Here is a 144179-nt window from a genome sequence, read left to right on the forward strand (position 1 = left end):
TTGGGCCCATTCTAGTTCTGACCAGATTGAACCAGTCTGTCATTCTGTGTTCATCCCCACACACACACAACATGTTGTTGACCAGATTGCACTAAGCAATGAACATCAGAAAATGTTGAGACTATTGTTGTATAATTTATCCTGGGGTGGAGGTAACACGCTAAATTGTGACCGGGAAATGATCTAGGCTAAATGACAGAGAGGAGAGGAGAGGAGAGGAGAGGAGAGGAGAGGAGAGGAGAGGAGAGGGTGATGTAGCCAGGATGCAGACGTCATGTCTCCCCTCATGTGAGGGCTCTGGTCTTATAAATTAATGGACATATCAGGGTCTCTATCAGCACAGTGAACTGCTGACCCCACAGGAAGAAGGAAGTGCTCAGCCAGCTGCATGCCAAAAGAGAGAGAGAGAGCAAAAGGCCATAAAAAAAGTTGGGCGTGTGAAGTGTTGGATGGAGGTCTCATAACCCTGACCCCTGCGTTTTTAAAGAGCGGCACTTCACCTCGCTAATCAGACGGCGGTGCGTATCACCGCCACCATCATCCTCCGTGTGTCCTCCTCACACTTGTCATTTTTCACAGTCACTCATGGGGAGATAAGGATCCCCAGGTGACAGGCTGGCTCAACAGGGGAAACGTGCAGGGAGGGATGAGTGTGCGTGTGTGGTCAGGGGTAGGGGAGGGTAGTGTGTGAGTGTGTGGAGAGAGAGAGTGAGTAGAGGGAATTGGAGGGACATGGTCTGTGTCTCGGTTTCCAACTTTAATCATTGACCACCCACATCCACAGTTGAATTACAAAATATTACTTACAGGATGAGAATCACTCCACTCCTCCAAGTAGCAAAACGTAGTGTCCGTCAAGCTCATGAGACAAACTAATGGACACTGAGAGGAAACACTTTTTGAAGGGAAAAGAAACAGACTGGGTGAGATAAAAAAAATTAAGAGAGAGAGACAGAGAGAGAGAGACAGAGAGCAAGAGAGTGTAGAGAAAAGAGAAAGCAAAATAGACCCAGTTAGCACATAACGTTCTGAGTACCATATGTATTTTGCATACAACCTTCCCACACATTTCTGGGAATAGTGCAGGATAGTTGCTTGGCTTTCGAACATTCTAAGTACGTTTAAGGAACTTGACAAAAAACACATATTTTCTTAGTATTTCATTACTTTAACTGAACATTTCCTGATAGTTCAAACAAGGTTACATTTCATTTCAAATTTGGTAATGTTCTAGGAACATCTGGTTTGACACTGGGAATATTCTCAAATAGTTTAGAGAACATAAAGAAACAACGTCATTCTGTGGGAATTTCATTACTTCAGCATAACGATTCCTACAGGTTTCCTCATGGTTCTATTTACATTTATGTTCTCAAATTTTTCAGAAAATGTTAAGAAGACATTAGTAACGTTCAGAGAACATTCTAAGAATGTTATTTTAAACGTTAAGAAAACTTTCCGTAAAAACCACAAGAAAACTTTAGTAACATTCAGAGAAGAACCTTATTTAACCTTTTACTGTAATGGGCTAAATCAGGTCAAACAGAGTGATTCTTGGTAGTCTTTAACAAATCTACTTTGAAACAAAACATGGTTATGGGCTTAAATAAGACAACTTTACCATGTCAGATATAGAGTTGGAATGTATTGAATTTGAAACCCAATATTACACTTTATATACAATACATCAAAGCACACTGAAATATAACACAACTGTTTGACATAGAAACACCAGATTTCTGTCAGTTTTCTTTTTTACAATCTTTATTAATTATGAAATTATGAAAAATATGAATGATATTCCACCCTGAAGCCAAAGAGGGCACTTTTGGTAATTGACTGCAGGAAAAAGCTACAAACAGTGCATTCTGAAAATATTCAGACCCCTTGACTTTTTTCCCACATTGTATTACGTTACAGCCTTATTCTAAAATTGATTCAATAGTTTTTTTCATGCATCAATCTAGACACAATACCCAATAATGACAAAGCAAAATCTGTTTTTTTTTTAAACATTTTTGCAAATTTATAAAAATGTTTAAACTGAAATATCTTATTTACACAATTATTCAGACCGTTTACTCAGCACTTTGGCAGTGATTACAGCATTGAGTCTTCTTGGGTATGACGCTACAAGCTTGGCACACATTCACTTCGGGAATAACTCAAATTCTTCTCTGCAGACCCTCAAGCTCTGTCACGTTGGATAGGGAGCGTCGCTGCTCAGCTATTTTCAGGTGTCTCCAGAGATGTTTGACCGGGTTCAAGTCCAGGCTCTGGCTGGGCCACTCAAGGACATTTAGAGACTTGTCCCAATGACACTCCTGTTGGAAGGTGAACCTTCACTACAGTCTGAGGTCCTGAGTGCTCTGGAGCAGGTTTTCATTAAGGATATCTCTGTACTTTGCTCCGTTCAGCTTTCCCTCGATCCTGACTAGTCTCCCAGTCCCTGACACTAAAAAACATCCCCACAGCATGATGCTGCCACCATCATGCTTCACCGTAGGGATGGTGCCAGGTTTCCACCAGACGGTGCGCTTGGCATTCAGGCCAAAGAGTTCAATTTTGGTTTCAACAGCAGGGAATCTTGTTTGTCATGGTCTGAGAGTCTATAAGAGCCTTTTGGCAAACTCCAAACGGGCTGTCATGTTTCTGTTACTGAAGAGTGGCTTCAGTCTGGCCACTCAACCATAAAGATCTGATTGGTGGAGTGCTGCAGAGATGGTTGTCCTTCTGGAAGGTTCTCTCATCTCCACAGAGGAACTCTGGAGCTTTGTCAGAGTGACCATCGGGTTCTTGGTCTCCTCCCTGGCCAAAGCCAGGATTGCTCAGTTTGGCCAGGGGGGCATCTCTAGGAAGAGTTTTGGTGGTTCCAAACTTCTTCCATTTAAGAATGATGGACACCACTGTGATCTTTGGGACCTTCAATGCTGCCAAAATGATGTTGTACCCTTCCCCAGACCAGTGCCTCTACACAATCCTGTCTCGGAGCTCTACGGACAATTCCTTCAACCTCATGGCTTGGTATTTGCTCTGACATGTACTGTCCTCTGTTGGACCTTATAGTTGTGTGCCTTTCCAAATCATGTTCAATCAAGAATTTACTACAGGTGGACTCTAATAAAGTTGAGGAAACATCTGAAGGATGATCAATGGAAGCAAGATGCACCTGAGATCAATTTCGAGTCTTAGGAAAGGTCTGAATACTTACAGTACCTGTCAAAAGTTTGGACACACCTATTCAATCAAGGGATTTTCTTAATTTACATTATAGCATAATAGTGAAGACATCAAAACTATGAAATAACACATATGGAATCATGGAGTATGCAAAAAAGTGTTAATCAAATCAAAATATATTTTAGCTTTTAGATTCTTCAAAGTAGCCACCATTTGCCTTGATGACAGCTTTGCACACTCTTGGCATTCTCTCAACCAGCTTCACCTGGAATGCTTTACTAACAGTCTTGAAGGAGTTCCCACATATGCTGAGCACTTGTTGGCTGATGAGTTGGACTCTGCGGTCCAACTCATCCCAAACCATCTCAATTGAGTTGAGTTTGGCTGATTGTTTAGGCCAGGTCATCTGATGCAGCACTCCATCACTCTTCTTTTTGGTCAAATAGCCCTTACACAGCCCGGAGGTGTGTTGGGTCATTGTCCTATTGAAAAACAAATGATAGCCCCACTAAGTACAAACTAGATGGGATGGCGTATTGCTGCAGAATGCTGTGGTAGCCATGCTGGTTAAGTGTGGCAAAGCACTCCACACCATCACACCACCTCCTACGTGCTTCACGGTGGGAACCACATATGCGGAGATCATCCGTTCACCTACTCTGCGTCTCACAAAGACACAGCGGTTGGAACCAAAAATCGCAACATTGGACTCATCAGACCAAAGGACAGATTTCCACTGGTCTAATGTCCATTGCTTGTGTTTCTTGGCCCAAGCAAGTCTCTTCTTATTATTGATGTCCTTTAGTAGTGGTTTCTTTGCAGCAATTTGACCATGAAGGCCTGATTCCCATAGTCTCCCCTGAGAGAGGTGACTGTGACCGCTTTTAAAAATGTATTTTGGCTGGTAACTCTAATAAACGTATCCTCTGCAGCAGAGGTAATTCTGGGTCTTCCTTTCCTGTGGCGGTCCTCATGAGCGCCAGCTTCAACATAGCGTTGGATGGTTTTATTTTATTTTTATTACCGAACGATGCTGGGCCAATTGTGAGCCGCCCCATGGGTCTCCTGGTCGCGGCTGGCTGTAACAGAGCCTGGACACAAACCAGGATCTCTAGTGGCACAGCTAGGGCCTTGGACAACTGCGCCACTCGAGAGGCCTCGCTTGATGGTTTTTGCGACTGCACTTGAAGAAACGTTCAAAGTTCTTGAAACCAAAAACAAACGTTCCCACAACCTCCAAGGAACCAAATCTGCTAGCTGGGGAGAGTGAGCGACAGAAAGAATGAAAGAGAGAGAGAGAGAGAGAGAGAGAGAGAGAGAGAGAGAGAGCGAGAGAGAGAGAGAGAGAGAGAGAAATGAGCCTGCCAGTGGTTAATTGAGCATACAGATTCCTAATGTGTTAGGAGGTGGCCTCACAGATGAGGGACGGTACTTTATCAGGAATCATCTTCCTTTGTTTCCTCTTTGAGACTAATGAAGTCTGCCTTCCATAAACATGAGCTGGACACTGACACACCAGAGTTCCCTCTCTCTCTCTCTGATCCCATTCACAAAGTATGTAACAGTGTGTCATCATCCCCCCACCCCTCGAATGTTTACACATATGCAGACACACACACACACACACACACACAGACACACACATAGCCACAAAGACACACCACGTTGAGTTATGAACTAGACTAAACCCGTGTGATGAACTCGCACTCTGCAGGGCTCAACTTTAGAGCATATTCATTATCAAAGCAGACCTGCTTATTTTTACTGTCTCTTCAAACAGCACGCATCCATTATCCAAAAGATTTTGTCTCTCTTTTTTTCTCCTTAATGCCTTAGGGTCAATCACTAATGAGCTTAGCACAGAGGAAGCATGGAAGCTATTACTGAGGGTGTTTGAACAAGGGGGTGATACTGTACCTTATGATTACACCCACTTATATATATATATAAACTAGACAGAGAGAGAGAGACGGTACCGTTGTGTACCACTCTTTGTCTGCCACTATGTGGGACTGGGTAAGTTTTGGTTAAGGTGAGAGCAGGGCCTGTGGACGCCAAACACGTTAACGATGACCTGATATAACACCTGTTTTCCTTGTCCTGCTCTCGCTAGCTAGTGAGAGCCCTTTGCTTTAGCCTCTATCTCTCTCTACAGGCTGGACTAGTGTGTCTGGCCAACCAAACTTGTTCAAGGTGCTCCGTGACCATATGTTTGCTCATTGGGGAGGGGGAGCGGGGAAGGCTGGTCTGGTGTGACCTTCACTCAGGTTGAGCACTGAATACTCCAGGCTCTGTTTGGTTGGGTTCATGCCAGGTGAGCACAGCCTCGGAAAGGACCACGCAACCACACAACACAGACACCAACAACTACTGTTGGTCCCAAAATGGCAGCTAAAATAGTTTAATTAGATCTCACTATATGGCCAAGCTGCAAAGTACAAAAATATATATATATATTGTTGTATTTTCAACTAGACACATTTATGTGTTTCCTTTCTCTCTGCATTCAAGTATAAATATGTTGAAGCACACTTATGTGCAAAGCAAGCATATTGCTATATAGAAATGACTGTTAAAAGCATCATTACGTTGAGACAATTGATGGGTAATCATTCCTGTAATTTGGTCAAAGTCGTCATTCGTTTGGACATTCGTTTTGGACGTTTGGACATTTGAGAAGAAAATTCAAAACAAAAACCATCTCTTTAGATCATCCAGCCCAACACTGATGACAAACTGTTGTATTGGCCAATGGCAGTCACTGATGTCACACTGTGAAAGCCAATCCCTTCGTGTGCTGATGTTCAACATGTTATGTTTCATATCTTGGTTTCAAATGGAACTCAAGCTTACAGCAATACAATACAGTAGTATCTCTTTGTGTCTCATTCAGCATTAAATATACAATATTGGATGATCATATGCATAATACAACTTGATGTATACAATAATAATACATTGACACATTTTATTTTATAAAATGTATATTTCATTGGGCAATTCTAAAGGGTGGAAAAAAGTGCTTTCTTTTCGCCCTCCCCCATCAAACTTATTTCCTTGGGAAGAACACATATTTCTGCTTGAGAACACCCTTTAAAATATGAAATGACTGCCGTCACTGACACACATACCGCCCTGCCACCCCCCACCTTACAACACACACACACACATGAGCACGGAACAACGCACATGAGCATGCTAGGATGCACACACACACACACACACACACACACACACACACACACACACACACACACACACACACACACACACACACACACACACACACACACACACACACACACACACACACACACACACACACACACGCTCCCCTGATTTTGGATGGATAGATGGAAGGGGGAGGTAGGGGGGGACTGAAAAATCTCCTGAAAAGAAAGAGGCCCTCTGGGATTTTCTCAAAGTGGCCCCTCGGTGGGGTGGGGGCTGATGGGGGTGCGGGGGCCTAAAACATGGGCACTCCACACTGTAACCTTAGCCAGCGGGGGAGCAATCTGTCAAATAATTAGCCGTTGCCCAGGACAAAGGTTTTATTTGCAGGAATTTCATAGAAGCCAGGGTTGAATAATATGTCTCTGCATTGTGCAGGGTCATGGGAACATTATCTCTTGCTGGTGGGGCTATAAATGATAATGACAAAAGGGTCTGGCAATTCAATTCCTCAAGCCTTTGTTTCTATAATTCCTTCTCTCTTTCTGTCCTCCTCTCTCTTCACTGTCTCTTCACTCTCTTCTATCTAGCTAATTAAAGACAAAGACAGGTGTCCCTGGAAGGAAAAATGTCTGGCATTCTTCGTTTACCACATTACCAAACAACAAGATATGAATAATGTTGAGAGAATTTGTTCTTTTGAATGGTTCATTGACAACACTACGTATCAACACAATACATATTACTTTCGTAAAATAGTGAAAGAAAAAAAACAATTGATCTGGCAATTATATTTGCATATTTACTGGCTGAGGTAATCATTTTAGATTTGGAAGATATTTGAGACATCAAGATTTGAGAGAAAAATGATTTGAACACGTGATAAAGTTATATTCCTGTTCAGATACTGTTCTCACATAAACCAGAAAAGGGTTGCCATGGTGTCAGAATGAATTTACAGTGTCTAGTTTTTTCATTGGTTGATGGAGGTTCAAATCCAGCTAGGTAGCAGCTTCATGCGCTCCACTCCCATTGCACTGCCTCAGAGGAATAAATAACAGAGACATCACCTGTGGATGTTGGTTTGGTCTCTTTTTTTACCAGTTCCCTTATTCACAGTCACAACTGTCTCTGCTCCATACTTTCACTTCTCTTTCCCTGCTTGCTGAAAACGTAGGAAAACATCATATATCCACTGTACAAATTGTCATTGTGACATTTTCAAACGTTCCAGTTTATGATTCCATGTCTTGCTCACAACAACCGTGAGTTTTAGAGAGAAGATACCAACCTCATAGATGTAAGTGACCGAGTGTTTCCAATGCCTGAACAATGTCCGGTCTCTCTGGCCCCCTACACTTTCTCTCTCTCTGTCTGCTGACCTCTTACCCTTAGGTGCGTCCAAGCAGGAAGTGGATAGCGTTAAAAGGGATTGATTGATTTTGTGGTCTATAGATGATTGTTTATATCATTCCATATGGGAGGGTTGACCTTTAGTGACCCCTCTGTGGGCCAATCGGCTGAGAGTTCAGACCTGTGTCCATTTGCGACTGCTAATTACTGTTAAGGGCCTTGGTTTCGGGTCCTAAAATGGGCTCCTGCGCTGCTTTGATGACAGAAATACAGCAGGGATGCTCTCCTCTGATCTCCCTGTGTACCGCTTCCTACTACCCCTCTGAATGTCAAGCACATTAAACTTAATGTAGCAGCAAATTCTTCTCAATTATTTGTATGTTGTTGTAATGTGAGTTAGTGTGTGTGTGTGTGTGTGTGTGTGTGTGTGTGTGTGTGTGTGTGTGTGTGTGTGTGTGTGTGTGTGTGTGTGTGTGTGTGTGTGTGTGTGTGTGTGTGTGTGTGTGTGTGTGTGTGTGTGTGTGTGTGTGTGTGTGTGTGTGTGTGTGTGTGTGTGTGTGTGTGTGTGTGTGTGCGCATCTATGTCTAAATGGGGTTTGTACAGCTGTGTACGCTCGAGTCAGTGTGTGTGTGTGTGTTTTTGTCCTGACTGTATATACATTTTACAACTACAGCCACAGTGCGTCTAAAGTGTGTTCTTGTACGGGGTGTGAGTTTGTACATCCTCTAACACATTCCTATGCTCGCTTTTAAGTCAAATAATTGGATCATTGCATCCTGTGATCTCCCTAATTATAATGGGACCAAGCTTACAATTTTCCAGTCATTATTTTATATTTTGTTCCCCTCTAATAAGAAGGTGCAGTGAAGCACAACAAAAAGCGATGACTCTATTTCCTGCTCTTTGCCTCACAGCTATGTATAGATGAAGAACGCCTACACTCTCAATATCATCACCCCCCCCCCTCATAAAACATTAGAGCGCCAAATCACAGACACACACATACGAGCGCAAATATAAACATGCACACATGTGCACACGTACAAAACCGCACACAAAAACATTCACACACATGTCCAAAATGACACGTTACACAGGCACGTAAGCACAAATGAACAGTATAAACGATTCAGACACAACTGCAAATACCCAATATTTAGAAAACTTTTGTCTTATACTTATTGTACCATACTCACACAATCACACAAATAAATCACAGCATAGGTACTATTCACACAAATAACAGTCAATCACACTCACAACGCTGCTGATATATCATTGTGTCCAGTCCCCACATCCTCTCATCCCCTCAGTAACACTCATCTCCCCTCCACAGTCCTCCACCCAACTCCAGGGATCACAGCACATCTAACAGTATTTCATCTTGGATTTCGAGATAAGTGAGAGGATTTCAGTTCAAGCTCCGAGCTTAGCATGGGCTGCAGTGCTGCAGTGAGCACCGTACGCTTACATGATGTGGGATTTTTTCCCCTCCCCTCTCTCGCCCTCTTTTCTGGGTTTTGTTGATTTAGCTGTGAGTGGCTGCCTGACACAACATTGGCTATCTCCTCAAGGAGCTAAATAAAGCTAACCCCTTGCACAGTTATTCTATCACAGGACTCTGGGGGAGCAGAAAAAGGGATGTATTTTAATTGACCAAACCCAGGGGCTTCAGTAATACTATAACCACAGGAAACTGGAGACGGGAAAGAAAGGGAGAGAGAGAGCGAGGGAGGCGTGAGAGAGAAAGAGTCATATTGTGCTATTAGAGGCATGCTGTATTTCCTAAATCGATTAATTGAATTAACATTTAAATATATGTATATATATTTTTAAATCTAACAGATCTCGTGCCAGTTGTTTCTTGAGGCTCTTCAACCCCTTCATCAAAGGCAAGGTGATTTCTAAGAAGTGGAACGTCTAACTAGTTGTCCAGCCTAGTTCCCTGCCTATTGACTCATTTTGGCACTCGATCACCAGGACGGTGCTGTGTTACCTCCGTTGAGTTCATGCCCACAAATTCTCCCATGAGCAGAGTGGAATGATGGGTGTTGGAGTTTTATGTTTTGCAGTGTGCCGTAGTGGACACATAGACCTATGGCGGCAGCATACATGTCACAGAGACACTAATGACAGGTGAAGGCATGGTGCACGTGGCCCTTTCCACGGCCCCCACACCCACAACACAGGTTAACCCGGGAAATCAAGAAAGAAAGGAATAACATGGGGAGCACCTGAGAGGAATCCTGAGTGGCCAGTTCCTGGTAGAAAAAGATGGATTGCCTGAATTCTCCACCAATCACAAAACAACACATTGGCCTCAGCATTGATTGATGAAGTATTTAAGTCGTCAATCTCACATCACCCGCTTTCCTCCTCTCTTTTTTTTCTCTCCTCCAAACAGTTGCAGAAAAGGCATGCGGTGTCCGCGGCTCGGATGAGACCTGACTGGTGCAGAGTATCGCTGCTTTTCACCTTTCGATTTCGGCTCAAACGCGCCGAATGTTTCGGGTTGTGTGTGCGAACAATCAACGATTGCTCAAGAGAAAAAGACAGGCGAGAGGAGATCATCCCTTTTTCGTTATAATGTACACGATACACGCTGTAATGAAACGGCAGGCCCGGGGTCGTTAGAATACATCATATTACATGTCATGGCAATAATACTAATTCTCTGTACATGAAATGATTAGAGAAGTACAACATGTCCTGTCCTCTAGGAGCGAGATGATGAGAGGACTGTGGATTTCTAGGAATAGGATTGGCTGTGTTGGGTTCAACCTAAAAGTTTAAAGCTGAGAGGGAGAGAGCTAGACCTGAGCTCATCTGCATACAGACACAGATTGTAATACCCCCTCCCATGTACATCACCAACTCCCTAGCTCTCAGCCAGGCAAAATGCATTCTAACAGGCATCACTGAAGACAACTCACGGCTATGCTATTGATTACAAATCATGATTAACAATAGCAGTATTGATAGAAATGGAACATTAACCTCTGACCCTTGCCCGGGACCTTTTTGTACGCTATGATGTATTCAGTATCATAATCACGCTCGAGTAAACTTGCTGGGGAAAATCTATGGGATGTTATTCATAAAAAAGAAGGAAAAGATCACACCCGCAGCCGTACTGGTAACAATCCACGAGACAAGGCCTTTGGAATGTCAAAGGAGATTTGGTTAAGGATTGATCCGGTCAACCTATATTCTTGCCACAGTAAAAGCACAAATTCTCCAAGGAGTATATAACCCCTATCCATTGTTCTCCTCTCCTAATATGATACCCCCACAAGGGTTTCCACAAGACCTCATTTCTAATCAATGCGTGTGGTTGGTGGGGATCACCCGGTCTCTGCAAATGAATGACTTAACTTTTTTCCTGCGGATTTATTGCATTGATTTGTTTCATTAGCTGATTGATTTCTGCCCCTCTTCCTTCCTTTTGCTTATCAATATGAGAGCTGATCACATCCATCCAGGAAAAAATCCCAATCAGCCTTTGGTAGCTAGTGGAATCCCTTAGGAGGATCCTGAGGGGACAAGGCATGGTTATTGAGCATGACAGGGACTATTGGCTGACAGTGAAAGTAAAATCGAGGTTTTCCATCTGCCTGGTATTGTATGTATGGGCAGCAGAGCTGCTGTATTACTGTTGCTCACCAGTTGCCATGCTAAGGTTTTGCTAGGCTTGATTTGGTTGTCATAGTCCCCTCTCCCTGAGCATCTGTTAAATGTTCACCTGCTCATTATACTGTGTCCTTATTACCAGCCATATCTGACCCTCTCCTTTAATTCCCTTTGACACCAGAACAATGGATAGGAAGTCCTTCACGCCAGCAAGTCAGACTTCACTTCACTGCAGGAATTACAGCTTTTCATTCTCTGTCACTGGAGCGTTTTAGTGACTTGCCCCACCAGCACAACAGTGGACAGCGGTGATCTTTCTCTCTCTCTCTCTCTCTCAAACACATACATGTGATAGATACACAGGCATCCACACACGTGCACACACACACACACACGTGCACACACACACACACACACACACACACACACACACACACACACACACACACACACACACACACACACACACACACACACACACACACACACACACACACACACACACACACACACACACAATGATCAGTCAACCAGACTTTGGTTGACGCGAAAGAGAGAGGCTGTAGCACAGTAACACATAGTCCAATGATGGGCCCCATATTCCAAACACAGTCCTAAGATTTATACCCTCAGCTATGCAAAGTGAAATAGTGGTAATGTGGACCAAAATCAACAACCAAAAAGAAAAGAAACGCAAATGTTCGCTTGTTCTGTTTAGCCCATTATTCCTCAAGCCAGCTGCCTAAATCTATTAGGATCAACACTGTTTGAGTTGTCTCGTCAGAAACACTGACATATTATTTCTGCCTTTCCTGAGCCATCTCGATGTGACAGTCAGCCCTCTAAGAAAACAAGCTGAAGTAATACTGCAAGTCATAAAATGTCTGGCCCGGCGCTCTCTCGTCCCTGTTCTCCCCCTCCCTCCCTTCCACTGACACACCAGAGTTCTCTCTCTTCTTCTTCTCCCCCCCCTCAAAAAAAACCACACATTTTCCCAATCAACTACAATGATAATAGAAAATTCCATAATGTAATACAATAATATGTGATAATGAGAGCCAGTGTCTATGGGATGTCTTATCACATAGCCGACACACATCCACACCCAAATGAATGGCTAAAACACATGTCTATGATAAGATATACCCATAAGCCTGAAGATGTTCATGCTAAAGAATGACAGATAGATTATCTCATGGCCTTTTTCCCTAAACACTTGTACGTGTTTATCCAGCTTGTGGGAATTCCTGTTCCTGGTGTGTATGGAGCCACCCAGACTGAGCTCTGCAAATACTGTGTCACTTAGACCTCGCCTTTTACTTTCACTTTATCACTTCCTGTAACGGCTGTTTGAAGAAGAGGACCAAGGTGCAGCGTGGTATGTGTTCATGATTTTTTATAAAACTGAACACTAGAACAACAAATAACAAAACGGAACAAACGAAACAGTCCTGTCTGGTGCAGACACAAAACAGAAAACAACTACCCACAAAACACAGGGGGGAAAAGGCTACCTAAGTATGGTTCTCAATCACAGACAACAATAGACAGCTGCCTCTGATTGAGAACCACACCCGGCCAAACACACAGAAATAGAAAACATAGAACACAAAACATAGAATGCCCACCCCAACTCACGCCCTGACCAAACCAAAATAGAGACATAAAAAGGATCTCTAAGGTCAGGGCGTGACAGTACCCCCCTCCAAAGTTGCGGACTCCGGCCGCAAAACATGAACCTATAGGGGAGGGTCTGGGTGGGCATTTCACTGCGGTGGCGGCTCTGGTTCGGGACGTGGACCCCGCTCCACCTTAGGCTTGGCCCACTTAGGTGGCGCCTCTGGAGCGGGGACCCTTACCGCCGACCCCGGACCGGGGACCCTCGCAGCGGGCCCCGGACAGGAGGGCGACTCTGGCTGCTCCGGACAGGAGGGAGACTCTGGCTGCTCTGGACAGGAGGGAGACTCTGGCTGCTCCGGACAGGAGGGAGACTCTGGCTGCTCCTGACTGAAGCCCATCGCTGGAGGCTCCGGACTAGAGGGCGTCGCTGGAGACTCCGGACTAGAGGGCGTCGCTGGAGGCGCCGGACTAGAGGGCGTCGCTGGAGGCTCCGGACTAGAGGGCATCGCTGGAGGCTCCGGACTAGAGGGCAACGCTGGAGGCTCCGGACTAGAGGGCAACGCTGGAGGCTCCGGACTAGAGGGCGACGCTGGAGGCTCCGGACTAGAGGGCGTCGCTGGAGGCTCCGGACTAGAGGGCGACGCTGGAGGCTCCGGACTAGAGGGTGTCGCTGGAGGCTCCGGACTAGAGGACGTCGCTGGAGGCCTCGTGCCATAACTCCTCACTGGAGGTTTCGTGCCATTGATCCTCACTGGAGGCTTCGTGCCATGGATCCTCACTGGAGGCTTCGTGCCATTAATCCTCACTGGAGGCTTCGTTCCCGTGCCATGGATCCTCACTGGAGGCTTTGTGCCATGGATCATCACTGGAGGCTTTGTGCCATGGATCATCACAGGAGGCTTCGTGCCATGGATCATCACTGGAGGCTTCTTGCCATGGATCATCACAGGAGGCTTCGTGCCATGGATCATCACTGGAGGCTTCGTGCCATGGATCATCACTGGAGGCTTCGTGCCATGGATCATCACTGGAGGCTTCTTGCCATGGATCATCACTGGAGGCTTCGTGCCATGGATCATCACAGGAGGCTTCGTGCCATGGATCATCACTGGAGGCTTCGTGCCATGGATCATCACTGGAGGCTTCGTGCCATGGATCATCACTGGAGGCTTCTTGCCATGGATCATCACTGGAGGCTTCGTGCCTTGGATCATCACTGGAGGCTTCGTGCCATGGATCACCACTGGAGGCTTCTTGCCATGGATCATCACTGGAGGCTTCGTGCCATGGATCACCACTGGAGGCTTCGTGCCATGGATCATCACTGGAGGCTTCGTGCCATGGATCATCACTGGAGGCTTCTTGCCATGGATCATCACTGGAATGGAGATACACACAGGAGGCCTGGCTCTGGGAGAAGGCACAGGACTCACCAGGCTGGGGAGACATGCAGGAGGGTTAGAGCTTAGCACAGGCACAGAACTCACCAGGCTGGGGAGACATGCAGGAGGCCTTGTCCTTGGCCGAGGCACCGGATGCACTGGACCGTGGAGGCGCACTGGCGGTCTTGAGCGCAGAGCTAGCACAACTCGTCCTGGCTGTATACCCCCTGTAGCCCGGCAAGTGCGGGGAGTTGGAACGTGCGGGGAGTTGGAGACGCACTGGAGACCAGATGCGCTGAGCCGGCATCATCCCTCCTGGCTCGATGCCCACTCTAGCCCGGCCGATTCGAGGAGCTGCGATGAAGCGCACCGGGCTATGCGTGTGCACTGGGGACACTGTGCGCTTCCCCGCATAACACGGTGCCTGCCCAGTCACTCTCTCGCCACGGTAAGCACGGGGAGTTGGCTCAGGTCTCCTACCTGAGTCCGCCAATCACCCCGTGTGTCCCCCCCCCAAAAAAACATTATGGGGCTGCCTCTCGTGCACTTCTCCTCAAGCCAACTCCTCATAGCGTCGCCACTCCGCTCTAGCTGCCTCCAGCTCCTTTTCCGGACGGCGATACTCTCCCGGCTGTGCCCTTGGTCCTTTGCCGTCCAAAATGTCCTCCCATGTCCATTAGTCCATGTTCCCACGCTGCTTGGTCCTTTGTTGGTGGGTGATTCTGTAACGATTGTCGTCGGGAGAAGAGGACCAAGGTGCAGCGTGGTAAGTATTCATAAATACATTTCTTTAATAAATATGAACACTAACAAAACAACCACACGACAAACGAACAGTTCTGAAAGGTGACGACAAACACTAAACAGAACAGAACACAACTCAAAGTGGGAAAACAGGCTACCTAAATATGGTTCTCAATCAGAGACAACGATAGACAGCTGCCTCTGATTGAGAACCACACACGGCCAAACACAAAGAAATAGACAACATAGAACACCAGACATAGAATGCCCACCGAAACTCATATAGAGACATAAAAAGGATCTCTACGGTCAGGGCGTGACATTTCCCCACAAAGAGAGATGCATTTTCAATACGTATCATGGAATATGACTGGATTAATCAGATACTAAAACATGTTTATTGATTAAGGCAATAATTGTTGGTTAAAGTACCCCAGTTTCACCACAATGGTAATCCCAAAAACAACAAAAAGAAGACCAATCTTGATTTCCATGGTTCAAATCACTGTGCGCCGGAGGATTTGGACCTCACTTAGCATTTTTATTATCTGCTTTTTATAATGCTCTATATTCTATTTTCCATCCGTCTCCCTCTCTCTCTCACTCACTCTCGCTGTTTCTCTCTCTCTCTCGTTTTCTTCTTCTCTCACTCTACTCTCTTCACTATAAATCCTTTCAGGGGTTCTGGCAGCAGTTTCCTGCACTTTCATCTGCCTCCCTTGTGGTAGGACCATTAGCCCGGCCGTACCTGCAAGTGTTTGGGAGGCAGCTGGCCCAGGACGCAGCACTGCAATGGGGCTGTAGAGCCCAGAGGCTGGGCCTGGGACATGGGAACGCTGGCACCAAATACCAATGGGTAATTAGACCTTCGTTCAAGAGCGAATGTGGCAAGCATTAGACACAAAGCTCTTTCCGGTTCAAATCATATCTGCATCATGGCCTTCCTCCTTTCCTTGGGAGTTACTTCTTTTTTTCCTTAATTTTTTTTGCCCCCTTTTCTTCTTTCTGCTCTCGTACGAACCGTCAGCGATCACTTGGCTTGAGTTTGTCGCTTTGATGGAGGTCTATTTTGGTGCAAGACAGTAGGAGGTCATCGAATGTTATTATACTGTACATAACAAAATGCATGATTTTAAATTTGTTAAGTCTAAGCTAACTTATTATTTTGTTGTCTTCCTTAAACCCAGTTACATCAAAAGCACAACAACTCACGAATTAAGACGTCCTGTATAATTTCCAAACATTTCTTTTGTCAGCCAGTCTATGTGACAGAAATGTAACCATCAACAGACCTTTTGCCACAGAAACTACAGAATAAACAGAAGTGAGATATGGAATAGATCTAGTCCATTGAGGTAAGAGTTTTCACATGTTCAGATATGACTACATCCAAAAGAACACTTACTGTAACTGTGTCAATTGTTGGACCCAATATCCCTGACCTGTACCTTTACTGTTCAGAACATTATTATTAACGCTGCACTGGAAAGATGGTCAGCAGGTGACATTTTTGACATTTCCTTCTATCTGCGTGTGCCTGTGTTGCAAAAAAATTACTGGTTGATAGTTTTTAGTTCATTGTCTTTTTTTCTATTTTTTTTACATATTTGCAATTATACACACGAGTGGCAAGACGTCCTTGGACGGTTGAATGACACAATTCAAATGTCATATTTGACATCTGGATCTTCTTGTATATTTAGATGTCTGGGCCGTGAGAAAAATGACATTCTATGTTTCTCATCATTTAAGAGGGAAACTATCATGAGGCCTTTCTTGTTTTGTGGTGAACGGTGACATAACCCATAATTCCAATCAAACCACATTGGCCTTTCATCAGAAGTCGCTCCTTGACCTTTATAGTCTGTCTTGCAGAACGTAGGCCTACTAGAGTAGCACTAGCATCATCACTTCAAAAATAGTTTGACAGAATTATACTTACGATTATACTTAAAATTATACGCACACATGCACCACCGGTCAAACATTTTAGAACACCTACTCAATGAAGGGTTTTTCTTTATTTTTACTATTTTCTACATTGAAAAATAATAGTGAAGATATCAAAACGATGAAATAACACACGGAATCATGTAGTAACCAAAAAAGTGTTAAACAAATAGATTTTATATTTGAGATTCTTCAAATAGCCACCCGTTGTTTTGATGACAGCTTTGCACACTCTTAGCATTCTCTCAACCAGCTTCATTAGGTAGTCACCTGGAATCCATTTCAATTAACAGGTGTGCCTTCTTAAAAGTTAATTTGTGGATTTTTTTTTCTTTTTAATGCATTTGAGCCAATCAGTTGGGTGGTGACACGGTAGGGGGGTATACAGAAGATAGCCCTATTTGGTAAAAGACCAAGTCTGGAAAGAACAGCGCAAATAAGCAAAGACAAACGACAGTCCATAATTACTTTAAGACATAAATGTCAGTCAATATGAAACATTTCAAAAACTTCGAAAGTTTCTTCAAGTGCAGTCGCAAAAACCATCAAGCGCTATGATGAAACTGGCTCTCATAAGGACTGCCACAGGAATGGAAGACCCAGAGTTACCTCTGCAGCAGAGGATAAGTTCATTAGAGTTACCAGCCTCAGAAATTGCAGCCCAAATAAATGCTTTACAGAGTTCAAGCAACAAACACATCTCAACATCAACTGTTCAGAGGAGACTGTGTGAATTAGGCCTTCATGGTCGAATTGCTGCAGATAAACCACTACTAAAGGACACCAATAGGAAGAAGAAACTTGCTTGGGCCAAGAAACACGAGCATTGGACATTAGACTGGTGGAAATTTGTCCTTAAGTTTGAAGTCCAAATTTGAGATTTTTGGTTCCAACTGCCATGTCTTTGTGAGATGCGGTGTGGGTGAACGGATGATCTCTGCATGTGTATTTCCCACCGTAAAGCATGGAGGAGGAGGTGATATGGTGTGTGGGTGCTTAGCTGGTGACACTGTCTGTGATTTATTTAGAATTCAAGGCACACTTAAAACCTCTTTGGGCTAGGAGGCAGTATTTTCACGTCCGGATGAAAAGCGTGCCCAAAGTAAACTGCCTGTTACTCTGGCTCAGAAGCTAGAATATGCATATAATTGGTAGATTTGGATAGAAAACACTCTAACGTTTCTAAAACTGTTAAAATCATGTCTGTGAGTATAACATAACTTATTTGGCAGGCGAAACCCCGAGGACAAACCATCCAGGATTTTATTTTTTGAGATCACTGTGTTTTCAATTAGATTTCTATGGGGAACTAGATTTATGAGGCACCTGTTTGCAGTTCCTCTGGCTTCCACTAGATGTCAACAGTCTTTAGAAATTGTTTGATGTTTTTTCCTTTGAGAAATGAAGAAGTCGCCCTTTCCTTTCTGAGTGTACTGTTTTGTTTGGTGCGCACGACCTGGAACTCGCTCCACTTTCAATTGATCCGCTATTGAACACAGTACATTCTGTATTAAATTTGATGGATTATTTACGTTTTAAAATACCTAAAGTTGGATTAGGGAAGTTGTTTGAAATGTTTGGACCAAGTTTACAGGTAACTTTTTAGATACTTTGTAGTCATGTTGGGCGAGTTGAAACCGGTGTATTTCTGAATCAAACGCGCCAAATAAATGAACATTTTGGATATATAACGACGGAATTTATCGAAACAAAAGGACCATTTGTGATGTTTTTTGGGACATATTGGAGTGCCAACAGAAGAAGATTTTCAAAGGTAAGGCATGAATTATATCGTTATTTCTGACTTTCGTGTCGCACCTCCCCTGGTTGAAAAATGTTTGTCATGCATTTGTATGATGGGGCGCTGTCCAGATAATCGCATGGTTTGCTTTCGCCATAAAGCCTTTTTGAAATTTGACATGGTGGCTGGATTAACAAGAAGTTAAGCTTTATTTTTATGTATTACACTTGGGATTTCATGAAAATTAAATATCTATAGTAATTTAATTTGAATTTGGCGCTCTGCCATTTTACCGGATGTTGTCAAATCGATCGCGCTAAAGGGATTTGATCCCTAAGAAGTTCCAGCAAGGCTACCACAGCATTCTGCAGCGATACGCCACCCCATCTGGTTTTTGCTTAGTGGGACTATCATTTGTTTTTCAACAGGACAATGGCCCAACACATCTCCAGGCTGTGTAAGGGCTGTTTTACCAAGAAGGAGAGTGATGGAGTGCTGCATCAGACGATCTGGCCTCAACCAAATTGAGATGGTTTGGGATGAGTCGGACCACATAGTGAAAGAAAAGCGGCCAACAAGTGCTCAGCATATTTGGGAACTCCTTCAAGACTATTTGGAAAAGCATTCCAGGTGAATCTGGTTGAGAGAATGCCAAGCGTGTGCAAAGCTGTCATCAAGGCAAAGGGTGGCTAATTTGAAGAATCTCAAATATAAAATATATTTTGATTTGTTTAACACTTTTTTGGTTACTACTATACATGATTCCATATGTGTTATTTCATAGTTTTGATATCTTCACTACAATGTAGAAAATAGTAAAAATAAAGAAAAACCCTTGAATGAGTAGGTGTTCTAAAACATTTGACCGGTAGTATACAAATTCTAGAAAGAAATCAACACTGTCCTAATAAATTCTGAACATTTGTCTCAGGTGAAAAATGAAGAGGTTGAATGCTGTGTGAGTGAGTGCGTGGTGTGCCTACTGCCTACTCCCACGGCCAGGCTAGAGGACCCTGCTTTTAGCACAGAGGGAGAAGCACTGAAGCCACATTAGCGTAAACAGGAACACAAAAGGAGAGGAGAGAGAGGAGTGGAATGGAAACTGGGGTTGTAAACAGGACCCCCCACAGAGGAATTTCAATTTCATATATCTAATTATCCCTGTCAGATGGAAGAACTGACAAAAAGCTTCCTTTGTTCTCTCTTTCTGTCTCCCGCATCTCTGTCAATTAATTTCAGCAGACGAATATGACTAATTGTCTACTCCACAGCTCTGGCCGTTATAGAAATAGTAATTTGGCCCGCATTGGATGAGGGGTGGTTCTGTGGGTATTCATGCATCCATTTATGATATTTGATCACAATGGGCTGTGCATAATTTCAGGTGATCATGTAAGCAGGCTAACACAACCTTGTTGTAGACATGGGCTTCTGAGCCTTTTTGGAGCCTGCGGTCTTGTAGCCCAGACAATACCCCTGTACTTCCCTCTTTTGTATGAGGAGAGCATTCTCATTTCTCATTTCTGTCACTGGAATTGCTTCTTTGTTTAGAGTGCTAATATTAGCATCATAATTAGACCGAAAGAAAGAGAGTGTTGCGATTCATGCAGATTTGCCCGAAGTGCAGAGTGTGGAGGCCTGGATTCTAGACGAGGTATCAGTTACTGGTGTTTCATGAGGATCCAGTTCAATCAGGAATTTGCATGTTAAATGTTTGTTATCAAACCATTTTGTGTGCAAGATAATTATACAGAAAAACTGAAACGCACAGCTTCATTATCAGTAGTCATAAAAGCTCTCGATTCAGAATGTGTCTTCCTTAAATTCAGCGTCACTATCTCACGCAGCCATAGCGCTGACCACCAACTCTAGGCCTACACTTTTACAAAGTTGAAGTGACAGTTCTCACAGTTTGAAACTGCTCACATGTAAAGACTGTATTCACCCTTAAAATGGGTGCAAACCAATTTGCCGACAGCATATTCAAAGCTTTCAGCTTGAGTTTGCAAAGACTGTATGAACTTGGCACTCAATGGAACTTAACTTATATTGCAAGGTCTGTGCTTATAGTTAATGATTTAAAGTGACTGGGCTAGAGCCAATGTTCTATTCAGGGTATATGAAATGTAATTTGAGTGTCTTTATGCATAATAAAAAGTAGCAAGCAAGGAAGGCCGTGGTGACACATTCAATAGTGAATAGATGCTTTAGCATCACACATTTTAATTGACAAAAAAACGCACTTGACAAATAACCCTGGCTGGCGCAATATTGGGAAGAGCAGCAAACTTAATTCAATGCATCCCTGCTCAAAGTCATCCAAACAAAACGCAACATATACCAAACCAAGTCAGCTTAAAGTAAGCCAACCATTAGAAAGTCAACCAAAACCAAATCAAATCAAAAAGAAAATCAACCAGACTGAACATGAATGTCCAACGCCAACCCATAGACTGTATGAGAGATTGTGGCATTTCATTACCCACGTTCCTTTTCTGTGGTCTCTTGACCAGTTGCCATGGCGCTAGAGCTGACCACATTCATAACCTCTCTCTCTCGTGCTTTCTTCCTTTCTTTTCCTCTCTCTCTCCTTTCTCTTTCTTCCTTTTCTCTCTGTCTTCCACTGCACTACTCATCAAGTTACTTTTCTCTCTCTGTCTTCCACTGCACTACTCATCAAGTTACTTTTCTCTCTCTGTTTTCCACTGCACTACTCATCAAGTTACTTTTCTCTCTCTGTCTTCCACTGCACTACTCATCAAGTTACTTTTCTCTCTCTGTTTTCCACTGCACTACTCATCAAGTTACTTTTCTCTCTCTGTTTTCCACTGCACTACTCATAAAGTACATTTTTCTTGGTGTTTGCATGAGATCCCCATTGAAGTTCCCAGAGTTATAAATAACCTTTGGGCCGAGCATACAGTATGCACCAAACAGAACGAGGATTTCCTGGATCAACGCTTGTCACACCCTGATCTGCTTCACCTGTCTTTGTGCTTGTCTCCAACCCCCTCCAGGTGTTGCCCATCTTCCTCATTACTCCCAGTGTATTTATACCTGTGTTCTCTGTTTCTCTTTTACCAGTTTGCTTTGTTTTGTCAAGCCTACCAGCGGTTTTGCCATGCTCCTTTCTGTCTCTTGTTCTGGTTTTCTAGCTTTCTTTTTTTGCTGTTCTGTACCGTGTCACACCACACTGGATTACTGACCTCTGCCTGCCCTGACCCTGAGCCTGCCTGCCGTTCTGTACCTTGCGGACTCTGCTCTGGACTACTGACCTCTGCCTGCCCTTGACCTGTCGTTTGCCTGCCCCCCTGTTTTTGTAATAAACTTTTGTTGCTTCGAAACTGTCTGCATCTGGGTCTTCTCCTGAGCCTTGACAACGCTAAATCATTCTGACATTATTATTCACCATTTTACAAATCAAACCAGACTCTTGTCTCACAGTGCAAATAATACTAAATATGACGTAGGTCAAATAAAGCAACTCAAACGTTATCATCTTGACGTTGTGTCGTTCCGGATGCTGACTAACCGTCAAAATGATCATAGCACGAAAATCTCTGTTCGTAAAGTGTTTACATTTCAAAGCTAGTTTCCATACAGACATTTGCATTAGCACGTCTACAGTCAAGAGTCTAAGTTGCAAAACAGAAGAAAAGAAAAAAGAAAAAAAATGATTAGCATTTTAAGTATAAATAGTTCCAGGACAAGGGCTGTTAAGTTTGGAATTAACATGTAAACAGTTGGAAATGCCTTCCTCACCACCCCCACCCCACACTCACCCCTGCCTCCTTTTTAAACCTTGATAAATATACATAAAGTCTCGCACAAAGACAGCCTTGTTCCTTTAATGGGACACCCCCTTTTAATGGAGACATATTTCCTAGGATTATATCAGCATTCACTTGCAAATTTTTGAGTTTTAATACTCAGTCAGTTCAGTCTATGAATAAGAGTATCATTTGAATTCAGAGGACACCTGGTGCCGTGGGCTGGGCTATAGTGGGGGCTTGGAGCTGACCTGGTATCACTGCCAAGGCTTCTTTTTCCCAGCCTTCCCTTCCTCTGGCCTGACTGGCTGCTCCATTCAGCCTCCTGCCTGCCGTCTCAGTCGCTCCTCAGATACTGTAGAGCGCAGCTACCCCAGCAGCACACTTGCAACTTTATTCTCCCTCCCCCCAAAAAATTCTCTCTCTCTAAAAGATAAAGGGAAGGGAAATCAGCTTGTCAATCTCCTCTTAGATTAGGCTCGGAGTAAGTTGAATGCTGGTTTAGAGTGTCAGTGAGAAGCAAAGAGAAAACTTAGAATTCAATACTATAAAAAAAAGTACAAATAAGAAGATAAAATAACAGTGGCTCCGAGACCCTCTTTTGATGATTTCTTGTACATTAGCCACTAGGTTGTATGGAGAGCAGAGGGGGTTGGGGGACTGAGGCAGGACTATTTGGAGGAGGAGAAGAGAAGGGGGCAGGGGGGCTATTCGTATGCGTCCCACATCCACCACACACAATAAGGCCTGTATTGCGTTTTGCAAATTTATACCCAGGATGTTGGTTTTAGAGTGTTTCGCTGAAAAAAAAAGGAGATTTTTTTTTTCTCCAAGTAAGTGTCTGCTTTCATGAGCAAGAGTGATTGAGGCACACAAACAAACCTTTGTTTCCCCCAGCTCACAGATGCAAGGCCCAGGCACTGGCTCTCGCTCCGCCCCAACACACATTTGCACTTTTTGTTTTGAGTAAAACACAGGACTGTACGAAGAAAAATAAAACGAGCTAATACTTTCAGATCGAATGCTCTCTATAATCTTCGGAGATTTAAACAGCTTTCATCGTTTCTTGACAGGTTTCTTGACTCTACCAAAAAAGAAAAAAAGAAAATAAAATTTCACGAACAAATAAAATGAACAAATAAATAAGAAGTGTCATCACTTTAATGCGATCCATTAAATATATACAAATTGAAAGCAATATTTGAAAAGTATTCCGATTATGAGCACATTATCCCCATCACATCATGAATTAAATTAAAATTTGAATTTCCATCTTAAAAGACTTTATGTTAGAGGGAAATACACGTACTGTATCTGCCTTCATACTCTTCAAAACACCAAACCTGACTAATATTACCAGAAGAGAGCTGTTTGGCTATTTTCTCATCACTACAGGTAGCATAACTGTACACTGATTGGATAGCAAATTGGATAGCAGGGTTTTGAGCCTATGACAGTGTGAGACAGATTCTCATTCACTTTTAGTGCTTCTTCACCTGCATTGCTTGCTGTTTGGGGTTTTAGGCTGGGTGTCTGTACAGCACTTTGAGATATCACCTGATGTAAGAAGGGCTATATAAACACATTTGATTTGATTTGATTTAGCTTCCTTAAATACACCCCCTCTGGTAAACTACAATTCAAAGGTCACATGGAGCTTATTATTGGTGGCTGTGTGATTTACCTGTAGGATTGCTCATGATTGCTCAATCCAATGAAATGAAAGGCAAACATCCAAAGCCAAATGAAAGTTGTTTCTAAGAGACAAGGTTAATTAAAGGAGAAATTGACAAACAGATCAGATCAGCCTCCCCCTGTGTGAGGCTGGGCCTTTTGACGGAGGCGATTATTCATGTCCCTCCCACAGCACAAATGAAGAGCCCAGCTGACTTCCGTCGACCACCCACCCATCTTCCGCTGCCAAGAAACCTCAAGTACCAGCAAAATACAATCCCCTGATTATCTCAACTGTGTGTTTTCTGTTACACACTGAACGGAACACTTTAAAAAAGCTCAATTATCGCCTAATGAAATAACCTTTTAAGCGCATACCTGATAAGTAAGTGTGTGCCTTAGGCCGGATAGTGAATATAGATAACGTTTTTTTATGACAATTACACTCTTAGATAAAAAGGTGCTATCTAGAACATAAAAGGGTTCTTTGGCTGTCCCCATAGGAGAACCATTTGAAGAAACCTATTTGGTACCAGGTAGAACCATTTTGGCACCAGGTAGAACCATTTTGGGTTCCATGTGAAACAAAGGGTTTTACACGGAACCCAAAAGGGTTTTACCTGGAGCCAAAAAGGGTTCTCCTATGGGGACAACCCTTTTTGTAAGAGCGTAGTTACACATGAATATGTTAACAGAACATCCAGCCAAAGAAACATGTGAGGTCACTAGACAGTACATGCAATATAGCAGATCAATGTATGTTTCCATCAGTGTAGTTTAATAATTAGTCTAATAATTTCACTGTCGACATGTACCCCCGTGACAAACAGGAGCGAGGGAAATGTACACACTGGGATGTTTGCATAAATCTGCCATTTCATTCGCGGGGAGAGCGGTGGGGGAATTCTACGACTCAGATGTGTGTGATTGGCGGTTCCCTTGGCTCTCTGGGTTAGAGAGTTCAGAGAAAAGCCGATTATTACTCTCCCTCAGGTCAAGCCTTCATAAATAAACGCTAGAGCGCCCCGGGCTCTGTGTGTTAGTATGATTAGCATATCATACAGCCTATCGACAGGGCACTTATCATATTACAGCGGCGGCCGCCCCTCGGAACACGCTGAGGTCACATGTACAAGGCGACTGAGCATACATCTCTGTTCATTAGAGCGCTCCGCTGGGACTGAATGAATCATATCAGCACGTGGTTATGGCAGGCAGGGTGGCCGTTTGCCTCCGCAGAGGAGATGTTAAGAGGGGTATTTCATAAAGCTGGAAAAGGGTTATGAGTCGGGCTTCTGTGGCGAGGGAAAGAGAGGGAGAACGGAGGAGAAGGGGAAGAATACAGACGATGGAATAGAAAATAAGCAAAGCATGAGAAAAGCCAGGGAGAGAGTGAGTGTAAGAAGAGGTTGAAAAGACGTCTGCAGAGAAAGTCGTCGTGGATTTGACAATTGGCAAAATAAAGAGTAGCGGGATAGGGAAGGATAAGGGATAGGTAGTGATAGTGACTGATACCTAGAGAGAAACTACAACGGTTGAGAGAGGAGTGCATAGGGCTCAGCAGTAAAAAACGTCAAATTCAAAACTTTTCAATGGCTGTTTAAAAATGAACTGCCGATTTATTAGCGCGTCTCAAAACTGCACAGTGGTGTGAAAATAGCCCGGGCTCTCAGACACGCTGCTCAGATTTCAATTTCAGGGAAGTCTTTGCTCCTCAGTTACACATACGTTTGCTCTCACAGACCAGGGGCCACAATTAACGTCTAACCACTCTGACCGGGGCGAGAGCGCAAAATGACATCTCCTTCTAAGCTCCTCTAAGCCAGCAGAGCCAGGGTAGTGAGCAGAGTGCTGCATCCCTCTCCCTAGTCAAGCATGGACTCTCTTAGGTGGACCACAGCCTGGCAAGGATGCATTTCATCCTCTATTAAAGAACTCTACCAAGGAAATGAGGGTTCTTGGTGGCTGGGCAATGGGATAATATGAGTGTACATCATGCAAAAGTGGAATATTGGCAGAATGTTTTTCCTGTCATGCTTCGCGTTGGGAGAGCAAAGCTGGGATCAGTGTGAAAGCCATGTCCACCAGGCTAATCACATTCACCCCTGGTCCTAGACCTGCTAGGAGACTAGTGACAGGGAGGAGCACCACAACCAAACATTAGGAGTATCATGGACAGACCCAGGCACAGCAAGATAGTTGAGAACTACCACTGTCCACAGGAGAGGACATGTCAATGCTCACCTTTGCTATGCCCTAATTATAAAGTATTTGTGTTTTCTAAGCAAGGCTTTTAACTTAAAGCATAGGTGTTCTCTTCACTCCAGTGAATGTCACTGAGCGATTAACTCAACCTGTTTATGTGTTTCTATGTTCTCGGCTCTATATCTATGTAGGTCTATACTTCACTATCCACGGGCGTGAGGGTATTTATGCACGCATTGAGTGTGAGTGTTGTCATCCACTGCCACCACTGAACCCCTCCCCCCCTTGCAAATTAGAACTTCACACACGTAGTGGCAAGCTGCCGGGTGCTCTGTGATTTCACACGACCAATTAAGACCCTCTTGGCAGTTGTGTGAACCGTTTCATTAGAGGAGATAATATTGCAAAGTGAAATGATAAGCAATCATTATGATGAATGCCCAGACATTACATTCCCTCGTTAATGAGGTGTAAATGATCTCATTCTTTTTTTTTTTGAAAGACTACAGATTAGATTAAAGTGGAGTGGACAGCGCTCCTCCGTGTTCAGACAACTTAGTGTTAATTAGGCCCAATCTCCAGGAGCAAATGAGCCGCAACCCTTTGGTAAACAATTAGGCTCGCATAGCTCAAGGCAATGTGGACAGGGATGGGCAATTGAATGGATGCATAGCTAGGCGTCGAAGCCGAGTTACGAACTGCATCTGATTCATTTTTCAATATCCGTGTGAAATAAGACGGTCGTCATTTCCATTTTCCATTACTGTGTATAACTTGACAGCCTCTTGTATTAGTAAGGCAGTTAACATTAGTGAATGCATGGTGAAACACATCAATATTAATTCCAACCAATTCAGAAAGGTCTGGTTTTGACAAATCGAAGGTACATTTCCTGTGTTAGTCTTACTGTATATCAACTCTGCTATGATAGCTATCTTTCTCAGAACTGAGAATGAACACTATACCAATAGAGCTAATGCCATTCAGGGTTTCCTCCACGGGTCAGAGAGCAGCTTACTGTGTCACGCACCTGCTTCCGAGTCGCCAACCAAGCCCAGTCTCTATATGAAAACCTTTTTGAAAAAGGTAAGCGCACAATTTGACCTTGCACCTGCTCTCAAGGTCACAAAGAAAGCCGACTTCAGAAGTTTCATGAGGGTTTTGTTGACATACTTTCAAATTATGAGAAAAATAAAGACAATGTAAGTATTTTGTTTTTATTCATTAAAAAACAGCTTATTTCAGTGTGAAATGATTTTGTCACCTTGTATATTCTTATTGAAGATAACCTTTTTCCTGTACACTGTAATCTAACAAAGACTCAAGTACAATGTTATTTATTTTAATTATATATTCTTAAGTTTCACTGCTAGCGCTGAATAATGCCAATATGTGATGCTAATATATTATCTTTATAATTGTAATATGCACTGAGTATGCCAAACAACCTTCCTGATACTGAGTTGCACCCACCCGGGGCGTGGACTCTACAAGGTGTTGAAAGCGTTCCACAGGGATGCTGGCCCATGTTGACTCCAATGCTTCCCACAGTTGTGTCAAGTTGACTGGATGTCCCTTCGGTGGTGGACCATTCTTGGTACACACAGGAAACTGTTGAGCATCAAAAACCCAGCAGCGTTGCAGTTCTTGACACAAACCGGTGCGCCTGGCACCTACTACCATATCCCATTCAAAGGCACAGACATTTTTTGGTCTTGCCCATTCCCCCTCTAAATGGCACACATACACAATCCATATCTCAATTGTCTCAAAGCTTAAAAATCCTTCTTTAACCTGTCTCCTCCCCTTCATCTACACTGATTGAAGTGGATTTAACAAGTGACAATAAGGGATCATGGCTTTCACCTGGATTCACCTGGTCAGTCTATGTCATGGAAAGAGCACGTGTTCCTAATGTTTTGTATGAGTGTATGTTCACACACACACACATATTGATTGGTCTGTTTGTGTTCTGAGGAGAGCAAAAAGCATAAGCGTTTGAGTCTTAAAGAAGGGGAGACAACATTGCTGTCTGTACCACAGATGGCTAAACCTGCCACAAAGGGACATGTCTGTCTCCCAACACAATTGATGTCATGCTCCCCCTGTCCTCTGATAGATGTGCTAGATCAGATTTTACAGTCGCCAGGCCCTTATCGGTGATTGATAACGCTTAACTCAAAAACATATTTAAGCGTTAGGAACGTCAATATTTTGCCGGCGACTGAAGGTGACCCTTGGCTCCTCTGTTTGCTGTCCGCGCATGGAGGGGTTTGATGGTAAATTTGTAAGGGTGGTTATGTGGGGAGGCTATTATGGATTTGCTATCTTGGCTTGAAGTGTTTGCGGCTGATTATGTGATTAAATCAATAATAATTTATGTTTGGGCTCCTTGGCTCCTCTGCTTCATATGATTTTTTCTGTGTAGCTGAGCGGAACGGCCAGGGAAAGTACACACACACACACACACACACACACACACACACACACACACACACACACACACACACACACACACACACACACACACACACACACACACACACACACACACACACACATGAACGAACTACAAGGCTGTACAATTCAAACAAGGGGAATCTGTAAACACCAACAGTGCTAGAACAACTCAAAGAACAGACGGTTTGGACAGAAAGGAAATGTTTTATATGACAATTTGAACAGCTACTCTGAACCAAAACAAACTGATTTGCCCTTAAAAAGTAATGAAGATCTTTATGACTCTAAAGTGACTAAATGAACATTCAGTCTGACAAAGCACCGGATTTAAGAAGTGACTGTCAGGGAATGGTTTGGACCTGGTCCAAATGTGAAATGTTGAATTTACATTCTATTAAAGACAATATTTCAATGTACCTGGTTAATTTCTAGTGGATTACTCAGTCAAAATGTGATGTTTATTATATGTTGATGTTTTGCCTTTGCCTGGTGGATAGTCCTTAGTCACACAGATCAACCATATGCCCTAGTGGTGACAAATAGGATCCTAAGGTCACGTTCCCCTGCTCAGAAAGTTGCGTGCATCAACCAATGGTCGGGTGCCACTTCATCTACTGTGTCATTGACCGACAGATTGCTATAACATATGATATGACTAGCTGATACGTACAATATTTATCCAGGCATTGTAAGACCTGGCAGGCATCAGCAACACCTGAGCAGAGGAACGCGCCTTAAGGCTACGTTTAATCAGGCAGCCCAATCCTGATATTTTTTCCCACTAATTGGTCTTTCGACTAATTACGTCAGACCTTCTCACATCCACTCTTTAGCAGAGCTGATTGGTCAAAATTCCAATTATACACCTTGCAACCAAAGAAACTTGGTTTCCGCCAACTTTAGCATGCCGTCAACTTTTCTTTATATCTGAAAGGTATTGCTGGCAACAAAGCCAACCAACCTAGTCTTGATTTCCGTAATATGTTTAAAAGTCCCGCCAACCCCTCAGTATAAATGTCAGCCTTTCATCGTATTGGCTTTGGCACGCATTAAATCATGAACATTCTATTGTTGTTCTCTGACATCAAACTTGTCCTTGTCATTATGAAAAAGTATAAACAAAACGTGCAGCTTGCATGCTTGGTCCAAAAAGCAATGTTTCCTGCTCTATTTTTTGCAACAACAAAAAAAAGCATCCGTTTCAAAATGTATATACAGTTGAAGTTGGAAGTTTACATACACCTCAGCCAAATACATTTAAACTCAGTTTTTCACAATTCCTGACATTTAATCCTATAAAATATTCGCTGTCTTAGGTCAGTTAGGATCACCACTTTATTTTAAGAATGTGAAATGTCAGAATAATAGTAGAGAGAATTATTTATTTCAGCTTTTATTTCTTTCATCACATTCCCAGTGTCACGTTCCTGACCTAATTTGTTTAGTTGGTCAGGACGTGAGCTGGGGGGGCATTCTATGTTTTGTGTTTCTATGTTGTTTGGCCTAATATGGTTCTCAATCAGAGGCAGGTGTTTGTCATTGTCTCTGATTGGGCCTGTTTGCACTGTTGGTTTGTGGGTGATTGTGTCCTGTCTTTGTGTTCTGCACCAGATAGGACTGTTTTCAGTTTTCACATTTATTGTTTTGTTGCTTGTAGTGTTCACGTTATTATCTTTATTAAATCATGTTGAACACTAGCCGCGCTGCGTTTTGGTCCTCTCCTTCATCCAAGGAAGAAAGCCGTTACACCCAGTGAGAAGTTTACATACACTCAATTAGTATTTGGTAGCGTTGCCTTTAAATTGTTTAACTTGGGTCAAATGTTTCAGGTAGCCTTCCACAAGCTTCCCACAATAAGTTGGGTGAATTTTGGCCCATTCCTCCTGACAAAGCTGGTGTAACTGAATCAGGTTTGTAGGCCTCCTTGCTCGCACAGGCATTTTCAGTTCTGCCATACATTTTCTAGGGGATTGAGGTCAGGGCTTTGTGATGGCCACTCCAATACCTTGACTTTGTTGTCCTTAAGCCATTTTGCCACAACTTTGGAAGTATGCTTGGGGTCATTGTCCATTTGGAAGACCCGTTTGCAACAAAGCTTTAACTTCCTGACTGATGTCTTGAGATGTTGCTTCAATATATCCACATCATTTTCCATCCTCATGATGCCATCTATTTTGTGAAGTGCACCAGTCCATCCTGCAGCACAGCACCCCCACAACATGATGCTGCCACCCCTGTGCTTCATGGTTGGGATAGTGTTCTTCGGCTTGCAAGCCTCCCCCTTTTTCCTCTAAACATAACAATGGTCTTTATGGTTAAACAGTTCTATTTTTGTTTCATCAGACCAGAGGTAATTTCTCCAAAAAGTACAATCTTTGTCCCCATGTGCAGTTGCAAAACGTAGTCTGGCTTTTTTACTTCGGTTTTGGAGCAGTGGCTTCTTCCTTGCTGAGCGGCCTTTCAGGTTATGTCGATCTAGGACTCGTTTTACTGTGGATACAGATACTTTTGTACCTGTTTCCTCCAGCATCTTCAATAGGTCCTTTGCTGTTGTTCTGGGATCGATTTGCACTTTTCGCACCAAAGTACGTTCATCTCTAGGGAGACCGAATGCGTTTTCTTCCTGAGCGGTATGACGGCTGCGTGGTCCCATGGTGTTTATGCTTGAATACTATTGTTTGTACAGATGAACGTGGTACCTACCGGCGTTTGGAAATTGCTCCCAAGGATGAACCAGACTTGTGGAGGTCTATAATTTGTTTCCTGAGGTCTTGGCTGATTTCTTTTGATTTTCCCATGATGTCAAGCAAAGAGGCACTGAGTTTGAAGGTAGGCCTTGAAATACATCCACAGGTACACCTCCAATTGACTCAAATTATGTCAATTAGCCTATCAGAAGCTCCTAAAGCCATGACATCATTTTCTGGAATTTTGCAAGCTGTTTAAAGGCACAGTCAACTTAGTGTATGTACATTTCTGACCCACTGAAATTGTGATACAGTGCAATTATAAGTGAAATAATCTGTCTGTAAACAATTGTTGGAAAAATGACTTGTGTCATGCACAAAGTAGATGTCCTTACCGACTTGCCAAAACTATAGTTTGTTAACAAGAAATTTGTGGAGAGGTTGAAAAACGAGTTTTAATGACTCCAACCTAAGTGTATGTAAACTTCCCACTTCCACTGTAGGATATATAAATCTAGCAAGCCAGGCAAATAAATGCAACTTTCCAGACATTGTTTTGGTTTGTTGTTAGCTTGTTAGTTAAAGTGCAACTGACAACGTCTTAGCAACAGAAAATCTTATTTAAATCTGATCATATACACCCCCAGGAAGAATATAACAAAACATATATATTTTCTGACAAGCGAGCACTTAGATATGGTCATTTTTAAATTTTCATGAATCCATAGAATGTTTGGGAATGATGTATAGTAAGGCATTTGTGAAAAATTCTATAGCAATATAGAATGGGAAAGGTGGCCGTGCGTTTGGACAATTAATAGGCACTGCAGTAATAAAACCTAATAAAACATCTGTCTTGTCCAGGTCCGGAGTTTACGCAGACAGGTGCGCCATAGCCTTTCAGCGCTGCAGTTGGCCTACATGCAAATAAGCCATTTGCCACATGGGCCTGCCATCATTGTCACGTGGGACTAGGTGGGTGAAGGAATCAGACGCAGAGAGTTCCACTGGGGAAAAGTGCTCTTTACTTCGGCACACAAAATGATAAGCCCAACAATACAGGGCGCGGACAACAACGTGACAACCCAAAAAACACAGGGTGCCAAGTTTATAAATCCACCTCTACCTAAAACGCACACATGTAACATAAAGACAATCCCGCACAAAACAAGGGCGGGTCCACCTACTTAAAATAGGGAAGCTCATTAAACCAAACAACAGAAACACAGGTGAAACTAATAAGACAAAACAAACAGACAAACGAAAAAGGAATCGGTGGCGGCTAGTAGGACGGTGACGACGACCGCCGAGCACCGCTCGAACAGGCAGGGGAGCCAACTTCGGCGGAAGTCGTGACAATCATTCACTTTGAACTGGACTGTGTGTTTACATGCGGTAGCAACAGTGCGACTTTAGATCATTAAAGCGCATTCGCCAAAAGCCATAAAATAGTAGTAGACTGCTCATCCTTCTGCCACTTCCCTGCGAATGCATGCTTATGTCCCAACCCACGTTTCGACAGCTGAATGGGAACTTGCCTGCCTACCGCCCATTTGATCGATGCTAAATACATTTGAATGACAACAAGAGATATGCTAACTATGGATAGCAGTCGTTCAAGTTCAGGCTAGCTCATTAGCTAGCAAAGCGATTCACATTTCTTACTATCTAACCAAACGACACCTACTGTGCATCTCTAGCTGTAGCCACCGAAAAACGATATGAGGGGGAAAAGTCGGTCACTCACCCACTTCCCCCATGACATGACATCCTCCTAGTAGCTATCTAACATTAGGCTCTGTGTTTTTAGCTTGGTAAGTAAACAATGAATGCAGCATTGCTATATGGTGCCCTCAAAATGTATTGTACTGCAGTTGAGTAGCCAGTCTAGGCTACTTCTCAGTTGTTGCTGTAAATAGGCCTACATGTTTCTCCTTTGCAAGGTGTTTTGATATAGGTTGAGTTTTTGGGGTTATTCGTGGTTAAGGTTTAAAAAGCAAAGCCAGACTGCAACATTTTAGTAGCCTAGCTAGGACTGTGACATGTCTATACACTTTCCCTTCGCTGCGAGCTGTAAACGGGACACACAAAAGGAGCGCAATTTAAGTTGAATTTATCGATTCCGGTGATTCCGCATCAGGCTGTAATTTCATAAAGTAGATAACTCAACTGTTGACTCGTTTATACTTGCTTGTGTGTCCTGTTGCCTATTGTCCTTTAGTAGTCATTTATACCAACGTATGAATCCTTTATCTTATAGCTTTTTAACAACCAAGATGACATTATCTGTAGGCTAAAACATCAACACCATTATCCCAGAAACCCTAGACCCACTCCAATTTGCATACCGCCCCAACAGATCCACAGTTGATGCAATCTCTATTGCACTCCACACTGCCCTTTCCCAACTGGACAAAAGGAACACCTATGTGAGAATGCTATTCATTGACTACAGCTCAGCGTTCAACACCATAGTGCCGTCAAAGCTCATCACTAAGCTAAGGACCCTGGGACTAAACACCTCCCTCTGCAACTGGATCCCGGACTTTCTGACGGGCCGCCCCCAGGTGGTAAGGGTAGGTAACAACACATCCGCCACGCTGATCCTCAACACGGGGGCCCCTCAGGGGTGAGTGCTCAGTCCCCTCCTGTACTCCCTCTTCACTCATGACTGCACAGCCAGGCACGACTCCAACACCATCATTACATTTGCCGATGGCAAAACAGTGGTAGGCCTGATCACCGACAACGACGAGACAGCCTATAGGGAGGAGGTCAGAGACCTGGCCGTGTGGTGCCAGGACAACAACCTCTTCCTCAATGTGATCAAGACAAAGAAGATGATTGTGGACTACAGGAAAAAGAGGACCGAGCACGCCCCCATTCTCATCGACGGGGCTGCAGTGGAGCAGGTTGAGAGCTTCAAGTTCCTTGGTGTCCACATCACCAACAAACTAACATGGTCCAAGCACACCAAGAGTCGTGAAGAGGGCATGACAAAACCTATTCCCCCTCAGGAGACGGAAAAGATTTGGCATGGGTCCTGAGATCCTCAAAAGGTTCTACAGCTGCACCATCGACCGCAAGACACTACAGAGGGTAGTGCGTACGGCCCAGTACATCACTGGGTCCAAGCTTCCTGCCATCCAGGAACTCTATACCAGGAGGTGTCAGAGGAAGGCCCTAGAAATTGTCAAAGACTCCAGCCACCCTAGTCATAGACTGTTCTCTCTGCTACCGCACGACAAGCGGTACAGGAGCACCAAGTCTAGGCCCAAGAGGCTTCTAAACAGCTTCTACCCCCAAGCCATAAGACTCCTGAACATATAATAAAATGGCTACCCTGACTATTTGCATTGCCCCTACCCCCTACCCCCCACTTTACACCGCTGCTACTCTCTGTTGTTGTCATCTATGTAAAGTCACTTCAATAACTCTACCTACATGTACATACTACCTCAACTAACCGGTGCCCCCGCACATTGACTTTGTACCGGTACCCCCCCTGTATATAGTCTCGCTATTGTTGTTTTACTGCTGGTCTTTAATTACTTTTATCTCTTATTCTTATCCATATGTTTTGAAACTGCATTGTTGGTTGGGGGCTTTTAAGTAAGCGTTTCACTGTAAGGTCTACTGTAAGGTTGATTTCGGCGCATGTGACTAATAAAATGTCATTTAATTTGATAATATACTGTAATACAGCACACTGGCTGGCTCATGTGTGTGTGGCTCTGGGAGGAGGGTTGTGTGTGTGGCAAGGCACTGCCGTGTGGCGGGCAGCACGTTGGCAGTGCATTGCTGTGACTTGTAGTGCAGCCCAACGTGGGTGGTATGGTAGGGGGCCAAAACGATTTGACAACCCAAATCATTGTGCGGGCTGGACAGAAATCTGTCATGCCTTGTGTTTGACACGTGCGCTAGCCTATTACCCATGTTATGACTGACTTGTGATCCTTTCCATGGCTAGTTTGATTGTATTGACATTCCCAGCCTCAGTTACAATCATCCGTTTTTGTTCAAAATATTGAGTCATTGAAACTGAAACAGTGCATCACCCCAAATTGGTGGAGGCAGCAAATAATGTCCCTGGCCAGCTTTGATTTGCAACCTGATAGCAACTTTTTTTTGGACGACCAAGAAATGTTTTGGTGAATTATATGAATCATGCATTGCACTGCATCCATCTATTCTGCCTTCGTGTACATCATGTCCAAATAGAACCTATTTTTACATTTACATTACATTTACATTTAAGTCATTTAGCAGACGCTCTTATCCAGAGCGACTTACAAATTGGTGCATTCACCTTATGATATCCAGTGGAACAACCACTTTACAATAGTGCATCTAACTCTTTTAAGGGGGGGGGGTTAGAAGGATTACTTTATCCTATCCTAGGTATTCCTTAAAGAGGTGGGGTTTCAGGTGTCTCCGGAAGGTGGTGATTGACTCCGCTGACCTGGCGTCGTGAGGGAGTTTGTTCCACCATTGGGGTGCCAGAGCAGCGAACAGTTTTGACTGGGCTGAGCGGGAACTGTACTTCCTCAGAGGTAGGGAGGCGAGCAGGCCAGAGGTGGATGAACGCAGTGCCCTTGTTTGGGTGTAGGGCCTGATCAGAGCCTGAAGGTACGGAGGTGCCGTTCCCCTCACAGCTCCGTAGGCAAGCACCATGGTCTTGTAGCGGATGCGAGCTTCAACTTTTTAAAACCTCTAATAAAGTTGGTTTTTAAGCACAAACTGGGAATTCATTTGATTGTCTGTTCTTTTCATATCTGCAAAGAAGTTACAACGCTGTCAGTTCCACTATTATCTAGCTGTCTAGCCAGCTCATATAATCACCAGAACATATCTGACAACGTTTTGAGTGTAACTGTTGTTTAACTCTCTCTTTCTCTCTCTCTCTCTTAGGGACTAGAGTTTGGTGCTGAGCTGTGCCAACCACTCCTCAGGAACCACAAGTGCTCCCCTTTCTGGCACTGCCAGTTTTTGTTCTTGTGTCTAGACTACAGGAAATGCAAAATTACATTTGTTTACAACCAACAGGAACTGGAACCAGAAGCTGTTATGTGATTTAAGAGTGCTACCCAGCGTGTGTGTGGTGGTTCAACCCCAATAGATTTGGCTGTGAACGACTAGAAATAGAATAACCAGATCAGCTTAGTACCAGCAGTATGAGAGGCAAAATACAGTATTGTGGGATACATATAGAGCATATTGCAGAATATATATTGGTCATAGAATCATAACTCTTAAATTGGCGAGTACAACTAATGTAAAAGTCACTAATTTGAAGAGGGTTCTCGAGAAAAACATTATCAATTTATTGTATGTTAGTAGATTACGATACACTGTTATTATCAGACACAGACACAATAAATAAATAATCATGACACAAAGCCATTGTTTAGATGAAAATGTTTATAGTGTAGAGATTAGGGTTACGGTAAGGACAGCACATCTGTCCTTACCGTAATGGACGCATGACTCTAGTCAGTGAAAGCTTAGTGTGTGTGTGTGTGTGTGTGTGTGTGTGTGTGTGTGTGTGTGTGTGTGTGTGTGTGTGTGTGTGTGTGTGTGTGTGTGTGTGTGTGTGTGTGTGTGTGTGTGTGTGTGTGCGTGTGCGTGTGTGTGCGTGAGAGAGAGAGAGAGAGAGAGAGAGTGAGTGTGTGTGTGAGTGAGTGTGTGTGCGCATGCGAGTGTGAGTGTGCGTGCGTGTTTGTTCTGGGTTAGCTCAGACGCCAGCGAGATTCCCTCAGCACCCTCTTAAATCCATACCCAATAAAAATCAGCGCCGTCTCGAAAAACAAAAGCCAGGGAAACATCTGTAAAACATTGATTTTGCAGATTGCAAACCAACTGCATACCTAATGAGTAAATAAATCATTTTTGATTAATTAACCTAAAATTTGAGAATCCAAACTGCCACAAGGGAGATGACAAGCCCAACAGCCGTGATCGGTAGGTAGGCCATAGCTAGTGTTCAGGTGTCCCTGCTGGTTTCATCTCCGTTGGCTAAGGAGAGGAGAGATTTTATACAACAAGCTGGTAGACCTCGTTTACCTCTCCATTCAACAATACTACACAAGCATGCTTCGCCTGTACTCATTAGAATAAACATGCATACTGTTCCTGTTATAATTAGTATGACAAAGCATACTCTTGTCATAGGTTTTTCCACATATGAGGCGAGGAGCGCGAGCAGGCTGAATTATGTCGCCAAATCATGTAATGCCACCAACAAGCAACTTTAGCAAATCTGGATGAAATGCCAGGGATGAACTTGATGTGAGATTATCCAGCAAAACACTGCTTACTCTGTCTCACACACCCCGAAGAAGAATACCTCACACAAAGGAACAGACACACACACACACACACACAGCTCCAGGCGTTTCTCATCGACACACACCAGAGAGAAGTAAGCAAATACACACCAGGACTCCGGGAGGGTGCTGAGAGCTGAGTTAAGTTGCAGTCACAGCACAGCTGGTTCGCCAAGGCCGAAAAAAAGAAAAGTAGAGTGTTTATTTGTCCAAGTTTTTTTTTTTTTTAATACTGCAGAGACAATGGTTTGACAGATCTGCTCGAACGGAATCATAGCAGGATATGGTTGATGGAGGGAAATGGGAAATGTCTAATTTTGTATTTATTTTTCATTTGGTTTATCATTGTTTTTGGCCTGTCACATTTAATTATTATAGCATCATTTAGTTTTTTACATGTATAGATTGTTCCCCCTTTAATGAAAGCATAATCACTGTACATTAAGAGAGAACCAGGATGCTAGGCAAACGACCTCCTAGCCTGTGATGGTCAGACAGTGGATCAGTGTAATGCTGTTCAGAATCACAACAGAGATTTATGGTCACAGTCACAGTTCCCAGAATGCAATGTCACTCTGTCACCCCCTCATCAATCTACTCTCTCTCTCTCCTTCCCCCTCTCTCTCTCCTTCTCTCAGGATAGTACCCTGGGCATGAGACTGAATCATTTTTGATGCCCAACTTTCTGAATTATCAATAATATGAAATATTGAATATAAATAACTCAATTTAAACTTTTCCAAATGCTCAGATATTTTCCATAGATTTTTACCCTTTCATGAGTCAAACGTCACCACTCCGTTTGCGCCCCCCTTCCAGAAAGATCCTTGGGCGCAATGTTTTTCATCATAAGTACCTTCATTTATAGTCATGCAGAGACATGAATGTCTTATCTAAATTCAATAAAGTCCTTTTTATATGTCCAACATTTTATATCAAGGCATTTTTATGATGGGTCAAGGAAGCTGCTCTCGGATTGGACATCTCTGTAAACCCTAAGAGATAGAGGATGCTGAGCTACTAGGATGTTCTGGCGCCTTATGACAACATAAAACTACATTCAAATCATGGCAAGAGATACTTGGAGGTCCCTGTGTCCGCAAAAGACAGAAAAGCAAGCTGTGCCTAAATCTCTGTTTGTGTGTGTGTCAAGGGAAACAAATTGTTCTACAAGTCAATGGACATGTCTTCTGCTCTTCTTTCAACCTCCTACAACTGGAGACACCGTGTAAATGTTTTTGGCACAACAGTGTTTAAAGTACCTAGTAAAATACCCCCCAAAATGTGTTTAATCAACGTTGTCTCCAAGTCATATCAACAGAAACATGTAATGTGATGACGGTGAATCAATGTGGGAAGCTGATTGCATTTGCAAAAAGTCATCTACATAAGGTATTTTAGTTAATTTCCCCCCCCCCAAAAAAACTTTTAACCTAATTCCAATGACATGGTGAATGTTTTTGTTGATTTCACGTTGAATTCACGTTAGCTAACTCAACTAACTGTAAATCAAAACTAGACATTGAACTGATATCTGTGCCTAGTGGGTAGTGTAGGACTTCACTAACTTGACAGTGGGTCAAAAGCAGTTAGCCACTGCACTGCTCTTCACTAGCAAACGTAACGCTGCCTCCAAAACTGGTGAGATGTCTCTAACATTTACAGTTTGACATTCGTGCACTCTATTGTGTTACTGCCCTCTTACAGTCGGCGCAACGCTGCTTCAGACTGACGGTGTGTCTAATTTGCTACCGAACACAAATAAGTACACAATACACATCAAATCAAACCGACAAGGCGTTCCTTGTTCGTAAGCTGTTATCTTAACGAGACATGTCCCATGATCTGCGCGCTGAGGTATTGAACGTCATTAATTGGCTTCTTTTCCTCATTTCTAATTTACAAGGGGTGACGTGTCCTTTTGAGAACGTAGAAGAAAAAAGAAAAAGAGAGACGTAAATCCCCTTGATGAATGTGCCTTCTGAATCACACATTCCCATGACAACCGGGGTAGCTCGCCATGCCATTGAGAGGCTGTGAGGGGTGACATAAAAGTGGCATTCTCACAGTCTAGATCACACCAATGCATCACTTCCTGGAGCTGGGCCTGAAACTCACACATCCAACTGTTTTAACTGTCTTTTAACCTCCGTTCCTCTCTCGTCCTCTCTCGTTCTCTCTCGGTGTGCCATTCTTTCTCCCTCTCTTTGTTTCTCTCTCTCTTTCTCTCCATTTTTTTGGGGGGGGGGACAATAGTTCGTTGAGAGCGGACCTAAACAAACAAATGGAGCGCAAAAGGAGAATCCAGTGAAAGAAGACTATGATGTCAGGATATACAATTATATAGTGAAGGTAGAAGTAATAAATAAGAGGGGGATATATTATATTTAGATAATGTGAGCTTGATAAGAGCTCCATGTCGGAACCATACTACCTTCCTCTATTACTCCATGTCCCCACATAACCTTGAACGTCTGCATGACAGTCACACCCTTCTACCATTTCATCGTGGTAAATGGCACAAACAAAGTATAATACAACTATAAATAAATAGCCTTTCAAACTGCATCAGAGTGTCTGAGTGTCCGAAAATGAACATCAATATCAAATTTTAAACCGGTAATTTCCCATAATGACCAAGCAAACGGAAGCTCGGAAACATAGCCGATGCTTTCACATGACATTCCACAGCTGGACATGGCTACCGGCTAGAGAAAGAGCCTGTACACACCCAGAAATGTTTTTGAAGTGGATGCTGGACCAGTGTGTTGAGCCTTGAAGTGTTTTTTTATGGAGTTTTTGGTGAATTTGGTGTCTTTAAAAGGTTGTTGGGACAAAGCAGAAGGCACATTTGTGCTCTACATTCATGGACATTGGACAATAAATTAATCTTCGTATCTTTCAAATTGGAATGTATTTATTTATTTTGAACATGTAGACTCTTAAGTAATGAAAAGGAGATCAACTTATTAATGTATCCTGATCCAATATTTTAGATGTTGTAACAATTATAATTATAAACAATTATAACAAATTAGCTAGCACATTTTTAAATAACTTATTTTGAAAATATAACTCATTAGGTGTTCACAGCGAAGCTGTAATAATATAATAATAATATTTTTGCTCAAATAACCTTAAGCATAGAATGGTAACAAAAAATGTGTTAATTGGCACACTAAGGGAGAGGCTATACGGACATGCCTGGTGCCCAAATTGATGACGTATGTCACGCAGCTGAGAGTGCAGTGGCAACAGCAGCATGGCTCTACTTCAAACTAAAAGAAAGCAATGTTTAGTTCGATGGACGAGGGAGAAATAACTCGCAGAATTGGCCACCAGCTGGATGTCACCGTGACATGCCAAGTAGATACCGTAACCTGGCGCTATGACTGACCAGTGCAATGGTGTTTTGCATCCAGATGCTTCCCGCTGGGCAGTAGTTGCTTTATCCAGCAGCTGTATCACATGTCGCTGGCGGTAGCTAACATGGGCAATTTGTTCCGTTCCACTTGATTGTACTTCGAGTAATATAGTAACTTGTAATATTGGTAGTAGCCATCTGGATGTCACCCTGACGCAGCCTATTGCTCAATGAGGAGAGTTTGCGCAGCAAGCCGACGACACAACAACAGTGTCTCCTTCGTTCCTGCTTTGCCGAATAATGACGAGCACCTCTGTCCTGGAGTAAGGAGAGGGAAGTAGCTAGATAGTGTAACCAATATCAGGCCAGGATGACAGCTAAAGCACATTTATTGCAGTAATTTTCACCGAAAGTGTACAACTACGCCATTAACGTCTACATTTTTGTTTAAAAAAAAGATATAATAATTCTGAACACTTTCCCAAGTCCCAACTTCGGCAGACAAGTTTCAAAATCTTTTTGAAGTTTCACGCCACAAGCATAAACTAGCTAGCTGGGGAGTGCTCATTAGGAGACAGACTGAACCGTCCCCACTCAACTCTCACTGCACGACATACGCCATCAGTTTTGGGCACCAGTCTCTCCCCACACAGAATTTAGAGGCCATGAGTAAATTGGTCAAAAATAATGGCACCGATTGGCTTATAGGGGCGGTACTATAAGCAGCCTTACTTAAACACTCATATCTGTCACCCCATTTGACCTAGAGACTTGAAACGTTGTATGTAGGTGTCTTTCCTCATGTTGAATAAATGTGCCTCAAGGACCCATAAGGTCCATCAGGATAGATGTTCCTCCACCTTGGACATTTTAGAAAACCTATGAAAAGCGTATTCTCGGGAATCACAAGTCCAAATAACACACATCTTCTGAATGTAGGCCCATGGTACATCTCTTAACTTAGTTTGAGAAGACTAATGGATTGGTTAAGAGATGGCTGATTTTACATGTCCATTTAAATCCTTTGTAAATCCACTTAACAATGGCCTGTCAACTTGAAACCTTTTAAGGTCATAAAAGACATTGCTATAATAACCCATTTTTTTAAGGAAACTATGAACAATTCAGTCTGTTGACTATGTAACGCTGATGCTAAAAATAATTATAAAAAATCCACTTCTCATAGACTAAAAGTCAGATTCCCTCCAAATGTAGTCTTTGGACTCATCATAATAGTCCCTAAAGAGTTTGATAATATAACATTGATGCATTCAAAGATGGCCACACTGTTACGCATAGTAAGCTGTTTTTTCTCTGTGTTGGTTGGGGCGTGATAGTGACTTGGGTGGGTCATCTAGGTGATATTGTATTTCCATGGTGGCCTGGTATGGTTCCCAATCAGAGGCAGCTGTTTATCGTTGTCTCTGAATGGGGATCATATTTAGGTAGCCATTTTCCCCATTGTGTTTGTGGGATCTTGTCTAAATTTAGTTGCCTGAGTGCACAACAGTAGCTTCACGTTTTGTTTTTTGTGCTTGTTTGTTTTGTTTTGTTGAGTTTCGGTTTATTACAAATATGTGGAACTTTACTCACGCTGCGCCTTGGACCAGCGTGAAACACACTACACAAGTAGATGCATATTATCACATATGCTAATATGCTAAAATGCGCAAATATTTTTTTAAATTATTTTCATAAACCATAGGACCAAATGACACCAACTTTGGAATGTAGGCCCATGGTACATGTCTTAACTTAGTTTGAGAAAAGCTAAGGGATTGGTCAAAAGATCAAAGACAATTTTTGATTTTACATGTTCATTAAAAATCCACTCCACATGGGCCTATCAACTTGAAATGTGAAATCGCTATCATGGATGTCCCTAAGATGAACCACACTTAATTTGGCATTGGTCTCTCAAAAAACAAGGTAACTATTAACAACTCAATCTTTGCATTTGTGATGCTAATGCTCAAAATCATCTGCAATCATCTTCTCCTCATGAACCATATGTCAGATTTGCTCCAGATTTTGTATGTAGACTCATTACATCACTCTTGACTGGTTTTGAGAAATAATTGTTTCTGTATTCAAAGATGCCAGCACTGTACCTATAGATGCACGTTAGCAGATATTCTAAAAACACTTTAAAAAATCTTCTCATGAACAATACATCTGATTTAATCCAGATTTTGGTATAAAGACTCAATGAATTAGCCTCTAATGAATTTGAGAATGATTACTTGCTGCATTTCAATTTGGCCACACGGCACCGTTACTGTAGATGGCATCATATTACACCAGGGTTATAAGGACTGAACCGATGGACATGGGGTCATGGTATGGTATGTAAACCTTATGTATGTCCTTAGAAGCTGTGTGAATATAAAGTCACTGCAACCTTAGATGGCTGCACCAGACCAATTGGTGGCACTATAGACGGCATTGGCACCAGTGGCACTATATGATACTAGAGAATTAACTATTTATCAAGAGGACCTTGTCTCATGCAAATTAATGTTAGATTTCAATTATGCAGATGAACAATGTCAAATATCGTGAAAATAATGTTGAAAATATTTTACATATCTTAACATTAGTCAAATTGACCCCAGAATTGGTATATAAAGTCAATACGTTAAGTACTGACTTTAAGAATGATTACCTGCTGCATTCAAAGATCACCAACCTATAGCACTCAACTTAACTTGCATCAACTTGTGGTATTGAGAGATAAACATGGTAATGTTTTCACTAATTGCATATAAAGAAAGATAGTCCCACTGATCTTGTGTCCTTTCGGTCATCCTTTGATTCCCGTTCATCGCTGCTCGCAGCTATGTTTTTCAATCTTATCTATAATATATATCTATCAAGTCGACATATTCGGGGACACACTGTATGTCAATAATAGTAATAGGGCTGAACCCCTTTTCTCTGCAAATACTGTTGTGACTATCAAACATTGAGACAATAACATATTATATTAGATCGTAAAGATCTCACTTTGCACAACATGTTATACATTATTGTATCATCCCTGTCATAGACAGGCCTTAGAGGAGGTACAGTAAGCTATTATCTCAAGGGGAAATGGAAGAATCTGTCAATCTTATTAAATAAAGGCAACCAGGTATGGTCTAAGACAGACATCTTAAAGATGACACTTACTTAAAAAAATGTAATCTAATACATAAAATATAATTGTGGACCTCATTGAAATTGTTTTTTCATAGATTTCAGCAAACAGCCAACAAAATCTACTTTTTTGTATACGTAAAAGAAAATGGAAGACGAAAAAATTCACTTCTGTGGTAGGTGACAATGAAAGGTATGGTTGGAAAGAACTCACTTCGTACGATACAGCTGTAGTTATACATTTGCTGTCTGTGTCCCATATCCTTCAGGTTCTGTGATGTCTGCCTCTTCTTATTTACAATCTCAATAACGTCACCTTGGAAACACAGTTGTCGTGATGGTTGGGGACGCTCTGCACAAACCTCTCTCCGATTCAGGTGCCAATTCTCCCAAAAGCTAATAAAAATGAAACAAGAAATTTAAAAAAAGATAAAACATTGAAAATAAATAAAGACAGACAGACAGAGTGGGTGGATGGAACCCACATAAGCTGCTGAGTTATACTGCCAAGTGCCCATACCACCATCACCAGTCATAAGATACCCAGATGAGCATGAGGAACGTGTCTGTTAGCATGTGCTAAATGGTTCAGATCCCCTCAGGTACAGTAGATGTTTCTCCTCGGTGAAGAACAAGACTCCTTCTCATTGCCCAGTCAACACACTGCCAACTGCTTCTTTCCCTGCTTTTAGGCTTCCTCTCTGACATTGGTACCTTTGTGTTTCCAATTAGAATACTTCGACATAATGCCTGAGTAATTAGTCAGTGACGCAGATACTTTGATGTTCCTGTAGGTTCCATGTCCTTAGAATGCCGCTGTCCGGTTGAAGCAACACACAAACCTGCCTGTAAGTTTAAAGATCTCTCTTTGGACATTGTTTTATGTGCACACCTAATACAACCGTTTGTTTTGTATCGCTATCAAATAAAGAATGCTCACGATGAAATAACCAACGGGCCAGTCTAATGTCACAGGGACAGGGGACCGCTGGACGACATTGCATTTTGAAAAGGGCTCCGGCGTGAGTCAAACCCGCAGGACGTGAAAGGACATAAGGAGGAAACAAAGTTAAACTGATTGATCTGGTCTGGCTTTTACAGTGAGGACAAGGAGACATGTTTTCCAGAAGAAAGGTCTTGACAAAAGAAAACAAAGTTCAATTAAAATAGAGGAAGAGAGCATTGGTTGATAAGAGGATGTATTTAAACTGGTACCCATAGTGCTGAGAAAAGCTCTCACACTGATGACACAAATTCTTGAGGGAAATTGATGTTAATTGGTGTCTAGACATTTTATTACTGGGGTAAAACACCAAAGCATGGCTCTCTCACTATCTCTTAGTCTATATCTTTTCCTCCCTTCTTAAATGTATAAAAAATTCAGTAAAATACAGGACTTATTCATTGGTCCATAGAAGGAGGAGACAGAGCAACGTGACACCAGTATATTTGTCAGGCGTCATCTTTCCCTAAGTGTTTCAGTAAGACCATTTGTGGTCTTTGGGCGTATGTTCTACACTCCTCTTTCCATCCCGTGTTCCATTTTTTGTGTGTGTGTAAACGCAAGCACAATCTGAAGGGGGTAAAACAGGAGCATGACCTATACCGAACGGCATATCTATGAAATGTTACGGCCCTTAGACAGGTGTTTCTAGGCGAGTGGCACTATTATCAGATGGCAATAATGTGGAACAGACGTCTCTGTGCAAAAATCATGAATCGAAAACTGAGAGATATCACGTTTCGAGAGGACATTTGCATTTGTACCTTTCATGGAATGGAAAGAACAGGTGCTGTGTGAACGGGTCATATTCATGGTAATGCAATTTAGGAGTTGCTTTAGGCTGACATTACCCCTCTTTCTGTCTCTACAAAACCTGTTTTGAGTTTATCAAGAACCGTGGCCTTTAATGGTCTACGAGACTAACATATAAACAGTTGGTTAATGTTTAGTAAAGCTTGCCATTTCTACGAGAAATATGGTACATTTTGGTATATGAACCACCCTAGCCAGCTAAAAAACACCGTATATCAACAGGTTTCGTATGTATTTGGGTGGATAAGAGGAATTTGGAATGAAATATATATCTAACGAATTCAGTGATGTACTACAACTAAAAAAATGAATTTGAAATGGACACACAAAAACAGACTTTGTGAGAATGAGCCAGGGAGCCTGTGACCATGTGTCCCTTTTTAAGTGGAAAATTACAGCTCTCTAAACAATTCCTCAGCAGGATCGCCATTCTGAAGTGGTATTTTATCTGCATATCACAATTATTTTCCTCATGCTCACTTGTAATGGGCATCCCTACTGTGCTGAAGAAGGCACTTTTATTCATACATGTATTACTGGCACAGAATCACTAGCATATTTCTTATGGTAGAACCGGGGGGGTTATTGATATAAACCTTCTTCCATCATTTTGTCATTTTAAAAATACATCTCTATCACTAAAAACAATGCAATTGACTCTCTTTTTCAGTATTCACCAGGTGAAAGCTTATGTTTGATTGAAACCCACTACAGCAGGCTCAACACATAAGTGTTGGGAGGCTTTCCGGAAGAATAAACAGGTCAGATTTATGACACCAAACAAGTAAAACAAAAGGACCAGATGTCATAGTAAATACTGGAAAGGGAAAAGGTCCAAAAAAGCAATTATTTTAAAAACATGATCAATAGCAAATAGGCCTAAATGTTTTTTTCAAAGTGAGAAAAAAAGCGACATAAAGAAAAGGCATAGGGAAAGGAATTCAGTGGGGAAAAAGCAGAAACAATATCAATTATATTCTCTGGATTATCTCAGAAGTGAGGCTTCCTCCAATATTTATGACTTCGGATGCGAAGAAGCCACAGAGAGAGTCGAGGAACTGGACAGTTTGCACAGATGGTGACCATCCTCGGTCAACATTCAAATAAAAACGGAATGAGCGTCTCTCTCTCCCTCTCTTCTTTCTATCCATCCCTGCATGCAGACACAGATAAAAGGTTGGGGTGTAAAAATGTTTAAGTAGGCAGAAGTTGTAAAGAAAAAAAGCAGAATTGCTATTCACTGCTTGCGCAATCCTTTCTGCCTTGTTGAACTTTATTAAATTCTGTCGCTCTCCTTCCCGTCTGGCCCCCTTTGTCAGCTGCTTCTCATGCGTAACTCACAGATTTTTAGAGGGAAGAGGGGGGGGGTCAAGCTGAAAAGAATGTGATGCTGGTGGTCATACCACTGTGTGCCAGCTAGACCCTCTCACTTAGAAAACAAAACTTAGGAGAGTCCAGGGTGGAAGCATTGACCAAACTTTACTCTGACTACAGTTTAGAAAAATAAATAAAAGCCAGAGCATTGTATGAAATTTCCTGTTTAACAATGTACAATATTTCAATTTCTACAATAAATAATGGCTGTCGAGTATTGAGTTAGTAAAAACAATGTTTTATTGGAAACAGCAGGAGGTGACAGATGCATATTTCTGACAGATGCATAATTCTGAGACTAATGACACAGCGGATCGATTGAAAGTGGAGATTCAAATTAAATTCTCTCGTGATCGAAATGGATGTATTTCTCACGCATTTAAAACTCTCTGTTACACAATTCATAGCAATGTTTTTCTTTAATTAGTTCTTTCTGAGAAATGAGTCAGGTCTTAAATCACATCGATAGACTGGCCATTCGTTAGACGGGCTCTGAAAGCAGGACTAATGGTTATGAAAGACCAATCAATGGAAGGCTAGGGGAGTGAGTCGCTGCACTACCCTCTCCCCTTGACAACCATGTCATGTCTTTCAAAGTCTCCAGGGACCTTTTGATTGATGCTCATCTTTCATCAGTCCAGCTTTAATCTGCCTTTTGACTTGTCTTATAACTCATATGAACAAAATCTTTTTGACATAAACGTGTATAAATACAGTATATCATTAAACAGGATATTTATACTGAATATAGAATAATCACCACAAAACTGTTCCGAGAGACAAGCAAAGGTCTTTATCTATCGATCACATCCGAGGAAAGAGGGGAGAAAGTAGATGATGAAGACAAGGTGGAGAGGAGAAAAAGGGTTTTCCAAAACAAACACCCATTCTGAAGTGACATTCAGTCGAGGAAGTTGCAGACACTCTCCTATAGTGTCAGGCAAACAAACAAACAGAGGAACGAGCCGAGACGCAATAGCTGACCTTTGTTCAAAGAGGCGATCTAATCTGTTTCCACTTTACTTAATTAGAAAAGCAGGGAGATTTTTAATGTGCAAAGTGTTAATGGGAAACAGCTCACAGGTGCTAATTAAAAAAAAAAATTTTTTAACGTTTTATATAACTTCTATTTATTTATCTATATTTATCTTTTTCTGACTCGGATGACTTGTTATTAGTATTTTTTATGGCAGATAAATGGATGAAATAATTTGTTATTTTTATAAAATATGAAATCAATGTTAAAATCCCCTTTGTCCCCACTGGTAGTAGGGGTGTGATGTAGTGAATATATTAACACGTCTAGAAAATGGTTCTATAGTTGCACACCTATCGGACATTTCTCGTGCTTATGACTGGTGATGTGTTTTCGTGCTGTGTTTGCCGAGGTAAATGTGCTCACAAATGGTTCCTTTTATTTCCAAAACATGAGCCGTCAACTATTGCAATGTACAGTGAGTTATAGGGTCTGGTCTTTGACAAACCTGAGGGGTTGGCAATTGAAATGTCTCTCCTAATTATATAAAGCTTTTTTCCCACTTTAGGCTGTACAGCAATGTACAGGCTGTGATTTATCCACTGCTTTGCTGCTTGTGCTGGGGTGCCATGTGTGCCCTAGAGGTGGCAACCATAAGGAATAACTTCCTCTTTGTCTTCAACTGTTTGAAGTAGCCAACTGTGGGTTACTATGTCAGCAACTAAAGGTTTTATTGAACAGCCAATTATTTTTTTCACACTACCACATACAATATGATCCTAGATATGAGGTATTAAAAACCATCCCTTCAAGCAGGCAGTGTCTTATGGGAATGTGATTAGTCATGGAGGAAATAATGTCTTAGGAAGTTCTGTCTCCCGCTCTCTCTCTCTCTCTCTCTCTCTCTCTCTCTCTCTCTCTCTCTCTCTCTCTCTCAAACATCTCTCTCTCTGTCTGTCTGGAATGTCAGTCAGATGCTGAGCAGCAGAAGTAAGGGAACTGGCCTGTAACAGCATAATCATTTTCAGATCTACTGGATCTTTTACCAAGACTGTTTGACCTACTGTAACTGAGGTTTGCAGATAGTTTTTTGACTGGCTAGACATCCATCTGTACATTGACAAACATAACTAGTCAGGAAAAGCATTGATAAACTCTGAATGCAGTATCAACAACTTCAACATGTTAGTGGTCAGTCCTCTATTATTTCTATTTGATAAAATATTATTTACTATGCATGATCTAGAGATGCACTAGCTAATGACGCCACCCTCATGCCATGCTTTTTTTCTGACAATAAAGACACACTTGTATGGGCAGCGTGTGGTCTGTCTCTTAGGGACTGCAGGGGACAGAGGAAACAAATTAGCTTTCTTGACCTTGGCCCAAGTTTTCCTTCCACCCCCCCCTCTCTCCCCTTCATTCTCGTCCTTCGTGTGCACTTCAAAGGTCAGCTGGTTGACAAAACCCCTCTGTTGTCTCTCACTAACAGACCTATTCAAATTAACAACTCATACTGGCCAATGGAGGATAATGCATGGTTATAATATGAGTCTGAAAATAGGATCCCAAATTTAGTTATACTATTCTAAAAACTTTACTGAGTCATTCAAGCGGGTCTTGAGTCTTTGAACTGTTGTTTGATGGAAGATTTTTACTATACTGAACAAAAATATAAATGCAACATGCATCAATTTCCAATATTTTACTGAATAAATAGTTCACGTAAGGAAATCAGTCAATTGAAATAAATAAATTAGGCCCTAATCTATGGATTTCACATGACTGGGAACACAGATATGCATCTGTTGGTCACAGATACCCTTAAAAAAAACGTAGGGGCATGGATCAGGAAACCAGTCAGTATTTTGTGTGACCACCATTTGCCTCATGCAGCGCGACACATTTCCGTTGCATAGAGTCGATCAGGTTGTTGATTGTGGCCTGTGGAATGTTGTCCCACTCCTCATCAATAGCTGTGCGAAGTTGCTGGATATTGGCAAGATCTGGAACACGCTGTCGTACACGTAGATCCAGAACATCCCAAACATGCTAAATGGGTGACATGTCTGGTGAGTATGCAGGCCATGGAAGAACTGGGAAATGTTCAGCTTCCAGGAATTGTGTACAGATACTTGCGACATGGGGCCATGCATTATCATTCTGAAGCATGAGGTGATGGTGACAGATGAATGGCACGACAATGGGCCTCAGGATCTCGTCACGGTATCTCTGTGCATTCAAATTGTCATTGAAAAAATGCAATTGCTTAAGCCTGCCCATACCATAATCTCAACACCACCATTGGGCACTCTGTTCACAACGTTGACATCAGTAAACCGCTCGCCCACACTACGCCATATACATGGTCTGTGGTTGTGAGGCCTGCCAAATTTTCTAAAACGACGTTGGAGACGGGTTATGGTAGAGAAATGAACATTCAAATCTCCGGCAACAGCTCTGGTGGACATTCCTGCAGTCAGCATTTCAATTACATGCTCCCTCAAAACTTGAGACATCTGCTGCATTGCGTGCCAACACATTTTAGAGTGGCCTTGTATTGTCCCAAGCACAAGGTGCACCTGGGTAAGGATCATGCTGTTTAATCAGCTTCTTCATATGCTACACTTGCGAGGTGGATGTTTTATCTTGGCAAAGGATAAATGCTCACTAACAGGGATGTAAACAAATTTGTGCACAACATTTCAAAGAAATACATTTTTTGTGCATATGAAACATTTCTGGGATCTTTCATTTCAGCTCATGAAACATGGGACCAAAACTTTACATGAGTGAGTTTATATTTGTGTTCAGTTTATAAATAAAAATTAGATACCACAATAATTATGATTAAAATACATTTAAAAAAAAAAGACTGTATATTCATCCATATGAAGGGCTTGTGCTCAAATGACCACCATCTAATACAGTAAGTATGTCACATTACTGACTGCAGCTTTCAGTGAGAACATGCAGTTCACAAAGGTCACTCAGTTACAAACGTTACAAACTAAAGTACTTTTTTTTAAGCAGGTAAACCTAACTGGTTTAAAAACAAACAAACAATTTGATTTTCAGTACCAATGGGGCCCTTCGCTGATGCTAAAACGGGAGACCTTTTGGCCATTGCTGTGAAAAGAACCCATTCAATGATAGATATTGGATTGTAACACCAACAGAAAAATCTAATTCTCCCAGTGCGCACTGAGGCACGTCCTTGTGTGTCTATGCTGGGCGTAAGTGCAGAAATGACCTGGGGTGTTCAAGGGATGAAGTTGTAGTGTATTAATGCTCATGCTACTTCATTGATCTTGAGCACTCCTCAATCTTTCCGGCACCACACATACAGCCTATATTTCATCATGTGAGATACAGTACATCAATAACACTGCCAAGGACCTGTATATCCACGCGGACTCACACTGGCATTGTCCTCTGTCTACTCATCGATTTCAGAGGGAAGAAACCATGTTTTGTAGGACATGGCACTGTCACACCTCACGGACTTGGCAAAATTGTCAACGTATGTCCTTGTTAGACATATTAATGATAACAATAATCAATGGAGGATGGATGAAGAGGTGGTTATTTTCATCTCCCGATGGGCTGGGAGCGCTATGACAACAAGAAACTGCGACAATAACAGGAAAACATTTGGCATTGCTATTAATAATGTATCAAAATCCTCAGAGGGAACTGAGAAAAAACAAGGCATTTAAGTCGATTAGTCACTAAAGTATTCTCTAAAAAAGCTCCTCCGTACATGCACAAAATGGTATGCCCTACAGAGTGGTTATGTTGTTAGTCATATGATTTGTCTTTCTTTTCTGGGAAAGGTTGCCGAGAAATGCATACAGTAAAATGAGTCAGGGGCATGGCTTAACCCAAATGGAGGGCATATCCACGGAAAGCGGCCATGTCTTCATGACTAAACTAAAATTGAAACCAGACATATACAGTGAAGTGGTTGCGGTCCCTCATTTCAAGTGAGATACACAAGAAGAAGAAAATATTGGAAAAATCATATTTCTTGTGAAGCGTATGTGCTTTATTAAAGGAAGCCAGTGGCTGCATGGTGTTCTGACTCCTGTCTCGGAGGGCTGTGTGAATTCCCGTGAAGTGAGATCACATGGGCACATGGCTGGTACTCCTAACCCAGACAACAGGAAGTGAAAGTGCTCCTGCTGCCACAACACAGCCTCTGGTGCCCTCCAACCCCCAGTTAAAGGGGAAGTGATGCGTTGTAACCTGGGATAGTAAGCTAGTGAAAGGAAACCTGGCTATTATTATATGTGAAGAAGTTGTCTGTGGAGGAGATCACTTTTATCCATCACTTTTATACATGATTTGCTGTTTTTTTTGTAATATTTAGTACACATCTCTCAACTTTCATCCCACAAATCTTTCTGTTTTCTGTTAATTTATCTATACTCAAATAAATGCAGAATACTGAGCAATAGAATGGATACCGTTGTAGACACATTGCACTCTGCTCTCCTCAGTTCATCCACTTTGAAAAGGTGTAATGGCTAAAGATGGTCGGGAAAAAACATAAAAATAGTAGCAGTAATCATGTGCAAGAGTGATCGCTTACAGTCCTCATTTTGGTTTAGTGTGTGTGTAACCAGACAGCACATGCTTACTTATTTTCTCTCTTAAACTTCAAGTTTAAGAAAGAAAAGTGTACAATTACACAATTAGATGAGTAAGGTCAGGATATCGTCACACCGAAACACTCCTTCCTCCAGTTCCCCTCATGCTTAGGTTGGACTACGGGAGTTGGACTGATAGGCTAGCAACCTCACAGGACATGATTGGACTGATCTAAACCAATTGTAGCGCTTCCCATGACAAGAGAGATAAACGCTTTGATAGAGTCAGCCAAACATTAAGGCACCAATTAGGGAAATGTTTTGGGCCTATTTCTACCTAGAACATCCCAAATATTTATGCACCGACTTACCAATTCTTTATTTACAAAGTTCATATTGAATTCACATCACAGGAGGTTGGCGGCACCTTCATTGGGGAGGACGGGCTTGTGGTAACGGCTGGAGCAGGACGAGTGGAATGGTATCAAATACATCAAACACATGGTTTCCATTTGTTTAATGTCATTCTATTTGCTCAGTTCCAGTCATTCTTTTGAGCCGTCCTCCCCTCAGCAGCCTCCACTGATTCACATTATATTCATATGATTATTGTTCTGTTTTGTAAATAGTATTGTCATAATTGCAGGTGTATAGTCTGGTACACAAGATGTATCATGTACAGTGGGGCAAAAAAGTATTTAGTCAGCCACCAATTGTGCAAGTTCTCCCACTTAAAAAGATGAGAGAGGCCTGTAATTTTCATCATAGGTCTTCTTCTTTAAGAGGCTCCTCTGTCCTCCACTCGTTACCTGTAAAGCCTCTTAAAGAAGAAGTTACAGGTCTGTGAGAGCCAGAAATCTTGCTTTTAGGTGACCAAATACTTATTTTCCACCATAATTTGCAAATAAATTCATTAAAAATCCTACAATGTGATTTTCTGGAATTTCTTTTCTCATTTTGTCTGTCATAGTTGAAGTGTACCTATGATGAAAATTACAGGCCTCTCTCATCTTTTCAAGTGGGAGAACTTGCACAATTGGTGACTGACTAAATACTTTTTGCCCCACTGTATGTTACTGCCAAGGTCAACATTAATGTTTGCCAAAAAACTCATAATGAATATAAATGTTAGCAAAGGGGAAATAACCTTGTGAAAGCCATCTTCAACAGACAATAGTTAGGATAAGATGTTTTCAGTGTGTTGTCTTGTGTGTGTCGTTTCTTTCATTTCACATCTTGCATTCTAAACATGATAGATTTTTTACAAAGAATCGCCTTACCATGAGGCTAAAGTGGGCCGTCTCCTAGTACGTGACTAAATCATTCAAGTGCTCTCGTGTACGGAGGCACACCGCACTGTACAATCAACCTCTTTATTTCATGATCCTTCACTTTGGAAAATATAAAACCTTGTCAATGTAAACACTAGTTAAGTCATAGAGCAAGACCTGCATTCTTCCACTGAAGACATCCAGTCTGGATCCAGCAGTAATGGGATCTTGATTGTGACTTTAGAGTTAGTTACATTAGGGAGTGTTTTAAAAAATATATATTTTATTTTTATTTTTATGAACCGAGCCTCTGAAGTGTTTTGGAAAAAGGACCCACTGTGGGTTAATTGGTTTGATTTTATTTTCCCTTTGCGGGTGACATCAAGGGCAGCGAAGAAAAGAGAGCTCCTAAGAGGATTGAGAGAGACAGCGGCAGATGATAAAGTGTGAAAAATAAAATAAAAAGGGATAGGCATTTTTTTGCAATAAAGAACCAGTGATAAAAAATGAAAGCTTCACACTGAGATAGTTGCCCTAAATGAATTACCTGGAGATTGCATGTTGCGTTGCATTTGCAGGGGTATTCAATTTTAATTAGTATTTTGGAGACATCTTTTATCAGACTGTCACTAACCTCCTCTCTTTCAGCTGAGATTTGTTCTCACTCTCTCTCCCCCTCGCTCTTTCTTTCACTCTCTTCCTCTGTCTCTCTCTCTGCCTCTCTCTTCCTCTGTCTCTCTCTCTGCCTCTCTCTCCCTCCATCTCTTGCTTTCGCTCTCTCCCCCCATCCTTGTGCCTCTCTCTCTCCCCCATCCTTGTGCTTCTCTCTCTCCCCCCATCCTTGTCCTTCTCTCTCTCCCCCCATCCTTGTGCTTCTCTCTCTCCCCCCATCCTTGTGCTTCTCTCTCTCTCTCTCTCGTGCACACAAACACTCAAGAATTTGCATTCGATAGAAATGTACAACAATTTTAATATCAAGGTTCTCAATAAGCCATGAATTGGGGGAAAGAAATAAAAGTCTAATTTCAGTTTGGAGAAAATCATTATTTCCACAATTAATTGCATCTTCCGTGGGGCAAAGGTGATAATGAATTTTGCTCAAGGAGACACACAGACACACAAAGAGGCACACCAATAGACATACACACATAAAAGTTCAATAGTCTTCCTGCCTTCAGTCCTAAAATCATTTAATTCTAACATGGAACTTGGGAAACTTCCTCCAGGAAAATACATCATTTCCATTATCCTGCCTCTTCCATTTTGTATATAAAAATCAACTAATTTGTTATATCTGTTAAATGAGTGTCACTTTGATATTCCTAAGAATCTAAAGAAAACAATACATTTTTTAAGACCCCTAAATATTTATTTAAAAACAATCTAATAGCATCTTATGGTCAGATCAAAATGATGTACACAGAACTACACAACATGTTAACCATTCCAAAATAGACTATAGATGCATAAAACCATTTGTATTTGATACACGTTGCACCCCCCCCCCCCCCCCCTTTTTTTTCTCCCTGCTGAGTGTTGTGAGGTTATACCCTGTCTCCCTCTCTTCATTCCTGGCCCACTTCCATTGTTAGTCACCTTGTTTATTGGCTGGAGCAGCCGTGGCGTACTGGACATCATCTGAAACCACAAACGACAAGATGCAATAAGCTGGAGAACAGCAGCAATCTGAGGAAAGTTCTCCCTTCACTAGAGCTCCCTAACTCTCTGTCTTCTTATCCTGAGCAGAAAATAAAAAAATCAATAGCAGCTCACCGGGCTTGATAAAAGCACTGGACAGGGAGAGTGGCTGCGCTGGATATAGTAAATTAAAGTGATCAAAATTTTCCAGTCGACTCAGCCCGCAGCCTACATAAACTAACAACCCTGTCTCCACAGCTGCCTGTCACCCAACCTCTCCCCACTATCTTTTCTCTCTCCCCCCTCACCTTTATTTCTGTATTTTCTTACTTTCACTATCCTTTTTTTCTCTCTCTCTCTTTCCTTCCACCCCTTACTGTATTTCAATTTTAGCAGTGTCTTAGCCTTTTGGCTCCTGAGTATTCATGGTGGCAGGTGTCTTTACACACGTATACACGCATGCACACACATACACAGGCACACACACAGATCCACAAACGCACACGCGCATACACACACACACCACAAACAGGTATTAGTTTCATGAGAGTGCTGGTTGGATGCGATTTCCCTTTAAGAGCTGTGGGTTTGGAAGTGAGGTGTTACCTGGTCCCTTCCATGAATGTATTTGATTTCTTTGACCTACAGTAGCCTGACATGGACAGTGTCCAAAGCCAGTGCCATGTTCTCAGAGAGGAGCTAGGCTTGGATCATATGATAGTATTTGACCTTCACAAAACAACAGATTTACCATAGTGTTTGGGAAAAGATGACACACCCACTGTAAAAGCACTTATCTGAAAAACTTAGTAGTAAATAATAATATATTTTTGAAAGCACAACACTTACAAAGAACATGTACCATAATAGTTCACATGAATAGATTTTGTAGAAAAAAAGTTGCCATTTCCTGAAGATTTCAATGATTTATAGTCCCAAATTGTTTCAGCAACCATGGCTACATTCCCCTCCAATATGGACGTGAAAGCAAAAGTCTAACATTCCTAGCAAATCCTTTTTTGTACAGGTGACTGACTAAGTAAATGTTACGTATGTACAAACATATGTAAAATCCTCAGACAGAGGCATGACCCTAACCCTGACCCATATACGGTATCAGTCAAACGTTTGACCACACCTACTCATTTTAAGGTTTTTCTTTATTTGTATTATTTTCTACATTGTAGAATAATAATGAAGACATCAAACTATGAAATAACACATATGGAATCATGTAGTAACCCAAAAGGTTTTAATCAAATCAAAATATATTTTATACTTGAGATTCTTCAAAGTAGCCACCCTTTGCCTTGATGACAGCTTTGCACACTCTTGGCATTCTCTCAACCAGTTTCATGAGGAATGCTTTTCCAACAGTCTTGAAGGAGTTCCCACATATGCTGAGCACTTGTTGGCTGTTGTTCTTTCACTCTGCAGTCCAACTCATCCCAAACCATCTCAATTGAGTTGAGGTCGGCTGATTGTGGAGGCCAGGTCATCTGATGCAGCACTCCATCACTCTCCTTCCTGGTCAAATAGCCCTTACATAGCCTGGAGGTGTGTTGGGTCATTGTCCTGTTGAAAAACAAATGATAGTCCCACTAAGCGCAACCGAGATGGGATGGCGTATCGCTGCAGAATGCTGTGGAAGCCATGCTGGTTAGGTGTGCCTTGAATTCAAAATTACCATAACACCTCCTCCTCCATGCTTCACAGTGGGAACCCCACATGCAGAGATCATCCGTTCCCCTACTCTGCATCTCACAAAGACACGGCTGTTGGAACCAAAAATCTTTGGACTCATCAGACCAAAGGACAGATTTCCACCGGTCTAATGTCCATTGCTCGTGTTTCTTGGCCCAAGTCAGTCTCTTCTTATTATTGGTGTCCTTTAGTAGTGGCTTCTTTGCAGCATTTTTTTTGAATTGCACCGTGGGATATGGTTGTCTCTTAACCAATTGTGCTATTGTGTGTGTTTTTTGGGGGTTATTTGTAACTGATTTTGTACATAATGTTTCTGCCTCTGTCTCTTATGACTGAAAAGAGCTTCTGGATATCAAGACAGTGATTACCCACCTCGTACTGGAAGAAGATGTTTTCTTTAATGAGTCGGACACAAAGGATTTACTTCAGACACCCGACAAGGCCAACATCCCAGTCATTCGTAGGAGAAAGAGACAGAGATATCGGGGACGGAGGTCGGGATGTCTTGTAAGGATCCGACGGCGAATGGTTAATCTGCCTCTACCATCAGTACTATTAGCCAACGTACAATCATAGGATAACAAAATAGACGAGCTACGATCACGAATATCCTACCAACAGGACATTAAAAACTGTAATATCTTATATTTCACCGAGTCGTGGCTGAACGACGACATGGATAAAATATAGCTGGTTGGTTTTATGCTGCATCGGCAAGATAGAACAGCTGCCTCCGATAAGACAAGAGGTGGCGGTCTATGTATATTTGTAAACAACAGCTGGTGCACGAAATTTAATATTAAGGAAGTCTCAAGGTTTTGCTCACCTGAGGTAGAGTATCTCATGATAAGATGTAGACCACAATATTAACCAAGGGAATTTTAATCTATATTTTTCGTAGATGTCTTTTACCACCACAAATCGATGCTGGCACGAAGTCCGCACTCAATGAGCTGTATAAGGCTATAAGCAAACAGGAAAACGCTCATCCAGAGGTGGCACTTCTACTGGCCATTGACTTTAATGTAGGGAAACTTAAATCCGTTTTATGCTAAGCTACAGGATTGTTTTGCTAGCAGAGACTGGAATATGTTCCAGGATTCTTCTAAAGTCATTGAGGAGTACACCACATCAGTCACTGGCTTCATCAATAAGTGCATCGGTGATGTCGTCCCCACGGTGACCGTACGTACATACCCCAACCAGAAGCCATGGATTACAGGCAACATCCGCACTGAGCTAAAGGGTAGAGCTGCCGCTTTCAAGGAGCGGGACTCTAACCCGGACGCTGAAAAGAAATCCCGCTCTGCCCTCAGATGAACCATCAAACAGGCTAAGTGTCAATATAGTACTAAGATTGAATCGTACTACACCGGCTCCGAGGCTCGTTGGATGTGGCAGGGCTTGAGAACTATCACAGACTACAAAAGGGAAGTACAGCCGCGAGCTGCCCAGCGACTCGAGCCTACCAGACGAGCTAAATTACTTCTATGATCGCTTCGAGGCAAGCAACACCGAAGCATGTATGAGAGCATCAGCTGTTCCAGATGACTGTGTGATCACGCTCTCTTTAGCTGATGTGAGCAAGACCTTTAAACAGGTCGAAATTCACAAGTCCGCGGGGCCAGAATGATTACCAGTATGTGTACTCTGAGCATGCGCTGACCAACTGGCAATGTGTCTTCACTGACATTTTCAACCTCTCCCTGTCTGAGTCTGTAATACCAAAATGTTTCAAGCAGACCACCATAGTCCCTGTGCCCAAGAACACTAAGGTAACCTGCCTAAATGACTACCGACCTGTAGCACTCACGTCTGTAGCCGCCAAGCGCTTTGAAAGGCTGGTCATGACTCATATCAACACCATTATCCCAGAAACCCAATTTGCATACTGGCCCAACAGATCCACAGATGATGCGATCTCTATTGCACTCCACACTGCTCTTTCCCACCTGGACAAAAGGAAAGCCTACAGTTAAAGTCGGAAGTTTACATACACTTAGGTTGGAGTCATTAAAACTCGTTTTTCAACCACTCCACAAATGTCTTGTTAATAAACTATACTTTTTGCAAGTCGGTTAGGACATCTACTTTGTGCATGACGCAAGTTATTTTTCCAACAATTGTTTACAGACAGAATATTTCACTTATAATTTACTGTATCACATTTCCGGTGAGTGAGAAGTTTACATATACTAAGTTGACTGTGCCTTTAAACAGCTTGGAAAATTCCAGAAAATGTTGTCATGGCTTTAGAACCTTCTGATAGGCTAATTGACATAATTTGAGTCATTTGGAGGTGTACCTGTGGATGTATTTCAAGGCCTACCTTCAACCTCAGTGCCTCTTTGCTTGACATCATGGGATAATCAAACACCATGGTATAAACACCATGGGACCACGCAGTCGTCATACCACTCAGGAAGGAGATGCGTTCTGTCTCCTGGAGATGAACGTACTTTGGTGCGAAATGTGCAAATCAATCCCAGAACAACAGCAAAGGACCTTGTGAATATGCTGGAGGAAACAGGTGCAAAAGTATCTATATCCACAGTAAAACGAGTCTTATATCGACATAACCTGAAAGGCCGCTCAGCAAGGAAGAAGCCACTGCTCCAAAACCGCCATAAAAAAGCCAGACTACGGTTTACAACTGCACATGGGGACAAAGATCGTACATTTTGGAGAAATGTCCTCTGGTCTGATGAAACAAAAATAGAACTGTTTGGCCATAATGACCATCATTATGTTTGGAGGAAAAAGAGGGAGGCTTGCAAGCCGAAGAACACCATCCCAACCATGAAGCACAGGGGTGGCAGCATCATGTTGTGGAGGTGCTTTGCTGCAGGAGGGACTGGTGCACTTCATAAAATAGATGGCAACATGAGGCAGGAAAATGATGTGGATATATTGAAGCAACATCTCAAGACATCAGTCAGGAAGTTAAAGCTTGGTTGCAAATAGGTCTTCCAAATGGACAATGACCAAAAGCATACTTCCAAAATTCTGGCAAAATGGCTTGAGGACAACAAAGTCAAAGTCAACATATTGGAGTGGCCATCACAAAGCCCTGACCTCAATCCTATAGAACATTTGTTGGCAGAACTGAAAAAGCATATGCGAGCAAGAAGGCCTCAGTTACACCAGCTCTGTCAGGAGGAATGGGCCAAAATTCACCCAACTTATTGTGGGAAGCTTGTGGAAGGCTACCCGAAAAGTTTAACCCAAGTTAAACAATTTAAAGGCAACGCTACCAAATACTAATTGAGTGTATGTAAACTTCTGACCCACTGGGAATGTGATGAAAGAAATAAAAGCTGAAATAAATCATTCTCTCTACCATTATTCTGACATTTCTCATTCTTAAAATAAAGTGGTTATCCTAACTGACCTAAGACGGGGAATTTTTACGTCGATTAAATGTCAGGAATTGTGAAAAACTGAGATTAAATGTAATTTGGCTAAGATGTATGTAAACTTCCAACTTCAACTGTAGCTTGTTTCTGGTCACAGGTTAAGAATGGTAAAAAAATTACAACATGTACCTAAAATTAGCATTACAATTAGCAGTGTTTGGCGATCTGGAAAGCCATAGCCAGTCAATAAATAATATAATACTCGTAGGAATGGTTTTCATCTTTAGCTCACAATCTGTGGATAATATATGATTCGAAAAATTAAAACATGTTGTAAAACGTCACAGCACAATTGAAAAATATATGGCACATGGAAACCAAACAAGGGTGGTCTATGGTTATAGGTGGGATGGGCTGAGAGTGGCTGAGGGTTGGGATTAAAGAGTTTGTTTGGTAATGTATTGTTGTTAAATATAAAAGTACCATGTATGTAAAATGTACAGTAACTTTCAAAAGTATTCATCCCCCTTGGCATTTTTCCTATTTCGTTGCATTACAACCTATAATTTAAATACATTTTTATTTGGATTTCATGTAATGGACATACAGAAAATAGTCCAAATTGGTGAAGAGAAATGAAAAAAATTACTTGTTTCAAAATATTCAAAAAAATGTAAAACGGAAAAGTGGTGCATGCATTTGTATTCCCCACCTTTGCTATGAAGCCCCTAAATAAGATGTTCTGCAACCAATTACCTTCAGAAGTCACATAATTAGTTAAAGAAAGTCCACCTGTGTGCAATCTAAGTGTCACATGATCTGTCACATGATCTCAGTATATATACACCTGTTCTGAAAAGCCCCAGAGCCTGCAACACTACTAAGCAAGGGGCACCACCAAGCAAGCGACACCATGAAGACCAAGGAGCTCTCCAAACAGGTCAGGGACAAAGTTGTGGAGATGTACAGATCAGGGTTGGGTTATAAAACAAGATCAGAAACTTTGAACATCACACGGAGCACCATTAAATCCATTATTTAAAAAATGAAAGAATGTGGCACCACAACAGACCTGCCAAGAGAGGGCCGCCCACCAAAACTCACAGACCAGGCAAAGAGGGCATTAATCAGAGAGGCAACAAAGAGACCAAAGATAACCTGGAAGGACCTGCAAAGCTCCACAGAGGACCACTTTAAGCCGTACACTCCACAGAGCTGGGTTTACAGAAGTGGCCAGAAAAAAAGCCATTGCTTAAAGAAAAAAAATAAGCAAACACATTTGGTGTTTGCCAAAAGGCATGTTGAAGACTCCCCAAACATATGGAAAAAGGTACTCTGGTTAGATGAGACTAAAATGTAGCTTTTTGGCCATCAAGAAAAACTCTATGTCTGGTGCAAACTCAACACCTCTCATCACCCCGAGAATACCATCCCCACAGTGAAGCATGTTAGTGGCAGCATCATGTTGTGGGTATGTTTTTCATCGGCAGGGACTGGGAAACTGGTCAGAATTGAAGGAATGACGGATGGCGCTAAATACAGGGAAATTCTTGAGGGAAACCTGTTTCAGTCTTCAAAAGATTTGAGACTGGGACGGAGTTTCACCTTCCAGCAGGACAATGACCCTAAGCATACTGCTAAAGCAACACTCTAGTGGTTTAAGGGGAAACATTTAAATGTCTTGGACGGTCCTAGTCAAAGCACAGACTTCAATCCAATTGAAAATCTGTGGTACGACTTAAAGATTGCTGTACACGAGTGGAACCCATCCAACTTGAAGGAGCTGGAGCAGTTTTGCCTTGAAGAATTGGCAAAAATCCCAGTGGCTAGATGTGCCAAGCTTATAGACATACTCAAAGAGACTTGCAGCTGTAATTGCTGCAAAAGGTGGCTCTACAAAGTATTGACTTTGGGGGGGTGAATAGTTATGCACACTCAAGTTTTCAGTTGTTTTGTCTTATTTCTTGTCTGTTTCACAACAACAAAATATTTTGCATCTTCAAAGTGTTGTGTAAATCAAATGATACAAACCCCACCCAAAAAATCGGTTTCAATTCCAGGTTGTAAGGCAACAAAATTGGAAAAATGCAAAGGGGGATGAATACTTTCGCAAGCCACTGTATATGTAAAATGTATAGGTAAAATGTGTGTAGCAAAAAATCTGTAAAAAAAAAACGAAGATATTTGTCCTTCAAAGAGGGGTGGTGGAGGGGTTAAATAAATAAAAAATATATTTTATAGGGCTTGTTAGTAAGCATTTCACTGTAAGGTCAACCTACACCTTTTGTATTCGGCGCATGTGACGAATACAATTTGATTTGACTTGATTTGACAATGAAGGCATGATTCACGCAGTCTCCTCTGTGAAGCATTATTTGGGCTGCAATTTTTGAGGATGGTAACTCTAATGAACTTATCCTCTGCAGTAGAGATAACTCTGGGTCTTCCTTTCCTGTGGCGGTCCTCATGAGAGCCAGTTTCATCATAGCGCTTGATCGTTTTTGTGACTACACTTGAAGAAACTTTCAAAGTTCTTAACATTTTCCAGATTGACTGACCTTCATGTCTTAAAGTAATGATGGACTGTTGTTCTCTTTGCTTATTTGAGCTGTTCTTGCCATAATATTGACTTGGTCTTTTACCAAATAGGGCTATCTTCTGTATACCATCCCTACCTTGTCACAACACAACTGACTGGCTCAAACGCATTAAGAAGGAAAGAAATTCCACCAATTAACAGGCCCACCTGCTAATTGAAATGCATTCCAGGTGACTACCTCATGAAGCTGGTTGAGAGAATGCCAATAGTGTGCAAAGCTGTCATTAAGGCAAATGTTGGCTACTTTGAAGGAACTATATTTTGATTTGTTTAACAATTTATTGGTTACTACATGATTCCATGTGTTATTTCATAGTTTTGATGTCTTCACTATTCTTCTACAATGTAGAAATAGTTTTAAAAAATGGAATGGAACAAGTAGGTGTGTCCAAAATTTTGACTGGTACTGTATATTGCCAGCTTTGGACAAATGGTGGCCTTCAGTAGCTCTTAAAGTGCATTTGGAAAGTATTCAGATTCCTTCACTTTTTCCACATTTTGTTACGTTACAGTCTTCTAAAATTGATTCAATTGATTGTTTTTTTGCATAACTGAATAGTGCGCTGGGCTTTCATGAGTTGTCTTACAAAATGCAATGAATCAATTACAGTAATGCAGTAGACAGCTGACTCATAAGGCTAAGGAGGCCAACCCCTTGCAGCGACCCTTGGCATTCTGTCCTGAGAATAGTGAGTAGGGATTAATAGGGATTGACCAATCAGCTCTAGTCTCTAGGTGAGCGAGCTTTACAAGAAAACACAGTTGATGTGCTCCTTCTTTGTCTCTAAACACCAACAACCCATATTATTCCAAGTAGTTTTTAGTAGTAGGCGCATCATGTGTGGCACCATGTTCAAGCTATACGATTCCACATAACATGTTGTGTACTTTTGATCGTCTTCATCTATGTTTTGATGATTGTGAGCTGTGATGTGGAGGCATGCTTGTAGATGACCCTTTACTGCCCCTACTTGGGTGGTAGGACGGTGGGGTAGGGGGAGGGAGAGAGAGGGTGTCTGTGTGTGTGTGTGTATGTGTGTGTGCGTGCTTTGGTGGTTGCGTGCTTTGGTGCGTGTGTGTGTGTGTGTGTGCAGCCTGCACTAGTCATGGCCTAATAGCCAGCTGACCTACAAAAGGTCAGACAGCAGACAGCCTTGAGACGCTTAAACTCAGCGGTAACCCCAAGCGCCCTGCGGTCTCTCCGCTTAGCCCAGATCAACCTCCCTGCCTTCCCAGGGAGAGGGGTCGTGTCCTGGTCAAGCTGCCACTCCTACAGCCCCCAGCTCCAGTCTGCACACACCCACCCAGCCACCAACCCTGCTCCTCTGTCCACATCTGAACACCTCTAACTCACAACTCTGCTGTGATCTCTCAATACACAACACTCAATATGTACAATAGCACTTATTTTGGATAGTCCATCTGTAGTCTACAGACTATAAGTAACATTTAAATTAACTATCTATTAACACTAATCCTAGCCCTAACCCTAACTTTAACCCCTACTCTAACCCTTATTCTAAACCTAACTCTAAACCTAACCATAATCTTAGAAAGCAGTTGCTTATCAACAGATAGTGTGTTGATAGTATGACCATCTGTAGAGCACAGACGGACTATCCGGACTATCCAAATAAAGTGTGACTGTACAATATGTTATTTTACTTTGTAATGTTGTTAAAAAAAAGAAGCAATGAAGTGAAATTATAAATAATGTTTATGTTTTCCTTTCTGTCAATTGTTTAATGTTAGCTACCACAAATGCCCTGGCATGTTGGAGTTTGTATCACTTAAATTGTATAATTAGTTTATCATATTTAGCCTATAATTTGCACACTGATTTACATTTAATTTACAGTGTAAAATATTAATTGCTGCTATACAGAAATAAAATGTCATATTTACTGAACAAAAATGTCAACACAACGTATAAAGTGTTGGCCCCACATTTCATGAGCTATAATAAAACATCCCAGAAATTGTCCATATGGAAACAGACGCCTCACAAGTCCTCAACTGGCAGCTTCATTAAATAGTTCCCACAAAACACCAGTCTCAACGTCAACAGTGAAGAGGCGACTCCGGGATGCTGGCCTACTAGGCAGAGTTCCTCTGTCCAGTGTCTGTGTTCTTTTGTCCATCTTAATCTTTTATTTTTATTGGCCAGTCTGAGATATGGCTTTTTCTTTGCAACTCTGCCTAGAAGGCCAGCATCCCGGAGTTGCCTCTTCACTGTTGATGTTGAGACTGGTGTTTTGTGGATACTATTTAATGAAGCTGCCAGTTGAGGACCAGGGAGGCGTCTGTTTCTCCAACTAGACACTCTAATGTACTTGTCCTCTTGCTCAGTTGTGCACCGGGGCCTCCCACTCCTCTTTCTATTCTGGTTAGAGACAGTTTGCGCTGTTCTGTGAAGGGAGTAGTACACAGTGCTGTACGAAATCTTCAGTTTCTTGACAATTTCTCCCATGGAATAGCCTTCATTTCTCAGAACAAGAATAGACTGACGAATTTCAGAAGAAAGTCTTTGTTTCTGGCCATTTTGAACCTGTAATCGAACCCACAAATGCTGATGCTCCAGATGCTCAACCAGTCTAAAGAAGGCCAGTTTTATTGCTTGTTTAATCAGGACAACAGTTTTCAGCTGTGCTAACATAATTGCAAAACGTTTTCTAACGACCAATTAGCCTTTTAAAACGAGAAACTTGGATTAGCTAACACAACGTGCCTTTGGAACACAGGAGTGATTGTTGCTGATTTTCACGGCCGATGCTGGAAGAAGACCAAAGTGCAGCGTGGTGAGCGTGCATTTTCCCTTTTTATTTAAAATGTCGCCAACAAAACAACAAACGAAAGAAACAACCGTGAAGCTTACAGGGCATTAGTGCCACAAACAAAGTTAACTACCCACACTGAAAGGAGGGAAAAAGGGCTACCTAAGTATGGTTCTCAATCAGAGACAACGATAGACAGCTGTCCCTGATTGAGAACCATACCCGGCCAAAACATAGAAATAAAGAAACATAGAAAACAAAACATAGAATGCCCACCCCAAATCACACCCTGACCAAACCAAATAGAGACATAAAAAGGCTCTCTAAGGTCAGGGCGTGACACTGATAATGGGCCTCTGTACGCCTATGTAGATATTCCATAAAAAATCTGCCGTTTCCAGCTACAATAGTAATTTACAACATTAACAATGTCTACACTGTATTTCTGATCAAATTGATGTTATTTTAATGGACAACAAATTAGCTTTTATTTCAAAAATAAGGATATTTCTATTATATTATATATATTTCTAAGTGACCCCACACTTTTGAACGGTAGTGTAGATAGACACTACCCTCATCAGAAACACTTATCAAATGACTCAGACATGCCATGTGTCATTAATGTGTCAGAATAAATCTATAAAACATTTTTTATTTAAGTCTACATAAAAAAACATAAAAGAAATCCAAGGAAGCACAGACATAGGGTTTTTCTTTATTTTGACTATTTTCTACATTGTATAATAATAGTGAAGACATGAAAACCATAAAATAACACATATGGAATCATGTAATAACCCCAAAAGTTTTAAACAGATCCAAAAATATTTTATATTTGAGATTCTTCCTGTGGTGGTCCTCATGAGAGCCAGTTTCATCATAGCGCTTGATGGTTTTTGTGACTGCACTGGAAGAACCTTTCAAAGTTCTTGACATTTTCCAGATTGACTAACCTTCATGTCTTGAAAACTTCTTATGGATCAAATCCCGTTAACGGGATTGATATGACAACATCCGGTGAAATGGCAGAGCGCCAAATTCAAATTAAATTATTAGAAATATTTAACTTTCATACAATCAGTGCAATACACCAAAATAAAGCTTAACTTCTTGTTAATCCAGCCACCGTGTCAGATTTCAAAAAGGCTTTACGGCGAAAGCAAACCATCCTATTATCTGAGGACAGCACCCCATCAAACAAACACATGACAATCATATTTCAACCCACCAGGCGCGACACAACTCAGAAATAACGATATAATTCATGCCTTACCTTTGAAGATCTTCTTCTGTTGGCACTCCAATATGTCCCATAAACATCACAAATGGTCCTTTTGTTCGATTAGACTAGCACTTCCGGGTTGGAGCGAGTGGTCGCATTTCGCACTTCGCTCCGCAGGTAGTATTACTTTTCATTACATTTCATTATAGTACAACGGTTTGATTTGTCTGATCTTAGCAATTTCTTCTTAGCTAGCTACATAGCCGTCTTTGTATCAAAGATAATTGTGTAGTTTAGCGTAATTATCGTAATTCGTCGTCCTAACGTAGTCAACACTGCTATCTGGCCAGCAGCTAGCCAGCTAGCCAGCTAGCCAACGTCCACCATCTACCGAATAGCAGCACTGTAGAAACTATTACATTCAACGGAACGACTTGATTAGTGTAGTGTTAGCTAGCTACATAGTTGTCTTTGCTGTCTTCGTATTCGTATCCAAGATAATTGTGTAGTTTAGATTGTCGAGGTTACCTAGCCAGTTACCGAGGCTACCTAGCCAGCTACACTTTCAAACTAAGTCAACAACGCAGCCACTGCTAGCTAGCCTACTTCAGCAGCACTGTATCATTTTAGTCAATAAGATTTCTTGCAACGTAAGTTTAACTTTCTGAACATTCGAGACGTGTAGTACACTTGTCATTCCAATCTCCTTTGCATTAGCGTAGCCTCTTCTGTAGCCTGTCAACTATGTGTCTGTCTATCCCTCTTCTCTCCTCTCTGCACAGACCATACAAACGCTTCACACCGCGTGGCCGCTGCCTGGTGGTCCCAGCGCGCACGACCCACGTGGAGTTCCAGGTCTCCGGCAGCCTCTGGAACTGCCGATCTGCGGCCAACAAGGCAGAGTTCATCTCAGCCTATGCTTCCCTCCAGTCACTCGACTTCTTGGCACTGACGGAAACATGGATTACCACAGATAACACTGCTACTCCTACTGCTCTCTCCTCGTCTGCCCACGTGTTCTCGCACACCCCGAGAGCTTCTGGTCAGCGGGGTGGTGGCACTGGGATCCTCATCTCTCCCAAGTGGACATTCTCTCTTTCTCCCCTGACCCATCTGTCTATCGCCTCCTTTGAATTCCATGCTGTCACAGTTACCAGCCCTTTCAAGCTTAACATCCTTATCATTTATCGCCCCCCAGGTTCCCTTGGAGAGTTCATCAATGAGCTTGACGCCTTGATAAGCTCCTTTCCTGAGGATGGCTCACCTCTCACAGTTCTGGGTGACTTTAACCTCCCCACGTCTACCTTTGACTCATTCCTCTCTGCCTCCTTCTTTCCACTCCTTTCCTCTTTTGACCTCACCCTCTCACCTTCCCCCCTACTCACAAGGCAGGCAATACGCTTGACCTCATCTTTACTAGATGCTGTTCTTCCACTAATCTCATTGCAACTCCCCTCCAAGTCTCCGACCACTACCTTGTATCCTTTTCCCTCTCGCTCTCATCCAACACTTCCCACACTGCCCCTACTCGGATGGTATCGCGCCGTCCCAACCTTCGCTCTCTCTCCCCCGCTACTCTCTCCTCTTCCATCCTATCATCTCTTCCCTCTGCTCAAACCTTCTCCAACCTATCTCCTGATTCTGCCTCCTCAACCCTCCTCTCCTCCCTTTCTGCATCCTTTGACTCTCTATGTCCCCTATCCTCCAGGCCGGCTTGGTCCTCCCCTCCTGCTCCGTGGCTCGACGACTCATTGCGAGCTCACAGAACAGGGCTCCGGGCAGCCGAGCGGAAATGGAGGAAAACTCGCCTCCCTGCGGACCTGGCATCCTTTCACTCCCTCCTCTCTACATTCTCCTCTTCTGTCTCTGCTGCTAAAGCCACTTTCTACCACTCTAAATTCCAAGCATCTGCCTCTAACCCTAGGAAGCTCTTTGCCACCTTCTCCTCCCTCCTGAATCCTCCTCCCCCTCCCCCCCTCCTCCCTCTCTGCGGATGACTTCGTCAACCATTTTGAAAAGAAGGTCGACGACATCCGATCCTCGTTTGCTAAGTCAAACGACACCGCTGGTTCTGCTCACACTGCCCTACCCTGTGCTTTGACCTCTTTCTCCCCTCTCTCTCCAGATGAAATCTCGCGTCTTGTGACGGCCGGCCGCCCAACAACCTGCCCGCTTGACCCTATCCCCTCCTCTCTTCTCCAGACCATTTCCGGAGACCTTCTCCCTTACCTCACCTCGCTCATCAACTCATCCTTGACCGCTGGCTACGTCCCTTCCGCCTTCAAGAGAGCGAGAGTTGCACCCCTTCTGAAAAAACCTACACTCGATCCCTCTGATGTCAACAACTACAGACCAGTATCCCTTCTTTCTTTTCTCTCCAAAACTCTTGAACGTGCCGTCCTTGGCCAGCTCTCCTGCTATCTCTCTCAGAATGACCTTCTTAATCCAAATCAGTCAGGTTTCAAGACTAGTCATTCAACTGAGACTGCTCTTCTCTGTGTCACGGAGGCGCTCCGCACTGCTAAAGCTAACTCTCTCTCCTCTGCTCTCATCCTTCTAGACCTATCGGCTGCCTTTGATACTGTGAACCATCAGATCCTCCTCTCCACCCTCTCCGAGTTGGGCATCTCCGGCGCGGCCCACGCTTGGATTGCGTCCTACCTGACAGGTCGCTCCTACCAGGTGGCGTGGCGAGAATCTGTCTCCGCACCACGTGCTCTCACCACTGGTGTCCCCCAGGGCTCTGTTCTAGGCCCTCTCCTATTGTCGCTATACACCAAGTCACTTGGTTCTGTCATATCCTCACATGGTCTCTCCTATCATTGCTATGCAGACGACACACAATTAATCTTCTCCTTTCCCCCTTCTGATAACCAGGTGGCGAATCGCATCTCTGCATGTCTGGCAGACATATCAGTGTGGATGACGGATCACCACCTCAAGCTGAACCTTGGCAAGACGGAGCTGCTCTTCCTCCCGGGGAAGGACTGCCCGTTCCATGATCTTGCCATCACGGTTGACAACTCCATTGTGTCCTCCTCCCAGAGCGCTAAGAACCTTGGCGTGATCCTGGACAACACCCTGTCGTTCTCAACCAACATCAAGGCGGTGACCCGTTCCTGTAGGTTCATGCTCTACAACATTCGCAGAGTACGACCCTGCCTCACACAGGAAGCGGCGCAGGTCCTAATCCAGGCACTTGTCATCTCCCGTCTGGATTACTGCAACTCGCTGTTGGCTGGGCTCCCTGCCTGTGCGATTAAACCCCTACAACTCATCCAGAACGCCGCAGCCCGTCTGGTGTTCAACCTTCCCAAGTTCTCTCACGTCACCCCGCTCCTCCGCTCTCTCCACTGGCTTCCAGTTGAAGCTCGCATCCGCTACAAGACCATGGTGCTTGCCTACGGAGCTGTGAGGGGAACGGCACCTCCGTACCTTCAGGCTCTGATCAGGCCCTACACCCAAACAAGGGCACTGCGTTCATCCACCTCTGGCCTGCTCGCCTCCCTACCTCTGAGGAAGTACAGCTCCCGCTCAGCCCAGTCAAAACTGTTCGCTGCTCTGGCACCCCAATGGTGGAACAAACTCCCCCACGACGCCAGGTCAGCGGAATCAATCACCACCTTCCGGAGACACCTGAAACCCCACCTCTTTAAGGAATACCTAGGATAGGATAAAGTAATCCTTCTAACCCCCCCCCCCCCCCCTTAGAGTTAGATGCACTATTGTAAAGTGGTTGTTCCACTGGATATCATAAGGTGAATGCACCAACTTGTAAGTCGCTCTGGATAAGAGCGTCTGCTAAATGACTTAAATGTAAATGTAAATTATTAATTCCGTCGTTATATCCCCAAAATGTCCATTTATTTGGCGCGTTTGATTCAGAAAAACACCGGTTCCAACTCGCCCAACATGACTATAAATGATCTAATAAATTACCTGTAATCTTGGTCCAAACATTTCAAACAACTTTCCTAATCCAACTTTAGGTATTTTAAAACGTAAATAATAGATACAATTTAAGACGGGATAAACTGTGTTCAATAGCGGATAAAATCAAAGTGGAGGGAGCTTCAGGTCGCGCGCCCCAAACAAAAGAGTCCACTTGGCTCGACTCCCAGAAAGGAAAGGGCTACTTCTTCATTACTCAAAGGAAAAACATCAACCAATTTCTAAAGACTGTTGACATCTAGTGGAAGCCATGGGAACTGCAAGCATATTTCTATTAGAATGGGCTTGCCATAGAAAATGAATGGAAAACAGATTGACCTCCCAAAAGATTTTCCTTGGATGGATTATGCTCGGGGTTTCACCTGCCAAATCAGTTCTGTTATGCTCACAGACAATATTCAAACAGTTTTAGAAACTTCAGTGTTTTCTATCCAAATCTACTAATAATATGCATATCCTAGCTTCTGGGCCTGAGTAGGAGACAGTTTACTTTGGGCACGCTTTTCTTCCAGACGTGAAAATACTGCCCCCTATCCCAGAGAGGTTTGAAAGTAATGAGGAACTGTCTTTTCTCTTTGCTTATTTGAGCTGTTCTTGCCATAATATTGACTTCGTGTTTTACCAAATAGGGCTATCCACCCCTACCTTGTCACAAAACAACTGACTGGCTCAAATGCATTAAGAAGGAAATAAATTCTATAGGTTACAGCCTTATTCTAAAATTGATTAAGTCAATTTTAACACAATACCCCCGAATTTGCAAAGCAAAAACAGGTTTTCAGAAATGTTATTAAAAAACGAAAACGGAAATATTGGATTTACATAAGTATACCCTTTACTCAGTACTTTGTTGAAGCACATTTGCAGTGATTACAGCCTTGAGTCTTCTCGGGTATGATGCTACAAGCTTGGCACACCTCTATTTGGGGAGTTTCTCCCATTCTTCTGTAAGGTTGGATGGGGAGCGTCACTGCACAACTATTTTCAGCTCTCTCCAGAGATGTTTGATCAGGATCAAGTCCGGGCTCTGGGTCGGCCACTTAAGGACATTCAGAGACTTGTCCCGAATCCACTTTGGCGTTGCCTTCGCTGTGTGCTTTGGGTCGTTGTCCTGTTGGAAGGTGAACCTTCGACCCAGTCTGAGGTCCTGACCACTCTGGAGCAGGTTTTCTTCAAGGATCTCTCTGTACTTTGCGCCGTTTATCTTTCCCTCAATCCTGACTAGTCTCCCAGTCCTTGCTAAAAAAACATTCCCACAGCATGATGCTGCCACCGCCATGCCTCACCGTAGGGATGGTGCCAGGTTTCCTCCAGACGCGACACATAGCGTTCAGGACAAAGAGTTCAATCTTGGTTTCATCAGAACAGAGAATCTTGTTTCTCATGGTCTGAGAGTCCTTTAGGTACCTTTTGGCAAACTCCAAGCAGGCTGTCATGTGTCTTTTACTGAGGAGTGGCTTCCGTCTGGCCACTCTACCATAAAGGCCTGATTGGTGGAGTGCTGCATAGACGGTTGTCCTTCTAGAAGGTTCTCCCATCTCCACAGAGGAACTATGGAGCTCTGTCAGAGTGACCATCGGGTTGATCACCTCCCTGATCAAGGCCCTTCTACCACGATTTCTCAGTTTGTCCGGGAGACCAGCTCTAGGAAGAATCTTGGTGGTTCCAAACTTCAATGCTGCAGACATTTTTTGGTACCCTTCCCCAGATCTGTGCCTCGACACAATCCTGTCTCGGAGCTCTACGAACAATTCCTTCGACCTCATGGCTTGTTTTTTTTCTCTGATGTGCACTGTCAACTGTGGGACCTTATATAGACAGGTGTGTACCTTTCCAAATCATGTCCAATCAACTGAATTTACCACATGTGGACTTCAATCAAGTTGTAGAAACATCTCAAGGATGATCATTGGAAACAGGATGCACCTGAGCTCATTTTCAAGTCTCATAACAAAGGGTCTGAATACTTATGTAAATAAGGTTTCTGCTTGTTTCTGTATAAAAACCTGTTTTCTATTTGTCATTATAGGGTATTGTGTGTAGATTGATAAGGATTTTTTTTATATAATCCATTTAAAATAAGGCTGTAACATAACAAAATGTGGAAAAAGGGAAGGGGTCTGAATACTTTCCGAATCCACTGTATATTCAGCCTGTGGCAACCATACACCACGCTCAACGCTGTACAATATGTATCTATTTGAATCTCTTTATCAAGAAAAAGGATTGCAATTGCAAATGTCAGTGATGGCAATCCAATTGAAAACAGTTGGCAGTCCTATGTTTAAGCAGTGATTTACCAGTTAAAACCTTAAGGAAAGATTACCCCGTTCACCTCTTCTTTAAAGCGTGCGTGCAACATGCTCAGGATGTAATGACTAAATCCTCTGAAACGCTTTCCTTAAGTGTTTCTGTAGAGACATGCGATTGCAAATTAATTGTGGGTTTTACTGTACAGTGCAAAGCAGTTCAGGAAATGGACTTCAATTAATGCGAAGCCTTAGGTCTGTGTGATTTAGACAAGCCTTAGTTCTGTGTGATTTAGACAAGCCTTAGGTCTGTGTGATTTAGACTGTGGAGTATACTGTAAATTAAGTGTAACTTTGTTCAGTTGAACTATAATGAACTCAATTGAATGGCTCAGCAGTATATGTTGTACGTTAATTATGTGAATGACTAGACTCAAGAACTGGAATACAATGTGATTCATGATCTTACTGGATGCTTTAATTTAAGTGAATGTGTTCATAAAAAAATACAGGTTTTCCATGTGTACATTTGATTACAGTAATCCTATCAATAATAAGGATGTTTTAGAATGTGTGTGTGTGTTCAGGGATGTTTTTGTATCCTGGCTGCAGGAGCTTAGTGATGCTTTTCCCTCATCAATACCCAGCATGCTCTGGAGACATGGCCCTCTGTAGATGCTGACATTGCCTGTCCCCTCCCCTCCCCTCCCCTCCCACCACACACACACACACACACACACACACACACACACACACACACACACACACACACACACACACACACACACACACACACACACACACACACACACACACACACACACACACACACACACACACACACACACACACACACACTACTCCTCTTTTAAATAATTTCCTAGCCCCTTAATCACAGCTAAGCCACTAACTGATCGATGACAGATATGAGGAGCAACTTCATGCTCCTCAAGCATGCTAACAGGGTTCTATTCTTTTCATCTATTTATTTATTGTCTCTCGTTTTGGAGATAATATTTTCTCTCTGTTAACAGGCCTCTAGACGCTGGTCGGGTATTAATTAAAATCGAAATACTAAATATTGATTGATACGTTATCAGTGCATAGCAGTTGGTCCTCAGGCTATTGATCCGCCCTGTGATTTATTATCATATTTAAGAAAAATCATTTTGTGTGATTATAAGAGGTAATGGACTTTTAGTGAGGGTTGTAATTCTTGTTTGTATCATGTTTGTTGTGCGGGAGGCGGGAGACGATTTCTCAATCGCAGTCGGAGATCACCGATATCCTTGGAGCTGCTCTCCCTTGCGTAAAAGAAAGATCCTGGCCTGTGTCATTGGGAATAATGGGTATTGGGATTACCTCTTTAATCACAACAAAGATTAACAGATGGTATGAGAGCAGTTATTAGCAAACATCTTGCACTCATCAAATCAATAAGTTGATTTGTAATCAGGTTGTTGGTGGGTGTAGGTGGAAAGGGGAGCCGGGGACTGTTCCCAGTGAAAGATCCTGGCAATCAGGCTTCTGTGTAGCAATTACCTCTCAGCAAAATAGGTGCTCTTCCTCTTCAATCTGGCAGGCCTCCAAAACACAAGGCAGACAGATAGGAACATGGAACATTGACACACCGACACATACACTGCATGAGTAACCCTGTTTCGGAAACAACCTCCGAGGCGATATGTGATTGATACATTTCCATGTCAGTGTCAGAATATCTCATGACGTTGTGAAGTGTCCCTGTGAAATGCGAGAGACCGGTGTCTCTATGTTCTTAGAAAACAAAATGGCAAACACTGCACGCTTCCGTGAGGAGTTAACGTCACTATAGATTTGAAAGACGAGGACTCCACAGCCAAGTGTAAGAAGTGATACTGGGTTTCACTCTCCATGGAGAGAGAGTTATTGTTGAGCTTATTGTTATTGTTGAATGTATGGGTATTTTGACACTTGGTTATTGTTGTTACTGTTGTCCCGTTGACAATTTTGATTCAGAATTTTTATTTTTTATATTGTTAATATCCAAAATAAGCTTTGACAATATGTACATTGTTACGTCATGCCAATAAAACAAATTGAATTGAATTGAGAGAGAGATACCAGACTGGGGACCTGGCAAACCCAGACATGAATTCAACAAGTCAAGGACTACTTACACAAAGCTGTTTCCAGCTGTAGCCTCAGTGACCTGGGCTTTAGCGCCATCATTTTAATAAGGCTTTTGATTCATATACACCACGTTGTTCTAATTGGTGCGGTCTCTTTATCATGGTAATGCTCTACTCTGCCTTTTCACATGCAGAATCCACAGTCCTGTCTGCAGCTCTCTTTTGTTTTTGTTTTGTGTTATAGCATGCTGCACATGTGAATTTCAGACACACAACTGTCCAATATTAGAGGGGGGGGGGGGGGAAACGCTTTTTTGAAAAGAGACAGTTTTGTTCTCTCTGTGAGAGTTCTGAATACAGCTCGGTTTCTTTTTTTGTATTATATTATACTCGATAATTATATTGTCTCATGCGTGTACTGACTACAACTAGATGCAAATCAGTAAAAAGGGGAAATTGAAGAAACAAATTCTGTGAAACTTGGGGCGGCAGGTAGCCTAGTGGTTAGAGTGTTGAGCCAAAAACCAAAATGTCGCTGGATCAAATCCCTGAGCTGACAAGGTAAAAATATGTTGTTCTGCTCCTGAACAAGGCAGTTAACCCACTGTTCCCTGGTAGGCTGTCAATGTAAATAAGAATTTGTTCTTAACTGACATGCCTGGTTACATAAAAAAAATAAAAAAATGAACTGACAATTTTCTCCATCTAAGATAATTGCAGTGTTCAATGATTTATGTGGATTAGTCCCATGGCCTTTAGCAACACACTTTTTGCTCTATTCACCGGCTTCCAGACAACACATTTGTTCACATTGAGTAGTATCAGCTTAAGTGACTTTTTGCTTCTGCTTTTAGGGCACCCAAGGGCTGCCGAGCTTTCGAGCCTTTCAATAGACCCTACTTGTTCGCATTGAAACCCACCTCCGTGGTAGAGACCAAGGGAGTTCAATTAAACATGGCTGATGCCGGATAAGGTAATGTGGATTGAAAGGAAACAGTCATTGGAGGAGAGCTCGCAGAAACACACATTTTCCACCTTAGCGGATTGGTGCATTCATTACAACAAGAACTAACTACTCATGCGTGAAGAATCTATGTTGGCAATCGCTCTCCTTCATTCTCTCTTTCGCACTCTTTCTCAGACACCACACACACACGCACACATGCACGCACGCACACACACAAGCGTGTGCACACACACACACGTAGTTAACCCCTACCCTCTATAAACAATGACTTAATGTTGTGATATTAATTTCTAATAAAACACACGGTTAGTTAAGTCACCTGAGCACTATCCATCCCTCCCTACACTGTCAGATATGCACTTACCAGGATTGAACAAGGCCAATGGTGCCAAAACAATGACAGTCCGGGGTAACTGATGCTGTTTAAAAATTCAAAGGCCTCTATTGAACAGACAATGTGGCATACATATCACTGGTCTAGAGACCCCAGATCCCTGCCCCCAATGGTCTGCCTCCTGTCCAACACAGACAGTCTCTCAGCCACGCTATCTTCGACCACTTTAGGAACACCTCTTATGCGAACACGCCTCTCTTTACGCTAGACGCCTCAGATTTAAATTGGGTACGTTTAGCATCACATACTGTGTGTGCACTTTTACGTTACAATTGTGAACAGGGAATTGTCACTATGCTGAATGTTGGTGGATAAAACATCAACTGTCATTTTTCCACAAGTCCCTCTTCGTTATTTCACATCTCTTAATATTGATTAAACAAAACAATCGCAAAATGATTTATAATGTCCTTGGCAATTTTTTTCTCCTGAAATACACTTACATGTTGAAGACTGAAACTCGCAAACTATTTTAGATGCGTGTGCACGCACACAAGTACACACAGAAAGACACACACAGACGAAAACGCAGGGAGACACACATAAGCACACACGCACCAGGTGTCACTTGTCGAGTGGTTAATATCTTTCCAAGGTCAGGCCTGGCAAGGAATTCCAATGCGATTAAGTGTCATCATTGAGGCTTTAGCCCTTTTCTGCTCATTGTTCTTGGAAATGGCATTAGAGCCACAGCTGACCAGACCAAGGCCTCAAAGTAATTGCTGTACAATCTCTCCTCCACACCGGCTACGTTCCTTCAACGCTGGATATATCTAACGGCCACCTCTACCACACACATATACTCCATACACACGTATGCATGCACACACGCACAGATGTGTACACACACATGCAAGCACCCACTTGCACGCACGCACACACACACACACACACACAAACACAGATGTGTACACACACATGCAAGCACCCACTTGCACACACACACACACACACACACACACACACACACACACACACACACACACACACACACACACACACACACACACACACACACACACACACACACACACACACACACACACACACACACACACACACTCATTATGATAATGCATTATGAGAATCGCTGTAAAATAGTTATTAAATTCAGTTATGCACTAGTGTCTTTAACGCAGTCACTGCATGAGAATCTGACTGGTTAAGTTAAGGGCTTTGGGATAGGGTTAAAACAGAAACAACTTGACGGTTAAGTTTAAGCATTACTTCTGAATGGTTAAAGGAGGCAGGCAAAGGTATCCACAAAAAAAACATAACACTACATAATAATGCTAATTTAGGCTTCATTAAATAAGTCTCAACAACTTTTTTGTCTTTGACTACATTTTAGGTGTAATTTCTGCTTTTTGGTGAAGATGTCATTTTCTGGGCATAGAATGCAAGGATTACATCATTTGAGGGCAAAAATAAAAGAATAATGGCTTACTGCAAGGAACACAAGCTAGAGACAAGGCTTTTATGAGTCATTTTCTGGATGAGAAATGATACTGATATGATGTGAGAAGACACTTGTGTATCTGGGAAATAAACATGTACGTCAACAATAATTACTCATATGCAAATAATGAGATATGATCAAGCTAGTTAGATAGCTATAGCCAGACAGTGTATTTTAATTGATAAGACTTGTTGTATGACACAACACATGTACACTGAACTAAAATATAAACCCAACATGTAAAGTGTTGGTCGCATGTTTTTTCATGAGTTGAAATAAAAGATCCCAGAAATGTTCCATATGCACAAAAAGCTTGTTTCTCTCAAATTTCGTGCACAAATTTCTTTACATCCCTGTTTGTGAGCATTTCTCCTTTGCCAAGGTAATCCATCCACCTGACAGGAAAGCATATCAAGAAGCTGATTAAACAGCATGTTCACTACACAGGTGCACCTTGTGGTGGGGACAATAAAAGGCCATTCTAAAATGTGCAGTTTTGTCACACAACACAATGCCACAGATGTCTCAAGCTTTGAGGGAGCACGCAAATTGTCATGCTGACTGCAGGAATGTCAACCAGAGCTGTTGCCAGGTCATTGAATGTTCATTTCTCTTACATAAGCTGCCTCCATCATTGTTTCAGAGAATTCGGCAGTACGTCCAAATGGCGACACAACCGCAGACCACGTGTAATCACGCCAGCCCAGGTCATCCACATCCAGTTTTTTCACCTGAACACAATTGCATTTTATCGGTGGCAATTTGAATACACGGAGATACTGAATGCACGAGATCCTGAGGCCCATTGTCGTGCCATTCATCCGCCGCCATCACCTCATGTTTCTGCATGATAATGCACGGCCCCATATCGCAATGATCTGTACACAATTCCTGGAAGCTGAAAATATCCCAGTTCTTCCTTGCCCTGCATTCTCACCAGACATGTCACCCATAGAGCATGTTTGGGATGCTCTGGATCGACGTGTATGACAGCGTGTTCCAGTTCCCGCCAATATCCAGCAACTTCGCACAGCCATTGAAGAGGAGTGGGACAACATTCCACAAGCCACAATCAACAACCTGATCATCTCTATGCGAATGAGATGTGTCGCGCTGCATGAGGCAAATGGTGGTCACACCAGATACTGACAGTTTTTTTAATCCACTCCCCTACCTTTCTTTTTAGGTATCTGTTAATGGATATCTGAATTAACAGCCATGTGAAATCCATAGATTCGGGCCTACTGAAAATCCTTGAAATTGTTGCATGTTGTCTTTATATTTTGTTCAGTGTACAATGAATGTTAGCTAGCTAACTAGAAATATTGTTTCCCACAAAGTAAACCATCTAGCCATTGGTGCTGCAGCCAGCAAGCTAACTAGCTAACCAAAATGTGGCTAACTACCACATGAAAATAATTCTGCAAATTTGACCATATATAGCTAGCTAGTCCCTTTCTGACAATTGTACTGTGGACACAAGGTGGATAGCTGGATAGCTAGCTAATAAACATTAGCTATCCCAACTGTGGCTTAGCTAGCCAAGAACATCCATGCTCATGATCTTCCCTGGTGAATTTGCATAAACCCGACCGACGCGAATGTCACAGTGCAGCACTAGTGAAAATGGAAAACTATTTTGATATCCTGGCACCGGATTAATTCCTGACTGGAATAGCTCGTCCAATGTGAAATAGAGTTCCGTTTTTTTTTTTCTTTCAACAGTACAATATCCAGCAGGTGAGCAGATTGTGCACTAAAATCCGGTAACTTTGAACCATCATTTCCAAGCATTCCAAAGGAGCATGTTGACAGGCAGCCGTGCCTCTTTGAGTGTTATATCAAGGACGCAACATCTACCTTGACCATTATATTACTGTAGATCATTTTATGATGTATTTAGCTGTTGTATATAGAAAGGTTTGGAAAAACAGGGACACCTTTGCCTGTGACCTGTAAGTTAAGGTTTGGAATAGGTTTTACAACAAGATAACTAAAAGTGAGTGCCTAGCAATGTATGCTCGCGGCTTGCTAGAGTGTTTTTATATATTTTTTGCCCCTAGTGGCTGTTATTCACGTAATCTCCCGGTGGGGACCTGGATGAACGTGTGTGTGTGTGTGTGTGTGTGTGTGTGTGTGTGTGTGTGTGTGTGTGTGTGTGTGTGTGTGTGTGTGTGTGTGTGTGTGTGTGTGTGTGTGTGTGTGTGTGTGTGTGTGTGTGTGTGTGTGTGTGTGTGTGTGTGTGTGTGTGCGTGTGTGTGTGTGTTGATACACAGTTATCTCTTTACATCACGGGCACAGATAGCTGCCCCAACACACGCTCGCACACACACAAGCTGCTTCATCTTAAAAGAGATGCTCCTGATTTCATGCCTGCGAAACTCACAGCGTTATTTCGTATTCAGTCACTCGTCGCTGAAATCTTTTTTTCTGTAGTAATGCCAGAATTTGACATGTACAACTTAGCAATAAAGATAAGAGCACAACTAAGAGCACAACTATGACACTCTAAATGTGGTGAAAATTTACAGGATATAGGGCCTAAGTGATCCAGACTACAGTAGCAGGGAGCAGTGTTCACTAGGATGGCGAAACGTTCTGGAGTGTGAAAGGTTAAAGTATGGTACAGGCCTGTATTGGTTCATCCAAGAGGATTTGAGTGTAAAGATGGTCTAAGAGATTCTAGTAGGGCCCATCATTCTACTCCCAGGAGGATGAATTCAAGTTTAGCACTGACTAAGGGAACTTTGACTACTCCCATTTCTCAGTCAAGAGTATAGTCCGAGTCAGGATTGGGGTCAATTCCATTTCCAGTCAATTCAGAAAGTAAGCCAAATTCAAATTCTGAATGTTCCTCGTTGAAAAGCATTGAAGAGAATTGGAATTTCTGTGTACTTCCGAATTGACTGGAACTGAAATGGAATAGATACCAACCCTGGTCCGATTATAATCCGCCATAGCCCTTACCCCTGGGACAAGGATCAGAATCACACTATGATGAAACTGACACATTGCGTTACGTGACATTACATGACACAGGAAGTACAACGTCAAGTGTCCGGTATAACCTTTTCACACTAGACTCTCCTCTTTCCACTTTCATTCTAAAAAACTGCTCTACTTGCTACCTCTGTGTCAGTGACTCTGATCATCCCTGAAATGTTCTCTGCCATCCACTTTTGCCCTGCCCTCTCTTTTTTTGGCTTTCACTACCCCCCCCCCCCCCCAACAAAAAAAAAACTATATTTTGCCAACTCATTCATACTGTATCTTTGTCTTCAGGGGCACTTCATCTCTTGTTTCTCCAAACGTGCCACAATATTGTCACTGACAGATCCACCAAATATGTTTTGTTTGTGTGCTGAGCTGGTAACACAGGGGTCCTGTCAATGCGTCTGGTTGCATTTGGTGCACTGCCTATCACAACCAATTTGACACGTTGTTCTTTCTTGGAAACGATGAACATTTCACTGCGTCTCCCGTTCCAAGGTAAAGTCCAATTACACCCAAGCTACAAATTTAATTACAGTAGCAGATTAAATTGGTCAATTCAATTCATTTTAATTAGGCTTGATTGGGCCAGTCAGATCAAATTTTACTCATCTCCTGTACAAGACCTTTGTTTCATTTTAGTTCATCTTGCCTAATTTGAAACAAGGTAAACATAAATCAAATCACTTAATACTGATTATGCTATGACATCTGATAGGTAAATCAGACAGTATTGTTAATATAAATATACAGCCAAATACCTAGCAAGCTAGCACACAGTGTTGCTAACTAGCAAGCTAGCTAGTTAGCCAGCACACAGTGTCACCCCAGCCTCCCGCCTGCTGTGCTAGAGTGAGGCGGGGGCGACCGGTACACAATGTCATTCACCCCCGTTTGTCGGGCACACTCAAAAGTGTCACACAGGTATGCAGATGTGGTGCTCGTGGGGGTTCATGCAGGAAACAATGGGATGCTCGGGGACACAGGAATGCCCCAAATTGCGTGCTGCAGTTGCACACTATTGCAAGAATCTGGCAACAGGTGTGTGTGTGTGTGTGTGTGTGTGTGTGTGTGTGTGTGTGTGTGTGTGTGTGTGTGTGTGTGTGTGTGTGTGTGTGTGTGTGTGTGTGTGTGTGTGTGTGTGTGTGTGTGTGTGTGTGTGTGTGTGTGTGTGTGTTTGTGTGATATGTACAGTGCCAGTCAAAAGTTTTGACACACATACTCATTCCAGGGTTTTTCTTTATTTTTACTATTTTCTACATTGTAGAATAATACTGAAGACTTCAAAACTATGAAATAACACATACGGAATCATGTAGTAACCAAAAAAGTGTTAAACAAAATATTTTAGATTCTTCAAATTAGCCACCCTTTGCCTTGATGACAGCTTTGCACACTCTTGGCATTCTCTCAACCAACTTCATGAGGTAGTCACCCGGAATGCATTTCAATTAACAGGTGTGCCTTGTTAAAAGAAAATGTGTGGAATTTCTTTCCTTCTAATGCATTTGAGCCAATCAGTTGTGTTGTGACAAGGTAGGGGTGGGATACAGAAGATAGCCCTATATGGTAACAGCTCAAATAAGCAAAGAGAAATGACAGTTCATCATTACTTTAAGACATGAAGGTCAGTCAATCTGGAAAGACCCAGAGTTACCTCTGCTGCAGAGGATAAGTTCATTTGACTTACCAGCCTCAGAAATTGCAACACAAATAAATGCTTCACAGAGTTCAAGTAACAGACATCTCAACATCAACTGTTTAGAGGAGACTGCGTGAATCAGGCCTTCAGGGTCAAATTTCTGCAAAGAAACCACTACTAAAGTACTCCAATAAGAAGAAGAGACTTGCTTGGGCCAAGAAACACAAGCAATGGACATTAGACCGGTGGAAATTTGTCCTTTGGTCTGGAGTCCAAATTGGAGATTTTTGGTTCCAACCGTCATGTCTTTGTGAGACGCGGTGTGGGTGAACTGATGATCTCCGCATGTGTGGTTCCCACCGTAAAGCATGGAGGAGGAGGTGTTATGGTGTGGGGGTGCTTTTCTGGCTACACTGTCTGTGATTTATTTAGAATTCAAGGCACACTTAACCAGAATGGCTACCACAGCATTCTCCAGCGATACGCCGTCCCATCTGGTTTGGGTTTAGTGGGACTATCATTTGTTTTTCAACAGGACAATGACGTAACACACCTCCAGGCTGTGTAAGGGCTATTTTACCAAGGAGAGTGATGGAGTGCTGCATCAGATTACCTGGCCTCCACAATCACAATCCTTCAAGACTGTTCGAAAAGCATTCCAGGTGAAGCTGGTTGAGAGAATGCCAAGAGTGTGCAAAGCTGTCATCAAGGTAAAGGGTGGCTACTTTGAAGAATATAAAATATGTTTTGATTTGTTCAAGACTTTTTTGCTTATTTCATGATTCCATGTGTTATTTCATAGTTTTGATGTCTTCACCATTATTCTACAATGTAGAAAATAGTAAAAATAAAGAAAACCCTTGAATAAGGTGTTCTAAAACTTTGACGGTTAGTGTATATATGTGTGGGTGTGTGTCTCTGTGTGTTTGTGTACGCTTGCATGCACAGCCAGGTCACCCTTGATACAAGTAAGTATTCGACTTCCTTTCATTTCGGGAGGGGATGTGGAAAGCGGTCACTAGGGGCAACAGTGAGCATTTTTACCTTCAAGTAAATTTTGGTTTTGCTAGGGCTTTGTGGATAGGGTTGGTGGATGAGTCTGCCTCTAATTAGGTAGTTTTTAATATTTTTGTTTTAAGCCCTATCCCAAACCTTGACCCTTACCATAACCATTCGGAGTTAATGCCTAACCTTAAGAATTTCATTCCTGAACTTAACCTTAAACACTTCGAAATGTGATTTTTGAGAAACATGGGGATGAATGTCTAAATCTGTGCCTGTGAGAGCTGAGGTTGTGGTATGGTGTCCTGAAATTGAAACAATAACCACAGATTTAAATATATCAAGCAAATAGATTCCGAGTTCCATGACATGAACTGGTATGTGTCTGTTATATAATACAAAATAATTTAATAAAATAGACCACTGGGGTAATCTATGTACTGGATATTGTAATATATTTAATCAACAAAGCCCAGCAAGACAATTTACTTCAGAGCTGTGGCCTATGCTGAAATGTTTAGCCCCAGACAAAACTATGCGCATTGGTGAGGGAGGTGGCTTGTAAAACGCATCCTATCAGATTAGAAATCACAATAACACAAGTCGCAGCAACGGGAACTCTCTCTGTGCTTTAGCAAATTTGAGACATGAATAACGAAACATTGACTACTGCGGATATTCGTCTAAAAATACCGTGATGAATCATGACGTATTACCTACAACAGATAAATGACCACCCCACACCAACACGTTTCTGTTATAACACAGCTACATAGGATAAATGACGAAGATTACTTTAATTAGCTTATTCGTCACTATGCATGCAATAGGCTACGTCCCCTTTACAACGACTAGGACTGTAAAGCAACACTTTACCTTCAAGTCCCATTGTAACAGTCTCGCGGCCCCCTGTGTATCCTTTGAAGTAGATACTGTAGGCTAGTAGATATCTGTTCAGCGCAGGGTGTTTGGAAAAAGTATGGAATAAAAGTCAGCCGGTACATTTTATGTTAACAATACAGTACTAGCAGTAGAAGTGCCCTGTTCTTACCTTACGACACAAATCCAAGGGGAAAGGACTAAAACGATTGTTTGGGTGATTACATGTTTCTTGTTTGCCTCATTCCCTCCCTCCCTCCCTCCCTTTTACCAGCGCACTCTCCCTCAAGGAGCGGATACAGACAGAGTGCACGGTTAATAGCATATATGCAACACACATTTTATTGTAAAACTAATACAGTCATCATTAGGCTAACAGTGTTAAAAGGCAGAAGAGTTGTATTTCCGTATCAGGTTTACAAAATAGTTATACGTATATTTGATGCATTTGTTTGGTAGGCTATTCGTGTTACTGATCATCTCCATATGTTTTTAATCCAACGCCAACTAAACTAGACATTTACCAATCCTAATTTTCCATTTATTAAATAAATATCCGACTCAATCTCCAAAGAAAACGACTTAACTGTCCACAACTGCATCATAAGAAAGGTGACAGGAATGGCGTTTTGGGTGAAGGAGTGGGCGGGAGGAACAGGGTATTAGGCTATTTTAACGTGATGAATGAGTGGACCAAGTTACTTGGCAAGTGCCTCCCACAGTGCCAGTCTCACGCAGGTGAGGGTTACGGTAGGTTTGAACTAGAACAGTGTTGTCATATTTAGGAGCGGCGTGTAGCCTACTGGTTAGAGTGTTGGGCCAGTAAACGAAAGGTTGCTGGATCGAATCCCCGAACTGACAAGGTAAAAATCTGTCGTTCTGCCCCTGAACAAGGCAGTTAACCCACTGTTCCCCGGTAGGCCGTTTTTGTAAAAAGGATTTTGTTCTTAACTGACTGGCCTCGTTAAATAAAGGTTAAAAAAAATATTCTGAGATTTTTATGGAGACGCGTGCGCCCACAGGCTACATCAATCAAAAACGCACGTCGAATTAATTAACAATTTCAACATAAGCCTCTCCAGTCGACAATACTACTGATCCAATTGTGTCTTCCTTTCACACAAGGTGTGTGTGTACAGGATTAAATGGCATTTTGTATCTTTTCTTTTCCTTTCATCATCAGCGAAGTAAAGATTAGAGAGGAGATTGTGAGAGCTCCCTTTAGAAGGCACCAGGGGATCTTCATTCCTCTGCCTTTGTGATGATATTGATGATGATGATGGCCAAGTGGACAGTTTGATTTTTTGTGTGGCGAGCTAGTTATAAAGAATCAATATTATATCAAGGGGTAACTTTCGTGATAAAGGACTTTAGCCACTCTAGCTATTCATCATAAGTCTGTAGCAAGCAGATAGGTCAAAAGAAATTATATTGCTCTAAAGAGTCTGTCTTCTTATCTCTCTATACCAGGGGAATGGAGGACACGCCGATCGATACAGTAGCTGCGGTATACTCCTTGCAATTATCAATAGCTGATTTTGTCTTCCCATGGCTGCATCTATTAATACCAGATAATAACATCCTTTTGGACATAACTTCTAAGGGGATGATGGAATTTTTTAAAAAGTTTGCTCATTGGATGACCTTGTTGTCAATGAAAATGTATCTCACTACATGTTAGACACAGGGGAAAAGACCCAGCCCAATGCAATGAAAAATACTCAGCTGTAGGCCTATCTTGATAGCAAACACAGAGGATGCTCTAACAAGGTGCACTATAGGAAATAAAACGATATAAGCTAAGAATGTCATTTCTAATCTTATTGCTTAGGTTAACTGACATATGTTAAGGTATTTACATTTGGTTGATAAGCTGCTGTTTGATTTGGGGACAATAGGAAAACTGCACTTTTATTGATGTAATTGTTGAGAAAGATTAAATTGCATTTTTTTTGTGAGGGGGGCGGGATATATATAAAGGGCTATACGGAATTTAACAGTAAGGAAATATTCAAGTGTTAGAATGGTATCCATGCACGACGGGGATACGCTCATTCATGTTCGTTTCTGAATCAGGGAAGAGAAACAAACTGATAGTCTACTATGATATGAAAAATAACTCAACGAATTATTACTTACCGTTTTCTATGTGATTAACACAATCTGACTTTTGAAAATCAGAAGAAAAAAATGCTTGACGTCAAGCCATGCACGGATTGACAAAATATGTCAACACAGGTGTTTGTCACTCATACAGTCCTTCCCCCGAATGAACCCCTCCCAAACCGCCCCAAATCCCACCTTTGCAAAGTAGGCTACTAGGCTACAATGTAAATCACCATTTGCAAGAAAATGTAGCCAGGGCATGTTTATTTAACACAGGTGAACACTGAGGAAGAGAAAAAAACACACATTAATATTATTTCACAGATGAAATTACATTATTGGTTGTTTGTTATAGCCTATCAGGAACTGGAGCTGAACTAAAACACGTTGCACACCAAAAATGGAATTGTAGAATTCTGCAAATAAACGCTCTTTGTGGATAATAACGCTCTTTTTAAAATTGATTAATATTGCACCAAAAGGGGGTGAAGTAGGCCTCCAGCACAGCATCACCGAAGTCAAATGTACAATGAAATACAAATTAACTCTTTGTGTCAACACTTTTGTTTCCAATGTTTTCTTCCACGTTATGTACAAAAATAAAAATTAGGCCTATATGATAAAATATAGAGCACATTGTTCGCAATAAATTAATGTTAGCAGCTATAGGGACACGGAATCAAATTAGATATACATAAAGTCACAGACCCATTTTTAGATCAATTTTATTTACTACACGTTAGACAAACCGATGATTCCGATGGTTGATATTTGGAAAGATATGTCTATATGGTATCAAATCGCTCCGTCGTGGAATCCATAGCCTAGTGTGAAGCGTATGACTTAAACAGTAACGGTGTGGTACATCCTAGCGGTCGCTCAACGCAATGGGCTGAACCTAGCCCAAGGTTTTAACTCTCTCACACACAGCACAGTCCCCACACACCGAGCTAAAGGCGAGGGCAACAACGGCTACATCAAACCTCCCAAGCAGTGCTCCTGTTACGAACCATCAAGTGAAGTCGAAGACTTGTCCGACTTGTCCGACATATGAGAACGTAGATCGATCCAAAAAAACATCTAAAGCTCTTTGGAAAGGACCGGGGTCTTTGGTTGAGCAACTGACGGAAGAGAGGGGACTTTGGACAGCAGCTCGAGACAAACGCGCAGCCGGGAGCAAAGCACCACGAGGGGGAAGACCACATCTAGCCACCCAGCGCCAGTTGGGGTGTATTTTTTTAAATATTTTTTATAAACGCTCATTATACAAACGATTAGGTGCGTATAGAGACAAGGAACTATTTCATACTTCATAACTCCGACAAGGCGCGCGGATTCTGAGAAGACGCAAAACAAACTTTGAGTGGCAATTCGAACGAGTATGTTCCTTGCTTGTCCGCTGGCAATCAAACCGAACTTTTATAATTCCCCTTTATAACGGAATTGCATCATAAAGGCGCACTGGGAACAACTCACAACCATCCTCAAAAACTTTATCCGTCCCATCCGCTTCTAGCGGGTGTCGGCGACTGATGTCCAACGGCAAGGAGGTGATTTGAATGACGATGCTGTCAATTATATGAAGGTAAAAAAAGACTGAACCACTTCAGGGACATTAAAAACACTTTCAGATGCACACAGCCACATTCACAGGACGTACTCAGTCGTGGGACAAAAGTTATCTAGCCTAAATAAGATGGAAGAAAAGATGGATGGAAAGTATGAGCATTGAGGCAAACTGTTCGAATTCCGTCATCTAAATTATCAGAAGTACACAACCCAAGTGGAAAATACTACTTAAAAGCATGGCTGAAGTATGGGATACACACAAGAAAAGAATTGCATCAATGAATCTCCAGCACTAGTGAAAGAAAGCTCCACAGAAAAGGGAGAAAAGCTGACCTTCCGCGACGTAGACCCCCATGAATGCTGGGCGTAATAAACGAGATTTTGTGTGTTGTTGGAGGAGGTGGATAGCAAGAGAAGAGAGACAGATAGTCTGAGAGTGAAGCAGCTAATTGCTTAGTCTGTCCCTCATTACCATATCCAGTGTGTGTCCGCTGGACTTCAGCCAATCCCTCTCACACAGTACCATTAATCGTAATGCATTATTCACTATCATAATTATATACCGACATGCGCAATCCACGCAACAGCAACACTAGCTAATTCCCGTAATTTTTGCAACCAGACTATTTGTGTATTTTTTTTTTTCATTCGGTCGCTGCTGATGTATCTGCAAAAAGCAGAAACATCTTGCAGCGTATCAGCAGCATGTCCCGTCGCAAGCAAGCGAAGCCACAGCATCTCAAGTCGGACGAGGATTCCACAATAGCCGGGGTGGTATCCGAAAATGGTAAGTTATGCTTCTATCTGCGGGTGGGACAATCTTTTTAAACGCATGTCCAAGTCTACAAAACGTATTGTTTTCTCCGAATGCAAGCTTTTCCGGGGCATAATTTTTGTTAGAAAGGCTATGTTTTTATGTAGAAGTGACTTTATAATATCGGTCAAATGACTTAAAATAGAATGTGTTTCTACGTCTATATGTCGTGGTCCCTGCGAAACTTTGCTTATGGTTTTACGCGTAGATCTCCTTGTCGCTTCCACCGGTTTCATCATGTTGTGAAACCCAACGCAACCTCCAAAAGAGCTGGGAACTCTTTATTTACTTGCTCCAATAACTAGCCTACCTGTTTTAATACAAGAAAGTCATTTGGTGACATTTCAAGCTTTATTCAGAGCACGTTAAGGTACTATCAAAAAAACACTTTTGAAGCCACTTTTAATAGCCTACCGTTGTTGGTTGTGCTTTTAGGTAACAAAGCAACATAACACAAGCAAATGCAATGGCCTCAAGTCGGCATTTAACAGTGTTAATTCGATAACTCCCACAACCCACAACAGTTTCATACTTGTCTTAGTTTTTACATGCAAATACATCTCCTACTGCGTTATACGAGTGCAAGTGAGCTATCTGTTTCAGAGTATGGTTCATAAGAAACTCCGATAGTTTTCGTATCAAGAAACTATACAGTTTGATACTATTTTAATATGACTTCAGATATTATATTAATCAAAAATGTTTTTTTCTTTAAACGCAACCTCATCCGTTGGTGGGCTCTCTCTCTCTCTCTCTGACACACACACACGCACACGCACACACACACACACACACACACACACACACACACACACACACACACACACACACACACACACACACACACACACACACACACACACACCACACAAGATGTAAACATTTAAAATAGCAAGCAATGTAATTATGTTGAACATACCACGCTCTACATCATATTTATGCCTTCGGAATTTGACAAAGTATTTACATCAATACATTGCATAACATTTTTTCTTCATAAAAGAGGACAATACATAGTCTTTTTGATTTATTTATGTTGGCATACGGTAGGTTATTTTCCAGTGTCGATGCCTATCCTGGCATTCAAAGGAGCGGATTGCATATTCTGCGATAGATTATGTGCAGAGCATGTTTTGTCATGGAAATGTTTTTGTTTACTCCCTCACATAAATGTATGACACTTGGTTTGTTTCCTGTAGTTCCCTATGTCTACACGATCAGTTGACAGGGTTAGCCGTGTGAAAGGGGTCACTCTTTTCTAGTAATATGTGCTCCATTCGCCTGAAGAATGTAAGCCCCTTATAATTAGAAAACTAAAGTGAAATCTTCACCCAAAAGCACACAACACGAACATGAATGTCAGTTTGTTTTTATAGCCTTTTTTAAATAAAAAAATAAATAAAATCATCCATATATTAATGTTGAAAAAAACTTTTTTTATCGAATAAAAATCTTCGATAGCGTTTTACATCAGGCCCCGGTGATTTGTCTATAATGTAGTCTAATGCACATGTTAACTCATACATGGGTATTTATGCACGATTCATTATTGAGTAAAGATTCATTCAATATTTTACTTACATTGTTTGTTTTGTTATTTCTTTTATATTTCAGGAATCGTGATCAAGCTACATAATTATTTGTAAAAACAATTTAAGTATCTGCAGCTTGCAAAAGTTCCTATATACCTTATAAATATATTTAAGTTTAGTGCGATATTTTATCATTTTAAACCTTCACAATACCTCTTTGTTTTTCCTCTCCAAAATGTATATTGCAATCCTAAGGATTTTTCAAGTCATTTTAACAGCATTCTGAAATTACCAACACGTTATTTTCCCTCTTCCTATTAGATCGAGAAAGAGTGTAATGTGTTTGTCAGCATTTCTTATTGACTATCCATACAGCTTACGTGGTATTCTCGACAAACAACTGTCATTATCTTGAACCATCGCTGACCAGCACATACAGCATCCTTTGTACTGATCCTGTAAAATAAAAAAAAAGTGTGATGTCATCCCTAGGGACAAATAACAGCCTTATTTCCTTGTGAACATTTTAGAGTGACCGAGTCACAATGCTGAGTATGGGTTGTGAATCATTTATTTACGCGTTGTCTTATCATACCATGCGTAACACATGAATAGGGCAGTCAGTGTCCCAAAAAAATGTAATGTAGCTAGCTAAGCTGATTGGACAATACATCACACTTGCCTCGCTTGTTTGTTTATTAAAGCTATGAATTGCAAGAGTAAAGCCAGCGTTAAAGTATAATCTGTATATCAGGCTAGAAATACATTCTCTTGTATATGTCAAGAACCATGGATAGTAAAATGGCATCTATCTATTAATTACAGGCATATATGCTGAGAACAGCAAGGTTATGATTGTCATATGCCATCTATTGTGTTTTAGAGGGTAACAATGACCTTATAAAGGAAAGCAGTCATTTAAAGATGATCCTCGTTAACTATAAGGGCGTTTTACGTGAGTAGGAGGAGGAAGGAAATCCGCATTCTCCAATGAATTCAATAAGAAGGGAAAAGAAGTACACGATGTGACGCATATCCTTAAGAGCCTACTGTCGTGGGCCTGTTCAAGAACAAGTCACATCTCCTTCTCTCCTATCGAACAGCTGTGTCAATGAGAAAGGCCTCTTCAGTTATGTTGGTTTGGATTTTTTTCCTCTTCGGGCAAACAGATTTGAGTGGAACGCCTCTCTCCTTCGCTCTTCTAAGTCTTTACTTTTGAAACGAGATGAAGATGGAACAATAGTCGGTGGAGCGTGCTGCTACCAGCCCTCAGAGTCTCACGTCAGAATTAGACGTCCATATATGTTTCTCAAACGGCAAATTTCAGTACTGACTTGTGTCACGGGTGACCTGACTGCACACACACGTACACACACGTACACACACGCCATACATGATGGCTGTGTGAGAACTACCAATGCCATACTGCTTAGCATTTTAATAAGTTGATGTCGATTGCTAGGGATGATCCTTTCTAATGTTGGAAGAATGCACACTGACTCGCTTGTTGTCAGGACCGACTGTGCTTCACTGAGAGAAGCCTTCTCACGCTTTGGACAAAAGACAGTGTTAGACCATTCGATAAGATACCCTACAATGCCGTATTTCCACCGATACGACCTGAAGTAACCGTACCACCTTATGTCAGACAAAACGTATGATGTAACTGTGGTCAGTTACTTCTGCCTGAAGTAAAAATGGCGTATGAAGGAATTCAGAGGGTCCAATTCTCTTTCAGTACACTGTTAGGACTTAATATCCATTCTGTTAGTCGCCGACCTGGCTGATTGTGTGTAACCTCTCAGTCACGACACAGCAAGGGAACATAGGCCTACAGAAACGAGTTGCTATACCTCTACCATAGTAGAAGTTTTTCTAAATGTTATTGGATGAATCCAGTCTTCTATTTGTATGTAATATCTTTTCGGGGTTCCGGGTTCTGCAATTCAGATATGATGCTGTTGCTCTCGCCTGCGTTGCACCTCCTGCCTGCGTCTAATTGGGATTTATCAGTTATTTAAATCCCGCCTTGATCTGACCTTTTTTTGTGCTTAGGGCTTTTGTGGGGAGTTTACATTGTTGTCCAATGTAGCACTTTAGGGCCCTATTGTGTGGTGGCGCTGAAAAAGTGGAATCGCATGCAGTGCCAACAAGCCTCTCTCGCCCGCCCTCCCTTACCCCACCCCCCAGGCCTCCCAGCCACTTGCCCTGAAGTTGGCTGGTTAGAAAAGCTATGATAGAGCTGGCTGACTTAACCTTTGCCCACCTCGCCCTGCCAGGGGCTGCGGCTAGATGTCAAGCTCATAATACAATTAGAACAGCTGTGCCATTGACCTTGGCAGCGCGGCTTACCCGTGTCCTAGACAGTGTTAACAGTGACAAGCTTTCATCTCACTGCTGCCTCCTCTGCATCTAGTCCCTTTAGAGCTCTTTCCCCAGGGGTGAGGGAGAACACACACACACACACACACACACACACACACACACACACACACACACACACACACACACACACACACACACACACACACACACACACACACACACACACACACACACACACACACACACACACACACACACACAACTGGAAATACAACTCCTCTCCAGCCATTCACAAACCTCTTTATGTGACGCAGTGTTAGGGTGTCTGCTAACACTTAGGAAACATTTGCAAGTGAACGAGCGAAACGAGAGAGGGAAAACATTTTGAAGTGGATGGATGGAATTAAGAAAGAGATAAAGGAGAGATGATATATAGTGAGGGAACATCCTGATAACAGTGACAACCTTGGCTGTATCCCCACTTGCCATTCAGTGAGGCTTTGTTTGGCTTTTGTTTTAATCCTCTCTCATCATTTCAGTGGAAGACTCTGGACCACCCACACAGCCATGCCAAATATGTTTCCAAGAAGAAGGCACCCCAATATGGCTGTCTTTTAATTACAACCCCGAGCACTTAAAAACACACAATAACTATCATTTCCCTTGATGAAGAGGAACTCGCCAACGCCATGTGACAAACAATCATCCGGAGAGAGGGCCGTCATTGAATACTGTATTGCATACGCTTACGCAAACAAATCGTTAATGTTTGGGCTGGGGCTACATCTGCATGCAGTGACAAAGGCCCCTCTGTCAGAGAGGATAGGATATTACTGTACCACTCTGCGTGAGGGCCAGGCCTGTGAAATAGAGAGCTCTGCTTGGTGGGGGACTGCTCTGCAGGTGCGGATGGGGATGTGTGTGATGGTCCTGGTGGGGAGATCCGAGAGAGGAGCTGTTTGAGACGTGGCGTACATACATCATCACCACCGGCTCTGTCTTGGAGGGAGGCAGCAGGGATAGTCACCGCTGTGTGTGTGTGTGTGTGTTATGGAGAGGTGGCATTTTGGGAATGTCCTCCGCTCCTTAGCCATCCTGACGGGACGGTTGTAGTACAAAATAAATAGGGTAGTCGAAATGTAAAAGTAACACAGGGAAATTGGGGGAGATAGTGAGAAAAATAATGCAATAATGCAATGGAAAAAAGTAATTGGTACAGGAATTCTAACATTGTTAAACCCAGCAGGCATCCTTATTTTCCCTCCTCCTCACCCCCCTCTCTTACAGCTTGGGCTGGACCTATAGCGATTCATCTCTCTTTTAAGGATCCTAAGCTCTCCTAAATGCTTGAGAAAAATGCTTTTAAAAGGGGAAGAGGAGTTGGCGAGTCCGGGGATATGTGATTAAGGCTAAACTCGGACCCAAGTGGAAGTGCTTGGTAGAGGGTTCAGGCCATGCTATCATGTCATCAAGCATTAGATATCATAAGAAACAGTGTTTGTCTCGGCAAAAGAGAAGCGTTTAAATTAGATAATGTAATTTCCTGAGTGAAAAGCTTTTGTGACTTGTATAATAAAAAAAATACGTTCTAACATTTCAGGTGCTTTTTATTTATTTTGTATGATTATGGAGTTTATATGAATTGCAAGTGTGTGTGTGCGTGCCTGCGTGCGTGCCTGCGTGCGGGTGTTTGCATGTATGACTGTACCTCACACATCTGTGTGTGTGTGTTTGGGGTGAAGGGGTGGCGTGTGCGTTTGCCCTGCTGTTAGTGAATCTGGAAATTGTTAAAGGCCCAGTGCAGTCAAAAACATGATTGTATATATATTCCCACACTACGAGGTTGGAATAATACTGTGATAATGCTGTTTTGGAAAGACCACCTGAAATTTCAGGCTGTTTTGGTGGGATGGAGATTTGGCCTGCCTGGTGACATCACCAGGCAGTACATTAGTTACGTCCAATAAGAAAGAGAGTTCCTAACCTCTCTGCCAATAATAGCTCGTTTTCAGTTTTCCCCTCCCACTCAAACCACTCAGACAGTCCTAGAACAATTCTTGCTTGGAAAATTGCTCTTTGCTAAGAATCTATTTTAGTTTATTTTTGACCATTCTAATTGAAAACAATCACAGTAAGGTACTTAAGTGTTACCCAGAAATGATTTCATGTTAAGATAAAAACAGCTGCATTTGGACCTTTAAGAATGGAGAGTTTGTAATTGCTCAATAATTTGCTAAATACATTGCTCAGTGGCTTTCACAGAATCAGTAGAGAGCAGGAATACCTCTTTTTTGAGGTAATATGTGAGATTAGCGGTTTCAGTTTGCATGCCGAAGATTGCTGAGCCAGACAGTGGATGCAACGATACAAAGTCTTACAATCCCCCTATTGATTGTGTTGAGCTTCATATTTGCATTTGAGTAAAGGAAGACTCTTAAAGAAATGAGAACCACATTGGATTTTCTAATGCCTTCCTTTCTCATGCTATAAGAGAATCAATACCCCCCCCCCCCCCCCACACACACACACACTCACACTAAACAAGATCTAGCCTCAGTCGCATAGAACCTAAAGAACAACCTGTCTTGTGTATTATACTTCCTCTAGAAAAGTACAGTTCATTTGTATCATCTCAACAACAAAAAAAAGAGTGTTTCATTTACCACGTATTTGTTTTATTTGCAGAGATTTACTTGCACCAGAATGAGAAAATCAACCCCGAAATCAAATGCTTATCTTCCCAGAAAGAAGTCTCTAGTTGTCTCAATAAGACAGCGATACCCTTCAATGTTAGTCATGAAATGATATTCCTACAGTACGTAACAAACTGTACATTCCAGATTGTAGGCCTACTAACCAAAACAAATATATATATATATTGAACATTGGCATTATACTACTGTCATCTGCTTTTCTTTTAGCGATAGGGATATGAATGATTCACATATGATCTCAATCAGTTCACAAAGTAAATTAAATAAATAAATGAATGTGGTGATACATTTCTATGACAAATCTATGTAGACCAACACATTGTGGCAAAGAAAGGGATTGTTGAAAAGCAGTGATACCTCAATTTCCAATTCTTGTTCATATAAATGTTCTGAACAGTAGGACATGGCCAGAATTGGGGCCTCAACTGAACTCTGTTGGAATGCAGTGAAATGTACAGTATGTGATATACACATCCTCAAATCATTTCCCTTCAAATTCAATCACTTACAGTAATCTCACCATAGTGAGAATTCTCAATAGATTCATTTGTATTCATCTTGAACATGCAAAATCCCCAAAATGCTTAGATCTAGATAACAGATATTAAAATACTCAAATCACAATTTATCAATGTTTATAGGCCAACAAAGGCACTCACTTACAAAGCAAATTGTATGAATGAAATTAGAGAATGACAATAATAACTGCTATAATAAATGCTAATAACGAATCGGTTTATAACAATGCCTACTCATTGAGATTATTGACCTTTCACCCTAAATTATGCAAATGAGCCCCTGTGTCTATTGATCGTCTAAGGGGATTTCTGCCTTCAATCACGTGGCATTGCTATTTCCAATAACTTGCTCTTTTCATAGTTTTGTATTGGTGTCGTGTGAAGTTAATAACTATCTCACACAATGCATACGTAGGTACATTTGTGCAAATGGAAGCTGTGTATCCTATACCACAAAAAATACTTTTATGTACACCACTAAAGACACACTATATGAAAAATACTGTATGAATGTTACGCAATTCTTTCATGCCTGGCTCCCACTGTGCGTCATGTTTGTTGTCATATCGTTAACTTCATTTTGTATGTTTTAATTTAGGCCATTGTGTCACGCCATACAGGAAGACATCAAATAATGCCTGACACTGGCGTCACACGGCCCCCAGTGTGTTCCTGGGGAGGAACTGATAGCATTTCCAAAAGCCTCTCTGTTGATTATTAATTAAGTTAAAGACACCGGACCCTGATGGTGTGGTGTAGCCGCCCCCTTGGCCAGAAATTACAGGAAGAGTGATGAATTATTTCACTAATGACTCGTTAAACTGACACGTAGGCGTCACGAAGGCCGCGATACAGGTCGGCGATGTTGTGCCCTTCGAAATGAACTGAAGCATAGAGCAACGTAGGTTCCCTCACTGTTTTCTGCATGTTGAATGAACCACCGTAGTCTGTCAAATGTAAAACGTTTGGATTGATTTGGGGGAGGAAAAAGAGGGATCATTTATGGAAATGAGAAGGTATTCCTGTTGTTGGTGTGTGTGTGTTCCAGAACACCTGTATAGTACACCCTCATCCACAGCATATTTTGGCCACTTTTGTCGAAATAGTAAAAAGGAGGACACATATTTTTTTACTGGGGGTGGAAGAGAGCTGTATGTGTGTTCTGACATTTTGAAAATACATTTGAACAACAACAAAAAAGCCACCCGAACCAGACTCCACACTAGTCCAAATGTAAATCTTAACTGCTAGCATCAACACTGCATGTGTCCTAGTACGTCCTCCCGTTTGTTGACTTGTGGCTGAGTGATTCCCGAGAGAAGTGCCATGTTTGGTTTTGCTTTGATTTTCGTTTCACCTGTGTTTGTTCCTTTGCCCTCACAGGCAAACATGCTCATACATAAACACCTACAATACCCTATTATCTCTCTCTCTCACACACACACACACACACACACACACTGATGCACGCACACACACACACACACACACACACACACACACACACACACACACACACACACACACACACACACACACACACACACAATATATATATATAAACATGACTACCTGGGATGGCATTTTGAATTAGGTTTTAAAACACTCTTGCACTAGGGTTAGGGTTAGTGTGGGAATACTACTTAATATCTTCACTCTCTGTTACTGGGTGAAAAAGTATTTGTAGTGGATCTGTTTGATTTATTTTCTTTAGCAAATGATCATACAATTAAATATGTTTTTATTTGTAATGAGTTCAAATTCATGTTACTATTTAAAGTTGTATTATTCTTTTCACTTACATCTATACACACACACACATACATATATACACATATATATTACTATTACATAATTCACCGATTGTGATAATATACTAATTGGTAATAAATAGTCTTGAAATGCATTTTCAGGCTGAAAGAAACCACTGAACCGTAGTAACCTACAAGGTGGTCCATGTCTTTACATTTGACCATTTTCAAACGTTTCACATCGACACCCACTATTTCTCTCCTTGTGATTTATATTTACACACAGGTTAAGCACTTTAAAACAAGCAAATTATGTTTCTAAGGAGCTATAAAACGCGCCTATGGGTGTCAAGTCATAGCGGCTGGGGTCTCTGAAGTAAAGCAGTCATGCAGTTTTTCCATGTAGGAGAGTAGCAAGCTCCCACTATGGGAATAATTAACACACTGTCCTCACACACACACACACACACACACACACACACACACACACACACACACACACACACACACACACACACACACACACACACACACACACACACACACACACACACACACACACACACAAAGACTCAGCCATGCATCCACTTGAACATGAGATAAAATAAACGGATAAGGGGGCATGTATATTCATGGTTTGATCAGGTGTGAATTAGGACCATGTTCGGATGAACCTACTTGCTTTCTTGGCACTTGACGGCAGTATGCGGAAGAGGAAGTGGCTTCTTACAACTGTGATTAAACATGTGTAACTAATCAGAGACTGCTGCCATGGCACTAGCATGTAATTTGTTGAGTCTCATTTCAAAAAGGGAGAGAGAGGAGGAAAGATGAACAAACCTAACTGAGTAACAAAAGCTGCGTGTTACTAATTTAAAAAGAGAATGTTTCTCATTTCAAAAGATATACTGTCATAAGGGCACAATTTTCGGGTAATTCCTATATTTTGGGCTCACATCCTCATTTACATTATGGGTCAAATGTCCCAGGACATTCTGGGAGAACTAAACAACAACAAGTCTCAACCATTTTAATTTGAAACATATTCTATAAATATCTCTCAAAGTAGAATACACTGGGCCTCCATACTGCATCAGCAGTTGCTGAAGGTTGAATTTATTTATTCACTTATTCACTTTAGATGCAGGGCTTATGTATCACCTTAGCAATGCTAAATGAAGAGGCTCAAGCATTTGAAATTCAGGTGGAAGTGACGGGGCTTGATAGCATAGGAGAATCATAATGGGCCCATCAAAGACCTGATTTGTACCCAACAGACGAGGCAGCTGTGAATTGTATGAAATATTGGAAATCAATAGCTTCTATGGAATTTCATTAAGCGGCAGTATCCACAATTGATAGGCCCTCATAATTTGATGGATTGCACAAAGAAAATTATTAGCCTGGCTCTATTGAGAGGGCTCGAATGCGCAAAACTGGGTCTTGAGAATTGGTGAACTAGGGCAATTTGTTCAGAGTAAAAAAAAAATGAAAAGAATATTGATTTTGGTCACGTTAAAAGAAAGAAAAAAAATAATTAAAGGTTAAATCTTTGCAGAGCTGCTCTGCAGAATATGTGTTGAAATTCTATTGATTATTTATTCATTAATTCTAATTTTTTTGTCTCCCTCCTATCATTCTGTCTTTCTCCCTCCCCCTTCCATCCCCTTCTATCCTCAGCGACAGGAGAAGTGCTGGATGACGCAGACAGTGGGAATGAGAGCCGCAGTGGGAGCGAGGAGACCCATGTGTGTGAGAAGTGTTGTGCCGAGTTCTTCAAGTGGTCCGATTTCTGTGAACACCTGACGAGCTGCATCAAGAACCCCCTGGTGCTCATAGTAAACGAAAACGAGACTGAACCCTCCCGGGAGTATCCTGCAGAGCCATCGCCCTCGCCAAGCTGCCGTAGTGACCAGGCAGACAGCGAGGACGCTGGAGAGGGCAGCAGCCACAGCCCCGGTGAGGACGATGAGGGCGCAGAGATAGCCATGGAGGGGAGCAGTGCCCTGGACAAGGAGGACGAGCCCATGGAGCTGTCTCTTGAGAAATCGGTGGACCTCGAAGAGAGTGACGCCTCCCCACAGCCAGATGGTGCTCTACCTCAGCTTTGCGATCCTGCCCCATCCTCTGTGAAGAGCTACAGCATGCCGAGCACCAACGTCACCCTGGAGACGCTACACAGCACCAGCGTGGCAGTGGCTCAGTTCTCCCAGAGTGTCCATGCCGCGGTGGCCGGTAGCGGGGTCTCCCAATTGGCCATCCCCATGATCCTGGACCAGCTGATGGCGCTGCAGCAGCAACAGATCCATCAACTCCAACTGATCGAACAGATCCGCAGTCAGGTGGCGTTGATGCAAAGACAGCCCTCCGTCACCCAGCCAACCCAGAACCATCACCGCCACCACCACAGCACAGTTGCTGGCTCCCAGGGGCCGTCATCCTCCAGCCTCCCTGCCGTGCCCAGCCAACTCCAGCAGTTACACAACTTCATCACTCCCCCTGTCCACCAGCTACCCATCAGGTTGCCCTCACCGCTAAACAGCCTGGGCTCCTCCTCCTCCTCCCTCACCTCTGCTATAGATGGGCCCCTCTTCTCCCATACCCAGCCGAGTAGTAATCAGCAGTCAAATGTTTCGATGCCCAACACCACCTCAGCAAACTCCTCTTTCCCTCCGTCCAGTGGTAATGTGCTGTCGTCTCTACTGCCTTCCTGCATGGCTTCAATCACACACAGCAGCAGCAGTGGAGCTGGATCCACAGCTGGAGGAGGCATGAGCAGCAGCAGTACAGCTCTGCCAAGGAATTCCAGCAGCCCCCTTTCACTAGGCCACAGCAGCCTCCTGAGCACCAGTCCCTCCAATCTACCGCTGATACCTCACAGTTCATCTAGCAGTGTCATCTTCCCAAACCCGCTAGCCAGTATAGCTGCCACGGCCAATGCACTTGACCCACTCTCCGCTCTGATGAGGCACCGCAAGGGAAAGCCCCCCAACGTGTCTGTCTTCGACACCAAGCCCAGCTCCGAGGACCCCTTCTTCAAGCATAAGTGTAGGTTCTGTGCCAAGGTGTTTGGCAGTGACAGTGCCCTGCAGATCCACCTGCGCTCTCACACCGGCGAACGGCCCTTCAAGTGCAACATCTGCGGAAACCGGTTCTCCACCAAGGGCAATCTGAAGGTCCACTTCCAGAGGCACAAGGAGAAGTACCCGCATGTCCAGATGAACCCTTATCCCGTGCCAGAATACCTGGATAACGTGCCGACCAGCTCAGGCATACCGTATGGTATGTCCTTCCCCCCAGAGAAGCCGGTGACCACCTGGCTGGACAGCAAACCTGTTCTCCCCACAGTCCCCACCTCAGTCGGGCTCCAGTTCCCCCCAACTCTCCCCAGCATGATGGGAGGCTACGGTGATTCCCCGAGCCTCACTCCCCTTAGCAGATCACCCCAGAGGCCCTCCCCACCCTCCAGTGAGTGTGCCTCTCTATCACCTAACATCTTCGCTGAAGCAGGCATGATCACCACCTCACGGTCTCCGCAGCCCAACTTAGGGGGTGACATGCCTCCCATTCTTAAACCAGAGGGCATCCACCTGCCCCCAAACCTCCCCACTTCCAGGCCTGGTGAGAACACGACCACCACCACCACCGTTACTCAAGTGGTCCTCGCCACCACGGTCACCGCGACCACATCCACTAGCAGCTATACTGAACGCATCATTGCCCCCTCCTCTGTTTCCCATCCAATCCTCCCCATGATCTCTGATCAGTTCAAGGCCAAGTTTCCGTTCGGCGGCCTCCTGGACTCTATGCAAACGTCTGAGACCTCAAAGCTGCAGCAGCTGGTGGAGAACATCGACAAGAAGATGACCGACCCCAACCAGTGTGTCATCTGTCACCGTGTGCTCAGCTGCCAGAGCGCCCTCAAGATGCACTACCGCATTCACACAGGAGAAAGGCCTTTCAAATGTAAGGTCTGCGGCCGAGCGTTCACCACCAAGGGCAATCTGAAAACACACTTTGGGGTCCATCGTTCCAAGCCCCCTCTCCGGGTCCAACACTCCTGCCCCATCTGCCAGAAGAAGTTCACGAACGCTGTAGTCCTGCAACAGCACATCCGCATGCACATGGGGGGCCAGATCTCCAACACCCCCCTGCCTGAGAGTCTTCAGGAGATGGACACCGACCTCTCCTTTGACGAGAAGAGCTTAGACGCCATGAGCAACTACGATGACGAGCTACTGGATGAGATGGAGGCAGCTATGGAGGACGAAGCAGAGCTGAAAGAAGGAGAGATGATGATGGACCCATCCAAACCTCTCCATCCATATTCAGGAATGTCCCCTGGTCGCTCCCCGCCTACCTCTGTCATCTCCAGCATTGCTGCTCTGGAGAACCAGATGAAGATGATCGACTCCTCTGTCAATATGAGTCGCTCGTTCGGGCTGAAGCCCATGCAGAATGGTGGCAGGTTTGGAGGGGAGAATGACTTCTTCAACAATGACTCGCTGTATGCCTCGGGGGATCTGGAAGGCCAGAGTGTTGGAAGCCCGGCACTATCTGAGTCCTCAGGGTCCATGCAGCCCCTCTCCCCTGCTCACAGTCACCCTGAGAGTCATCGATCCAAGTCCCCAGCCACACTCAACCATAGCAGCAGCACTGCAGCAGAGGGGCAGGAAACCAACGGGATGGCTACAGTGAAGTCTGAGAAGTCAGACACCCCATCCCCGGCACCTGTGTCTGAAGGTAATGTGGCATTGGACCTGACTGCTAGCATAACCCAGCCTAGCAGGCACTTCATCAAGGAGGAGAACCACTTCAACATGATGTTCCTGGGCAGAGATAGAGGTATATTCAATGATCCTGACTTTGATATGGTTCATTTATTGTTAATTTGTTTCCTAGGAAAATGTATAAATGAATAAATACAAATCACAATTTACATGAATGATATCTGAAATGTCTAAAATCATTGTGTTCCACATGTGTCATTTGAATAACACACGTCTCCGTTCTCCCAACTAAACATATCCTCTTCTTTTTTGTCTCTCTAGGTCTGAGCAACTCTAGCTTGCTAAACACAGCATCCAACATGATCAAAATGGAGATGAATGGGCACAGGCACAGAAAGCCCATGTCCCTGAATGACGGTCCTTACATGCCCGTGGGCATCCAAGTGCCCGCTTCTGCACCCCAGACCAACATGAGCCCCAGTATCACCCCCATGCTGGCACCGCCAACTCCCCGTCGCACCCCCAAGCAGCACAACTGCCACAACTGTGGGAAGAACTTCTCCTCAGCTAGTGCCCTGCAGATCCATGAGCGCACACACACAGGAGAGAAACCATTTGGCTGCTCGATCTGTGGAAGAGCCTTCACCACTAAAGGCAACCTGAAGGTATGAGAGAGAATATAATAATAAACTGCATTTAAAGTATAGGAAAAGGGGTACCTTTGTCTGCCTCAAAAATAAAGTTATATAAAGAACAGGAAAAAAAGACCAGAGGCTCTTGAATAATAATGTCTGTTCCTTGTGTTTCCTGTTGACTGAATGCAGGTGCACATGGGCACCCACATGTGGAACAATGCGCCAGCCCGTCGTGGACGCCGTCTCTCCGTGGAGAACCCCATGGCCTTGCTGGGCGGGGACGCCATGAAGTTTAGCGAGATGTTTCAGAAGGACTTGGCGGCGAGGGCCATGAACGTAGACGCTGGCTTCTGGAACCAGTATGCTGCCGCCATCACCAACGGCCTGGCCATGAAGAACAACGAGATCTCCGTCATCCAGAACGGAGGCATCCCCCAGTTGCCCGTCAGCCTGGGTGGTGGAGGTATGACCTCACTAGGGGCCATGTCTGGAGGTATGGACCATATGGACCGTATGGACCGGGTGAATGCCAGCAGCAGTCCTCCCATGACTGGGATGGATAAGACAGGTCTGGAGGTTGGGGCTAGACGCCCCTTCGCTCGATTTATGGAGGAAAATAAAGAGATTGGGATCAATTAAGGACTTTATTATTAGTAAGGAAAAGACTTTGAGGAAAGACAAGAGTCTTACGAAAAGGAAAGAAACTGCTAATCCAGTTTGAACTCTTATGTACTATATTATGTACAGAAAACATTTTTTTTTTGGTTTGGTTTTGGAAATATAATATTTAGTATTCGTTAGAGGTCTTTGCCTTTCGCCCTTTCACCCCTTCCTCATTGATATTTCGCTCATACGAAGAATACTTTGTCTCTTGTTTGAGAATATGTCGTCTTGCAAGATTTGCATGGTACTTATTGGTTTCTATCAGTATGTTTGACTGCTTTTAAGGATTATTTTTGAAAAGTAATATCTTGACTCAATTGTGATGGGCAAGCCTCTTATTGTGAAAGGACTCAAATGAAGCTGAGCGAACTCTTATATGTGCATAGACTGACTAGCTGCTGTTTGGCTGATGTTTATGTTTGTTCTTAGATAAAGAGCAATGGACTGAAGTAAATTGGAATTATGGTGTTACTGTGCTCGCCTACAATTTTTTCTCATGAAGTAGAAAACTTGAAAAAAATGTTTCAACTATTTTAATCTTTACATTAAGTCTCCCAGCATTGTCTTATAATATTGTCCTGTGTCTTTAGTATTTATGATATTGATAAAAAAGCGGGTATAAGAAAATATATTTAATGGCCCCAGCATTTTATTGATCCTTTTTTTCTAAACTGCAGACTTCACTTATAAATATCTCTTTCAATAAAGACAACATGTCATTTCAGTTGTACAACAGAGACACATTGTGAAGTTTCATTTGGATATTCAGCCAAGACGATGTGTAACATGTCTGGTGCACAGTGAAGACGCTGAGATATCCGAAGCTGCTATTATCACAAACCTGATTTTAAACCTTTTTTTAAAATGATGGGGGAAAATGTCATTTTAAAGAAATACATGTGTATAGAAATACAGACAACTCTAAAACAGGTATGCATATTTTGTATCACATGAAAATAGACATCCTTTGAGAGTATTTGTCATGTTTGTGAATGCACTTTTTAAACCAGACGTTTTGTCTGTGACTTATCGTTAACCTTTGACTGAGCTGTCTATCACGTGTAGTTTTAATTGTTTTCAGCGTACCACTCCTACTATTTGCAGAGTTGGCCCTCTGGTACGGTATCTTATGCTACTCATCAGAGTACAACCTCATCCACACAATCAAATCCTTCTCCAATAAAAAAAGAGAGAACAGGTCACTTGTGTTTGACTGGTCTCCTTCTCTACATTTGCTGTTGTTATTATTTATTTATTTTCAGGCTGGATTCCTGGTTTCTTTCAAAGGGGTTAGAAGGTTGTGAAGAGATTAGATGAAGTAAAAAATGACGTGTCAAATAGTTTAGGTCTTTTCTTTCTTTTTTTTGGACCTCTTTCTCGTTCTACTGTATATTTAGAAAGACATATTTGAAATCAAATTTAAAATAAGCAGCTAGGAATGTCCTAATTGCTGTTTGGACAATTTTATGTCACATGGGGTTCGAGAGAAGCCCAATACCTCACGTTCAACAATTGATATTTACAGTTTGTTGCTGAATGTTTTTAGAAAACCCAAAGATGCAGAAAATGTTTCTAAAAGTTTAAAAGTAATAAAAGTGTAGCATTACTGTCCCCGTAGGAGAACTGCTGTCCCCATAGAATAACCCTTTTTGGTTCCAGGTAGAACTATTTTGGTTTCCATGTAGAACCCTCTGCGGAAAGGGTTCTACATATAACCCCGAAGACAGCCGAAGAACCGTTTGATGTTCTAGATAGCACCTTTTTTTCTAAAAGTGTACACAACAGACCCCTATCTTTCATCTCTATTCGATCACAGCCAACCAACATATCAAAACAACCACAGTAGCCGTCGTCGTAGTAAATGATTCCAAATGTAATTCCTGTAATATTTTTTGTGTTTAAATCATGTTCATCAGCAGCTATGATTTCTTTCCTTTATACTGCTGACATTGACTTTTGAGAAACAAAAGACACGTTATTGAATTGTAATAGCATAGGCAAAATATGGGATGTAAGGGTAGTGAATAGTTAATGTAGCTTTTCCAACATCCTTACAGGTATCAAAGGTGTTCTTCCCCTGATGTAGGTTGTCATCCCCAAGGTGTCGGTTGTGAAATCAGTAGGCCCAGTAAAAATACAGAACTTCTGCTCTGAGGTGATGTTAAGAAATACTTCTGTTTTATGTAAAAGCATTTTCCTGATGGCCCCTTTGAAATGGCCCCTTTATTTTGGGAACATAAAATAAATAATAGTGTCCTTCTGGGGAAGAATAGCAGTTAAGAGCTGGATTCCCAGACATTGATGGTGAATAAAACATATATAAATCCTGACAGAGGCTGAGGGAACATGTTCAATTTGGGAACATTTTTTTTTCCCTTGAAGAGTAAAAAAATAAATCTAATGAAAGAATATAATTAGCAAGCATCTGTCCCCCAGCTTCCTTTGACTAAGATGTCTTGTACCTGGGAAAAAAAGGACACTTACACTGCACAGATATGATCTCATCTTAACATAATAGATTGGTGATGTAAAACTTTGTTTAGATCACTTGATAACATGGGCAACACATGTATGATTATTTAGTCACAAATCACAGAGTGTGTGCGCCTGTGTGTGTGTGACTATTAGACGGTAGCCGTTATTCAGACCTGAGGAATAGTAAGTAGTGCTTGTCCTACTGCTCACTGCATGGAAATGGGAAAATGAAGTAAGGATATGTGTATACAATGCAGGTTTACATCTACAGTGTTCCATGCTGATGATATGTAGCAGAAAAGTTCTAATATTTACAAATCCGATCCACTTTATTTCTAACACTAGTGTTGGCAAATATCCTTCAGAGCTTTTAGTGCAGCCAGTTGTATGTACAAAAACATTTTTGAAATGATATTGGCTCACGACCCACTTTGTATAGCTTTAGACCATGGGGTTGCCTATCATAAGTAATGATGGTGCCTTGTTTGGTTTACAAATGACACGAGGTAGTACAATTTTGTTCTTGCTGTACTACTGAAACAAGACATGACAGTGTACTTTGCAACTCCGAGTCTTTCAAATAAAATGTTCTTTTAAGTTTCAAAGTACTGCAGTGAATAATAAAAAAGTATTTCTGGTACACATATATGGTAATAATAATAATAATATAAACATTTTCCATATTACACTTGTTTCAAATAATGTACGCATTTTTTGTTGTTGAACCATTTCCATTAGAAATGATTTGATTTGTTTGAACAAGCTCTGTTGGCAGACAGCATATTGTCTGCTTCCTTAGCAAATGTAGCTGGAGTGGGACACTGATTCATGCCCCTTTAGTAATGACATGGCCCCAAAAGAGCATTAGTCTCACAGACATGTTACACCGTGTCACCGAGAGTATACCTTCGTTAGTGTGGAATGACAGCAATGACAGGTCACATGATCGATGGCAGATGTGAAAGAAAACTCTGTCTGTACCAGAGGGAAAGATTCTGCATGTGAAGCTGATGTTCCTCTATTACCAGCAGTGTAGTGACAAGTTCTCTACTTGATCACATTCAAGATGCATTCCTTCATATTGCCGTGGTGTGTATGTGTGAGAATGATGTCTGTGTGGCGTATGTGATTGGAGTAGGTAGTCTGCACATGTGCGCGTGTGTGTGTGTGTGACAGAGAAAGCGAGCACTGGTGATTGGCCGCCCAGCATCGCCTCCTGGAGTGTCACACAAAACCTCCCACATGGCCCGCATGCACGCACAGACACACGAACGCACACAGATGCACAAAAACGCACGCACGAACACACTGCTGATGTTCACACAGAAAGGACATCTGGTGAAAATGAACATTTCCTGTGCTGGCTGGTGTGAGATCGAATCTCCTGTGTTGAGATACTTTTGTTGTTAACTCATTTTAAATACCCCTCCTATCCAGTTATGTCTGCGGATGTTATTTTCTTTATGCGCAATCATGAAAACTTTATCATCATGTTTTTCTCATTTGAGATACAATTAAACCCAACATTATCATGCACTTGCAGACAGAGCATTTAGATAAAAAAAAATGTTTTAATTAAACCTGTAAACAGCAAATTCCATTTGCACTTATTTCAAGAGGAACAAATGTTTCTCTGTCATAGCCTTGTCTCTGCCAATAGGACATGAGATATGATGGACGATAACGTAGCCTTTGGTATTTTGTTCCGTAATACAATATTAGGTGAATTGTTAACACTATTTGAAACACATTTTCCATTGCGGTTTATAAACGAACGTCTTTCAATTTAACATGAAAAGAAATGATGCATGAGACCAAAATGAAAACCACTTGAAGTGGCTCCAAAAGACAAATATGATTATTTGATATCAGCTTTTTTTATTGTCCCTCATGTATACACCACAGTGTCCATGAAAATGAAGTTAATGTCTTGGCCATAATTGTTCCTTCCCCCTTACCAGCATCCTCTCTCTAAGCAGCTGATGGCTATGACTACGGGGCTGCAGACACGATAATGACTTGATCCAATCAGAGGGCCTCAGGACAGAAAAATGTATTTAATCATATAAAAAAGTAATATGTGAGGACAGAGCACAGTAGAACACCTGCAGTGGCAGGTAGCCTAGTGGCTGGAGTGTTGGGCCAGTAACCAAAAGGTTGCTGGATCAAATCCCTGAGCTGACAAGGTAAAATCTGTCATTCTGCCACTGAGCAAGGCAGTTAACCCACTGTTCCCTGGCGCTGAAGACGTGGATGTGGATTATGGCGGCCCCCCGCACCTCTCTGATTCAAAGGGGTTGGGTTAAATGCGGGAGACACATTTCAGTTGAATCCGTTCAGTTGTACAACTGACTAGGTATCCCCCTTTCTTTTTACCTATTGTAAAACAAGTTCAGAAATCAGCACATCAGCCTTTGGCGACTGGATGTATTATTTTTCTCGAGTGATGAGTGACAGTATAGGGGCTGAGAGCCTGCTTACCCAGAGCCCCCTCGTTAACAAGGAGTTTAACCACATTCAACACGACAATAATTACTACACGTAATAGGATTTCTTTTCAACTTTACTTATTTGTTGTACTGGAGTATTACACAACGGTCTGTGACTGTCAGTTGAGTTTGCCCTGCGGTGCACTTCGGTGCTGATGTGGAAATGTATGCCACAAAGTATTTCTCAACTGCATTTTGTGTCACTGCAATCAGATGTGTCCTTACAGAGGCTTTCTCAAGTATTCTTTGGCAAATTGATACAATTTCATTTTTGCTGTGCTTATTTTTGAGTACAGCATTCCACACATTCTTGAGCTCATGTGCTGGCAATTACCAAGTGAAAATTCTTAATTTTCCAGACAGGACATAAAAAATATAAAGACTTTTGTTCAACTCTTGGGGAGTAGCAGTTGTGTGGCATTTTATAATATAATTCAATAGGCTGTAGCTTAAAGGCACAGTCTGCGATTGATACATGCATATTTTTGACTTGTAAATGAATGATATATACCCATTGATTCTTCAATAATATAACTTAGAAATGTCTGATGAGATCAGAACCCAACATATAAGCTTGTTTTACTCTAATGTCTGTAAGCAACGTAAATGTAAACAAACACTGTATAGCCTCAAAATATGGTTAAAACTATATTTTTGATATCATGGATGGTCAGTCCTTGCATCCAGAGAGAGGTCAAGTAATTTGAGAGTGGTTATATTTCTCCAGCCCCATCCCTCAGCTTTTTACCAAAACAGTGATGGGGTGGTGGCTCAGTTATGGTTTGAACTGCTGATTGCCGCTTTAACCTTCATAAAAGCACTTTGTGAAGGAAGGCCATTTTACCTCAAGTGATTTCAATTATGGTGCACCAGCCTGCAGAGCAGGAGGTTACATAGGGATTCAGGGCAGAGGTTGAAAACACATTTACATTTACATTTAAGTCATTTAGCAGACGCTCTTATCCAGAGCGACTTACAAATTGGTGCATTCACCTTATGACATCCAGTGGAACAGCCACTTAACAATAGTGCATCTAAATCTTTTAAGGGGGGGGGGGGGGGGTGAGAAGGATTACTTTATCCTATCCTAGGTATTCCTTAAAGAGGTGGGGTTTCAGGTGTCTCCGGAAGGTGGTGATTGACTCCGCTGTCCTGGCGTCGTGAGGGAGTTTGTTCCACCATTGGGGGGCCAGAGCAGCGAACAGTTTTGACTGGGCTGAGCGGGAACTGTACTTCCTCAGTGGTAGGGAGGCGAGCAGGCCAGAGGTGGATGAACGCAGTGCCCTTGTTTGGGTGTAGGGCCTGATCAGAGCCTGGAGGTACTGGGGTGCCGTTCCCCTCACAGCTCCGTAGGCAAGCACCATGGTCTTGTAGCGGATGCGAGCTTCAACTGGAAGCCAGTGGAGAGAGCGGAGGAGCGGGGTGACGTGAGAGAACTTGGGAAGGTTGAACACCAGACGGGCTGCGGCGTTCTGGATGAGTTGTAGGGGTTTAATGGCACAGGCAGGGAGCCCAGCCAACAGCGAGTTGCAGTAATCCAGACGGGAGATGACAAGTGCCTGGATTAGGACCTGCGCCGCTTCCTGTGTGAGGCAGGGTCGTACTCTGCGAATGTTGTAGAGCATGAACCTACAGGAACGGGCCACCGCCTTGATGTTAGTTGAGAACGACAGGGTGTTGTCCAGGATCACGCCAAGGTTCTTAGCGCTCTGGGAGGAGGACACAATGGAGTTGTCAACCGTGATGGCGAGATCATGGAACGGGCAGTCCTTCCCCGGGAGGAAGAGCAGCTCCGTCTTGCCGAGGTTCAGCTTGAGGTGGTGATCCGTCATCCACACTGATATGTCTGCCAGACATGCAGAGATGCGATTCGCCACCTGGTCATCAGAAGGGGGAAAGGAGAAGATTAGTTGTGTGTCGTCTGCATAGCAATGATAGGAGAGACCATGTGAGGTTATGACAGAGCCAAGTGACTTGGTGTATAGCGAGAATAGGAGAGGGCCTAGAACAGAGCCCTGGGGGACACCAGTGGTGAGAGCACGTGGTGAGGAGACAGATTCTCGCCACGCCACCTGGTAGGAGCGACCTGTCAGGTAGGACGCAATCCAAGCGTGGGCCGCGCCGGAGATGCCCAACTCGGAGAGGGTGGAGAGGAGGATCTGATGGTTCACAGTATCGAAGGCAGCCGATAGGTCTAGAAGGATGAGAGCAGAGGAGAGAGAGTTAGCTTTAGCAGTGCGGAGCGCCTCCGTGATACAGAGAAGAGCAGTCTCAGTTGAATGACTAGTCTTGAAACCTGACTGATTTGGATCAAGAAGGTCATTCTGAGAGAGATAGCGGGAGAGCTGGCCAAGGACGGCACGTTCAAGAGTTTTGGAGAGAAAAGAAAGAAGGGATACTGGTCTGTAGTTGTTGACACACAACACACAATTGGCAATTCAGTATACATTTGATACTTCCATAAACCCAATAGCATAACATGATTTACTTTGGCAACACATCTCGGTCTATGTCATCGCAGTGAGAAGTGTTTAATACACTTGGCATTGTGTGTAGAGGACATTTTTACTTGGTTGTGCCTCGTGTTTTCCAGCTACTACTGATGTTAACAAACAAAAGATTATTGTTACTGTGTAACCGTTTAGGCAAATATGTGTCAGAATGGCACTATTGTCACTACGTTCATCACACTTCAGAATAAGGTCTCCTCAAACGATCTGCAATTTGACCAAATCCTGAACAAACTGTGGAGTGAAAACCATGGCCGCCCGCGCTACAGACGGCTATATCAGTCCGTGGCTATGAGTGAAATGCGCCTGCATTATTAGTGAAACGCTCTCGGTTTCTTTCAGACTGTCTTTTGTCTCTTGTTGAAATAATAGCCTAGTGCCCTCCCATCTCCGGCCTGCTGGTCTAATACCCGTTTAAGTGAATGTGCGTGACATTTTGGGGCGTGACACAGTGTAGACAGACAGACAGACGGACAGACAGACAGACAGACACAATTAGACAGACAGAGCGTCCTGTCATTGGGACGGGTCCTGTCTTGTGTTTGTTTAATGCCCTGCCCACTGTGAAAGTCTCCCTGAAACAGGTGCAGTAAATATACCTATTGATCCAGAGGCAGGGGGCCCTACGATGATGCAGTGGTTGAGAGCTAAGCGAGTAAATCTGCCCGACAGTAATCCAATCCTATTCTCAGGGCCCTTGGATCTTAGATAGGTGCTTTAAATCGAAAAAAAAGTGTGTGTGTGTTTTGCACAATTTCCCTTCCTTTTGTTGTTGATGCCAAACCCTAGTCGGGAACCCATTTGCTCTCATAGTATGACTGTTTTTTTATTGATTTTACTGCTGTTATGATATGGGGGCAAAGTTAGTGTCAGGGCATAGACAAACACATTATCTAGGATACACTTCCACACTCCATTCCTCCAGGGGGCAGCAGCAACCTGGTTGAGGTGTTGAGCCTATTTGATAAGCACACCAGGTGCTGCCAATTAACCCCCTAAGGTCGATGTTGGTCATATCACGAGACAGAACATCTTCTCACAAAATCATCTGTAGCGTCCGAACGGTTTGACCTACAAACTATTATGACCCCTTTATGGAAAGACAAGACTCTCATGAACACGATGAGACAAGCGTCACATCCGAAGTCGGTACAGCCAATCTGCCAACTTCTGTCCGTCACGTCTGTACGATTTCGGCTACACACTAATATGACGCCTCTGTGTAAAGGTGAGACTCTCATGAACACGTACATATCGTTTTTCACAGGCCTCACAAGACTCGTCTGAAGGTCACCCGGTACCAGTCGGAAAAAAACAATGGAAGAATCTATGGAGACCGATTAGTGACATAAATAAGGGGTTAAATGCATGTCAAATAAAACAAACAAATGTTTCCTGATGTCTCTCAGATATGGGACAGATACTTCAAAACAAACTTCCTTTTTACATTGTTCCATGTGGTGAAAATGTTATTCAATGCGTTTAGATGGGCTAATAGCAGATAAACCTTCAAGGGGTCTTTAAATTCAAAATCAAATAGAAAAATGATCATTGGTATGACCTTCGTGAAACAATTCCATATAGCTTAGTAGAAACCCCCCGACTTAGACAGGGCATAGACCCTCATGGGTAAGGTGATCGTCAGTCAGTCTCCCAGTATGCAAGCCGTGAGGCGGCTGGTCTTGTTTGGTGGCCAAGAGGCATTTCATTTTGTTTTTGAGTCTTTAGTTTGGGCATGCCTTCTGTATTTTTTCCTTTTTGTACATATCTATGTTTCGTCACAAATAATAATCAGCTTGGCTGACCAAGAGGTCAAGAGAGACAGAGCTGGCCCTGGAACAAGGTAAGGTTGCTGTCCCCCTGGGTACATTCAACACCTAGGCGCATACATTGATTTCTCACGTAGATGCATGTTTTAAATCCGGTTACAGACCAGTTAACTAGGCCTAAGACCCCTAGACTTTGCGAGTGCAACAATATTAGTAGGCTAGTTAATCGGTTTCGTAACACTGGACATGTTACACAGCTTTAACAACTAAACCCAGCAAAAAAAGAAATGTCCCTTTTCAGGACCCTGTCTTTCAAAGATAATTCGTAAAAATCCAAACAACTTCACAGATCTTCATTCACTGTTTCCCATGCTTGTTCAATGAACCATAAACAATTAATGAACATGCACCTGTTGAACGGTCGTTAAGACACTAACAGCTTACAGACGGTAGGCAATTAAGGTCACAGTTATGAAAACTGTGGACACTAAAGAGGCCTTTCTACTGACTCTGAAAATACCAAAAGGAAGATGCCCAGTGTCCCTGCTCATCTGTGTGAACGTGCCTTAGGCATGCTGCAAGGAGGCATGAGGAATGCAGATGTGGCCAGGGCAATAAATTGTAACGTCCGTACTGTGAGACTCCTAAGACAGCGCTACAGGGAGACAGGACGAACAGCTGATTGTCCTCGCAGTGGCAGACCACGTGTAACAACACCTGCACAGGATCGGTACCGCCAAACATCACACCTGCGGGACAGGTACAGGATGGCAACAACAACTGCAGAATCCCTCAGTTAGTGCTCAAACTGCCTGCAATAGGCTGAGAGAGCCTGGACTGAGGGCTTGTAGGCCCGTTGTAAAGGCAGGTCCTCACCAGAAATCACCGGCAACAATGTCGCCTATGGGTACAAACCCACCATCGCTGGACCAGACAGGACTGGCAGAAAGTGCTGTTCACTGACGAGTCGCGGTTTTGTCTCACCAAGGGTGATGGTCGGATTCGCGTTTATCGTCGAAGGAATGAGCGTTACACCGAGGCCTGTTCTCTGGAGCGGGATCGATTTGGAGGTGGAGGGTCCATCATGGTCTGGGGCGGTGTGTCACAGCATCATCAGACTGAGCTTGCTGTCATTGCAGGCAATCTCAACTCTGTGCGTTACAGGGAAGACATCCTCCTCCCTCCTGTGGTAACCTTCCTGCAGGCTCATCCTGACATGGCCCTCCAGCATGACAATGCCACCAGCCATACTGCTCGTTCTGTGCGTGATTTCCTGAAAGACAGGAATGTCAGTGTTCTGCCATGGCCATCGAAGAGCCTGGATCTCAATCCCGTTGAGCACGTCTGTGACCTGTTGGATCTGAGGGTGAGGGCTAGGGCCATTCCCCCCAGAAATGTCAGGGAACTTGCAGGTTTCTTGCTGGAAGAGTGGGGTAGCATCTCACATCAAGAACTGGCAAATCTGGTGCAGTCGATGAGGAGGAGATGCACAGCAGTACTTAATGCAGCTGGTAGCCATACCAGATACTGACTGTTACTTTTGATTTTGACCCCCCCTCCCCTTGTTCAGGGACACATTATTTAATATCTGTTAGTCACATGTCTGTGGAACTTGTTCAGTTTATGTCTTAGTTGTTGAATCTTGTTTATGTTCATACAAATATTGTACATGTTAAGTTTGCTGAAAATAAACGCAGTTGACAGTGAGAGGACGTTTATTTTTTTGCTGAGTTTACAAAGACATGGAATGGTCCATAGAGTAATCCTAATTGATATGACTGTCCCAATGGAAAACCACAGAGTATGCCGCTAGAGCGAGACCAATACACCCTTTTCATGCGACATACAGTCAGACCCCGATCGCCAAATAAAATAAAATTGTGTTTGTCACGCACCGAATACAAAAAGTGTTGACCTTACCGTGAAATACTTACTAACAAGCCCTTAAAAACCTCTTAAGGATCCACCCCTTTTTTTCTATTTTTGTCTAAAATGACATATCCAAATCTAACTGCCTGTAACTCAGGCTCTAAAGCAAGGATATGAATGTTATTGGTACCATTTGAAAGGAAACACTGAAGTTTGTGGAAATGTGAAAGGAATGTAGGAGAATATAACAATAGATCTGGTAAATGTTAATACAAAGAAAGAAAAAAACCTTCTTTTGTATTTTTTGAGTACCATCATCTTTGAAATTCAAGAGAATTTCCGTAATGTATTATTCCAGCCAAACTGCAATTTAAATGTTGGCCACTCGATGGCAGCAGTGTATGTGCAACGTTTTAGTGTGATCCAATGAACCATTGCATTTCTGTTCAAAACTTTGTATCAAGACTTCCCAAATGTGCCTAATTTCTTTATTAATAAATGTTCATGTTCAAAACTGTTCACTCTCCTCAAACAATAGCATGTTATTTTTTCACTGTAATAGCTACTGTAATTTGGACATTGCAGTTAGATTAACAAGAATTTAAGCTTTCTGCCAATATCAGATATGTCTACGTCCTGGGGAAATGTTCTTGTTACTTACAACCTCATGCTAATTGCATTAGCCAGGCACCGATCCCAAAGAAGTTAACTTCTTATGGGCAGGTGGGACGGTAGCGTCCCTCCTGGCCAACATCCGTTGAAATTGCATAGGGCGAAATTCAAAAATACCAAATTCAAATATTTAACATTCTTGAAAATATATGTGTTATACATCAAAATAAAGCTTAACTTCTTGTTAATCCAGCCGCTGTGTCAGATTTCAAAAAGGCTTTACGGCAAAAGCAGACCATGCGATTATCTGAGAACAGCACCCCGCATACAAACACATGAAAATCATATTTCAACCAGGCAGGTGCGCCACAAAAGTCAGAAATAGCAATATAATTCATGCCTTACCTTTGAAGATCTTCTTCTGTTGGCACTCCAAAATGTCCCAGAAACATCACAAATGGTCCTTTTGTTCGATAATGTCCTTCTTCATGTCCCAAAAATGTCAATTTATTTGGCACGTTTGATTCAGAAATACCCCGGTTTCAACTCGCCAAACATGTATACAAAGTATCTAATAAGTTACCTGTAAACTTGGTCCAAACATTTCAAACAACGTTCCTAATCCATCCTCAGGTACCATAAAACGTAAATAATCTATAAAATTTAAGACGGAATAATACCGGATTAAAACAACGTGAAGCGGCTTCAATTCACGCACATCAAAACAGTAGAGTCCACCTGGAGTGACACTTACAATGAACAGCCCTACTTCTTTATTTCTCAAAAGAAAGACATCGAACAATTTCTAAAGACTATTGACATCTAGTGGAAGCCATAGGAACTGCAACCAGGTTCCTAATAAAAGGGGTATCCCATAGAAAACATTTGGAAAATCCTATGACCTCAATTTATTTTTTCCCTGGATGGTTTGTCCTCGGGGTTTCGCCTGCCATATCAGTTCTGTTATACTCACAGACATAATTTTAAGTGTTTTCTATCCAAATCTACCAATTATATGCATATCCTTCTGGGCCTGAGTAACAGGCAGTTTACTTTGGGCATGCTTTTCACCCGGAGGTGAAAATACTGCCCCCTACCCAAGAGAGGTTAACCAACAATACAATTTTAAGAAAATAGAGTTAAGAAACATTTTCTCAATAAACTAAGGTAAAAAATAGAATAAAAAATAAAAAGTAACACAATAAATAACAATAACGAGGCTATATACAGCGGGTACCAGTACCGAGTCAATGTGCGGGGGTACAGGTTAGTCTAGGTAATTTGTACATGTAGGTAGGGGTAAAGTGACTATGCATAGATAATAAACAGCGAGTAGCATCAGGGTACATTTCTTTTAATAGTATGGTGGCCATTTCATTAATTGTTCAGCAATCTTATGGCTTGGGGGTAGAAGCTGTTAAGGAGCCTTTTGGACCTAGACTTGTCGCTCCGGTACTGCTTGCCGTGCGGTAGCATAAAGAACATTCTATGACTTGGGTGACTGGAGTCTTTGACAATTTTTTGGGCCTTCCTCTGACTCCGCCTAGTACATAGGTCCTGGATGGCAGGAAGCTTGGCCACCGTGATGTACCGGGCCGTACACACTACCCTCTGTAGCGCCTCACTGTTGGATGCCGAGCAGTTGCCATACCAGGGGGTGATGCAACCGGTTAGGATGCTTTCGATGGTGCAGCTGTAGTACTTTTTAAGGATCTGAGGACCCACGCCAAATCTTTTCAGTCTCCTGAGGGGAAAAGGTGTTGTCGTGCCCTCTTCACAACTGTCTTGATGTGTTTGGAACCATGATGGTTGGTTGGTGATGTGGACACCAAGGAATTTGAAACTCTCGACCCGCTCCACTACAGCCCATTTGATGTGAATGGGCGGCGTGTTCGGCCCTTCTTTTCCTGTAGTCCACAATCAGCTCCTTTGTCTTGCTCACTTTGAGGGTGAAGTTGATTTCTTGGCACCCCACTGCCAGGTCTCCTACCTCCTCCCTATAGGCTGTGTAATCGTTGTCGGTGAATAGGCGTACCACTGTTGTGTCGTCAGGAAACTTAATGATGGTGTTGGAGTCGTAATTGGCCATGCAATTGTGGGTGAACCAGGAGTACAGGAAGGGACTAACCACGCACCCCTGAGGGGCCACCGTGTTGAGGATCTGCATTGCAGATGTGTTGTTGCCTACCCTTACCACCTGGGGGCGGCTCGTCAGGAAGTCCAGGATCCAGTTGCAGAGGGAGGTGTTTTGTCCCAGGGTCCTTAGCTTAGTGATGAGCTTTGTGGGCACTATGGTGTTGAATGCTGAGCTCTAGTCAATGAACAGCATTCTCACATAGGTGTTCTTTTTGTCCAGGTGGGAAAGGGCAGTGTGGAGTGTGATTGAGATTGCGTCCTCTGTGGATCTGTTGGGGCGGAATGCGAATTGGAGTGGGTCTAGGGTTTCCAGGATGATGGTGTTGTGAGCCATGACCAGCCTTTTAAAGCACTTCATGACTACCGAAGTGAGTTCTATGGGGCGGCAGTCATTTAGACAGGTTATCTTCGCTTTCTTGGGTACAGGGACTATTGTGGTCTGCTGGAAACATGTAGGTATCACAGACTCGGTCAGGGAGAGGTTGAAAATGTCAGTGAAGACACTTGCCAGTTGGTCTACTCATGCTCTGCGTGCACGTCCTGGTAATCCATCTGGCCCCGCGGCCTTGTGAATGTTTACCTATTTAAAGGTCTTTCTCACATCGACTACGGAGAGCGTGATCACACAGTCGTCCGGAACAGCTAGTGGTCTCATGCATGCTTCAGTGATGCTTGCCTCGTAGCGAGCATAAAAGGCATTTAGCCCGTCTGGTAGGCTCGTTTCAATGTGCAGCTTGCGGCTGGGTTTCCCTTTGTAGTCCTTAATAGTTTGCAAGCCCTGACACTTCCGACGAGTGTCAGAGCTGGTGCAGTACGATTCAATCTTAGTCCTGTATTGACGCTTTGCCTGTTTGATGGTTCGTCTGAGGGCATAGCAGGATCTCTTGAAAGCGGCAGCTCTAGCTTTTAGCTCGGTGCGGATGTTGCCTTTAATCCATGGCTTCTGGTTGGGATATGTACATACGGTCACTGTGGGGAGAATGTTGTCGATGCACTTATTGATGAAGCCGGTGACTGAGGTGGTATACTTCTCAATGCCATTGGATGAATCCCAGAACATATTCCAGTCTGTGCCAGCAAAATAGTCCTGTAACGTAGCATCCGCATCATCTGACCACTTCCGTATTGAGTGAGTCACTGGTACTTCCTGTTTTAGTTTTAGCTTGTAAACAGGAAATCAGGAGGATAGAATAATGGTCAGATTTGCCGGAATCAGCCTGCATCACCTGTTCCAACAGAAACAGAGACCACCCTCTCTCTCTGGTTGGCATTGTTGCCCAGGGAATGTTACCCTTCTCTGACGATGCCATTGAATAATATTCTGGAAACTCTGAATCTCCCCCTGAGGCTGGAATTTCCCTCAGAAGGCTAAAGGCTGCCGCTTGACTGGTCGCTTGGCTGCTTCGGTAAGTGTTAGTTTTCACAGCCGCCCTCGAGATGACAAAGTTACGCACTCCAGATCCCCTGGTATAGGATTGTGTGGTTTACCAATTCAAATTCTTTCCTGTGTGGATTGTTAAGAACCTCTTAGGCATGGTTACACTTTAGCCTCTTGAACAGGTCCAATACATTAGCTGCTCATATTGGGTTCTCCGTCCAAACAGTTGATGGACAACTGCCCTGGAGTTTCACAACACAACTCACTGTTTTGTTTGATACCTGCTCCCACTTGAATGTTTAGGAATTTGAGCACATAGCATAGTCTACTTACACAGTGGTCAGTGATGTGTTCAGGTAAGGATTACTTCATCACACAAGGGTTAGATTCTGTCCACCGTGTCCACATTTACTGTAGCATAATGTGATGGTGTTTTTTCACCAAGTCTTCTCATTTACTTTACCTTCATAAGATGAGTTTGTGGTGGACAAATCAACAGTATTCAACTCTAGCTGGAGGACAAGAGGCCTCAAAGGCTTGAGAAATTGAAAATGTCTGGTGTAATAATTGGTGAAAAACACTTTTCACATATACGTTTGTAAATTACCTCATTTCAAAAGGAAAATATATTTGGAATTAAAATGGAACAAATTACTTTGGGAGTTTTTACGTAAATAAAACAGTTCATGTTTTTGCCGATCACTGCGCTGAGGTATTCCCCATCTGAAACTGATACTCCACAGGGACTGTGTGTGTGTATGTATGTATGTATGTATGTATGTATGTATGTATGTATGTATGTATGTATGTATGTGTGTATGTGTGTATGTGTGTGTGTGTGTGTGTGTGTGTGTGTGTGTGTGTGTGTGTGTGTCAAAAACTGGTTCTGAGATCCCAGGCCACCACATAGTAAAGGTTCTACCGGTTTTCAAGGGTTTTTAATTGTCAAATCAAATCAACTTTTATTTGTCAGCAGATGTTAATGTGAGTGTAGCGAAATGCTTGTGCTTCTAGTTCCGACCATGCAGTAATATCTAACAAGTAATCTAACAATTTCAAAACAACAACTACCTTATACACACAAGTGTAAAAGAATGAATAAGAATATGTACATAAAAATATATATGGATGAGCGATGGCCGAACGGCATAGGCAAGATGCAATAGATGGTATAGAGTACAGTATATACATATGAGATGAGTAGTGTAGGGTATGTAAACATGATAGGCATAGTTTAAAGTGACTAGTGATACATTTATTACATCCAATTTTTAATTATTAAAGTGGCTAGAGATTGAGTCAGTATGTTGGCAGCAGCCACTCAATGTTAGTGATGGCTGTATAACAGTCTGATGGCCGTGAGATAGAAGCTGTTTTTCAGTCTCTCGGTCCCAGCTTTGATGCACCTGTACTGACCTCGCCTTCTGGATGATAGCGGGGTGAACAGGCAGTGGCTCGGGTGGTTGTTGTCCTTGATGATCTTTTTGGCCTTCCTGTGACATCGGGTGGTGTAGGTGTCCTGGAGAGCAGGTAGTTTGCCCCCGGTGATGTGTTGTGCAGACCTCACTACCCTCTGGAGAGCTTTACGGTTGTGGGTGTTTGTGAGTGTTTTTAGTGACAAGCCAAATTTGTTCAGCCTCCTGAGGTTGAAGAGGCGCTGTTGCGCCTTCTTCACCACGCTGTCTGTGTGCGTGGACCATTTCAGTTTGTCCGTGATGTGTACGCCGAGGAACTTAAAACTTTCCACCTTTTCCACTACTGTCCCGTCGATGTGGATAGGGGGGTGCTCCCTCTACTGTTTCCTAAAGTCCACGATCATCTCCTTTGTTTTGTTGACTTTGAGTGTGAGGTTATGTTCCTGACACCACACTCCGAGGGCCCTCATCTCCCTGTAGGCCGTCTCGTCGTTGTTGGTAATCAAGCCTACCACTGTAGTATCGTCTGCAAACTTGATGATTGAGTTGGATGCGTGCATGGCCACGAAGTCATGGGTGAACAGGGAGTACAGGAGAGGGCTGAGAACGCACCCTTGTGGGGCCCCAGTGTTGAGGATCAGCGGGGTGGAGATGATGTTTCCTACCATCACCACCTGGGGGAGGCCCGTCAGGAAGTCCAGGACCCAGTTGCACAGGGCGGGGTCGAGACCCAAGGTCTCGAGCTGAATGACGAGTTTGGAGGTTACTATGGTGTTAAATGCTGAGCTGTAGTTGATGAACAGCATTCTTACATAAGTATTCCTCTTGTCCAGATGGGTTAGGGCAGTGTGCAGTGTGATTGCGTCGTCTGTGGACCTATTTGCGCGGTAAGCAAATTGGAGTGGGTCTAGTGTGTCAGGTAGGGTGGAGGTGATATGATCCTTGACTAGTCTCTCAAAGCACTTCATGATGACGGCGGTGAGTGCTACGGGGCGATAGTCATTTAGCTCAGTTACCTTAGCTTTCTTGGGAACTGGAACAATGGTGGACCTCTTGAAGCATGTGGGAACAGCAGCCTGGGATAAGTACTGATTGAATATGTCCGTAAACACACCAGCCAGCTGGTCTGTGCATGCTCTGAGGACGTGGCTAGGGATGGGCTGGCAGCCTTGCGAGGGTTAACATGTTTAAATGCTTTACTCACGTTGGCTGCGGTGAAAGAGAGCCAGCAGGTTTTGGTAGTGGTCCGTGTCGTTGGCACTGTATTGTCCTCAAAGCGAGCAAAGAAGTTGTTTACTTTGTCTGGGAGAAGGACATCGTGGTCCGCGACGGGACTGGTTGTCTTTTTGTAGTCCGTGATTGACTCTAGACCCTGCCACATACCTCTCGTGTCTGAGCCGTTGAATTGCGACTCTACTTTGTCTCTGTACTGACGCTTAGCTTGTTTGTATTCGGCCATGTTTCCGGTCGCCTTGCCCTGATTAAAAGCAATGGTTCGCGCTTTCAGTTTTGCACGAATGCTGCCATCAATCCACGGTTTCTGGTTGGGGAAGGTTTCAATAGTTGCTGTGGGTACAACATCACCGATGCACTTGCTAATAAACTCGCTCACCGAATCAGCGTATTCATCAATGTTATTGTCCGACGCTATGCGGAACATATCCCAGTCCACGTGATCGAAGCAATCTTGACGCGTGGAATCAGATTGGTCGGACCAGCGTGAACAGACCTGAGCGCGGGCGTTTCCTGTTTTAGTTTCTGTCTATAGGCTGGGAGCAACAAAATGGAATCGTGGTCAGATTTTCCGAAAGGAGGGCCAGGCAGGGCTTTGTATGCGTCTCGGAAGTTAGAGTAACAATGGTCCAGGTTTTTTCCCGCCCGGGTTGCGGAAAAACACATTCACACCATTTACACACATTCACACACACATTCACACCAACCTAGCAATACTAGATTCCGACCTTACACTGGCTTACAGCCGCACTGGGGTCGGATAGACTTCCTGTTTATATTAAGACACAGCGAAGCCGGTGTGAGATATGGCTCGGAAAACATACTTTTTTTGTCCTTGTGCTAGATAGCAGAAGCCACAGCAGCCCTTTTGGAATGGCAGTATCAGCCATTCAGCTCGTTTGATGTTCAACGTAACGTGTCGTTCCATAAGGGCTGCAGTGCGTACTGCTAGCTAGCATGAGGACGAAAACCACAGTTTACTTAAAGAAACGAGCAGTCGTTCAATCTTCTCGGTGTAGCAGTTGGGATAATGGGACAATTTGGGGTGAAACGTGTTTCTCATTCCTGGATAGAGGTACGTTTTCTGAGCCATATCTTGTGCCGGCTCCGCTGTGTCTTAATCTAAACAGGAAGCCTGTCCGACCACAGTGCAGCTGTAAGCAATTCTGGTTACGGTGTTGTGGAAGCTACTGTGAAAATATCGTTTACCAAGCTACCAATTACTTCACACTGGAAGAAGTAAAGCTACACTAAAGCTACCCTTAAGAAAACGAACTACAGTTACTCCATCCAAACTACTTTGTGATATATTATCATATCTAAAATCTGAAATGTCAGACTTTCAAATTGCATTAACAGATCACTCCGGAATCGGATGTTAACAGAATGTGTAATTAAAACTATTAAACACAAAAACAACGTTTCAAGTGACAATTAGGCAGGTCTGGCGCCAAAAAAAGCTACCCAACTAAATGTATTAACTACTGAAAACACTGTCAAGTTGTTCATTTAGTTCAACTACCTCCAAGCTACTGCAAAATATAGTTAAATGACTAGTTGAGCTACATGTAGTTCACTACTCCCCAACACTGTCTGGCTAACACCAACCATACGTTTAGTTGCAGAGATAATCCATGCTGCTGCAGGGGTAGTTAAGATGGCCAAGGAGACCAGCCAAGGGAGATGAGTCTACAATAAATCAATTAGGAAATACAAGAGGGAGAAACACAGCAACACATAGAAAATCATGTAAAAGTATAAAATAAGGCACGCAATATCTTAAAGATCACTGCAAACCAAAGGGAAAATATAAGGGAGGGCAACATGTGACATGTGCATGCGTGTGAGTTTACTCTTCAGATTAATCTCAACTCAGCCTTGTGCCCCACCATCAGTGACTCAGTTATCCATCTTTGGGGGATAGCGATATGAGAAGAGGGAAACATTTTTTCCCCTTTTTAATCAGTTCTTATAATACTTTTAAGTCGAAACACAGAGCAGGCCTCCACACTAACAAAGAGGTACATTCATCAGTGGTGCTCAAGGATCTAACCGGCTGGTCGTGAGCCTCTTGAAGGATACACCACTTGGTGTGGGCGCTTGTCAAAGTGGGGAGTTTATCTTGTGTAGTTGGGTCATGAAAAAAAAAGAGAGAAAAGAGAAAAAAAAAGTGTTCTGGAAAATCAATGAATGAGTAGAACATAGTGGTGATTCACCTCAAAAGAAACATGTCATCAATTAAACAAACTTGGAGAGCAGGCTCCATCCATCAGAGGCGGCGTGGATCAGCTATTGGGTTCAGCTTCGACGTGACGAATGCTGGACCTCCTCTGCGGGCCCAAGGTTGCCGATCAATAGAGATCATCATTCTGATGTGGCCTTTTATCTCCCACACCAGCTCCCTCCAGCCCTACATTATTCCCTACGCACAGATCTCGTGGTTCTCAGGGAGGGGGTTAGGGACCTTGATTGTATCAGTTATTCTCCCAACCTTTCGGTCTATGGTCCATCTCCATTGGGCATCAAGGTGATATGGGCATCCCAAACTTTAGAAAAAACTGCACTATGCAAAAGACGTACTGTACATGAAATTAAATCTCCATTCCTTCATTGTTTTTTGTCTCATGATGAAACTGACAACTCCTTGGTGTATAAGTGCAGGTGGCTCAAGAGGTCACCTAGATTTGACACTAAAAAGGAGTCACAGTTCTTGTTTTTTTTGGTGATTTCAGTCCAGGTCTTTCACCTATACATGACCCATGTCAGTCCATAATTTGTCCGCTTCAAGCTGTTTTTGCCCTATCTACAGGCAGGTAGAGCATCAATATCACATCAGATGCTATCGTCTCTTTTCTCACAGACGATGAACCTCAATACCGTCCTTTATTCTCCCTCTGTGGTAGTTATTCAAATATGTCAAATCCGGGAGCTGGCGTGAAAGCCTCCTCGGTGACTATTGATTGGTGCCATTATGGAATTTTACGCCAATAAACTGTCATGACTTACTGTAACACTCCAATGATTAGGGCCCACTCTAGTCACATGACCTGCTGGAGCTTCCTCATTAGCAGGGGCCATTATGAGAAAATTGAGTTTTACAATCGAGTTAGAGAATGATACATATCGATTCATCTCAGTTTTTATCGGCCAGTTTAGCCGTGTTATGTTTGTATTGGACTATAGAGTTCCCAGTAATTGCATGTCTTGATGGCTATACGCAATTTTTTTGTTGTTGATCTATTTGAGTTCATACGGTATGTGTGGGAAATCTACTGGTTCTTTGTAATATCATCAAATTCTAGCTATGTATTCCATATTTTGTATCCAACTCCCTTTTAACACTGTCTTTGTTATTCCTATGCACTGGTTTGATAATGAATGCTTTAGACTATGATATTGGCATAATAGCCTCACCACAATTTGACTATCACAGTAGTATCTCCACATGAAACGCCATATTGATTTCGCCTCTAATGAACAAATTGGATTTTTCACAGCCAACCAATTTAATGCTTTCCACTACTTTCCGTGTGCTTAGTTTTTAGGGATTAAAAACAGAAATCATTCAAGCAGAATGACTCGTTGATCCCAATTTCCATTATTTAAACATATTTTCATTTGTGCAAATAATCTCTCCCATGACTCAGGAAGTAGCCAACATTTGGCACATGGCACGGGGAGTGTGTAGGGAGGCCAATACAAACACCACTTCATGTTTTCCTTTTTTCCCTTCTTTTTTCTCCTTTTTTCTCTCTTTCTTTTCAAGAGGAAGGGTCTTATTGACCTGTGCTGAGGTTGTAAAGACATGATATAAGACGGATTTCTTCAGATGACTGAATGAAGAAGGAATTGCATTTATAGTGTTTTTCACTGGGTCTTAAAGCATATTACAGTGTATTGGGATAACACCACATCTACCACCAATGTGTTGCCCCAACCTGACATGGCATTGTATTTTCCATTGTATTTTCCTATAGTTTATCTGTTATGTTTAAATCCACACTGCTCTAAATGCACTGGTCGAATGATTGCACATTACTTCCTGATGTCTGGAAATTTCAGAGTCACTGCCAATGATTGACATGATGAGGGAATCAATGCAGAAGCCCCCTGTCAGGCAATAATATATCCCAACTGATCACTCTTAAAATTGCCTCCAGATTTAGATTCTATGTGCAAGCCAAGAAATACGTAAGCACTGAGTAATAACAACAAACCAATGGCGTAATGTGCTATTTCAATTCTGAAATATTTTCTTGTCAATTTGAGGAAATGGGGTATACTGTATGGGAAAGAGAAACAAAAGATTGAATTTGTTAGGGTACAGTCAAATTCACTGTATCTGACATAGGTCTAAAGTGTTTTGCTGTTTGCCCAGTTGCTTTAGTAATACAACAGACTAACTTGCTGATAAAGATCTTTTCCGTTTTTCATTTTCTCCATCATAATCTTCGAGTAACATGACATTGGCGCCACCGTGGAAACCACAAACTGAAGAGTAGGTTTACCTGCTGCCCACATGCAATAGGTGGAGCTTTATGAAATGACATAAGACTTTGGCCAGAGCATGGCTAGTGGTGTAGGCCTGCAAATTGAGTACTGATCTCACCACAACCGTCTAAATAAAGTCATTCCGAATGTATGAGCAGCAACAGTTAGCCACGATAGCAGCTTGGCAGCCTGTGTGTGAGCCGGCACAGGGCCATCCATGATCACAGCAGGCCATTGCACAACACCTTATCATTTCCTCTAGAGATGCAACTCAAAACTGAATCTCATCAATAAGGCACTTTATGATCTCCCATTCCGAAGATCTCAATGGCAAATCAAGCGCAGTGCATCCCCGTATGTTTCTGACTGTTGTTTAGGTGTAGTAATAGTAGCAATTCTCACACATGGAGATTCTGGGAGCTTGTCACGGCCCCCGCATACTAACAATCCGAAATGCTCTCTTACGTGCTGGACCCTCATTGGGGTTTTAATTTTCTACATAGATTTTACCATTAGTCTAATGCTAAGCAAGTGCCTGAGTTGCACTTTGTCTTTTTTATTAAAATGCACTAAAGCGGATGAGTCCGTAATGATACAAAAATATATAAATGGTTTGGTTAAAGCAATAAAATGTCAACCATGCACGTCTTTAGCAAGACTAATATTCTTCACTTTATTGAGCCCAGTGTTGCTTCTCTCCCTCCAACTGAATTATTAAATACACCGAATCTGGTTAAGCAGTGTACATTTTCCTAAAGGTCAGAAAGTTCATTAACTATGGAGTGCCATTGATTGCATCCCCCTGTATGTCTCTGTGCTTGGTGTAGGCTTTCCACACTGATTATAGGGTGTATACCTGCTGCAATACCAAGACTAGCATTAGAATGGGAAAGGGATGGAGGGGAGAAGTGTGCTTATTGCTTTATAAAAAAATATAAAGTACGAGTCTTATTTTTTCATACGATTTTTTTCTTGACAACAATTCTTGTAATTAACAGCGTTCCCTCTCATGGAGTCTCTCTCGTCCCTCCTTAGAAACAAAAGCTCTAACAAATATGATATTTTGACAGTATTGATATTGTGTTCTATGCCCATGCACTGTGTATTCAAGCGTAATGTGAAAGGGTTCTCCTTCTCAAGCGCAATTTTCCCATTTAAAATTGAGCCAACGTTCATAGTCCATCACATTTCCTCTGGCAGTGACGTCATTTTTTATACTTTTTTACAGATCTTGCTGCTTAAACAGGAAAAATCCATAATGACCGTGACAGCCTCTGTATCTGTTACACAACAATCCGCTCATGTCGATCAGTGTGATGCAAGATAGGGATCTCTATTTTGATTGAACGTGTGCAACACTACTCATACATTACGCAATTGACTTTGATGTTAACCCATTTGAAGTGATATCGGATGCACCGCGATGGGAAAAATAATACCCCGTCAATCCGAGATGATTTCATAAAGAAAGCTCTTAGGTTTCAGTGTCATAAATAACTCCTGGTGATCCCATATTTCTCTGACTTCTCTCATTTAGGCTCGGGCTGGAAACAGCGGAGTTGTGACAAACATTGTTAGCCGTGCTGCCATGTACTTGACCTGGCTTAATATGTCTATGCCGCTCTACTTACTTTATAAAGGGACTCAATGGCCCAGGTTGTATTTCATGTCCTCACTATTTCTTAACCCTTTTTCCACTTGTGTTTGATATTTCTCTTGAGGCTAAATAAAACTTAATAGGCTTTTGCTTAAATTGACATTAAAACCTGTGTAACTACACAGTAATAACTGAAGTAACATTGTATTAAGTCATAGCAATTGTGTTGTAAAAGCACATTAAGATGACATTTTTATTTGGTTTATTTTAAGAATACCACCTATAAACTTGGCTTTGTGGCCTACTGGAATATATTTTGCCGATGGGGTCTGTCATAAACAAAAGGAGGCTTTACTCTCTCATGTGCTGTTCTGTTTGTCTCCACTCTGGTGTGTGTGTAGTTTAACATTTTTATAATGCTGTGAATCATAAGTCATTGGTAGCCTGCTGGGAAACCTTCCTACATGTGCAATTTTCCAAAGTCAGCGCCAGCCAAGCAATAATTATGTTGAAGTTTTCAATTACACTCCTTCCATTTCATTAACAAAAAAATCTTTGGCTATTGTATAATTAGATATATGAGCTTACCACCTACATTTAACATAGCGGCTATACAGCAGCTTGATGGGTAACAGAGATGGGTCTTAACATGTGTTCATTTACTGTGGTTTGGTAATCTGCAATAAACTAAAATCAGTTACACATTATGAGGCACTTTTTTCGCTGCATTTTTCCATCAAGTGTGTTTCTCCATTACTGTAATCTACAAGGAACATATGGACTTCAATTGAAAAAAGAATACTTGAAAGGATTTGATGAAACCAGAGCCGGTTCCAGGCTTTAGCGACATAAGCGGTCGCTTAGGGCCCCCGGATGTTTTTTTTAAAGAACTTAGTCGGGGTCTCAACTTACTATCGAGAGGGGTATACGGTGGATATTTCTCCTCCGCCTGCCGCTAACTTTAGCAGGCTTGTAACTGCGCATACATGTCACACGTGGCTAGAGGAACGTTGAAATCTTCATTGAGGCAATGCTGAACCATCAATCCATGGGCGAGTCAGTGCCACATTTTCATTTGTGCCGAAGTCAAAGTGAAAAAAAAGTTATTTCGAAAATTCAGCAGGTTTTGGTGTGAAATAGGCTTGTTGAAGTGCCATCTTTATTTTATTACTTATCGTTAACGCCGTCTGTGGTGCGCTTATCAATGCATGAGCAACTTCTATCCCACTACTATAAAATAATTGTATTAAGTCATACACACAAGTTTTACTGTGAGTGAAGTTTCAAATGGATTCTGTCTAAATGTGTCATGTGATAGGTATTTTAACATAACTTTTTTACACCCAAAAACATTTGATTAATACAATTATTATTCAGTCGTCTTCCTCAAATGAAGGGGATGATAACGCAATCTTTGCGAGAGGGAGGATATCTGATTTAATTGGTCCTCAATTCACAGCTCAGACACTTTATTCAGGATAAATGGAGATAGTCCTGAGTTAGCCTGCCCGGATGCAGGTTAGTTCTGAAGGATTATTTACCATATGAATTTACCTGAATAAAAGGAGAACCACTTTGGTCAGAGTTGACCAAAGTTGACAAAGTTGCCTCTAACTACATAGGTAGTACAGGTGCAATTTCAAAATTTGGTTGTACATCAGCAGTTTTTCTCTAGTTATGTCAGTCACTAAATTAGCAATGTCAGCTAACAATTTCTAGATTGGTAGTTAGTCTAGCCAGCTATCTAAACTTGTAGTAATCATGGCCGAATACTGACCAGGCAGTACTCATTCTCACTCAGATAGCACATTGACATGGCATACGTCATTACAAAATGTGTAGAATTGAAAAGGAAAAAAATGCATCTCTGCCGCATGGATTTCGAATTTTTAGAATTGCATGACATTTGTTATAAAATCGCTACGTTTTCTTTCCACCCCATGGCAAAATGCGTAGAATTGTCAAGAGGGTGGGGTGGGGTGGCTCCCCAACCAAATCTCGCTTAGAGCACCCAAAAGCCTAGAGCCAGCCCTGGATGAAACATTTGGTATTATGGCTATAGGAGTAATATTCTTAGACACAAAATGTGTAATGGCTATAGAGCCCTTTCCAGTACAGGACACTCTTGGCGGCAGTCAGCAAGCCATCACCATCTGCGCCCATTCAACATAGCCTAGACTTACGTTTTTATTACTTCTAAACATCATAACTTTTTGGTGTTCTCATACGCTTACAATGATGTTTTGATTCTTGTTTGAACAGTCGCTATGATTTGGTTGTGATCTTTGCAAAATAACTATTTTGGATGCAGCAGTTGTTAGCTAGAATGCTAACACTCATTGATATAGGCTGTAGGAAAAGCTAGCCAAAGAGACATTTTACTGGTTGAAGTGTTTTTTTTTATTTATTTTTTTACATATAATGCAGTTGATTTGCAATGATGATGAAAACATTAAGTAGGACATTCATACAAACCTTAAAATCCGATTATAATCCAAAAGTAGTGTGAAATTCACTCATGTCACACCCTGATCTGTTTCACCTGTCTTTGTGATTGTCTCCACCCCCCTCCAGGTGTCACCCATATTCCCCATTATCCCCTGTGTATTTATACCTGTGTTCTCTGTTTATCTGTTGCCAGTTCGTTTTGTTTCGTCAAGCCTACCAGCATTTTTCCCTCTGCTCCTGTCTATCGATTGTTCCTGTTTTCCCGGTGTTGACCATTCTCCCTGCCCTGAGCCTGCCATCCAGGACCTTTGCCTCACCTTTCTGTATAACTGACCTTTGCCTGCCCTGACCCTGACTGCCATCCTGTACCTTTTCCCCACCTATCTGGATTACCGACCTCTGCCTGCTCCTGACCTGATTTTTGCCTGCCCCTGTTCGAATAATAAACTGTTATTTTGACGTCTTACCTGAAACGTGATACATAAGCAACATGTAAATAGTATTTTTTGCTGGTGTTCTATAAGAACTCCCCCGTGTTCTGCCACCAACTTGCGCGCATCGCCCTCGTGCGGCAATGTTGGCAAACACAGGAGTCTATCATTATCTGTGCACCTGGTTTGTGTTACAACTGACTGCAACATCAAGGCATGTTACGTTCCCCAGCAAGAAAACCAAATAATGTCGCTCAAACAGAAGGGGGAAATAACTAAGAGTCGCTGACAACAACCAAAACGAAACAGGTGGGTATTTTAGGAGGGGTTCTGAAAGACACTCCAGGGGGTGTTCACTGAAAGTTGACTAGCAACAACAACTGGAACCTAAAAGACAGCCACCGTGACTGCCCACAAAATTTGCCCACTAAGAGCCAAACAAAAGAAAAGCCCACACCAGGAAGCAAAACAAAAACAGGGAAGATCAGATAAAGGAATGCTTTTCTAGAAATCAACTTAAAGTGGTGATCCTCCACCTCTCTCAAGACAACTGTAGCACCGGTCCAGCCACTCTTAAATATCACCTGGGCCAGCACAGGTGAAACATCTTCTGACTAATGAGATGGACAAGCCAGCACAGGTGTAACACATACTGACTAACGAAGTGACACCAATCGGTGCGCCTAACGTGCTAACGTGCTAAAGTCCAACCTCAAAACAGAAATGGGAAAACCAAAACTTGTAACAATGATCAGTTCCACGAGCTCATGTCTGACACTGTTACCGCCAAACCATGTGTACCACTGTAGAGATTTCTAATTGCCTTAGTACCTGGCATGTATTCAGTAAGAACAAATCAAGTGGATCTTCTAATTCTGTCTCAAAATGTTTTTCAAGAACAAAGTTCTATTGCTAGTTCTCAGACCTCTGCATCTCCCCTTTCCCCCCTGATGAATGGTATGACCCAAAGATTATATTACAGTTTTTTACAATTGCTTACACATTAAAATTGGTACTTTGGGCACACTCAGTGAAACCATTAACTTATGTACCTCATGTTCAGACCAAGTCTGCAAAACTGCAAGTACATTATCTGTTTTACACTCAGTTTGCAATTGTAAAACACCGTTTTTGCAAAACACTAAACACAGTTCTTTACATTAGACACATCATTCAAAAGTAACAGGTCTTGTGTTTCTTTTGGAAAACACTGCCATTCAAAATGCCACACTCATTTACCGATTACCTACACCCAGTGCACACGTGTGAAAGCACTTATAGCTAATTTCTTCACTTAGAAATCAAAGCTTGAGCACTATAAATAGGCTTCAGGTTGGCTTTCTTGGTTTGGACAACAATGGAGGCCCATTTTGGAGAGAGAGAGTTAGAGGAAGAGGTGTGATCGGGCAAAGAGGAGGCATGCCAGGGCTGGATATGCCACTTTCGACGCTATTTCCCCCGCTGCTTAGCCAGAGAGAACATCGCTTGTGATGTTGATGAGCTGCTGTGGCCAGACCCAAATAGGAGACAGGACGCACCCTAATTATTTTTTTATTTATAGTAACAAGCCTGTTTGTTTATCCTCTACTGTATTTGTTTTGTCTGTTACTGTTCATCCCGAAATCTGGGTGAAAATACAATGTCTTGAGAAAGAAATACATTTTATTTTTTCCCGCTTGCATTTCTGTTTATTGGGTAAATATACAGTGGCAAGAAAAAGTATGTGAACCCTTTGGAAATACCTGGATTTCTGCATAAATTGCTCATAAAACTTTATCTGATCTTCATCTAGGTCACAACAATAGACACAGTCTGCTTAAACTAATAACACACAAACAATTATACGTTTTCATGTCTTTATTGCACACACTCACAGTGCATGGTGGGAAAAGTATGTGAACCCTTGGATTTAATAACTGGTTGACTCTCCTTTGGCAGCAATAACCATAACCAAACATTTTCTATAGTTGTGGGTCAGACTTGCACAACGGTCAGGAGGAATTTTGGACCATTCCTCTTTACGAAACTGTTTCAGTTCAATAATATTCTTGGGATGTCTGGTGTGAACTGCTCTCTTGAGGTCATGCCACAGCATCTCAATCGGGTTGAGGTCAGGACTCTGACTGGCCCACTCCAGAAGGCGTATTTTCTTCTGTTGAAGCCATTCTGTTGTTGATTTACTTCTGTATTTTGGGTCATTGACCTGTTCTGTTGAGCTTCGATTGGAGGACAGATAGCCTAACATTTTCCTGCAAAATGATCAACTTGGGAATAAATTTGATAGCCAGCTGTCCAGGCCCTGAAGCAGCAAAGTAGCCCCAAACCATGATGCTCCCTCCACCATACATTACAGTTGGGATGAGGTTTTGATGTTGGTGTGCTGTGCCTTTTTTCTCCACACATTGTTCTGTGTTCCTTCCAAACAACTCAACTGTAGTTTCATCTGTCCACAGACTATTTTGCCAGTAGCGCTGTAGAACATCCAGGTGCACTTTTGCAGACTTGAGACGTGCAGCAATGTCTTTTTTGGACAGCAGTGGCTTCTTCCATGGTGTCCTCCCACGAACACCATTCTTGTTAAGTGTTTTACGTAGCGTAGCCTCGTCAAGAGAGACGTTAGCATGTTCCAGAGATTTCTGTACGTTTTTAGCTGACACTCAAGGATTTTTTTTACAGTTTTTCCCAATTGTTTACACTAAAATTGGAACTTGAAACGCAATCACCAAAACCGAAACTCATGTACCAAATCCCTAAACAATGTCTGCAAAATTGCAAGCACAATTCCTGCTTTACAATTCTATATCACACTTTTTGCAAAACACTACACACAGTTCTCTACATTAGGCACAACATTCAAAATTAAAATCTCTTTAGTCCCTTCGGAAAGCAACGCCAACCACAATGCCAAGCTCAATACACCTATTGGCAACATCCACTACTCACAGGTGTAAACACTAGTTGCTGAATTGTTCACTTAGAGATCAGAGCTTTAGCACTAGAAAAGGCCACAGGTGAGCTCTCCTGTTTTGGAGGAAATGGAAGTCAATTGTGAAGCAAGAGCTAGAGGTGAAGGAGTGAGAGTAAGAGGAGTGGGAGGAGGATGAGGACAAGGAAGGACAGTTGTCTCAGATGAGATCAGGGCCACATTGGTTGACCATGTGCTCAACCATGGATTGAGAATGAGGGAGGCTGGGTAGAGAGTTCAGCACAACCTGAGCCGCTACACGGTTGCATCTATCATTCGTACATTCACAAATGAGAACCTGTAAGTTACCTACCATCTACTCTACGCTCTTTATGTATGTATACCGTAGTATACTGCAGTCCGACATATAAGTAGGCTTACTGGCTGGTGTGTTTACGGACATATTCAATCAATCCCTATCCCAGTCTGCTGTTCCCACATGCTTCAAGAGGGCCACCATTGTTCCTGTTCCCAAGAAAGCTAAGGTAACTGAGCTAAACGACTATCGCCCCGTAGCACTCACTTCCGTCATCATGAAGTTCTTTGAGAGACTAGTCAAGGATCATATCACCTCCACCCTACCTGACACCCTAGACCCACTCCAATTTGCTTACCGCCCCAATAGGTCCATAGACGACGCAATTGCAATCACACTGTACACTGCCCTAACCCATCTGGACAAGAGGAATACCTATGAAAGAATGCTGTTTATCGATTACAGCTCAGCATTTAACACCATAGTACCCTCTAAACTCGTCATTCAGCTCAAGACCCTGGGTCTTGACCCCGCCCTGTGCAACTGGGTCCTGGACTTTGTCGGGCCGCCCCCAGGTGGTGAGGGTAGGAAACAACATCTCCACCCCGCTGATCCTCATCACTGGGGCCCCACAAGGGTTCGTTCTCAGCCCTCTTCTGTACTCCCTGTTCACCCATGACTGCGTGGCCATGCATGCATCCAACTCAATCATCAAGTTTGCAGATGACACTACAGTGGCAGGATTGATTACCGACAACAACGAGACGGTCTACAGGGAGGAGGTGAGGGCCCTTGGAGTGTGGTGTCAGGAATGTCAACAAAACAAAGGAGATGATTGTGGACTTCAGGAAACAGCAGAGGGAGCACCCCCCTATCCACATTGACGGGACAGTAGTGGAGAAGGTGGAAAGTTTTAAGTTCCTTGGCGTACACGTCACGGACAAACTGAAATGGTCCACCCACACAGACAGTGTGGTGAAGAAGGCGCAACAGCGCCTCTTCAACCTCAGGAGGCTGAAGACATTTGGCTTGTCACCAAAAGCACTCACAAACTTTTACAGATGCACAATCGAGAGCATCCTATCGGGCTGTATCACCGCCTGGTACGGCAACTGCTCCGCCCACAACAATAAGGCTCTCCAGAGGGTACTGAGGTTTGCACAACACATCACCGGGAGCAAACTACTTGCCCTCCAGGACACCTACACCACCCGATGTCACAGGAAGGCCAAAAAGATCATCAAGGACAACAACCACACGAGCCACTGCCTGTTCACCCCGCTATCATCCAGAAGGCGATGTCAGTACAGGTGCATCAAAGCTGGGACCGAGAAACTGAAAAACAGTTTCTATCTCTGGCTGCTGCCAACATACTGACTCAAATCTATTGCCACTTTAATAATAAAAAATTGGATTTAAACAATGGATTTAAACATTTTAAACATTGGCATTTTAAACATAATGTTTACATGCCCTACATTACTCATCTGGTATGTACAGTTGAAGTCGGAAGTTTACATACACCTTAGCCAAATACATTTATACTCAGTTTTTCACAATTCCTGACATTAAATCCTAGTAAAAATCCTCTGTCTTAGGTCTTAGGTCAGTTAGGATCACCACTTTTTTTAAAGAATGTGAAATGTAGGGGATCACGTGACCCTTGAACGAGATGGCCGCATGAACAAAGAGCTCCGCACAAGTAGTTTCCAATTCCTAATCTTACCTCCACTTCAAGTTTAAACTCCTTTAGCTTTAGTCAAAAAGTCATGGCGGCTACAAAAGACAACATTACAGGTGACATTTTTCGCCAGACTCGAGCATTAGCGATGGAAAAAGCCTCCAAGAAGCAGCTAGCTTCAGAAAAAGCTAGCGCCATTAGCCAGGAGCAAGAGGACCCATTCCCCCCCGAGGCCCAACGAATGCCAACCTCGCACTCTGTCGAAGACATCCTTTCTGAGTTGAGATCCCAACGTACAGAACTCAACATTAAATTAGATGCCATTAACTCTCAGCTCAGTGCGATAGGGGGCAAGTGGACAATCCTGGAAAATGCTTTGCCTGACATCAACAACAGATAACCATAAACGCGGGGCGCCTGTACGAGGCAGAGGGGCGAATCCTATCCATGGAAAACTTATTGACAGATGCCATGGAAACAATAGCATATGCTAAAAAAAAATAGAACATCTGGAAGAGAAAACAGAGGACCTGGAAAACAGGAATAATTGTGTTCTATTAAATCTGGGCGAAAAAGAAGAGGGAAACATGCCACTGATCCGCTACCTGCAAGACAAACTTCCCGAGTGGCTCCACCTGTCCACCGACAGGCCCATAGAACTCGAGAGAGCTCACCGAGCATTGAGGCCCCCACCAGCAGCCAGACAACCACCGCGCCCAATCACCATACGTTTCCTGAGATTCACCGACAAGGAACGAGTCCTACAGGCGGCGAAAATCAACACCATTACAGTCTTGAAACGCCAAACTCACCTTACACCAGGACCTGTCAGCTGGAATACGCCGAAAGTGCCGAGAGTTTGACGAGGTGAAGAAATACTCCATTGACCTAGGCATCTTTAGGGGATTCAAATACCCAAACGAGCTCAGGATTCTTCACCAAGGAGCCCTGCGACACTTCAAAACTCCCGAAGAGGCAAAACGTTTTTTGAAAGACAATCCTGGTCAATGAGAAATGGACCAATGACTAAATGCCTTTACTGTTATTACTAAAGGAGGAAAGACAACATATAGCCGACATCCAAAGACCCACCCGCCCCGCTAAATGTCATTATAGCCGTCTAATCTATATTTATTTTCCTTTAGCTGAGAGGGATAGGACCTATAGCCTAACCTAGGTCTACTAACGTTTCAGCCTACTTTTATTTCCCTTTTTTTGTTGCTATTATTACTTGTGGTTCCCTATGTCCCTTGGGGGAGGTATATGTAGGCTGGGCTATTCATTTTATTTTCTCCCTCTTTTAATGTGGTCTGGACGGGGGCTACGTTGTCATTTACTCAATGCGGGCGGAGAGGATGAGGCATTTCATTGGTGGGGACGGGGAGACGTTGTGCGTTGCTAACTTTTCCAGTTTTTTTGTTTTTTTCGGAACACAGAATTGAGACTGAGCGTGGGGGTAATAGATCCAACGGGATATGTCGAGTTGTTTGGGAACTCGGTTGGGGTGTTCAGAGATTGTTATTTTATGTACACCATTTATTTTCCTTTTATGTAAATGCAGCTGTAACTATTATCCACCTTTACCCAGAGATGACTTGCACTAAAGTTCGATTACTGTTCGATGACGATGACTAGTACCTTAAATCTATTGACATGGAACTGCCATGGTCTAGGTCATGCAATAAAACGGAAAAAGATACTATGTGCTCTAAAAAAGGAAAAAGCAGACATCGCGCTATTACAAGAGACACACCTCTGTGATGCTGAACATGCCAAACTCCGCAGAGCTTGGGTGGGGCAGGTGTATTTCTCATCTTTCAAATCAAACAGTAGAGGTACAGCCATACTTATCCATAAGAATGTTCCATTCATAATTGACAAAAACCTATCTGATCCGGAGGGGAGATTTATTTTGATAGCTGGGTCACTGTATGGACAACCAATTACTATCTTAAACATATACGCCCCTAACACAGATACTTTCATGTAATAAAAAGTATAACCCTGTTCAATGAGCATTGTGTTTCCTTTGGCGTGGTGGCCGGAGATTTTAATTGTACCCTTAACCCAACCCTAGACAAATCATCTCAAGTCCCCACCACAAATCCTAGATCTGCAAAGATGTTGAACTCTCTTACTAAAGAGATGGGACTGATAGATATCTGGAGAAAGACTAATAGCTCATCTATGGACTATACATACTACTCTAATGTACATAACACCTACTCCCGTATAGATTAAATTTTTATCCCAAAGAGTTTCATAAATTCAGCCACGTGTACAATCTGACCCATAGCGCTTTCAGATCACGCCTTTGTCCACCTCCGCTTTGACCTCTGCAAAAACATCCCGAGGTCAAAGAGCTGGAAATTCAACACCTCCATGTTATCAAACGAAGCGTTCCATACATTGGTAACTACATGGATAGACGACTACACACAAGACAACAAAGATTCTCCTGTTTCTCCGGCCACAATGTGGGACGCTGCTAAAGCCACACTAAGAGGTCATCTAATTGCATATGCTTCCTCTAAGAAAAAAGCAATGGAAGCACACAGGCTAGATCTTGAGAGGGAGCTGGAACGCTGTGAAAAAGTACATAAACAATCACCAGACAGCATCTCCTGGAGTCAACTTAAAGCAGCCAAAGCCAAACTGAACTTGGACTATACTCGGGAGATAAAAAAAAAAGTTTTCTTTACTAAACAGAAATACCATGAGTATAGCAATAGGCCGAGTAGATTGCTTGCTTACCAATTTAAAAAAGAGCAGTCAGAGTGTACAATCATGGCTATCCGAACAGCAGAGGACGAGGTCACATATGACCCAAAAAATATCAATTTTTTGTTATGCACATTACATTTGTCTGCCGGTAAGAATTAATTTAGACTATGCTCACTTCCTACAGTGTTGAGTAACGTTAGATTGAAAGAAATAAAGCTTTTTTTATACCTCTGAGAGAAAACACACGGAGGCAGAACTCCACTCCTTTCTAGAGGGAATCTCACTACCTATCAGAGACCGACCAAGAAGATCTCAACTCCCCCTTCACTCCTGAGGAGGTCCTGCAGGCAATTACCTCCATGCCACCTAATAAGTCCCCAGGCCCAGATGGATTCCCCAGAGTGTTCTGTAAAGCTTTTTGGCCCCAGCTTAGCCCTATTTTCATGCCAACGCTGGAGGATTTTTGCAAAAATTGAGTTCTCCCAGACTCAATGCACACAGCTCGCATTACAGTGTTGCTCAAAAAAGACAAGGACCCTCTATCCTGCTCCTCCTTCCGGCCCATAAGCTTGTTGGATTTCCACTACAAAATAATTACCAAATTGCTCGCCAAAAGACTAAACACTCTTCTTCCCAAAATAATAAAAGCGGACCAAATTGGATTTATTAGAGACAGGTACTCTTCTGATAACATTCGCTGTCTTTTTGATATTATTGATCAAGTAAACGCACAGAAGATCCCTGTCCTGCTGGCTTCACTGGATGCTGAGAAGGCGTTCGACAGGATGGAGTGGAGCTTTCTGTTCTCAGTCTTAGAAAAGTTCAATATGGGCCCAAACTTTATTAAATGGATCAAATCACTATACTCTCATCCAAATGCCATGGTGACTACTAACGGACTGAACTCTGACAGATTCCCTTTGGGACGGGGCACAAGACAAGGGAGCAATCCAAGTATTATGAGTGTTTCTGCAGGCGGCCTGCAGCACAAGATTTCGCTCTACGCGGATGATGTCTTGCTCTACATATCCAACCCTGAGAAATCCCTCCCATTTTAGACACAATTGCTCAGTATGGCAAGTTTTCAGGTTATAAGATACATTTTAACAAATCCACAGTCTGCCCTCTCAATATTACACTCACCAGCTCTATGAAGACACTATGTACATTTCAATGGAAGACACAGGGGTTTCAGTACCTTGGGATCTTCGTTACACCAGATCTGAATAGCCTTTTCAAGGAAAATTATCTTCCACTCCTGGATCGAATCAAGAACGATCTCCAAACCTGGATCCCCCTCCCAATTAGCTTAGTAGGAAGAATTAATGTCATCCGTATGAACATCCTACCTAGACTGAACTATTTATTTCAGATGCTCCCATGCTATCTCCCAGTTTCCTTTTTCAAAACAACTAACCAAAGCATCACCAAATTTATATGGGGCAATAAAAAAAAAAAGTTTTCCACTCTATTGAAACCTGAATCTAAGGGTGGTCTTGCCCTTCCCTCCCTTCAATTGTACTACTGGTCTGCCCAAATCCGCAACATGCCAACATGGATCACAAACAGACAAGAGTCAACGTGGTTTCAGATAGAAGCCCAATCCTGTGGTTCATTGCCCCTAAGCTCAATTATATTCATTAATAACTTTAGTGAAGTGGGCAACATAGCCAAAACATTTGTGATTTACAGCACCCTACTAGCGTGGAGGGACTGTAAAAAATACCTGGGCATTTCCTCCCAAATATGTTCTCACTCGCCTATAGTAGGCAACCCAGACTTGCCAAAAGCCCTGAGGGATGCCAACTTTAATCTTTGGCATACTCTAGGAATCAGGACCCTTTCAGACCTATTTCATCAGAAAACCACTACACTGAAATCCTTTCAAGAGCTCTGCAGTGAATTCAATGTGCCAAGATCCCATTTTTTTTTTTAAATATCTTCAAATTAGACCTGTCCACACACTCAATCAAACAGACTCCAACCTCTCCACAATGGCCAAGACCAGAGAGCTGTGTAAGGACATCAGGGGTAAAATTGTAGACCTGCACAAGGCTGGGATGGCCTACAGGACAATAGGCAAGCAGCTTGGTGAGAAGGCAACAACTGTTGGCGCAATTATTAGAAAATGAAAGAAGTTCAAGATGACGGTCAATCACCCTCGGTCTGGGGCTCCATGCAAGATCTCACCTCATGGGGCATCAATGATCATGAGGAAGGTGAGGGATCAGCCCAGAACTACACGAGAGGACCTGGTCAATGACCTGAAGAGAGCTGGGACCACAGTCTCAAAGAAAACCATTAGTAACACACTACGCCGTCATGGATTAAAATCCTGCAGCGCACGCAAGGTCCCCCTGCTCAAGCCAGCGCATGTCCAGGCCCGTCTGAAGTTTGCCAATGACCATCTGGATGATCCAGAGGAGGAATGGGAGAAGGTCATGTGGTCTGATGAGACAAAAATAGAGCTTTTTGGTCTAAACTCCACTCGCCGTGTTTGGAGGAAGAAGAAGGATGAGTACAACCCCAAGAACACCATCCCAACCGTGAAGCATGGAGGTGGAAACATCATTCTTTGGGGATGCTTTTCTGCAAAGGGGACAGGACGACTGCACCGTATTGAGGGGAGGATGGATGGGGCCATGTATCGCGAGATCTTGGCCAACAACCTCCTTCCCTCAGTAAGAGCATTGAAGATGGGTCGTGGCTGGGTCTTCCAGCATGACAACGACCCGAAACACACAGCCAGGGCAACTAAGGAGTGGCTCCGTAAGAAGCATCTCAAGGTCCTGGAGTGGCCTAGCTAGTCTCCAGACCTGAACCCAATAGAAATTCTTTGGAGGGAGCTGAATGTCCGTATTGCCCAGCGACAGCCCCGAAACCTGAAGGATCTGGAGAAGGTCTGTATGGAGGAGTGGGCCAAAATCCCTGCTGCAGTGTGTGCAAACCTGGTCAAGAACTACAGGAAACGTATGATCTCTGTATTTGCAAACAAAGGTTTCTGTACCAAATATTAAGTTCTGCTTTTCTGATGTATCAAATACTTATGTCATGCAATAAAATGCAAATTAATTACTTAAAAATCATACAATGTGATTTTCTGGATTTTTGTTTTAGATTCCGTCTCTCACAGTTGAAGTGTATCTATTATAAAAATTACAGACCTCTACATGCTTTGTAAGTAGGAAAACCTGCAAAATCGGCAGTGTATCAAATACTTGTTCCCCCCACTGTATATGTAATACACCATGACAGCGCAATACACAAGGGGTGGAACAGTGGCAAAGGTACCCACAGGACAAACAGAATAATATTAGTCTGAGGAGAGATTAAATAGCATTAATACAACAAAAATAATTCTAGACACACCTTTAGTTTACAAAGTTAAACAGATGTATTTTTTCTTCATAATAAGCATGTAATATATATGTAATATATATATGTTAAAAATAGATTTAAAAAATAAATTTACAATTTTTGTAATTTTTTTAAATTATATATATATACACACATATACATACACACAAAGAATAATTATAAAAAAATATTTAAAAAATATATATAAAACGTATACATGTGTATATGTATGTATGTGTATGTATATGTAATATATATATATATATTCATTTTTAAAATTTTGTATTATTATTATTATTATATTTTTATGTTTATATATTATTATTATTAAAACATTTTTTAAAGTCTGTCACATCTGTGAATGTGGAATGTGTTTTGTTGGTTGATTGAAAAAGAAAATAAAACTTTAAATTGAAAAAAAGAATGTGAAATGTCAGAATAATAGTAGAGAGAATTATTTATTTCAGCTTTGATTGCTTTCATCACTTTCCCAGTGGGTCAGAAGTTTACATACACTCAATTAGTATTTGGTAGCATTGCCTTTAAATTGTTTAACTTGGGTCAAATGTTTCGGGTAGCCTTCCACAAGCATCCCACAATAAGTTTTAGCCCATGAATTTTGGCCCATTCCTCATGACAGAGCTGGTGTAACTGAATCAGGTTTGTAGGCCTCCTTGCTCACACACTTTTTCAGTTCTGCCCACAAATTTTCTATAGGATTGAGGTCAGGGCTTTGTGATGGCCACTCCAATACATTGATTTTGTTTTCCTTAAGCCATTTTTCCACAACTTTGGAAGTATGCTTGGGGTCATTGTCCATTTGGAAGACCCATATATACGCCAGCAGCATACCACCCTGCATACCACTGTTGGCTTGCTTCTGAAGCTAAGCAGGGTCGATCCTGGTCAGTCCCTGGATGGGAGACCAGATGCTGCTGGAAGTGGTGTTGGAGGGCCAGTAGGAGGCACTCTTTCCTCTGGTCTGAAAAATATCCCAATGCCCCAGGGCAGTGATTGGGGACACTGCCCTGTGTAGGGTGCCGTCTTTCGGATGGGACGTTAAACGGGTGTCCTGACTCTCTGAGGTCATTAAAGATCCCATGGCACTTATCGTAAGAGTAGGGGTGTTAACCCCGGTGTCCTGGCTAAATTCCCAATCTGGCCCTCAAACCATCATGGTCACCTAATAATCCCCAGTTTATAATTGGCTCTTTCATCCCTCTCCCCTGTAACTATTCCCCAGGTCGTTGCTGCAAATGAGAATGTGTTCTCAGTCAACTTACCTGGTAAAATAAAAAATAAATAAATAAAATAAATTTGCAACCAAGCTTTGACTTCTTGACTGATGTCTTGAGATGTTGCTTCAATATATCCACATCATTTCCCAAATGGACAAGTGCACCAGTCCCTCCTGCAGAAAAGCACCCCCACAACATGATGCTGCCACTCCCGTGCTTCATGGTTGGGATGGTGTTCCCACTTTTTCCTCCAAACATATCGATGGTCATTATGGCCAAACAGTTCTATTTTTGTATCATCAGACCAGAGAACATTTCTCCATTAAGTACGATCTTTGTCTTCATGTGCAGTTGCAAACTGTAGTCTGGCTTTTTTAAGGCG

The 144179-nt window shown here is 42.6% G+C and overlaps 1 protein-coding gene and 1 long non-coding RNA gene across 2 annotated transcripts; one reads left to right on the top strand and one right to left on the bottom strand.

The window, feature by feature from the left end:
• Positions 1–55375: 55375 nt before the first annotated feature.
• On the bottom strand, positions 55376–85616 carry LOC139564479 (uncharacterized). Its single transcript, XR_011672757.1, has 3 exons — positions 85539–85616; positions 85364–85437; positions 55376–56063 (listed from the first exon to the last, which is right to left on the bottom strand). It is a non-coding gene; the product is annotated as an uncharacterized lncRNA (long non-coding RNA).
• Positions 85617–88302: 2686 nt separating this feature from the next.
• On the top strand, positions 88303–105957 carry LOC139564233 (sal-like protein 3). The gene is made up of 4 exons (XM_071383578.1): positions 88303–89828; positions 100376–103540; positions 103747–104090; positions 104250–105957. Exons 1-4 carry the CDS (start codon positions 89747–89749, stop codon positions 104697–104699), a joined length of 4041 nt encoding a protein of 1346 aa, XP_071239679.1. The 5' UTR covers positions 88303–89746; the 3' UTR covers positions 104700–105957.
• Positions 105958–144179: the final 38222 nt, after the last annotated feature.

Source organism: Salvelinus alpinus, chromosome 35 (assembly GCF_045679555.1).
Source record: "Salvelinus alpinus chromosome 35, SLU_Salpinus.1, whole genome shotgun sequence".
Taxonomy (NCBI): domain Eukaryota; kingdom Metazoa; phylum Chordata; class Actinopteri; order Salmoniformes; family Salmonidae; genus Salvelinus; species Salvelinus alpinus.

Excerpts from the sequence above, each read along its gene's own strand:
- LOC139564233 (XM_071383578.1), top strand. The coding sequence starts at position 89,747 with ATGTCCCGTCGCAAGCAAGCGAAGCCACAGCATCTCAAGTCGGACGAG. Across the intron at positions 89,829-100,375 it reads CGGGGTGGTATCCGAAAATG|CGACAGGAGAAGTGCTGGAT; the intron begins GTAAGTTATGCT and ends TTCTATCCTCAG. Across the intron at positions 104,091-104,249 it reads CCACTAAAGGCAACCTGAAG|GTGCACATGGGCACCCACAT; the intron begins GTATGAGAGAGA and ends GACTGAATGCAG.